This window comes from Orbicella faveolata, unplaced genomic scaffold, assembly GCF_042242905.1.
Source record: "Orbicella faveolata isolate gen_17 unplaced genomic scaffold, um_ofav_v1 contig_12, whole genome shotgun sequence".
NCBI lineage: Eukaryota > Metazoa > Cnidaria > Anthozoa > Scleractinia > Merulinidae > Orbicella > Orbicella faveolata.
Genome location: NW_028301539.1, coordinates 6,225,488 through 6,345,000, shown reverse-complemented (window position 1 = coordinate 6,345,000; position 119,513 = coordinate 6,225,488). Strand labels below are relative to the sequence as shown.

The 119,513-nt window shown below is 38.4% G+C and overlaps 10 protein-coding genes, 5 long non-coding RNA genes and 4 pseudogenes across 18 annotated transcripts in view; 8 read left to right on the top strand and 11 right to left on the bottom strand.

The window, feature by feature from the left end:
• Positions 1 to 320, bottom strand: part of LOC149116302 (uncharacterized) — a 1,792-nt gene extending 1,472 nt beyond the window's left edge. Inside the window, exon 1 of the mRNA XM_089278260.1 lies at positions 317 to 320. Within this exon, the coding sequence (XP_089134386.1) occupies positions 317 to 320 (4 nt within the window). The remainder of the gene's footprint in view (positions 1 to 316) is intronic.
• A 297-nt stretch (positions 321 to 617) lies between these two features.
• Positions 618 to 7,443, bottom strand: LOC110046929 (matrilysin-like; annotated as a pseudogene).
• On the bottom strand, positions 6,756 to 12,946 carry LOC110046870 (matrilysin-like). The gene is made up of 6 exons (XM_020752583.2): positions 12,840 to 12,946; positions 11,989 to 12,362; positions 11,172 to 11,485; positions 8,815 to 8,856; positions 8,148 to 8,255; positions 6,756 to 6,883 (listed from the first exon to the last, which is right to left on the bottom strand). The coding sequence occupies exons 1-5, from the start codon at positions 12,918 to 12,920 to the stop codon at positions 8,155 to 8,157; spliced, it is 912 nt and encodes a 303-aa protein (XP_020608242.2). The 5' UTR covers positions 12,921 to 12,946; the 3' UTR covers positions 6,756 to 6,883; positions 8,148 to 8,154.
• A 1,845-nt stretch (positions 12,947 to 14,791) lies between these two features.
• LOC110046894 (matrilysin-like) lies at positions 14,792 to 17,926 on the top strand. The gene is made up of 6 exons (XM_020752610.2): positions 14,792 to 14,892; positions 15,139 to 15,512; positions 15,989 to 16,302; positions 16,553 to 16,597; positions 17,209 to 17,311; positions 17,829 to 17,926. Exons 1-5 carry the CDS (start codon positions 14,815 to 14,817, stop codon positions 17,307 to 17,309), a joined length of 912 nt encoding a protein of 303 aa, XP_020608269.2. The 5' UTR covers positions 14,792 to 14,814; the 3' UTR covers positions 17,310 to 17,311; positions 17,829 to 17,926.
• LOC110046928 (elastase-1-like) lies at positions 17,916 to 23,585 on the bottom strand. Its single transcript, XM_089282245.1, has 4 exons — positions 23,353 to 23,585; positions 20,691 to 20,906; positions 19,799 to 20,014; positions 17,916 to 18,818 (listed from the first exon to the last, which is right to left on the bottom strand). The coding sequence occupies exons 1-4, from the start codon at positions 23,405 to 23,407 to the stop codon at positions 18,469 to 18,471; spliced, it is 837 nt and encodes a 278-aa protein (XP_089138371.1). The 5' UTR covers positions 23,408 to 23,585; the 3' UTR covers positions 17,916 to 18,468.
• A 1,131-nt stretch (positions 23,586 to 24,716) lies between these two features.
• LOC149116301 (uncharacterized) lies at positions 24,717 to 25,947 on the top strand (annotated as a pseudogene).
• A 1,753-nt stretch (positions 25,948 to 27,700) lies between these two features.
• Positions 27,701 to 28,891, top strand: LOC149116300 (uncharacterized). The gene has a single exon (XM_089282226.1). It carries the CDS (start codon positions 27,946 to 27,948, stop codon positions 28,873 to 28,875), a length of 930 nt encoding a protein of 309 aa, XP_089138352.1. The 5' UTR covers positions 27,701 to 27,945; the 3' UTR covers positions 28,876 to 28,891.
• A 2,002-nt stretch (positions 28,892 to 30,893) lies between these two features.
• LOC149116299 (coagulation factor XI-like) lies at positions 30,894 to 34,128 on the bottom strand (annotated as a pseudogene).
• Positions 34,129 to 37,970: 3,842 nt separating this feature from the next.
• On the bottom strand, positions 37,971 to 43,370 carry LOC110046877 (chymotrypsinogen B-like). Of its 2 annotated transcripts, none has more exons than XM_089282242.1 (6): positions 43,218 to 43,370; positions 42,215 to 42,451; positions 41,403 to 41,624; positions 40,044 to 40,394; positions 39,249 to 39,330; positions 37,971 to 38,678 (listed from the first exon to the last, which is right to left on the bottom strand). In XM_089282242.1, the coding sequence occupies exons 1-6, from the start codon at positions 43,285 to 43,287 to the stop codon at positions 38,633 to 38,635; spliced, it is 1,008 nt and encodes a 335-aa protein (XP_089138368.1). In that variant the 5' UTR covers positions 43,288 to 43,370; the 3' UTR covers positions 37,971 to 38,632. The 2 variants fall into 2 exon arrangements, with proteins under 2 accessions (XP_089138368.1, XP_020608250.1); XM_020752591.2 differs by having other exon boundaries at positions 39,175 to 39,330; positions 43,218 to 43,369.
• A 5,104-nt stretch (positions 43,371 to 48,474) lies between these two features.
• LOC110046900 (chymotrypsin-like elastase family member 3B) lies at positions 48,475 to 54,116 on the bottom strand. Its single transcript, XM_020752618.2, has 7 exons — positions 53,945 to 54,116; positions 52,415 to 52,624; positions 51,599 to 51,835; positions 50,735 to 50,950; positions 50,039 to 50,389; positions 49,111 to 49,236; positions 48,475 to 48,649 (listed from the first exon to the last, which is right to left on the bottom strand). The coding sequence occupies exons 1-6, from the start codon at positions 54,006 to 54,008 to the stop codon at positions 49,112 to 49,114; spliced, it is 1,203 nt and encodes a 400-aa protein (XP_020608277.2). The 5' UTR covers positions 54,009 to 54,116; the 3' UTR covers positions 48,475 to 48,649; position 49,111.
• A 5,861-nt stretch (positions 54,117 to 59,977) lies between these two features.
• LOC110046927 (chymotrypsinogen B-like) lies at positions 59,978 to 63,572 on the top strand. The gene is made up of 3 exons (XM_089278242.1): positions 59,978 to 60,032; positions 62,436 to 62,645; positions 63,199 to 63,572. The coding sequence occupies exons 1-3, from the start codon at positions 59,978 to 59,980 to the stop codon at positions 63,570 to 63,572; spliced, it is 639 nt and encodes a 212-aa protein (XP_089134368.1).
• Positions 63,573 to 66,481: 2,909 nt separating this feature from the next.
• Positions 66,482 to 70,792, top strand: LOC149116298 (uncharacterized). Its single transcript, XR_016205372.1, has 4 exons — positions 66,482 to 66,853; positions 67,800 to 67,851; positions 69,577 to 69,726; positions 70,472 to 70,792. It is a non-coding gene; the product is annotated as an uncharacterized LOC149116298 (long non-coding RNA).
• Positions 70,793 to 74,348: 3,556 nt separating this feature from the next.
• LOC149116295 (uncharacterized) lies at positions 74,349 to 81,543 on the bottom strand. The gene is made up of 2 exons (XM_089278235.1): positions 80,199 to 81,543; positions 74,349 to 74,677 (listed from the first exon to the last, which is right to left on the bottom strand). The coding sequence occupies exons 1-2, from the start codon at positions 80,802 to 80,804 to the stop codon at positions 74,357 to 74,359; spliced, it is 927 nt and encodes a 308-aa protein (XP_089134361.1). The 5' UTR covers positions 80,805 to 81,543; the 3' UTR covers positions 74,349 to 74,356.
• On the top strand, positions 74,799 to 76,699 carry LOC149116297 (uncharacterized). Its single transcript, XR_016205376.1, has 2 exons — positions 74,799 to 76,106; positions 76,484 to 76,699. It is a non-coding gene; the product is annotated as an uncharacterized LOC149116297 (long non-coding RNA).
• LOC149116296 (uncharacterized) lies at positions 77,911 to 80,187 on the bottom strand. Its single transcript, XR_016205377.1, has 2 exons — positions 79,793 to 80,187; positions 77,911 to 78,217 (listed from the first exon to the last, which is right to left on the bottom strand). It is a non-coding gene; the product is annotated as an uncharacterized LOC149116296 (long non-coding RNA).
• A 1,058-nt stretch (positions 81,544 to 82,601) lies between the features above and the next one.
• LOC149116294 (uncharacterized) lies at positions 82,602 to 84,002 on the bottom strand (annotated as a pseudogene).
• Positions 84,003 to 85,687: 1,685 nt separating this feature from the next.
• LOC110046911 (chymotrypsinogen B2-like) lies at positions 85,688 to 90,363 on the top strand. Of its 2 annotated transcripts, XM_089282250.1 has the most exons (6): positions 85,688 to 85,800; positions 86,466 to 86,660; positions 87,475 to 87,681; positions 88,543 to 88,706; positions 89,657 to 89,813; positions 90,230 to 90,363. In XM_089282250.1, the coding sequence occupies exons 3-6, from the start codon at positions 87,537 to 87,539 to the stop codon at positions 90,238 to 90,240; spliced, it is 477 nt and encodes a 158-aa protein (XP_089138376.1). In that variant the 5' UTR covers positions 85,688 to 85,800; positions 86,466 to 86,660; positions 87,475 to 87,536; the 3' UTR covers positions 90,241 to 90,363. The 2 variants fall into 2 exon arrangements, with proteins under 2 accessions (XP_089138376.1, XP_089138377.1); XM_089282251.1 differs by having other exon boundaries at positions 85,688 to 86,660.
• A 10,729-nt stretch (positions 90,364 to 101,092) lies between these two features.
• On the bottom strand, positions 101,093 to 108,367 carry LOC149116293 (uncharacterized). Of its 2 annotated transcripts, none has more exons than XR_016205367.1 (6): positions 108,102 to 108,367; positions 105,815 to 105,899; positions 104,717 to 104,839; positions 102,796 to 102,917; positions 102,164 to 102,367; positions 101,093 to 101,963 (listed from the first exon to the last, which is right to left on the bottom strand). It is a non-coding gene; the product is annotated as an uncharacterized LOC149116293 (long non-coding RNA). The 2 variants fall into 2 exon arrangements; XR_016205368.1 differs by having other exon boundaries at positions 104,728 to 104,839; positions 108,102 to 108,366.
• A 4,588-nt stretch (positions 108,368 to 112,955) lies between these two features.
• On the top strand, positions 112,956 to 116,785 carry LOC110046912 (uncharacterized). The gene is made up of 4 exons (XR_016205373.1): positions 112,956 to 113,118; positions 116,001 to 116,039; positions 116,197 to 116,312; positions 116,653 to 116,785. It is a non-coding gene; the product is annotated as an uncharacterized LOC110046912 (long non-coding RNA).
• Positions 116,786 to 119,513: the final 2,728 nt, after the last annotated feature.

Genomic DNA, 119,513 nt, shown 5'->3' with positions numbered 1-119,513 from the left:
ACAAGCAGTGAAGGACGTAATCAGACATCTGCTTTGCCATTGTTTTTCGAGTTAGCTCTTGTAGACGAATACGATGGGAAGGGTAATATTAGTGATGCTTAACGACTAGACTTTAGAAGTTCTCGTGAACATAGCCTTAAATTAGAAGTGGTACTTAACATATCAGTGTGAAATGTTTCTCTAGCAATAAGATAGCTATCAAGAAAGTTTTCATCATTGTTGTAATTAAATAAAAAAAATTGCTTCAAATCGTAAGTTTACAACTTTGAATAAAGATGAAAAGCAATAACTTGACATTTTTCTCCATTTTTCTTACGCATTAACCATTGGTCCTTATTCCAGCTTGTAACATATGAGTTCCTTTGTTTTGCAACTATAAACGTTCTGTAAATTATGATAATTATCAGCAGACGTCAGAAGCCTATGACCTCGGCTAATCATTAATGTCAATTTCGTGTCAAAGTCCCAATACTCTGCCAATGAGCAAAGAAAAGCAGGCAAACGGTATAACAGTACAGGTTTTATTGCCATCACAATAACAACTAAGGAAATTTGTCTCTTCTGCTCCTAGAATATATCGGTGCAAAGGTGGACACAATCTTTACTCCTCCAAAAATGCTTACTTTTAACCTGCAATGAAGAATAGACAGAATTCCAGATATATATTAATAATAAAATACATGACTAAAATATCATAACCCTATCAGAGATCGAGTGGTAGCCTAGTAGGACAAGAAAGATTGTTAGGAACTTGAACCTTCTTATATCTATATTGCTCTTAACTCAGATGAATGACAACACTTATTTTACGGTTCAAGCAAGCACCTTCTCCTTAAGCTAAAAAATAAGATGAGGTGAGACTGATTTTTTTTTTTTTTTTGCCGTGGTTACTCCAAATCGAACTCCTCACGCCTATTTACAAGACCGGTATGAAGATTAATACAGCTTGGTAATAGAGAGAGTATTATAATGGTTTTTTTTTTTTTTTTAATACACACTCACCATATAGAGCTCTTATTGCGTCAGCGTCATCTTGAGTTAATCTAGGCGTTCCTGTCTTTCCTGTGGGCCACATAGTAGAGCCCCGAACGTTGGAGTGCCCCAAGCCCAACGCATGGCCTATCTCATGTACAGCTACATAAAGTACGGATACAGATTCCTTTGCCCAAAACCACCACCTAGTCGTAGTACCAGTTTCAGTGAAATAGTCGTCTTCATCGAAATGGATTCGTCCATCAGAAGGAAAAAAGCCATGTCCAAATATTGACCGTGGTCCATCAAACCGAACTTCACATCGTCTTTCACCAGGAACACCTGCATGAGTCTTTCCGCCAAAACTGGAGAACAAAATTATATAAAAACTCTTCCTCAAAGATTTTAGTAGAATTCTACTAGTAGACTATTTTATACGCTGTAGTCAGATTGGCTGATGACCTATCGCGCAATATCGCTAGCAGCCATTAGAGTCCATGTACAACGGCTGTGGATCATAATAGAACGTTTTTCCGTTTCTCCAAAATTTCAGCAAAGGTCTTGAAACACCACTGGATAATTCAAATTCCATGAAGACTAAAGGGAGCAAATTCGCTGTGATGCGACCTCAAAACATAACAGTTGTTCAATAGACTGAGATGGTTAGCCCGTATTAACAGCTGCAAGAGTCAAACAGTGGGGACAATTCCATCCCCGCGTGATTTTCTAACGGGTAAATATTGGGACTTCTTTATTTCAAATAAATTTTAGTCGGAATCCTACCAAAACAATTAGAATATTCGCTGTCAAATAAATCTCGAGCTTAAAATATTTTTATTTCTTAGGCTAAGCAAGTTTAAACCAAACCTCGCGTGCTGCAAAAATTATCCCAATTTCGATCCTCCCTAACGTTCCTGGACTCATTACCCAATATACAGGTTTTCATTTTACACACTGCAGTAATAATAATAATAATAATAATAATAATAATAATAATAATAATAATAATAATACCCAGCGTCGAACCTGATCTTGAAGTCAGCTTGGTTAACATCGTCAGTCTTAGTAAACTTTAAGCGTGGTGCTGCGAAACTCCAGTATGCAAAAGCCCTTTTCATGACTCTAGCTTGATCAGCGTGTGACATATCCTTCCCGTAAGCGAGATAATACTTGAAAGCGGTTTTCCGCCATTACTTCCTGTCAACGAGTATCTCTTTCGGCGCCCCCCGCTAATGTCAACATCCGGGTCTCCACGACGCGGTTTCGTCATCTCGTACATCGTGTCCTCGTCCAGTTCACCTGTGACCGGCAAACCGAAGAACTTCTGAAAATTCTCGATTGCCATGGTTTCGTTATGATTCCCTGATGATCTGTTTGCTGCGATGTACTGGTATTTTGTCAGATAGTTCTGCAAGGATATAATAGGAAGAGCTGCTAAAACAGCCGTTAAAACAGCCTAAAAACCTTAAATCCCCTGTCTCTATTTCTTTGCTTAGCTTTTTTTTTTTTTCTTTTTCTCGGTAATCTTAAATTAAAAGAAAACTGCAAGTAGTGAAGTCTAAGGCATAGTAAGAAGATAAAAGGGAGAAGAAATGTGAAGCTTCATCTTGAATGAAACATTCAGAATTCTCTAAACAGCAGTGAAATAACCATTCAGATGTGTTAAACAGTTTGGCATGGAGTGAGTTTCACTTAAACAAAGACATACCAAGTGCCAAATACCTGTTTGGAATTTGTACAAGGAAGTTTATAATATGGCTTCTGATGATTTTGTAGCGAAAATGAAAGCCTGATCTTCATGGGAATTTACTTATAATACTTGCCGTTAAAACTACTAGACATATTTTAGAAAATAAATTATTCCCTGCTGTTGCGAATTGCAGGTTTTAATTCTTACGGAGGGTCTCTTCATATGAGCCTGGTTGACTGGGGCAAATGTTTTCGTCTGTTAATATGGGAAATTTCAGCCCGGTCGATCGTGATGAAAGTAAAAAAACACAACCAATATGTGCCAACAAAAAGTTGAACCTTTCGCGATTATCGTAGTTTTGTCAATCTTTTTAACTTTAAAAAAGCGTATTCAAGTACTTCTGTATTGGAGATGCATACTTGGCAAACTTAAGCCATCTTGGCCGCCCAGCTGTTTTGTCAAAAAAAAAAAAAAACATTTTGCCTCAGGTACCAGGCTGGAGTGTCCATATGCGAAAATTGTCGACGCGGTTGCTGAGATCTCACTGCTAGCAGGGCGCGAAAACAACAAGGGCGCCGAAGTGTGCCTTGAGCTCTTGGGCAACGTGTGATGGGCATTCGGAATTCTGGAAAATAAATGTCGGTGCTGTTATTTATTGCAGGTTTAAAAACCTTGTTGTTTGTTTGTTTGGTATTATATTTATTTTCAAACCTCTTCAGAAACACACCCCAAATGCCAGTGGCGGATCCAGACCTTTTTTTGTGTGCGTACACCCGCTTGCCCTGCCGTCTCTTCTTCCTTCTTTTTTTTTTATCTAAAATAATGCCCCCCCCCCCCCCCCCGGGCCCGTCCCCTAGATCCGCCACTGTTAGCGAGCATTTTGCATACTTCTGTGGTGAAAATACATACAAGCATATTTCCTGTACTGCTGTGATAGCGAAAGCCATTTTGCCAAAAAAATAATTCGTCCTGGTAACTGGGTCATAGTGCTGATTTGTGAAATATTTGATCCCAGCTACCAAGATCACGGTTGTGAAAATGGACTGAAATCTCGGTAACTGGGTGGACACCTTACAGTCACAGCTTGTTATTTCAAGGGAAAGTGATTAATGAAAATGCGGATTTCAGTTTTATGACTTTTCAATGGGGCTGTCAAGCTTTTTTTAGTTTTATTTACTATTATACTTTTTTAACATCCTTTAATCTATATGAACATTTTATGAATTAAGTTTTTAAAAATATTTTAGCCCTTATTGGTGAAACATTTATGTCGATATTATTGTCCTGAAAAGCTCCTAATAGGTCGAGGTTCAATAAAGTATATAAAGGATATCACACAGTGGCACGAAAATAAGATTTTATTTTCGAATGGTGAATAATATTGTACGACCTTGTGTAAAATGTTATTAAGCAAAGGCACCTAATTATGGCCATTGTTATACATTATAATCACCATCCGTCTTCTCATTGGCTAAAAGCCTACAGATTATTCATTAATCTGCTAGCAGATTAGTGAGTAATCCGAGTAATGAGTAATGCATGATTTACAAGAGCAATGTAAAGTTCACGGACAGCGTAGTAAGAACATGGCTTGCCGGAAATAAACTGCGTTCCGTGCGATAATGCGTTTGTCGTTATTTTCATTAAAACAAATGTATAATAAAACTTTTACTAGATTCGGTTTTTGTGACATCCGAAATAATCAAGATCTCGGTTAGTGTTATCAGGCTCAGCCTTCGGTTTCGGCTGATAACACCTACCGTGATCACATGGTAAACGTGATCGTGGCACGGACAAGGGTAACTGATATTTTGATAATCGGAATATAAACGAGGTATTTTAATCTCTATTTTTTTTTTTTTGGCCTTTAATTTATCTGTTTGTGAAAATTTTATCGGCAAGTTAAATTTCTGTTGGTGGAACAAAGTATATCGTGTCATTTGAAATTTTTAAAAAGGTATAATATATACTTTATTTGCCGATTAATAAACGATCCCTTCAAGCGAAACAAAAAAGTAAGTTTCAGAATGCAAACAGAAAAATCTTCTGGATTGAAATGTGCAAATACATCGAATGCTCCATTGTTAGATATAATGGCAGTTTTATTTAACGAAAGAGAAAAGTTGAATTCTTTGGAAGTAAACAAGTGCATCTTACCAAACAAGATGAATGCACTTCAGTCAAAGAGCCTTGTTGTGAAGTGTAAGAAGTGTAGAGGGAACCTCAGTTTAACACAAAATGAGGTTTTTTAAACGTTTTGTCTTTTACATGCCTCATAGAAATGTCGACACCCAACGAAAATGTAACACAAAACGCCTATTTGAATAGCTGCGATATGACTTGATCTGACGACGTCTGAAAACGGCAAGACTTTTTCAGCCGGCTGATAACTGCATTATGTTATGAAGCCTGAGTCTACAGCTACTACGCATGTAAATTGAAAAGTTATATCCATACACACCTACACAAAAGTAGACTGATTGTATTTTATTGTTCTTACTGTATGGAGCAATTTCTGGCCCTTTTTTGGTATAAATAACAAAGTCACTTTTTAGAATGCTCACTTTTATCCAGACCTTGCTCCCGAAGTCAAAACAATGTTGACTGCGTAATATTTGTCACTTTTTTGGTTGGAGTAGCCGTTTGCGAAGATGGCCAAACTATGGCCTTGGTATGGATGCGTATAGATTTTCTTTATAATATCACATCAGTTAGTTAGGAATTATTAATATTATTTGGCAATTTACACTTTTCGTAATTAAAAGAGGCAACAAGTCTAATTATCACCTCCTCCTTGAAAATATAATACTGGGAGATTGAGATCATTGAGAAGTTCTATTTTCGAACCTTAATCGCCAAACAGAGAACATGTAAACTCAGTAACTATTTGTGTTTCGACGTTGGAAGATAGAGAATGCAGAAAAAAGCTCGATCCTACACTGTAACGGAAAGGCAAGCAGGATATAATCGCCAAGGAATTAACTTTTAGGAAAATGACGTTAAAAGAATATTTACTGGGAAGTAAGTTTAAAAAAATATTTACATGAGCTGGTTTAAGTTAGTTTGCACTAAGTCGCCACTCGATAGCAGCCAAAGGTCGAGACTCGATCGTGTCATAACTTTTACGTTGCCTGTAGCCTTTGAGTAAGATCTCTCAGCAGCTGTTAGTCAAAATTATCACATTGCCTGGGTTTACTTCATACCCTCTAGGTCTCAGTCGATTTTACTGTTTAATTATTCTTATTCAGTCAGAATAGGATTAAAGTTCTAACATGCAGGTGTTCTCTTTAAGAAATTTCTAGGCCAGTATGTATTATCATAGGACGGTATTTGGGTATCAGAATGGGTATATTGCGACTCAACCAAATCGTTGTATTGCTCTGGATCGGTATTAAAACATAAAATAATTTCTGGAACATTTATCAACGACAGTCTTTGAAGAGACACAATAGCTGTAAATGTTTTATTGTTGGCTGATGAAGTTCAGTCAAGTTGAACGAAAAATTCTACCTTTAAACCTTCTTCAGTTAGATTTTAATCATCTCTTAATATGATAGTGGCCTCGTTATGTGACTTTCATTTCAACCATATGGAGTTTGTGATAATCATGTGGAAGACTAAACTATATGTTGATCTGTAAGTAACCTTTTGTAAAATACGTTCGGAAATTTTGGTAATAAGCGAAACAGAACCGAGATATTCAAATGGTATATTTAACAAATAAATTCCATATTGTCGTGCGTCTGTTCAGTAATTGATCACAAATGCCGTCGAAATGTGGTAAGAACTAAAGGGTGGCACACGAGGTGATAGCCAAACGAGTCACTAATGTTCTTACTGCATTAATAAATTTTGACTTTTTCTGCAATTTATTACTGAACAGACGCACGACAACATGGAATCGACCTGTTTTATATATTTCATCGACACCAAGAACCAATCAAAATACGAGAAAAACTCGACTTATTATATGGCGTTCTTTAGTGCACGTTACGCAAAGTAGTAAGAAGTAAATGACGGTCACCTTGGCATGAACGAATAGAAGGGGAGAAGTAAATTTTAAATAAAACAAGTAGAATCAAAACTACATGTATTCGTTTTCTGTGAGGCTTTAATGAACCAGTAATTTTAATTACAGCTACATTACGCCAAAGACATCTAATTATTCTGGTGATTGCATAAGCCTGTAAATGTAGTTACCCTCGAGCTTCCATAAACCACCTGCAACATGAAGACGTACACCATAAACAATCAAACGACATTAGCGTAGGGAAAAAAAAATGCAAAAGACTGTAGGGGCTGGCAATTGATTAATTCAATTCCAAACTTTGTTTCACCGTTTATGTAACAATTTCAAGTAATAAGAAGACATCGATCTTTCTACCAAATGTTAGATTTATCAAGTTATAAACTTCGCTGAAAGTGTACTAAACCCCGGCAAGAAGAAGATTGGTTTTGCTGTGGTTGTCGGGCACCTATTGTCGGACAAAACCTCGGACAGCCGAGGAAAAGACTCTGAAGTCTAGGAGAAAACTTCGTCAAGCCAAATCCAGCTTATTCCTTCAATAGCAGCTTTCGTCTTGAATCTAGAGATCCATTTTTATCCAGATCCGTTTAATTTGTGGTTCCCTGACAAAAAAGGTCGCGATTGGTATTTTGCGAAGAAAATGGTGCCTGCTTTACACGTGCAAAATCCAACCTTGCGGGAAAACAACAACAACAACACTCCAAACTTGAGAGCGAAACCTTCGATCTTCGATGGGCGTAAAACCAGTCGGCATGTTGTATCTCAGGAGCCTTGTGAGCTTATGTTTTGACTGTTAACCGCTGCAATATCGAACTGCTTTAACTTGGCCAGGAACACCAGACGTCGGACAGCCGCCTAAATTCCATACAAACTCAAGTAAACACGGCTATTTTGGTTTGACGAATGTCAGAGGAGTTAGTGAATATTTTGTTGTTGTTATTCTCATCACAAATGAGTCACCCGCTCGGCAAATGTTTAGGCGTCCGAGAATAGATTTGATGTCCGACAGTTGGTCTTGTAAGTCAACTTACGTTACATGAGTAGTCCCGAAAAATGCCACTAAAATGAAATCAAACACTGCAAGTAGCTAATCAAAATCGAAGTAAGAATTTTGTGATGAAACTTAAGTGTCCGATAATAGGTGCCAATACTAAATTATTACAGGTTAAGAGCCAGATATGGTTTTCATTCACAAGATTTTAATACCATGTCGCGAACAAAGGAGTCTAGTCGAATAAACGCAAGTGGGGATGATGGTTTACAACAGTACGAGGTGAACCTTACTTCACACAGAAAGAATAAGCTTCTGCAAACATGCTCCAGTTTTTGTGCCTCCTATTTTTCAAGTTCCTGTGATCCTTGAGGATTGTTTTTGTTTTAGTTAGTCTTACGAAAGCTAGCAATGAATAGACTCAAGTCTTGATCATGCATGTTGAATATGTATTGAATATATATTACCTCACGTTCAGCAGTAGCGGCATGTTTTTTTGCAATTGCGTTTGACGTAATCGTTAGATCTGCAATAGTTTCTCCAACCGGGGCAATTCCGATTGTTGTCTTTACAGCCTGCAAAATGAAACAATCGATGCAGTTTGATGTTCTTCTTTAAATATTATTAAAAGATAGAAACGGTGCAGACTGAAAGTTGCATATCAAAAGAGGTTGAGGTGTAAAAGGTTCCATAAACAAACGTAATGTTTGACTTTCTTTGGTAGCAAAAAGTTGTATCAGTGATCGTATGAAGGCGATTGCAATTGAGGATCTACACTACTAGTATTACTTGAAAATCTCTTCAAACTGCACCCGCCTAAGGGCTCGTGCAGTTAAGTCATATAATGAAGGCAATTAAATGAGTCATGCACTCAGTCATATAATAATAATGATAAAACTAAACAAACACAAATCTCAAAGTTAGTAAACCGTACTGCCAAAGTCAGTCATTCCTTTCCACTTGATAATGATTGAAAATCATACCGTCGCTCCTCTTAACATAGTGAGGCCAATTCACTAGATCAAAGGACGGGAGTCGTTAGGTCTTTCTATTTCTGAAGATCATTTTTGACATTAATTAATTTCATTCAAATCCTTTTTTTGTATCAAAACATGATTTCATTACATTACTTACCACCTCCACCTCCTCCACCGCCGCCTACGCTTCCGCCAGCACCTAAAATGATACAATAATATTAAATGCATGATTTAAAAGAAAACGTTGGGTTTTTACCTTGTGGCAAAGGTAGCGAAGTGAGCTATCGTAAACGGACCGGTATATGAGTGTTGCGTAACTATAGTTTATGGGGTCGAATGCAAACAAAGTAATTTGTACTTCAGAATACAGGGCTGGAAATAACAGTCGGTCATCGGACATTGTCCGACCAAATTTTGAATATGTCCGGCCAATTTCACATTATGATCGTTAAAAGATACATCGTTAAAAGACTCGAAATTGCGATCGGTACGGTCGTCACTGCGGCTAAAATTTTTATCTTTGGCGGCCAAAAATTCTGGTTGACAGCCGAAATTATGTCTGCATTCAAAGGCTACCATAATGGCGACTACGTTTCTCTGTGTTGACGATCAATAACGGTTATTTTCTCAGACATTATGTCCTTCCTGAACTACATAGTGAAAGACTTTTGCTTCTCTAACATTCAACATAAGAAAAGAAAGCAATCTATCCTTTTGCTTTGCTGTAAAGGATTCCCTCACATCGGAAAACTTGCAAATGGCAGCTCGTATTTGAAATCGCCCTATAATGCATTGCAAACCCTTGAGCACTGAGAATGTCATGTATGCCTACCGATTGTGTCTCTTAAAATGCATGAATCCTTCACGGATATTACATTAGCTACGAACACAAAATTAGCGACCAAAAAAGTCGCATTGTGTTCTTTTCTGAGTAAAATTCCTACTTGATTGTTATCACTTAGTTGCCAAATGGCAACTCAAGATTTTTTTTTCATTTTAGGCCCTTGACTCTGACAGTTTGAGCCATATCCAGGAGCCCATAAAGCAGAAGTCTTCATCTTTCTTATACCCCCAAATAAAATACTCTTCAGAAATCGCCCTATTATCCACTACGTGCATTGCGATATGCTGTTACCACTTCATGTTTGTACCCTTGAGTCAACTTTGGTCAGGAGCCCAGCACTAGGAGTGTGCAACTCCCATACTAAGCCTATGTCATGGTATTTTTACAGAACGGTCTATTTTTAGGCTTCTTTTCCCACGAAAAAGGTCAGTTCCGGTCTATATGAGCGCGAATCGGTAAGGAGAAAAATGGCGGCATCAGGTGGACATGTCGACCTAATCTTCTGGTGAAATTATAAAGTCCATGCTTGGGATTGGTCATGGAGGTTCCTGGGGGTGGGGGGGAGGGGGGGGGCTGAATTCGCGGTAAATTCAAACTAAAAGTAGATCGGTCTGTGAAAACGCCGGGACAGGAATAATTGGGTTAGTTGTACACTAATAGTGATGGGATCCTGCTTTAGAGGGACACACTCAGCTGGAGCACATGTGCATTAGATACCATTTCACAGCTAATTTGCATATCACAGAGACGCGATCCATACTGTTTTTAACCAAGTATGATAAAAATAATATCATAGGATTGAGCAAAAGCACACTCGAAAACAGGTTTTTCAGTGAACGATTGAAAATCAAGAAAAACACTGCAAAGATTGAAGTAGATTTCTAGATGTACTTTGATTTCAGGTTGAGGTGAACTTTTTTCAAAGTGAGAAAACTAGTGTCCAGGTCAGCGTGGTCCCAAAGCTGACTGTTTCTCTTTAATGGTAAAATTCAATAGGAAACTAGGTTTGCTTGAGGAACATATAATCAGGAGATAACCAGGAGAGATCCGTGCAGTCATCTTGTAGATTAAGTCATATAATCATCATAAATGATAAATAAATCAAATTTAAATGCAGTTTTGAACGATTTGTATTGAAAATCTTTACAGTATGCCAATAAATTTTATTATGCTAATTAATTATGCTAATCAATTATGCAAATTAATGTCCGGTCAAATTGATAAGATGTCCGACCAAAATGAAGATTTGAAAGGACACATGTCCTGTTAAACAAGAAAAATTATTTCCAGCACTGGAAAATGTTGGCTACAATACAGGGTGTACTTTGAAAAAGGTTTTTAATTGTTCAGAAAAATAAGCTTTCATTAGATAGCAATTCATGAATAAACTGAAACATCCATTTGGCTAACGCACATTTCCTAATTTTCATGTACTGAATGCCAAGTAATGAAGAAAACCAGAAAATAGTAGTTTACTAAGATAGAAAAACTTCAAAGAGGTAATAATAAACCATCAAGGAACAAGGATAGTTAAGGGTGGAGAAGATAAACACGGATTGCAAACGTCGACTTTGAAAAATGTAGGCTAAACTTTTCAAGGTGTGCAAAGACTGACGTGGCTGCTTTAAGGGTGCATTTGTGGTGATACAGTACTTTTACTAATTTCCTACCGTAAAGAGATCGAATGCCGTTGATGTCGTCAGAATGAAGCCTCATGTTAGGAACATAACCAGTGTAATAGGGGTACATGATGGCACCTCTCACGTCGGAATGTTTCAAACCGAGCGAATGACCAAATTCGTGGGTAGCAACCCACAGAAGGTTTGTTCCCCTTGATGTCCCATCAGTGTACGTCTCATCCTCGTCAAAATGAGCGCGGCCATCTGAAGGGAAGTAGGCATGGGCTAACACTTTGCCCGGACCATCAAACGGGCTTCCACAGGTGCGCTCAGCACTAGTGCCACCGTGCCTTCTAGTTCCGAAGCTAAGAATGGCAAAATTTGAAGATGAAGCTTACATGTAATTTGTCATAGACATAGCGTAGAGCACATTATTTTACAGTATTTATTATTATGCTGTAAATAAGTATTTATCAACTTCAACATTTATTTATTAATTTTTGTAAACTAGTTATTAGCTATTGACTTTACTTAGGTGTGCTCAATTCATTCATTCATTCACTCATTCATTTTGTCCCGCGGTTTGGAGAAAAATTTATTGGTCAAGTTCGATAAATCTAGATTTAGTATTGTCCGTTATCTTTAACCAGTCAAGACCATGTAAAAGAACATGCTGCTTATGAGGAGATGCAATCGAAGGTAAATTTTAATTGAGGAAATAAAGATAGTACCGTTTCTTACTAGGAGGCTGCTACGGCTCAATAACGTTTATTTGCAACTTTGCTGATCAAGCAGGGGAATCATCGCAAAGCATTTTATTGCTTGCCAAGAACTAGTTCTTTCCACCTCGTGAAACTATGATACTTACCTGATTTTAAGGTCCGCTGAACTTGGACTGTTTACTCGTCTAAAAGATAATGAAGATACATCCGCCCAGTATTTCAATGCTTTTGCAAATATACGATCTTGTTGATCTCTACTTAGATCCCGGCCATGTTGAATGTAGTACGTCAGGGACGTTTTCCTCCATTTACCCGATGTTGCGTAACGGCGTAAACGGGTTTCGCCAGCTTCGTCATCAGGCATGCCACAGCGTGGCTTCTTCATGAGATCTATCGTGGCTCCGTCCAGGCGACCAGTGACCTTCAGGCCAGCGAAGCGTTGAAAGTTGGTGATAGCTTTCTCCACGTCATGGTTACCGGATCTCGACATCGAGAGGTAGTGAAACTGGTTGAGGTAGTTCTAATGATTTGTCAAAAAAGGAAGAAAGAAAGAAACAGAGCCAAATAAAAGAAAGAAAGAAAGAAAGAAAATTGTGAAACTTTGGTCTTTTGCATGGCTTCTGTCTTTGGTCATCTAGAATTAAGTGATTCCATACATATCTATCGAAAAAAGCTAGTAGCACAATGGATGTATTTTTGTGCGATCGAATTTCCAAATTTGAATGTTGATTCAACTTCTAACGTAACCTTTTCAATTTCTTTAGAGTTACAGTCTTGAAGAAACTGTTGTTCACCATTGGACATCATTTTTAAAGCAAAACAGAAAGATATATACACGCACAGATGGTCACCCTTGCTAATCTCTAAATTTCAGCAACGGGTTCAGCACTAGTCGGCAAGACGGCAACTCTTGGTATAGCAAAGTTAAAAAAAGGCAAACATATTATATATTAATATGTACCGTTTGTAAACGTTACCAGTTCCCTTATTTTCTTACCAGCGCGAATGTTTCTTCGTCTTCTGCCTTGACAGTCACAAAAGCCGCGAGCAGCACAACCAAAAGCGGTAGAGACGACATTTTGGAGCAGAACTCCTTGCAGTAAGTTAGGGATTGGCCTGCATTTTTATGCCAAACTATATTTACCTTGTCACATCTGTTCAATTCATGCCAAGTGGTTTTTCCTTTCTTAAACAGTTGTGTAAAGGTGTTAAATTAAAACTTCGGGCTTACACTATGTTTTATTGGATTTTCTGATCAGCTGTTTACATATAGGGGAATATTTATTTTTCTTTTCATTTTTGAAACTGCTCGGGAAATTTTGATGTTTTTTTACTACTACTGTTTTTACACAAATTATATGACAAGGCCAAAGTAGTAGAACAACTTTAAGTAAAGTAGTTGTTTTCTTTCTTGATCAAGAGAAGAAAAATTCTCAGAGTCTGTTTGTATGTCTGATATTTATCCAGTCATTTTCTCTGTATAGCACCTGTAACAGCTGACTATCTCTTACTTGATGTCCCGTTTTTCTAATACCAAATATAAATTAAATTTTGATCCTCACGAAATTTAAAACTAAACCTGCCAACAAAACTACAATATAGTAGTCACTAGAATGTATTGCAATCTTGGTCAGTCATATCTTCGATGTCTATTTTTCTATTATCAAATAAAACTATATTCGTTTATGGTTCCAAGAAAAGAGGTATATACATAAGAATTAAAAAAGAAAAAAAGGAAAAATGATTTTACTTCAATGTTAACTTGAACTATTTTACTGTTTCAGTTTTGTCCGCGATTAGATGTTTGTAGGACATGTTGTTATTCCTGATGTCGAGGAGATTTCTTTCTTTTGTTTTTAATTTTGTTTGTTCTTTTTGGCTGCCTTTTTATTACTTTTTTAATCTTTAAGACGTGTTGTTTTCCCTCTGCCAAACCACCAGTACCAGCTAAATACCTTAAACATGTTGAGCCAAAATGAAATTTATCAAATTTAATTTCGTGACGTCAACCGTCGATTAATTGGAACTTGTGAAAATGTTTAACCAAGAGACAAAACTTTCCCCCTGCTACATGTACTTAGAGAGTTTCATCAATAAAAAGATACATGTATACATCTCAGCTAGAGCGCATCAGCCAAAGGTCTCTCTTTGATAGCGAAGATGAGTGTTGATTACCATGCACACATCGTAGCATATTGACATACTGTGGAACTCTTAAACCAGCTGAAGCAACTAAATAAATGAGGCTTGCTACCTTCTTTCTTTTTATGAAATGAAGTCCGTTTGTAGCAAATACGCTCAAGGATGTAATACAAATTTAATAAGTTCTCTTCAGTAACTCAGCGTCAGGCTACATTAAATGCAATTTACTGCCTGACAAACATACCTCTTACACAAAGTAATTCGAACTATTATTCACCCTGTATACGTCCAATTTCGTATCCAAATTGCATGCACATGTACCACGGGAATGGTGTAAATTTCACTTTTTGAATCTCTTAAATGTTAACTCATGAACTCTCTATCTCTCGGGCAGAGTTACCATGTTGTAATTAAATGCGACGTACACCAAGGTTTGAGTCACTGAACGGTAAATTAGAGAAATTGAAGACCAATATAACAGAACAGATATATTTGGTTATCTTGAGCCAGATAGTAATGTTGTGTCTCTTCCTGTAATCTTGTTATCGCAAAGCAAAAACAATAAAAACAAAAACGAAAAATACACGAAAATCAGTTGCCCAAATGGCGTTCAAAACAATTTCCTTTAATATAATTTTATCACGTAACCTTTATTGACAAAACAAGTATCACCTTTATGTTATTTATACAGAGATAGATAGTGGCGTTTTTTAGAGCAAGTTATTTAACAAGGGATTGAATGCAATATCATCAGCTGTCCTAAACTAACATCAGTTGACATATAAACTCACTGCTCCACAAGGGAAAGTGAGACTGTTGGGTTGGAAGACATGTTGTCGCTAGTACTCTTTATAGTTTTAGGGGCGCTGGCCTTAACTCAGGCCAGGGATGATGAGACAATGGCAATGGTAAGAAGAGAAAACTGCTAGAGAATGTACTTTTACTTGCCCATAAAATATGTGTTTGCTTTGTTTTTGTTTTCTTTTTGTTGTTGCTGTTACGTTGTTGTTACGTTGTTGTTGGCGTTGGTGGTGTTGTTATTTTTTTTTGCCATGGTAAGTTATATGATTATATGGTCTCCTCTCAAACTCTTTTAGCTATCTTAGATTTTTTTCCAAGTAGGCGACTCAGTATGTTGTCTGCTGTTGTTGCAGAATTTTCTCAACCAGTACCATTATCTGTCGACTTCAAGATCTGGAAATCACGACGTCGACTCAGCCATCAGGCATTTTCAGCGTTTTGCTGGTCTCAAAGTGACCGGTAGACTTGACAGTGCGACAATTCGTCAGATGAAGAAACCACGATGCGGCATGCCGGATGACGCAGCAGGCAGCGATCGAGTGCGACGTTACAAAATAGGTTCAAAGTGGAGAAAAACCCGATTGACTTACTACATTCAGTTTGGCCGGGATCTACCTCAAGGCACCCAGGAACGCATCTTTCAGAAAGCTTTGCAATACTGGGCCGACGTGTCGGCGTTGTCTTTTTCAAGAACTAACAGTCCTGAAAGAGCGGACTTAAAGATAAGGTACATTATTATATAATACTCAATTATTTTACATTTTTTCTTCTGCGCTTCACAATTTATCTACAGTTGCCAAGTTTCTTTCCCCCAACCTGTATTTACAAGTACACATTTTCTGTTCGCTTGACGAATGGCATGATAAATTCCGCTGTCGTAGATATTGTAATGAGCTTATGCTGCAAGGCTGTAATTTCGACAAATTTGAATTTCAAATTATGGGGAAAAGGTGGTTTTACGCCACCACTCACAAGGATATTTCTAGGTCTGTGTATTTATGATTTTGAGGTATTGATAATGTCCGAAGGGAACCTCTTAACCTAGTTCTCCAAACAAAGCCTGTGACTGCAAAACGTCGAACAAATGGTACCTTTGAAAACTATGCGCATGGTAAAATATTCTGATGCCGGTTTTAAATTGTGATTGTTAGAATAGTAACAAGTTGTTGTTTCATTTCAGTTGTTCCTTTCATTTCCGTCTAGTTTTGGATACAATTCTCATGGCGGGGTAAGGGGTGAAAGGAGGTGCGGTTACCCCTTTGACGGTGCGGGAAAAGTTTTGGCACACGCTTTCTTTCCACAAGACGGTCGCGCCCATTTTGACGAGGCTGAGACATATACAGATGGAACGTCAAGAGGAACTAATCTACTATGGGTAGCCACTCATGAATTCGGGCACGCACTTGGTCTTGATCATTCCGATGTACGTGACGCCATCATGTATCCATACTACACAGGATACGTTCCTAACATGCGGCTCCATTCTGATGACATCGCAGGCATACAATACTTGTATGGTATGTTGCACAAGTTTAATGTGAAAACGAAATATACTACTCGTCATTAACTAGAGTCGAATCCAGTTTCAAAATTACTCCGACACCCACGAAAGGTTTCCCTAACGTTTTAGAAAAAGTCTGCCGGTTAAATATTAAGCTTCATTTATTGATTAACACGATTAAACCCCTACGTTAAAACCCTACGTTAATTATTTCGAATGATCTTGCAGCTGGTAACATTTAATTTCTGCCATGTTTTGTTTAACAGGTTATGGAAACGGCGGAGGTGCAAATGGTGGTGGTGGCGGTGGTTGTAAGTATCATCTAAACAATGTATTTTTGTCTATTTCCGTCGTTCTCCAGCTTCAGAGGCAGTAAGTGATTCATTCGAATCATTCAAGGAAAAAAATCTGCATAAAAAGCTGTCCCCCGCATAATGCAAGCTCGGTTTTGTTTGAACCCATATTCCTTCGCTGCAAACTGACAGAAGTTCCCTGAATGTTCTGATCTGCTTATTTGGGGATAAGTCATGGGGGTGCAGGGGGTTGGAAGGTGGGAGGGGGACTTGATAACTAAAAAGAAAAGAAAAAAAAATGCGGGATAGCCGTTTTAGATTTTGCAGCTAGGAAACCATAGGCTCCTGCTACCTCTTAATCTGTATCATCCTACGAGTTTTGACTTCTAAGATGTATCCAAATCGCCCCCGTCAGTATTGTCTAGAAGAGATTCCGCTATTTCCGGAGTGGGGAGGGGTGGAGATGAACACTTCTTGACGGGTTTTACGGGGCATTGGTCGACCAGCACCCACTTCACACACAGGTCATGTCTGCAGAATTACGTATCTTGATGGATCACGTCTAGGCCAGACTTTGTAGAATAACATATCCCCTTATAGTTCACGCTGTTGTTTTGGTTCTTTCTTAGTTTGCGAAGATGGAAATCCGCAATGCAACCTTTGGGGGTATCTCTGCTACGAAAATGACTACGTGATAGCGAATTGTAAAAAGACATGCGGAAGGTGCTGAAGGTTAGGAGCTAGTTTCCTCGGAGACGTTTCTTAATTTAACACTCTTGCCAAATACACTAAGAGCATTCCGAGTGATCACAAAGTTCGTCTAAGGGGTTCCTGTTCCTTATATTTACACCCTTTTTCAGACCCATGGAATAAAGTATATTATAAATGCTCCCAGTGAGCCAAAAAAGGCTTCGATTTGCCTAGAAGTTTGACAATGAATCGCTTTATAATCTGAAGATCATACCCTGTTAATGTTCTTCTGAGAGCGCAAAAATTATCGATTTCAGGCCAAAATGGTCAGAACGTATACCATACTTAACACCAAAAAGTGTCAAAATTCCCTTAACCACATCCTCGCCGCACATACATGAACTTCAGATTATATGGGGTGGGGGATGGGAGAGGAAGGCTTGCAAGGTTACGCTCTAGAAACTTATTGGTCTAAAACATGAGAAATGTCCCTTTGCGGAGCTATTACAACCACAGTGATATAAGAAGTCTGATTTTGTACGTTTCTACCGTTTCACAGCTCAGTGAAAGTCAATGGAGATTCTTCGCAACAAAACGATGTCTTTTCCAGATCAGCAGATTTGAAACATTGAATAAACGATCGATATATTAACAATAGAGATGTTTCTTTATTTGTTTTATTGGTATTTCAAAATACACACACACATTTGCACTGTGGGATCTTCAAACAAAAAAAGTGCAGGGGATTGGTTTGCTGTTTGCTTAGCAGGCGTAAAACAGGGGAGAGGGGAGAGCGGGAATAACGCCTACAACGAAGACCAGTTCACAGTTTTTCAGGTTGATATATCACGTGTACACATTAATAACACCACTAATGCATAAGGTATGACGTCATCGAATCCGTCACATCCGGCTAAGAGTTTTCATTATCTCATAAAGCAGAATTACGTCGAGTACATATAAGATTCTGATTGTACTCGAGAAATTATCTCTTTCAGAAAGCGCATAATCGTTTAAACCTGAAATCTGAAAATCAAGGTCAATGTTGCCATGGCAACATCACCTACCTAGTTTACACTTTTCACAGAGCCAAAATAAAATGCATCTATGGTACGTCTGAAAACATACAGCATATAATGATGCCAGAATCGAACTTCTTAATTAATTATACTTTCCATGGGACAAACAAGAGAAATAGCCTAATAATTGTCACTGTTCTTCATGTGATCTTTAATCCAGTCCACGAAAGAACTTATGCGAGTGAAAACCGAGTAAGTTTTTCCGGCAGGACATCCAGGAATTCCCCAGCTCACTGCACCTCTCAGAACAAATCTCCCATCCTCTGGACATACAAAAGGCCCGCCACTGTCACCGTTGCAACCGCTGATGGGGCTGCTCCCGCCAAAACCAGCGCAAAGCATTGATTGATCGTCAATGGGTTGAAAGAATGAATTTCCCTCGGAGCAAGTTGAGTAGTTAACCGTAGGCATCTGGGCTTGCTGCAGCTTTTGGGCTTTTGTATTATTTCCGCTTTTTGAAAATCCCCAGCCTTAAAAAAAAAAACAAACAAAAAAACAAACAAACAAACAAAAATCAGAACTTTGAATTAAGTCCCAGAAATCCATTCGTTTCAATACATGGCTAGTTTAACAAAATCAATTATATGTGAGGACATAACACAATCGAACACTCGACAGTTGAATTAAAATAAATTAAGCCTTTCTTGCCAGTACAATTTCAAATACGTGTGTTCAACCCCGACTCCCCCCCTCTTCATTCCAGCCTTCCCTGCCACCACCCCCCCCCCCTCTCAGGTCCCTTACCTTAACAGATAAAGAAGCCTAAGCTGTGTATTACACTGTGATAAAAAACGACGGGCATTTGAGAACTGTCTGCTGCTCGGCTTAGACTTCTTCATTTGCTTTATGATATAGATTTTACACGCCGCGAGTAGAAACAACAAAATAACGAGATCGACAAACTGACGCAATTTAATACCACAAAAGTGCTACATGCCTCTTCCTCAATACTTTCTGCTGTTTCACAGAGAGCTCCATCACAAATTTCTTCAAATAATTTTTTTTTCTTTTTTTTGCTATCTCTAACAGAAATGTTGACTAGAGAGGTAATGTGACGAAAAACAATAAAACACGCTTTTTCTATGTTTCATACTCTGATAAAACATGGGTTTTTGACCCATCAGAGCGCGCGCAGGGTTCTATCTATATTATAATCAATTATATCCCATCCAGAACAAAAAAAAAAAATAGATATATATCTATATATAAATATCAGGCATTTAAGAAAAAACTTTCTCCGATTATCCGTTTCTGCTCGTCTTGCGGCTGTATCAATATTGTTGTGAATCTTTAAATTTACCGCAAGATAGTAACTCTACCTCCTTGTAAGTGGTTTTTCTTTACTTTAACGACATGTTTTCTTGACGATAAATACACTCATGTCTCGACTAGAAGCCGTGATCGATCTCTATTGGTAAGAAGAATAATATACTGCTAAATGCAGCGTTACCTGTCAAGTAGCACGCGGTATGGACGGCAACTCTACTGTCCTGTTCCGGGAGACACACCAAACCAACACCCTTGTTAAGGACCGCCGACCTTGACAGTCTGATAAGTGCGATGTCGTGACCATAGCCAGAGTCTGTTTGATATCGCTTGTGAACGTAGAGCTGTGAGATTTCAAAGTATTGGTCTGTGTCTTCCCGTTTCGTTCGATCATGGGCGCCTGCCAAAAGATAAGTTTTTTAAATTTTTTTATTTTATTTATTTATCTTTATTTTTAATGTAAAAAGGTACAGATATAGCGTGACTGAATCACACAATAAAATTAATTACAAGTACTGTCCCGGAATCATAAACAGCTGGTAAAACGTGGGCTTCTCCTAGAACTGGATTTATTTAGGATAAGCAGTTATTTTTTTAAATGTGTATCCCGATGGTACCCCGGGAAAAGAAGTTATATGGAAGCTCTTGACGAAATACCATCCCCCCCCCCCGCCCCGACGAAAAAAGCAAACAAACAAACAAACAAACGAAATAAAACCAAAGACAAACAACAACAACAAAAAAAGCAAAATAAAAGAAAAATCTTCACTTCCTTGTGTATCCTTTTCTGTGAGACGAACCCAATAAAGTTAAAAGACATAGCCAAAGGTTGTCGATGACAGCCACTAGAAGCCCACTTCGTTTGAAGAAAACAAAACTGCATTTGCCACAAATTAAAAAAAATAATAACAATAAAACGGTAAGGAAAAATCCAGGAATATATACATACAAATATTGCTTTCAATTTTGGTTTGTTTGTTAGTTTCATCCCTGTTATATTTTTGTTTTTGAGTGGTTTATTGTTATTATTATTATTATTATTATTATTATTTCTACCGTATTTTTGATATACAAACCTAGAACTATTCTATATATCCTTGGATCTGGTGAGAACGCCAAACAGTGAGCTGCTGTTACGATCCACTCCGAGTGGATTAGGGAACCTCCACATTTGTGCTGCCATTTCGCATCTTTCCTATTTTTCACTTCGATCATGGCTTGCCAAGGCCAGGAGTGAGGAAAAGCTTCCTCTCCACCAAGTACGCGAGGTAAAGGAGGCCTTTTGCCACATTCTGTAAAACAGATATTCCTCAGCACAATTTATCCCAGCAACGCAATCCAGCCATTCTTTCATTTTACTATTTTGTCAAACGTAGCTTTGAGAAAACAAACGTAAACTCGATCCGCAACGCCACAGTTATTTTGGCTCTAGGTACGTATGTGTTGGTGTAAGGGAAGGAAAGAAAATTATCTTTAGTGTTGTCAAGCGCTTCAAAAGGCGTTGTGCACGATGGAACGTGCACATATAAAGAGCCGATAGCTACTCTGCACCCTGGAGATGCAAATAAGAAGTTGTGGAAGTGGATAGGAGGGGTGGGACGCGCAGGAGTTGGTTGTCGATTAAATCCGTTCAGATATTCTGACTACTATGAATATCGCTAGCATGAAAATGGGCTTCATAACTTAGGAGTCATCAATTCCTCTCAGAAGGTCTGCATAGCATTTTACGAAAGTCTGAGAATGGTCAAAAATGTGGCTGACAGCTAAGAAACAATGCGTTATTTGAGGACGTTCGCGTGAAAATTTCCAATATTGATTTTTTTTTTCTGAGACTTTTACCACTGTAAGATGATGAGTTAGTTATGACAGAAATGTCAAATAATAATAATGATAATAATAATAATAAAAATAATAATAATAATAATAATAATAATAATAATAATAGTAATAATAAAATAAAATAAACTGGGACGGGGATCATCCGAAAGAACACCCATGCTAAATCTGAAAAAATCGGGCTTTGTTAGTGAATAAGGCCACAGTGTCTGTAAGCCCAAAAATATTGCAATTAGATCTTTGAAGTGAAATGTTCTTTTCCAAATATTGCTTAAGTGGACCTATTGAGTGAATTTAGTCAACTGGTGAGGTAATCCTTAAAGGACAAGTTCGCATTTAGCGACCATAGTGCAGCCGCAAGATGGCAGGATTCCATGTCCCGTGGACTGAAATCTTGAATTCTTGAACTTCCCATATTGATTTTTTGTTCATTTTTGGACAACCTGGAGATAATTGTAAATAAGATCTGTTTCTAGAAAGAAAAGTAGAGGTTACTGAACGTCCAAGATCGTTAAATCCAGGCAAAGCTATAACAATCGCCATCTGCCGTATCACTGTTAATTACTTAGCGCGCGCTCTCATACATGACGTGGCGTGTGAAGTTGCGTGCGCAATAAGGATGCGCAGAAACAATTAGCGCGAACGTCCTTAACGCATACACTCTTTCTTTTTTTTTTATATATACGAATATGCTCTATAAGAATATGGAGGCTGATATTTGCGAATTTTTAAGAATATCTTAAGGATAAGCCCGAGGCAAAGATTTGAAAAGAATGTAATTTTGTGTGCTTAAAGTTTGAATCCCATAAAATTAGCTTCCTTTCTTTAATTGTCAAAACTAGCCAAAAAGCAGTAAAAACAGCACTAGCTAGCACATTTCTGAAAGAGTGTAGCTTAGATTTGAGATCTGCGAAATTTAGTGTTAGGTGATACTTTGGTAGAAATTTTCATTCATAGCCGAGTGACGTTGGAAATTAGTTGTTCACCGAGATCTCGGCACCTTTGTGCAGCACCTACTTCCTGGAGCTAGATTAGGATAGTCTGCTGCCGAATGTTTTCACTTGAACACTTATTCTTCTCATACAAAATACTCGGTAATTCTGTACAACGTTTTCCCAATTTTCAGCAAAGCGAATTTTAGCGCGGAAAGGTTGGTCTGCGAGCAGGCTTTTTTCGGGAAAAGAAAGTAGGAGAGGAAGCCTGTGTGATTAGCCTGCTTAGAGGCTAGGAAAAGGTCTAAACATTCAAAAGAAAATACAAATATATTGGAAACTGATAAGGTAGACAACAAAGTCAGGGTCATCTATAGTAACGTAATATTAGATAATAATTTCACTCAGATAAAAGAAATGTTCGCAAAGGCAAAGACTTCAAAGCAACTTGACTAGAGATCTATGGCCTCGAAAGTGAAGTACAGTTTTAATACAAAATACAGTGGCAGCGAGGTTATGCCTAGTAGGAAGTGACGTATCGTGTTGATAAGTTATGTGAGCTGGTTACAGCGCGGTCAACTCGAAGGCCTGCGGTGAATATGCTTACGTACGTTGGTCAACGTTAACCCGAACGTTTACGTGGACGCTGTTTTAAATTTACGTTAGCAATGTTAACGCTAATTGTAATTTAATTACGACTTGCCCGGAATAAATGAAATGCAGTCGTAAACCTTAGCAAAAATAACAATAGCCTGGTGTAAGATGACTGCAAATCAACCATGCGCAACTGAACTTCGATCTAGTTTCACTAAGGAAATGCAGAACACGAATGACAAGGAAAAAGAAGGGGGGAAGGCAAACTACGAAATAGTCAAGCTATCATTTGCCGGTGAAGTTTGAAATATCGCAGTGGTCCATTAGCTAACTAAAGGCAATCGAAACGACCAAATGTAAAGACAAATACACAAACCTTCAGAGGCACGGCACGACAAAGCCAAGCAGATTAGAATAACTGCTACGTGCATAATGTAACCGTTTGTCTGTATACCGAGAGATGCGGTGAATGCTGCTAAACGGCAGCACAATCAAACAACTGTTGCTGCCTTTTTACGCCGAAATTGCGGTATGAGGTGCTTAGCATCAACAAAATGATGCCTCTATGCCTCGAAAGTCAACATTCCATAGGCGTGACAAACAAAACATGACGTAATGAATCGAGCACAAGTTAAGATTTGATGAATGGGATGTCTTAACCGGAGAATTCGAGGAACCATGGACCACACATGTAGAACTGTGGGACCGTGGAACCTGTGAATCCTGCAAAACCACACGCAGTCGATTGTAAACGCTATTAGCTATGTTGTAACGTCTTTCAAAGTGATTAATTCTTTTGACAAACAAGTGAATTAATGAATTACCTGTAGTATCGCTCTCCATTTTCTGTCATGTCCCTCGTCTCAGGCACGTTATACGTAAATAGATTTATGGACCCAATGATCCCAATTAAAATTCCCCTCACCTCCAATTCACTACAACGTTCACAAGTTTTCCAAGGGAGATGTTCTGTTTTTCCATAATGGTGTATTTAAGTTTGCTCACCACATTCAACAAAGGAAACCGAAATGACATAGCTTAAATTCAGTTCGATCGCGTGACTAAAGCAACGCGAGATACAAAGGTCATAAAATGTCAGTTGACACGCATGTAAAATCAGTCAAATAATTTATTAATTAATCAAAACAAACAATAAAATGTGCTAATAAAATTAAAAATCGAATAGTAAACAAGAAAACTATGACATCAATAACTGTTTACTGTCTCCTCTTCGGTTGGGCGCTCAGCGGTAAGGTGACAGGGCCGGGAGCATGCGACAGAACTCATGTTCCAATTGGTATTTTTGAGACTCAATTAACTTATGACGTACAAGGAGTTTGTCTCGAAAAAGTCTGACGATTGCGTAGAGACATGAATGATCACCGCGGCAGTTACATAACTGCGATGATCATTCATGCCTTTATATCTCTCTCAGCAGTTCAAATATATATGGTCCTTCATATGTTGACTTACAAACTGAGGATTGCTTTCTTCATGTTCTTAAGAAGCTTGTACGCAATCTCTACACTAAGAGCTACTTAAACAGCTTGCTCACGAGCTAGCTTTTTAGTCGAAATGACAATGCTTCGTTGGTACCGGAAGCGAAGTCATGAACTTTGAGAATTAGTTTGTTGGGCCGGGTCAGTGGCCATCTGAATAGATCTACTCCGCATTCCTCTTCAGTGCGTGCAAATAATAGATACGGAGCGGCGAGGTTGGGGAGGGCATTCTATTTCGTCATTGGTCTAAGTCACTAGTGAGTCACGTGAGATAGAGCGCGGGAACCTGAGCATTCAGTTCGAGCGTTGACCTTTGAGCAGTCAGTCGTATGGTTGAATTATCCTTCGAAAATTCATCAGAAAATGGATAAAAACGATCCTTCTTCGATGCATGAGGAAGCATTGCTGAGTCAGGAATCTGACGGCTTTTCTGGAGGGTCTTTTAGTGCCAACGACGCTATACTTGCGACCCTCCAGTCGTTGAATAAGAACATGACCGAAATGGGCGCATCGCTCAGATCATTGAAAGAGAAAGGGGAAACTCAGACCCCTACAACGGCAGAACCTGCCACAAAACGAAAATCCCCGTCAACAGGGGATAACTCTGACACAGAGGAATCAGATGCAGACGCACTTTTGGCTTCAAACAAACGACCTAAAGTTGTCGCCGACAAGAGCAACGGCTCCACGTGCGAAACCAGTGCAGATGATGAAAGCGATTCTTTACTCGATGACATCACGTAGTCTCTCACCGACACGGAGAAAACTGCCCCGAAAGTGTCTGAGAAACTTGCCAAGATCGTAAACTTCAGGTGGCTTACTAAGCTTGACGAGACAACCTCAAGGAAAAATCGGATAAATACCTTCGACCGATAAACTGTGATCGGCTAATCATTCCGAAGGTAAACCCTGAAATCTGGGGGCGCCTCGATCGGCACACGAGGGGCAAGGACCTGAAGTTGTCAAACTTGCAAACCACACTTACGAAGGTCGGTAATATAACCGCACAAACCACCGATATGTTGTTGAAGGCTCGTGCCGAGGACGGTAAAGTTGATGTTGACAATATGGTCCGAATGAATGCCGATGCATTAGCACTTCTTGGGCATATCAGCTTCGAAATATCCCAAAGGAGGCGTGAAGCCATTCGCCCAACACTGCACAAAGATTATGCCACACTGTGTGCTTCACACGTGCCTATTACAATTTTTTTGTTTGGCGATGAACTGCAAACGCAACTTAATCACATCCGTGCTTCAAACAAGATCAGTAGCACGGCAAGCCCCTCTAACTCCGCCAATAGGCGATCCTATGGCAAATCGCACACGCCAGGTAATAACCAGCAGTGGAAGCCTTTTTTAGGCAAAACGCCTCCGGGTAACCAGTCGTACAAGAAGTCGACTCCATATCAACACCACTGGAAGAAACAGACCGGCCAAACGGCCCGGAAGTAACCAGTAACATTATTGCGACTCTTAGTACCACCCCGGTAAGCGAATTTAAAGTTATTTTGCCATCACTTTTAAAGTATTTTCAGGGGAGAATACAAACATTCAAAGCAGGCAGTTTAGCCGCTTATTCCCACATATGGCAAGAGTTGACTTCTGATCCTGAAGTTTTAGAGACTGTTACTGGTCAATATATTGAATTTGATTCTCTGCCAATGCAGGTCAAACCCTTTATGCAACCTAAGTTATCAGAAATACAAACAGAATCGGTTGATTTGGAAATAACCCAGCTCCTCAAGAAGGGAGTCATTCAACCTTGCCAACACGAGCCAGGGGAATTTATATCACCTATCTTTACCAGACCCAAAAAGGATGGCTTTTTTCGAATGATTTTAAACTTGAAATGTTTTAATGCAAATGTAACTCACTATCATTTTAAAATGGACAACATCTGGTCTGCCATCAGGCTAATGAAGCCGAGGAGCTACATGGCATCCATAGACCTGAAAGACTCCTATTACTCAGTGCCAATATGTAAGGACCATCAAAAACTTCTTAAGTTTGAATGGAAAGGAGCCTTGTACCAATTTGTCTGTTTTCCGAATGGATTAGCACTTTGCCCTAGGAAGTTCACAAAGCTGCTAAAGCCGGTTTTTTTCACTTTTGAGACAACAGGGGCACATTTCAGTTGCATATATAGACGACTCCTGGTTGACAGCAGATAATCTCTGCCAATGTACCAAAAATGTCATTGATACAACCAGTTTGCTTGACAAAGTGGGGTTTGTAATTCACCCTGAAAAGACTGTCCTACTTCCGACACAAATTATAACTTTCCTTGGTTTTGTTCTCAACTCTATTTTGATGCAGGTTTCACTGACTCCAGACAGAGCTCTAAAATTAAAAGATGCATGTGAAAATCTGCTCGCTACTGTCTCCCCTTCTATAAGGGATGTGGCTCAAGTACTTGGGCTTATGACCTCTAGTTTTTCCAGGGGTGATGTATGGCCCATTACACCATAGGTTCCTTGAAATGGACAAAACGCGAGCTCTAAAACTACACAGAGGGAATTTTGATAAGAACATGAACTTATCCCAGGAAGCCATAATTGACCTAAAATGGTGGGTCACTGCACTGCCCACAGCCTATAACCTTATCAACCATGGAGACCCCCAGGTTACTATGACAACAGATGCTTCTCTGATTGGATGGGGTTGCTGTATTGATACAGTCACCTCTGGAGGGAATTGGTCCCCAGAAGAAGCACAGCATGACATTAATTATTTGGAAATGCTTGCTGTTTCCCTTGCCTTGAAATCTTTCTCAAGTGTAGTCCAGGGTAAACATGTGAAACTCCTGGTTGATAACACTACTGCAGTTACTACCATTAACCAAATGGGCACATGCCATTCTCGAGTAAACAATCAACTTTCACACCAAATCTGGTTGTGGTGCATAGACCATAGTGTTTGGCTATCAGTTACACATATTCCTGGAAAACAAAATACTGAGGCAGATAGAGAGTCACGGCTGCCCCGGACAGAAACAGAATGGACTTTACAGAAGCCAATTTTTGATGCTGCTACTAAAAAATTAGGCGTGACTCCTAATGTGGATTTGTTTGCCTCTAGATTGAATTTCCAGTTAAAGCCCTATGTTGCATACCAGCCTGACCCAGAGGCCCATGCCATCAATGCCTTTCACATCTCCTGGAAGGGGTATACCTTTTATGCATTCTCCCCATTTAGTGTCATACAGCAGGTATTACAAAAGATTTCTGACGAGGAAGCTACAGGCTTACTAGTAGTTCCACACTGGCCAACTCAGACTTGGTGGCCATATTTAATGAATATGCTCATTGATTTTCCTCTCATGCTACCTAGGAAGGAAGACACACTGTACCTACCAGCACATCCCCACCTGCTGCACCCACTACACAAGAAACTTCAACTACTGGTCTGCCACTTGTCAGGGATCTCCTTACAAGCAGAGGAATTTCGGCTGGGGCTGCAAAGATCATCATGCAATCCTGGCGAACGGGTACACAAAAGCAGTACCAGACTTACCACCAGCGATGGCAAGAGTTCTGTCGTTCAAGGGGTATTAATCCCCTTTCAGCTTCTATAGAGAATGGTCTGGAATTTCTTTATCAGCAGTATGAAAATGGCCTATCGTATAGTGGTATTAACACAGCCAGAAGTGCTTTATCCACAGTTATCTTCCTTCCAGATGGTGGCTCCTTTGGAAATCACCCTTTGGTTTCCCGGTTCCTTAAAGGTGTTTTTGAGTCAAGGCCTTCCCTTCCACGTTACAAGGACATATGGAATGTTTCTGTTGTTTTAGACTATTTAAAGACACTGCCTCCACTTCAGGAATTAAGCCTTAAAGACATCACACATAAAACTGTTTTGTTAGTTGCATTGTTATCTGGCCAGCGATGCCAAACTGTTCATGCACTTACAGTTAGTGGCATGAGGATTACAAATGATACTGTTCACTTTGAGATTGCTAAACTTTTGAAGACATCCAAACCTGGCAGGCATCAAGGACACTTGGAGTTTAAATCGTACCCAGTAGACGAACGTCTATGTGTTGTGACTTGCCTTAGGCAGTATTTAAAACTTACAGAACCAATCAGAACTGGTCATGACCCTCTGTGGTTAAGTTATACTAAACCCTTTAAAGCAGTAAGTCGTGACACTGTTAGTCGCTGGATTAAGAATGTTTTAGAAAAGGCTGGAGTAAACACAAAGGTTTTTTCTGCTCATAGTACCTGGGCTGCTGCCACTTCAGCTGCATGCTCAAATAATGTTTCTATTAATACTATCATGGATGCAGCTGGATGGTCCAGAGAAAGCACTTTTAGAAAGTTCTATGACAAGCCAGTTCAAGCAGTTGTCAATTTTGGGGACGAACTTGTCTCCACGCATGACTGTTCCAGTAAGCAATAAAATGGTCTTCTGTTTACCTGTTCATGGCCACATTGCTTTAAAGTCTCACGTGACTCACTAGTGACTTAGACCAATGACGAAATAGAATTTTAAAATTAAACGAGACTTACCTGTAAGGTGAAGTTTGATTGGAATTCTATGATTCATTGGTCAGGAGCTAGGGAGTCACGTGCCCACCCTATTCTTACACAACATTGGGCATATGTTTTTTCAGCCCACCCTAAACTAGTGAGAAATTATGTGTCCACTCACAGGATTTAAAGACTGAATGCTCAGGTTCCCGCGCTCTATCTCACGTGACTCCCTAGCTCCTGACCAATGAATCATAGAATTCCAATCAAACTTCACCTTACAGGTAAGTCTCGTTTAATTTTAAAATTTTCATGCATTTGCTCTATTTTTGTCCACCCTGACTTCGACTCGGCGCCATTATTGGTTGGAATGCGAGAACGGTCTATTAAATAAGCCAGCCAGATAGGTATTTCTGAACTCGTTCATTGAATGCCAATTCATCTTATTATTGTCTTATTTTGTGCTTTATTAGGGTCAGTAAAGATAAATGCTTTACAACCGTAAAGTATGTATGTAACCGTAAAGTATGTAACTATAGCTACATGCAGTCACTGTAAGATTGTATCTTACTGTGCATGTAATGTATGTACATAGATAAATAAAATAAAATAAATAAATATACATTTATATAGCGCCATTTTCCACTAATTGTCCTTGGCACTTTACAATACTTTAAATTTAAAATCGTGAGTTTACGTTATGTGCTTTTTCGAGTTGGGAACTACATAAAAGGGCAAACCTCTCCAACAAGTGGTGCAAATTTAGAAAACGTTTATCTTAGCACACATACCGATCTTTGATTACGATTTTCAATTAAAGAATTAGAACGTATTGATAAAGGTAAGCCGATTATGTTAACAATAAGAGAGAAAAGAATTCACATAATTGAAAAAAAAAAAAAAGAAAAAGAAAAAGAAAAAGAAAAAGAAAATTAGTTGAGGTCTCTGCATTACAAACCTTTGTTGACTTTTCAGGACTGGGTACAGCGTTTGCAACTCTTAGGGCAGTGTAACGTTAGGTAGTTTTTGTACCACCCATTTGTGCAGTAAACAAGTAATTGAGAAAAATAGGGGACCATCATTCGCATGGATAAAACTTTGACTAGCATTCATGATCTTTTATTGAATGACGTGGTAATAAACACAATGAAAAATTACGATAAACAAACATAAAAATCGGAGATAATCTTTTTTTGCAATAGCGGGGGGGGGGGGGGGGAGGGGTGTAGTTCATCAAAATGCAATCAGCATTGACTGTAAGCGGATGTGTGCGCCCTTTAAGTAATCTACGAGTAGAGGTTGTCATATATATATCAAAAAAAAAAAAAAATTCACTTGAGATTGTTGAGTATAACTATGCATGTCCATAGGTATCCATAGGTAATAGACTAAAACCGTTGCAAATGCCGACCAAATTATTTGTGTAAGTTCGTGTTCGATATTTTGTTCTTGACTGTGCACAAAATACAAACGATAGTTGTGTACTTCTGACTTATGAGCCAACCAAACCAAAAGAAATGTTTTAGTTACGTTATTCATGCATTATATTTAGACGCAAAACAAAATATTGTGCACGGTCTTGGCCCTTCCAACATAGGTCTTGTCATCTTTGCTTCCACCTTTGAAGTTGACAGGGCTTCATAACAATTCCATCCTATGGACTGATGTGACTGACTCGGAATAATTATTAAGATAGAGGAAGTGAAAAAAATTGAATTTGGGCAGTCCAGCATTATCCGTGTTCCCGTTCCTTTCCAAATGACAGTGATATATGAACGGATTTTGCTTTTATTATGGTGGCATTTTCTGGACAGGAGGATTCCTTAAGTTTACAATTCAAGTACCTTACCAGCGTCACAATTGGCTCTCTCCATAGCGGCCTCAATCCAGTCAACAAATGTGCTGATGCGAGCAAAAATAGAAAACGTTTTTCCACTTCTGTTCACTTCAGTTGACAACTGGCATCTTGGCTTCTTAAAGGAACTCAGAAAATGAAGAGTTGAACGAAGTTTCACCTCAGTCTTTAAGTGAAAGAAAAAGGGTGAGGCACTCGATGCATTCATATAAAGTCAGGTGCACATGATAAATTTTGCTTACTTTTAGGTCAACACAAAACGACTTGTCATTGCATAAGCTATAGGGACCCACTCATGTGAGGCTAAGGTTTAAATCAAAAAGGTCATGACGTGTCCAGGTAATAACGTAATGTACAAACCTATAGGAGATGTTCAGGAGTGTTTCTAGGGAAGAGGCAACTGATATGTTAACAAATTATGTTCGGAGTTAGGCATACCTGGAGTCATTCGTCCGCATTTCTACATTCTCTTTGGCATCATTACTCGTTTATAATTCATGAGGATCATTACAAAGTCAATACCTTTTCATATTCCATAACAATTTTGGATTATTATTTGTATGAATTCACATTATTTTAACACCTGAGAAAGTGTAGAAGTCGAACATAGGCTGAACTTGGACGTCATAGGAAAAACAATTAAGCCCTGGGAAACTACCTAATATACCCTATAGCTAATACCTAACTAATAACTAAATCCACTTTTATCTGTTATCGTGCCAGTGATTGACGAGATGATAAGATAAATAAATAATAAATAGCATTTTTATAGCGCGTATCCAAGCGTGATCCAGGCGCTTTACAAGTTACAAAATATGATTAAATTAGATAACATTAAAAAATAAAATAAAACAAGAATCAATAAATTTTTCCCAAAAGACTTCCTTAAATAAACGAGTTTTAAGCCGAGTTTTGAAAATATGAAGATTGTCTGGTTTTCTAATATATATTTCTAAGTCGTTCCAGAGTTGTGGCCAGGCGACAGCAAAAGCTCTAGGTCCATAAGACTTCAAGTTATAGCTGGTACAGTTAAGACGGAGAGATGTAGATGAACGGAGAGTTCTAGAAAGACGGTAGAGTCTTATCAATTCTTGCAGATACCAAGGAGAGATCGGAAGACAGCGAAGCAATGGCCGCCCGGATAAGCCTACGCTATACGCAGCTAGTGTAAGTTTTAACTAGATTTTGATTTGAATATATAATTACGAGTATGATTACAGACAGACTTGGAGATACACGCCCAGAAAGCAATCAGAATCTTCAGTACAGTAAACTTTGAGATACACGCCCCCACACAAATCAGATTCTTCTTATTGTAAACTTAAGACTAAAACTACATCTACTAGTCCAAAATGAAACCTACCAGTGATAAAACATTCTTTCCCCATGTCAACGCGATTTCCTTGACATGGAAGGCACGCAGGCCAGACTTTCCAAGGCTCAAATATAGCAGGTCTGATGGCCAGTTTCACCAACGCAACGTCGAAACCATAGCCACTAACCATGTAATCTTTGTGAATTTTTACGCACTTCACATCGTACACATACTTGTTGCTTGAGTCCTTCACTCCAGCTCGCCTGATCTGTCCTATACAGATATGATGGAAAGTTATAAAACGTGTCCTGTCGTCAAGTGCTTTTTGTGTCAGATTGGAAAACCCTGCTTGGCCTTCGAAACATTAACTTAAAGCCAGAGCGGAAAAGAATTTAAATTATTTTCAGAGAATTATTTCAAGGTTACTTGCTCTGAAGAACTAACCCTCGAACGCTTCACAAACTCTTTCCGCAGTTCACTTAGCGTAAACAATTTTAAGCTCAACGACGAGTCTAACAGTTTCTTTAGAAAACTGAAATCCTCAATGATTTACATTTATAATTTTCTTTTGTATCCTTATTCTAAAACCTTGGTTTTGAAGGTTAAAGAAGCAAATAACAAGTATAGTTTAAAATTGACCTTTCATATTAAAATAATCATGAACGAGGTCCTTCGATTTTGAGACTTCGATTGCTGATTAAGTGTCTGGTGTGCTAAAATACCGCAAAGTTCTAATCGTGCTTGATTGACTCACTAAATATGTAACGTGCACGTAAATCCTTTCGGAACCAATTGCTTACTGAACAAGACTTAAGTTTAATTTTTCATTCACAGTCGAATTGAGCTAGAAAAATTCCTCCCCCCACCAAACTAAGATTTGTGTGAAGAACAGGTTTGTAAGTGTCGCCCCACTGACTGTCTGTCGAATAAATGCTGACAGACAACTAAATAAGTCGATGTTATTTTACAGGTTAGGAGATACTAAAAACAAGCAGAGGAATCAAAAAATCCCAGCTATTCCTATGACAATACTGAGTGCTCACCTAGGACTATTTTGTAATGGGTGGGATAAGGATACATGAAGACACAGTAGGCAGTGGTCACCACCCATTCATTATCAATCAAGTTCCCTCCACATGGGCATAGGATCATGTTCTTGTCTCCTGGCAACATCAACGGCTCCACGTGCCAAGGCCACAAACCACGTTTGGCGTGCTCTCCCCCTACAATACGTGACAATGACTTCGCAGCTCACAGATGTCATTTAGAAGTGTCGAGACTGCAGCAGAGAAAAATAAGGAAACCAGTGGGATTACAGATGACGCCAAGATATGTTCTTTTAATACTCAGATGACAGATTTTGCAGAATGTTTGAGACCGATGCAGATACCTCGTTTGCAAAGAATGTCTTTCGGCGTGCGTAATTTTACCCTTCAGTACCTAACCAATGAAAACAAAACCAGCTAACAAGAAACAGAACAGAAAGAAGACGATATTTGGGTGAAATGATCGTAAAACAGGCGACATGTGAAACTTGGAGGAAGAATCCGCACTGTTTAAGTTCAGTTCGAGACACGCATTTTTTTTCCATGAGCTGTGGTCAATAACGTTTCGAATATTAAAACCACCCGGTTAACTTCTATCTGCATTGGGTATTCAGTTTTTAAACCTATTTCCTTATTCGTGGTCAGCGACATAGAAAAATTCAATTTTCTCCCGCTGAGATATATAAAAAAATAAATGCTTATTCATGCATGGCAAAGTTGATGAAATGCTCAAGTCCGCCAAATCTTCCTAAGGAAAACGGCAATTTGAATTTGCTCGTCTTAATCAAGGTGGCTTAACACAGTTTTTGATAGCAATTTTTCATTCAATCACAATTTTTTTGACTTACTACGCATGCGCTACATTTAACTGGGTTCTTTTGGTAACAAAGAAAAAGCTGAGAATTGCTGGGCTCTTTGCACCGTTACTTTTTCTAACATACCGTTGAAATAAAAGACTAAAGCCATCAATCCTCTGCGTTCAAATATAGAGAAATAGCTTGCATTGATCTTTATACGGAGGGTGTTGTTGGAATGATAACGAAAAACGTATGCTTTCAAGATTTAATCGCACTTTATCAACATCACTCTGCAATCATATTTGCCATGTCATTACTAGAAAGCACTGACGAGCCGCAACTTAAGGCAACTGTTCAAACAAATAAACCTGCAAATGATTATTAGATAGTTGTTGTAGGTTTAGTAAAATCGTTTTGAAGACGTGTTGCCTTTGTTCTGCAAAATCGCTTCCGATGTTAATGACAAAATATAATTGGAATTGCCGTGATCTTATATGAGCCATGCTAAGCAAACGCGATATTTCTTTGGGCGGTTTTAGTTTTTATTTTCCTTAGGGTTATTTTTACTGTATGGTCGTTTTTAACTTGGAAAATGTTATTTTTCAAGTTGTAGTCGTGGAGCGATTTTACTTCATCACTCCTTCACAAGGTCACTCAGACATTATTTGGAATACGGAGTAAGGTGGGGGGGGGGGGGGGGGGTTGGGTTAGGCGGGTAGGGGAACTTCCGCTGTATGAAAAGGTCAGGGATGCTTGTCAGAAAATTTGAATTTAACTCCTTAAGGAGACTAATGTGGGCGTTGCTCGAGCTCCATTCGACCGCTAAAAGACGCTACTTAAAACGACATAGGTTCGATTACTAACCACTGTTGAAGAAAGGATCCTGCACCCACTACGCAAGATACGACTCGCGTACTCGAGAGATCAAGCCTAGCAACAAATATTAAATGAGAGCGTTTCTTTTATAGATATCTCTTCGAGTGCACCCTAAAGGGTACTTCGACCGCTAAAATGGTGACGTTTCGTCATCAACACCCTAAGTTAGACGAGCATCCCCGACCTTTGATATAGGAGTTCCCCCCCCCCCCCCCCCCACCTCCGGGGTTTCGAACGTCCGGCGCTAAGGCCGTTTTACAGTCGCTTACACCGTGTCAAGTTAGTTATTCTTTGAATTTCTGACCCAAGTACTCAATATCTTGCCGGAGAAAATGATCTACATAGAATAGATTTTATATATAGAAGCTAGCTATGTAATATAAATGGAACAGTAAGATTACTTACATCGTTTACTTGACACGGCTAAAACAATACAGTTTGTAAATGTCCAGTTTTTTTTGTTTTTGTTTTAAAATTTCGAACAAAAATTAAGGCAGCTCTACTAACGCTGCACTTGCTACATATGCACAATACGGTAAGCATTATAGTACTGACCAACAAGGAAAAAAAATCATGAACACTATTTACATCGTTTATTATCATATTGTGCTGTAATATTACTATTTTCCTCTTGTTATTTTGGTTTCATTTCATGTATATTGTGTTTGTAAACTAATAAATAATAATAATAATAATAATAATAATAATAATAATAAAAATACATAAATTGCTCATTAATGTTTCGAAATTGTTGAGCTGCATGAATTTTCGAATGATTCAAGCCGTGATTAAACGTTTTAGACGATCAACAGACAATAAGAGAATAGGAGAGAATTCAATCCACACGTTTCCGCTAATATTTATACTGTATTGTAAATAAATACACGTGAAATATGGAAATGGCTAAATGATTTGAACAAATAGTTGATAACTAGAAGAAAAGACATTAAACAAGGGTGGGAGTTCTGCAGTCACTAATATCGCCTTGGAAAGAGAAGAAAGAAAAAAAGGAAAAAAAGAAGTTATTACAAAACGGGGTATTCGTATTTGGTCACCGCGGTGCTCTGCTTGTGGTACTGAGTGACTCTAATTTTAATTTTAGCTATCTCAATAGCTAACAAAGATAGAAAAAACAAATCACTGATATTGGTTGGGAATATAAAGAGCGAAAAATATAGGAATCAAAGTGAGAATTATTACTTGCTTTGGTGATCGGACAAGAAGCGGTATTTTCTTTATTTATAATTGTCTCGGACAGGACTCGGACGAGGGTCTCCAATAAGTTCATGAATCTTTTCAAGGGTGTCACATCTCGTCCTGTATTCTCTTACCGTTGCGTTTTGCACTGTTTCTTAACAATGCCAGCGGGATTTAACTTTCGCTTAACCTACGGTTTAAAACCTCAAGTCATCGGCATCAAAGTTGTCACTGCATGTTTACAGGCGATCCATTTTCCACCTTGAGCGGCTCATAGCCACTTTGATGATTAATAAAATAATTATTCCACTCGCGCTTATTGGATCTGAGATGATTAAGGCCAACTCGGCTCTACGCACCTATCTGCCATCTCATATCCAGCACGAGCTCGTGGCATAATTGTTAATTATAATATTGATATCAATAGCAATCGATTGTTATACTGTAGTACATCAAATATTTTCGCTCGCACGCGATTGGTCTACTGACACGTCAAGTGACAGAGTATGACTGGGATAAAACTAGGGCATATCCGAGTAATATTTCCCAAAATTCAAAACTGCACGGGTTGCAAAAAATATCTGAAGGATAATAAACACAATAGCCTGCATTTGGCGCGAAAAAATATGCTCGGATACTTGTCCTTGAGCATTATCTGCTTCTCAAAGCTAACAGCTTTCCTCGAGCTACCCACTCAGAAAACTGTTCGCTGTTCCGAACGGATAATGCCCGCGGACAAATGCTCGAGCCTATTTTCGCGCCAAATGGAGGCTATTGTTAAGGTATTCCTGAAGACAGGAATTATGGATTGTTAGCGATTTTTGTCAATCTACAGCAATCAATATTTTTTTCTCTGGTTTTCATTGTTATCGATTGCAGATATTTAAGCAATAGACCACTCTCTCTATAGATTTACTGGCGCAATAAACCACGCGGGATGTTGGGAGAACACGAAAAGAGCTTGTAAATCACGAGCCGTCAGTCATCCCAAGTGGTTTATTGCGCCGATAAACCCGTAGAAAGACTGGTCTATCGCTTTTATGAAATAACCATGGAAAAATTCTGTCAATGAGAGGAAAATTTATTGTACTTTCGTCATCAAGTTACTTATTCTCATCAAGTTATGACATGACGCGACAAATCAATCACAGCGACTGAAAGAATGAAAACACAGACTCCGAGCCGGACACGAAATCCGCAGAGCAAAGCGACGAAAACATTTCGCGCTAAGAAAGGTTTAACAAAGGAAAAGAAAAGGTTATCGGAGAAAGGCAAAAGGTATGTTGATCAATTCAAAAGTATTCTGAAGGGGAAATGCAGGGGTTCGTAGGTGGAGTCGGTCATCACGAAATAAAAGGCTGTACGAAAAGCGTGCGAGTACTCCAAACTTCTTGTGCTTGGCGAAGTGATTCAACGCAGTGTCTATGTTTAACGATAATTTTCCAAAGTTTTGCGAATGGAATAAAGGTTAGTTACAGAAACGCTGCTTCCGAAATTTATTCAGAATTTATTTACTTATGCTGAAGGCTATGAAGTCCGTGTTTCTCTGTATTTTGCTAAATGAAAGCTATTGTTTGAAAGTTATTAAGCTTACGGAAACCAAATTCATTTATCGTGTTATGCATGCATGAATTGAGTTTAAACTCAAAATTTCTGATAGAAAGAAATCTTTTCCCTTCTTTTTTGACAACCCGATTTGATCAGTCAGGCCCAACTGACTTCGTCCTCCACCGACCGTGGAAAGCACCGAAAAAAGGATTTAAAACTTCCTTAATTTTAATCTCAAGCGTAACCGGAGTCGGTGTAAAATTTTTGCCGTGGATGAAAAGATAAACTTCAAGCTTTATACGACGACTAACTTCTGGTCCTTTATTTCCTTGCAATTTTCCATGAGTATGTTGAATGAAAATATATTCGTGTTATTGATATCTCAGCCAGTGAAAGGCAAAACGGTTTATTACATTAGTTATCGGTAGAGTTCCGAGTTGTATAGTTCCCGCGTAGAGCTGCCATAGATCGGGAACCGTGGTTTACAAGTACAATAGAACATAGGTTTAGCAACTCTATTGACCAATGAGGGCGTGCGTTGTATCTCAGTTATTTTAGAACTATCGATAGACATGAGTAATATCGCAGTTATACTGAAATAAACTCCAATGATCATTCATCAGATGCCTTTATATCTTTCTGTGTAGTTCAAATAAATTATATGGCCCTCCATTATATTCACTTGCGAAGACGATTGTTTTTCTAATGTTCGTTAGAAGTACTCATATAAGAGCTGCGAAAAGCGCTTGCGCAGTGCATGAACTAGCATTTTAGTTGAAATAAAAATGCTCCTGCGAGGCAAAATATAAAGTGATTAATTTTAATGATCTCGATTCGGCGCCATTGTTTGATGGAATATTGGAAAGGTCTGTCAAGCAAGCCTGATAGTTATTTCTGAGCTCGTTCATTGAATGCAAATTTATCTTATTATTGTCTTTTTTTGTGCTTTATTATGGTCAATAAAGATGAGCGCTTTACAACCGCTTCTTTGACATGCATTCTAAACTGGCTATAAAGACAAGAAAACAAAAACAGCAACAAGCAAAGCTCGTTCAGCTTGCAGACGTCTTCGGCCTCCCGCCATTTTCTGCTTCTGTGCTGTAATGCAAAGACAGGCTCATTTGAATCTAAACCAAGCCCAAGCTAAAAGCTAATAACAATAAACTGAGAAGCCATATAACTAGTGCATGTACACATGTCAAAAATCTTCAATTGAAATTTCCTATTTGAAATTTGTAGCTATAGCTACACGAACAGTAAGATACATTTGTCAACTGACTAAAGGCCACTATTGTCTGTTGTTAGGTGAACTTCTCGAGTTGGGAATTACACAAAAGGGCAAATCTCTCTAATGAGTGGTGCAAATTTAGTAATAGTTTATTATCCGTCTTAGCACACATACCAATCCTTGATTACGATTTTTAATTAAAGAATTAAGACGTATTGACAAAGGTGAGCACTATGTTGGAAATAAGAGAAAAACTAAATTTCACATAATTGAAAAACAACAACAACAACAACAACAACAAAACAAAACAAAACAAAACAAAACCACCACCAACAAAAAGTAAGTTAAGGTGTTTGCATTACAAACCCTGGCTGACTGTTCAGGACTGGGTACAGTGTTTGCAACTCTTAGGACAGTGTAACGTTAGGTAGTTTTTATACCACCTATTTGCGCAGTTGCCATCCGAAAACCATTGTCCACAGTGCGGCAAGTTATCCTCGCAGACCCCGTCTATGGGCTCAACTGGAAATATAAACCGTTGCTTAATATACTATAAATATGCCCCTCATGTAGGAAATAAGTAATTAAGAAACATAGGGGACCGGTATTCTCATGGATAAAACCACGACTTGCATTCATGATCTTTTATTTCAAACGTGGTAGTAAATGCATTAAAAACTTCGATAAACAAGCATCAAATTCAGGGACAGTTTTTTTTTTTTAATTTGGGGTGGGGGGGGGGGGGGAGGGGAGTTGCAGCTCGTCAAAATTCCAGTCAGCATCGACTTTCAGAGGATATACGCCCTCCTCCCCCCTTTAATAACCTAAGATTAGAGGTATGAAAAAATAATACCTGAGATTTATTCCATATAACTATGCATGTGACCATTTAAGTAATAAGAACCAGGCAACAGAAATGTTTTAGTTACGTAATTCATACATAATATATAGGCGCAAAATAAACGATTGTGCACGGTCGTAGACCTTCCAACATAAATCTTGTCATCTTTGTTTTCTCCTTTGAATTTTACACGGCTTCAGAGCAATTCCATCCCATTGACTCTGATGTGACTGCCTTGGAATAATTATTTAGTTAGAAGAAGTGACAACATTGAATTTTGGCAGTTCACCACCGTTCCTTTTCAAATGGCAGTGACATGCAAACGGATTTTGCTTTCATTATAGGCACTTTCTGGACAGGAAGATTCCTTAAGTTTACAACACAAGTACCTTACCAGCGTCACAATTTGCTTTCTCCATAGCGGCCTGAATCCAGTCAACAAATGTGCTGATGCGAGCAAAAACAGAGAATGTTTTTCCACTCCTGCACCAATGGTCCCCCCAACTAACAGCTCCTCTTAAAACCCAGCGTCCGGATTCCTGGCACACAAATGGCCCTCCACTGTCACCATGGCAGCCACTGATCACAGCATTTCCCCCATAACCAGCACACACCATGGTTATGTTGTCCACTTTTTGAGGTAAATTGATATTTCCTGCTACACAGGTCTTATAGCTGACAACCGGAATCTTGGCTTCTTGAAGGAACTCGGAAAATTTAGAGTTGAACGAAGTTTTACCCCAGCCTTTAAGTGAAAGAAAAAGGGCGAGGGACTCGATGCATTCATATCAAGTCAGGTGCATGCACATGATACATCTTGCTTAATTTAGGACAATGGAAGGACAATGTTTAAATAAAAAAAGTCATTATGTGTCCAGGTGATAACATCATCTAGAAAGCTACAGGGGTTTTTCAGTTTTTCAGAAGACTGTCAACGAGCACATTAGTATTCATTATAACGCGTTTTAAGATAAATGGATTGCATTCCCAAAATACAAAAATTCAGTATGTCTCTCAAGCTCTTGTCTTATATTTCAAAACATTTTGTCCTTGGCTCTCAATGTATGTTAATTTGTACAGTTATTACAGAAAATTAGTTGATATTAATGAGTGTGTTTTAAGTAATTGTTAGGAGTGAGACAATTGCTATGTTAGCAAATTATGTTCGGAGTTAGGGCTACCCAGAGTCTGTCGTCCGCCTTTCTACATTCTCTTCATTGCTCGCTTAGATCATAATTCATGAGCATCATTACTAAGTCAGTGCCTCTTCACATTCCATTACAATTTTGGATTATTGTTTTGTTTCAATTCACGTTATTTTAATACCTGAGAAAATGGTGAAGTCGAACATAGACATCTTGGACGCCATAGGAAAAACATTAGACCCTGTGAACCTACCTAATATACCCTATAGCTAATACCTAACTAATAACTAAATTCAGTTCTGTCTGATATCGTGCCAGTGATTGACGAGATCGGAAGACAGCGATACGAAAGTCCAATGTCTGCAATGCCCGCCTGGACAAGCCTACGCTATACGCGGCTAGTGTAAGTTGTAATTTGATTTTGATTTTGATTTTGATTAATTGGAATAAATAATTACGAGTATGGTTACAGACAGACTTGGGGACATACGCTCCCAAAGCAATCAGAATCTTCTTAAAGTAAACTTGGAAATACAGGCTCCCAAACAAATCAGAATCTTCTCATAGTAAACTTAAGATTACAACTACAAGTTCAAAATGAAACTTACCGGTAATAAAACATTCTTTCCCTATGTCAACGCGATCTCCTTGACTTGGAAGGCAGGCAGGCCAGACTTTTCGGGGTTCAAATATAGCAGGTCTGGCCAGTTTCACCAACGCAACGTCGAAACCATAGCCACTTACCATGTAATCTTCGTGAATTTTTATGCACTTCACACTGTATACATAATTGTTACTTAAGTCCTTCAGTTCTGCTCGCCTGATCTGTCCTATATAGATGTAACGGATAATTATAAAACTTGTCGTGTTATCACATACATTTCGTGTAAATTGAAAATCCTGGTTGGCTTTCGAGAGCATCGACTTCTTGGTTATAGCCATTTATTAACTGAAGCTGATAAAATTATATTAAACGTTAACGTCAGGGCGGATAATACATTAAATTATTTTCAGAAGAGCCAACGCTCGAATGCTTCACAAACTCTTCCCGGCAGTTAATTTAGCTTTGACAATTTCTAAAATACAAGTTTCTAATTCTGCTTGATTTGACTCACTAACTGTTTTGACGTGCATCCATTTTAACCGTTCGTTTACTGAACAAGACTTGAATTCAGTTGCTCATCCACATTACAACTGAGTTTAAGTTCCTCTCTGATCCTGACCAAAAAGATAAGTAGGATTTGTTTGAAAAAAAGGTTTGAATGTCACTAATGGTCGCCCCACTGACTGCCTCTGTCGAATAAATACTGACAGACAACAAACGAATTCGAGGATATTTTACAGCGTAAGAAGATACTAAGAACGATCAGCGGAAACTTAAAAAAACCCTGGTATTCCTATACCATTAGCAAGTTCTCACCTAATACTACTTTGTAATGGGTGGGATAAGGATACATAAAGACACAGTGGGCAGCGGTCACCACCCATTCATTATCAATCAAGGTCCCTCCACACCGATGGGCGAATGTTTTCTTGTCTCCTTTCAACATCAAGAGCTCCACCTGCCAAGGCCACGAACCGAGTTTGGCGTGTTCTCCTCCTACAATACGTGACAATGGATTTCGCAGTCCGCAGATATCATTTGGAAGTGTCGAGACTGCAGCAGGGAAAAACAAGGAAACCAATCGGATTACAGATGTTGCTAAGATATGTTCTTTAAATACTCAGATGACAGATTTTGCATAATGTCTGTGATCCATTCAGATACCCTCGTTTCGGCATTTTATTTTTCAGTCCCTAATCAGTGAAAACAAAACCAGCTAGGAAAAGACAGAACAGAAAGAAGACGATATTTGGGTGCATGATCATGAAATGATCTTAAGATAGCCGACATGTGAAACTCGGTTGGGGATCTTCACTGATTACGCTCAGCTCGGCACATTCTTTCCTTAAACTGCATTCTAAAACGTTTAGGATAGTACTATTAAAACCAACCGGTTAACTTTACTCTAAATTTTGTGTTCAGTTTTTAAACCTATTTTGTTATTCGTGGTCAGCGACACTCGGAAAAAAAAAAATCAATTTTCTGCTGCTGATATCTGAAAAATAAAAAAATGCTTGTCCATGCATGACGAAGTTGAAGACATAAAGTCTGTGATTTTAAATACCTGTGTTTTGTTGGCCAAATCTTCCTAAAGAAAGCTGCACTTTAAATTTGCTCGTTTCAACTTTTCTTTTTCAAAGATATCATTAATTAATTAAGACTGGGAAATGACTGCCTCAAGTTAGCAGTCGGATATGATGAGCCAATGGTTATTATTAGCAGCAAAATGATTTAACCGGCCGTTGACCAAGGCAATTTTATACTGTCTGTGATACTGTCCTCAGGGGGGAGTAGAAATAAAAACTGCCGAGTACTTCACCTTGATTTGTCGCCAAAAGGAAGATCGCCAGAAAAATGAGCATGGTATGTAGTATTGTGCCGTTGTGCATGTATTCTGGTTCGCGTTGACTCTCATACGAAGGGTGCTGTTGCAGTCACAACGGAAACTTATGCTTTCAAGGCTTTCTCGTACTTTATCAACATCACTCTGCAAACATGCGTACCATGTCATTAGTGGAAAACGCTGACGTGTGGACACTTAAGGCAGCTGCGCAAACAAATAAATATGCAAAGAATGATTATATAGTCGTTGGGGGCTTAGAAAAATCGTTTTGAGGACATGCTACCTTTGTTCAGCTATAAAATCACTTCCGATGTTAATGACAGAATAGCACTGAATAGCACAAAATTAACCTTATCTGAAGTTGGGCTGAATAGTTTAAACGGAAGCTCTAATGTAGACCGACACCTTTTTATCATTTCAGTGCTAAATAGCCGAGCTGCGTTAAAAGTCTTTTGGTCCTATTTGTGAGAACATCGCAGAGAGGACGAACAAGGAGGGAAACCCGGTTCAGGGTTGACCACGAGTTGTCATATAATCTTCTTTTGGCTCCAATCTCATGCAGTGATTTGTAGCCTAAAATAGTCTACCAGCTCGATTTAATAACACATCTTGCATTTTGATTCAAATTTCGCATATATATTCAAAATTGACAATTTGCACGTCATTTGATTGATTGAAGGGGACATGTCAGAATGATATTTATTTTTCTTGTTTGAGCCTTGTATTGCATTAAGCGAGGTGAAGACGACCTAAAGACCAGTTTTAATTTATGTGAACGTGATTAAGATTACGGTTTTCCAAGTCGTGTATGGCCTATTTGTATGTTTTTTTTTTTCTTTCATATCACTGCACGGGGGCTAAATAAACATTGCATCAAAAAGTTACAGTATTTATTTTGTGTATGAAAGCCCCCACGTCAGGTTTACTTCGTTACACTTCCAAACTGAAACGTTTCAATCAATTAAAAAAGCCACAACGTGACCTTGGCAAATCATGCAATTCGAAAATCACTAAGTAATGCATCTTTCATAAAAAGAAAATAATAATTATTATCATATATATACACGCTCCATCGCGGCATTGATATTGTGCCCTAATACGCTTTGACCATTCTCAATTTTGCATTTTGTATCGAGTTTGTACATGCATGGACTAAGTGTTAGTAAACATCGTGAGGGGAAACACACTTATCATGCCCCTTATGTTCTATGAATACTACAAAGAAACCTGTCAAAGATTGTAATTATTAAAAGAATATAGCGACTGATCACGGAATCGAGAGACAGATTAGCCTGCAGAACAGGCGGATTAGCGGGATAGAGAGCGAAACGCGATACACGAGCGCGAAGCGCGAGACGAAAAAAATCCGGGATTTTTTTCGTCTCGCGCTTCGCGCTTGTCTATCGCCTTTCGCTCTCTTCCCTGCTAATCCGCCTGTTCTGCAGGCTAGAGACAGATCGACAGCCCTCGCGTTTGTTTTCAGTCAGTTTGCATACCCGTGTTCTTAATTTTCATTGTGATTACTGAAAAAGACATATATACGTTATCAATTAAGATCAAACAGTGGCTACCTTCAATAAAATTGAATGTGCCCTCAGGCCGTATAACAGAAGCGAGAAACTAGTGGAGATGGTCAAGCAAGTCTGCTAGTTCCTTCATTGAGACATTTGCTTTTCCTGATAAAGGAACGACAAGCGCCTGGTTGACGTTATGATCGTACATGATCTTTAATTTGGCCATCACGCCTAAATAGATACTGAGAATGTAATCGAGGACTTTTAGTGCACACGTTAAACGGTTTTCTTTGCATTATACACAACTGTGATCCCATTATAGCTTTTAAAGGACGATCAACCTGCAGGCGATTTAACGTGTAACGCAGTGGAACTCTCCCTGACATCTTAGGCGAACCATTTATTTATCCACGACAAAAATATAACAGAAACGCTGATGTGGTTTAAAAAATAAAAAAAAAATATGTAAAAGACTATCTAAATGGTATTTACAAAGAAAAAAAAAAAGTAACACTATACTGATTACAAACTATAAAATCGGAAAAATATATATATATATTTGAAAGCCAGATCCGTATTTAAAAACTGTAAAATTCACGTGGCATTTTCCTTTATTGTTATTTTAAGAGCAGTTTGCTGTAAGGATCGACTAAGGGAATGCAAAAGAGAGAAAAAAAAAAAAAAAATTAAAACACAAGTTTTAGGTCGGTTAGATATTTCTTCTTGTTTTTTTTCTTTTTTTCTCTTTCTTTTCTTTTTTTTTTTTTCTTTTTCTTTCTTTTCTTTCTTCTTCTTTTTTTTTTTTTTTTGTATTTTGCGCTCGCGGCGGCATAAATTGACGCCAAAATCGGACATTTTTCGGAAACTCCCGTTTAAAGAGAAAAAAGCGTTCTAGAAAAGGTTAACCCAGGGGATCAGACGACCTTATTTCCTCTGCTTATTGGCGGTGTAAAATTCAAATGAAAGTTGAACGTGAATTTTTGACGAAGTTTTTTAAATTTATGCTTTGCGACCGAGCTCGCCAACAATGAATTTAGACGAAATTCAAGGCTCGAGAAAGCACTCTGGTGCATGGCTTCACCAAACGAGACTACACTATGGGGAAGAACAATCATTTCAACTACACGTCGGGCGAAAAACAAAATGGGGTGAATTAAACGGCGAATTCTGAGAATATTTTCAAAACAGGTCACTTGACATTTGACCTTTTGACCTTTCAGGTCATTCGGAAATCAACAGACGGCAGTTCTTAATTTTACTTTCATTCGTCGGAATACACGTTTCTTTGCTTTTGTTTGCTTTGCTGACATATTCTGAATTAGAAGAAGTTAAGATTTTGAATTTGGAGGCATCTACCCGCTATAAAATAATAACAGCTGGCGTATTTTTGAAATTTGACCCACTTTAGACGGTTATGTTATAAAGCTCAAGTTGATCGCCGAATTAAGTATTAAAATTAGGGAGTTTAAGCAAATCACTACGGCTGGTGCTACTACGGCTGCCGTGACTGAAAAGGTCTGGGGAGAGTACGTCTCGGTGGTCTGCCAAATTTTAAGTTTAGCGAGTAAAGCGAAATACAAAGATGAAAGAATCATCGGCTAAGGAGTTTAAAATCTCTTTTATTTAGTTTCTCACAGCCAAATGGCTTCGCTCAAAGGACGATGGCCGTTGTTCGGTAGGACGAACAGATTATTTCTCAGCGAAAGCGAATGCCATACACTTTGCACCATAACAATTTGATGGATGAAATATACAATTACAGAGACAAATATCTCAAAGAATATCGAGTGAAGAACACAAATATATCAATACTCAAAGAAGCAAAATAGCATCGTATAGTTATTCAAATATAAAACATCTTCACTAAACCCTCAAAGCAAACTTAACCGAAGAAAAACAACCTCGCGCTCAACACGAATATTTCACTTGACTCGCTTCGCCATTCCAACACCTTTGCCAAAACTTATCGTAAATTCAGGATACGGATTTACAGGCTTATGAAAGGCAACCTTGACACAATCTTTGACTTAAATTGAGTTCAAAGGATATAGTATCCAATGGAATTCTTAAAATGCCGAGATGTCCGTTGAAAAGGGCCAGAGAAGCGAAAAAAAAATCCCGACGTAGCAACCACCGCGGCAAAACATCCCGACTCACGTAGTCAGATTTCACGCTACGGCTGGATGCAACCGACGTACATGCGCAGTGTCTCATTTTGGTGGAAATTTACTTCCGGCAGCCGTATCAGAGCCAGCCGTAGCGATTTGCTTAAACTCCCTATTAGCTTTTAGAAAACGGCGGTGTCAACAAAGAAGCAACAATCAAATGCACTTAATGCTTAGGAGTTATTCCTTACCTTAGTGAGTTTTTCCCGACGGGAAACCACGGCAGTTTTAGCAAAACACAGAGCGAAAGTACCGAGCCATGTCGCACGTGACAATAACGTAACACAGCCTTGGCCGGGAGATAGCGGGGGTGGAGGGGGGGGGGGGGGGAAGGGGAGGTAGGGGTAGGGGGAGAGCGGCAATGGACGCGCGGTGCGATTATACGGGCGAGTCACCTTGAAACTGTCTGTATATGTAAAGATATTGAAGCAATGAAGCACCTCACTACAGAAAGGAACATGTGCCTCACAAATTTGCACACTCGTTGTCCAAACTGAACACTTGGTCATTATTGTTATTATTGTTATTATTTATTTATTTTTTATTCTTAAAAAACACGTTCAGTAAAATAAGTCATAGAGTAAAGTAGATACCAGCTAAAAAGACCATTACAGCACATTGAGGACTACAATAGATAAAGAAAAAAATGCTAAGCGTTACTGATATAGAAATTTTGAAAACATGGGAACATTGACACAAGGTGTTTTATTGCACATTGAGAAATGGTCTGTGGCAAACGTTCTGGGACAAAATCTTTTCATTTAGGGCATTTCCACTTAGGGTATTTCCATTTTCATATAGGGCATTTCCATTTGTCGTTTCGATGTATTTTTTTATTTTCTCTGGTGGGTATCTACGATTCATTCGAACTTCAGGAACGATTTTCTGCTGTCGCCCGTCTTACCAACTCGCATGAAGAATGCTGGCAGTGTGTTTTCCTTTTTGGAAATTTAGCAGGGATCATAAGTCGAGACGCTTTAGTCTAAAAGGGATTGGGTTGAGATTTTGCATTGGCGATCGCCAATGTATAAACACTCGCCAATTAGAGACCGTATAAATTTAATAACAGAAAAAAAAAAACCGGTTGCCAGTAGTCTAACTCGGAGGCAACTTGTCGTTCATAAAGATTTCGCGAGTGAAATATCATAAACAAAAGTACTTCTACAAAATTAAAGAATAATTTCTATTAAAAAACTGGAAGTAAAAAGTGCACCTAGACGTGTTTCTTAGATAGCTGGTCGGATCTGCTCTTCAAATTTACAGAGAGCAACCACATTGTAGATAACGTGAGTACGCGTTGTTAACTCGTCATTTCGAAAGTGAGAGTGGGGCACAAATGACAGATTCGTCGTCAGTACACACTGAGCCATCAAAAGCCTTTCTTTGCCAAATTCTAATGTCATCAAACTTTGGATGAGTTATTTATACCATTCTGTCTGTTAGGTTGAATTCGACAGATTTATTTAATTAAAGCAATGAATTCGATAACGTTACATGGATCGCAGGTTAGGATTTAAGTGAATAGAGGCGGGCCAGTAAATATAGGTAGACCCATTGATTTTCCCTGCTCATTATTTTATTGACATATTATTTCACAGCTCAGTTAAAATGCACAAACAAATAGACAAACCGGAAACATGGCAGAAACAAAGTTTTTGCATGTTTCCTTTCTTCATTTACAGAGGAAATACAAACAGCAAGTTTCTGAAAAGAGACAGCTCCTTCCTTTCTATGGTAGTAAGAAAAATAAAACATTGTAAGCATATTGGGAACTCGCGCTCGAACCAAGGATAAAGACGCCTCGACCCAAACCAGCCCGAACTCTCGGTTTTAATCCGGTTTCTGTACGAATGAACTAACAGTTTTGCTGGGGAATGCCGGCTTTCCACCAAGGTTTGCTCCATATATTTACCCGTTTGAGCTCCCAGGTGGAGAGAGGCACTGACCAGTCAGCGCTCAAACTCGCATGGCTTCATCCGGGGACCTAATTAAGCACTAAATATTAAGGAACCGCATACCCCAAACTTGAGTGGAAGTTAATTGCTGTAAGTACAGGACAAGAAGCCTTGGCCCTTAGTTTCGCTCGAAGTAAAAGTTGTACTAACCAATTTAAGTCAAACTAAAATCACACAAATCAAGACAACAGATTGACAGCAAATATCTAAGATAAATATACCATCCTACACTTACTTTAGCAAGCATTGCAGGTCTTTTTGCAATAGAACGTTTTCAGCATGTTGCGGAAGTAGGGGTTTTCACACAGATTGTAACCATTCCAGGTACCGCAAAAATCATGAGTGTCGACACATCCCTGGGCTTAAGAATCAAAGGTAAAGTAAGATGTTAATTTAATGAGTAGGTGTAATTTATTACAGCATTCGTCTTGACCCACTTAACTGAGTTTAGCCTGGTTTCTAATGCTCGATGCTATGGTTGCTATTACCACGATTGCTACAAAATGGCGGCAATGATCGTCGGCATAATAAATGACACTGATCGCTGAGAAAGACCTCAGTTCCATCTCGAGGATTGTTCCAATTATATGGAAAATATCCTTCAGGGATTGTTGTGATCGTTTTGATGTAAAACATATCAGAAGCAGCGCGTCGTTCTTTTCCCCAGGTTTTCTAGGGCACTTTTTCATTCAGTTGCAATCGTGGCGAGCATATGGAAACTGTCGTCATAAAAATTCGTCGATTGCTAATTTGATGTATTTATTATTTATTTATTTATTTATTTTCTGGAGCGATCAAAGTATCCGTAACGGTGACAATATGGAAACCGCCCTTAATTAAATTGACACAAGCGACGTAGTTCGTACAGAAACTGCGAGGCAAAATATCTGGCTCTCATTTGGAAATATTAAATTAGAAATTTCGGGTCATTACTTAATGCCTCTCTCATGTATAACATAATCATGTAGGCTTATAAGCCATAGCCCTAACCAAAGGGCGTTGTGGTAAATAGATTCTTGAAATTATCAATTCCACAGAACGGGTTTTTGCTTTTAAGAATTCCTATATTATGGTTTGAAGTGGGATGCCTTGAAACACTTAGGCGTATACATGTATTGCAATGGGCCGATACGAAAAGTCGCCGGTTGGTTTTATAGACTTACGTGGCTGTAACGGTTGTGACGTCATCTTGCATTTTATCCAATCAATGTAGCTGTTGGTCCGTACGAAGACAGAGTAAGTCGGCCCTCCGTTGCAGTAATGGTCTCCCCAGCTGACTGTACCACGTAGAGTCCAGCGTCCTGTCTCGTCCTGGCAAACAAGAGGCCCACCACTGTCTCCATGACAACCGCTAAGTTTACTGTCTCCACCATAACCTGCGCATACCATCATCGTATCCACCACTTCTCCGAGAGCTTTGTTAGCTTGTGCGCAAGTCTTGTAGTCAACGATGGGCATCTTAGCTTGATTAAGAATTTGGGACTTTTGTCCCCCGAAAGAAGAACTGCCCCAACCTCGGATTAATAAGTTTTGAATTAGTTTTGTATGATAGTAAAAGTATCTTTGATTCTCCCTTGCAACCGGTTATAAACAATGGTAAAACCATGAAACCTCGATCTAGGCATTAAAATTATTATACATGTTAAAGAAGCGACTCCCTCCCGGCGTACCCCTCTCGAAGAAATGCTAAATGATAGCAGACCACCGTTTACTTTTAATCAGATTTATCTACATGAACTACTCGCTGTGTTCATTCTTACTCCAGAACTGAGGGAGGGGGAGCGGTGAGCCCAAAAGAAAGGCATCTTTCGTATACAGTCGCCCTAGTCAATAACTCTTCCCACTTCGTTCTTATTTACCTGTTATATAACACATTGTTCCAGGGGTCACTCGATCCGTCTTTTTTCCACTTGGCATACAAGCCAAACCAACTCTTGCATTAAGCATAGCCGGTCGGGAGAGCTTTATTAAAGCGATGTCGTTGCCATATCCATCTGTCATAGCTCTTCTGTTGATGTGGATCTCAGAGACACTGATGGTCTGTACTTGGTCAGATACTGAGCGGTCGTGGACTCCTAGAGCGGTAAAAAAAAAAAAAAGTTGTGGAATGAGCTGGTTGCCATTTGAACTGCGATATGCATGTAGTGTATCGGAAGCGTTGGTATATTTTAAAAAACACCTTCCCTTTTCCTTTTGTTGTTTTGTACTGTGCTTTTTTTCTTCTTTTTTTTTTTTCTGTTGTATTTTATTATCTCGGTAAGATTAATTTGTAATCGCCGTTCTGTTCAGTATAGTAATTAAGGGGTGGTGAATGGTAAATGCGAGACTTTGCGAGAAGGCGAGACTAGCGTTTTTCTTTGCAAGCCCGCGATATTTATGACTTATTCAATTGCGGGACCGAGACTTCAAAGTGTTTTAAATGCGAGCGCGAGACGTTCAGGTTCTAAGATGTTCAGATGTCATTTAAGCTCACATAAAAACGAAATAAACAAATCAATCCTTCACTACTTTCTTAGCCTTTCATAACCTGCATGTAATTTCAGGTTCTGTTTAGTGCTCTGATATTTTGTTTGTTACTTGTACTTTACTGGAATGGCAAAAAAAAAAAAAAAGGCTCAAACAGTTTGAGCTGCTCTTCTTCTATTCATAACCTATTGTGTAAAAAGAGCTAAAAGAACATCTAAACAAACCAAGGTAAGTAATAAACTGAAATATACTCTCACCGAGTCGGATCTTGTATGACTGCGGAAAAGGCATACCGAAAACGCAGTGGGCGGCTGTTACTACATACTGAGGTGTAATCAATGTTCCACCACATTTGAAATGAAACGCTCCAGAAGCTTCCTTTTTTATTTGAAGCTCTGCCTGCCACGGCCACGAGTGTGGAATGGCTGCTTCACCTCCGACGATCCGGGACATGTGACGTGCACCACAAGGCAGATTTCCAAAAGATGGCGAATCTGTGCGAAATGGAAATGTTTGAATTGAAGCGATTTGTTATGTAGTAAAGGCCTTGTAAGTGACAAACTTGAGACGTACATGTAAATCACTTATTCACTTATCATAAGGTAGATTGCCCTTAACTTTCTCTAGGAGATGAGGTGACTTGTTTATTATGATATAAAATGGCGTCCCATGAAGTGATAACATCCGTCATCTTGGATTTCACGATTTTCACGAGTAAGTAGATTACGCCAATTTCTGATATTCTAATTTAAAAGGGTATTTTAGCGAGACAGCTACTAACAGTTTCATCATCGTAGGATTAATAATATCTTAAAAATTGCGAAGAAACCACGTATGCTTGAAACTAAAATTTTTTTGTTGGTTAATTTAAGGACATTACGGTCTCTCATTAATTCTGGCAAACTGGCTATTTGCTAGCACCAATAAATATTTGACCCTAGTCATCCACCTAAAATCTTGATGAATCAGTTGAACAAAAACAACGACAATAAAAAGGGATGAACATCCTTTTGCTGTTGTCGTTGTTGTTCAACATTACTTTAGGAAATATCATTTAGTATGCAATGTGGTACCTCTTACTCCTCCCAGGATCTCACACTTTGTGTTTTCTGGATAGTCACACACTATTTTATCGTCGTTAAACATCAGTCCTTCTGCGCAAGGTATTTCATGAGCAATGCCTCCAGAACACGCAATGTATCCAAAACATGTATCTGGATTGCTGTAGTTTCCATCATCCTTCTCGTTGCAAAATCCTTCATCTATACACGTGCCTACAGACACTAAACGAAAATAAAATAATGATCAAAGTTACATAATTGTCAATGAAGTAATTAATACGTAAACCCGAACCACGCACAATACTTACATAATATACATAATATTCTAGAGAAATTTAGAAAACATGATCGTCAGCTACACGTATAGGTGATGATACATCTCTACAGTTCTCAACTCCCGGAGTGATTTATGACAGCTAGTAGTACATATGATTCAAGTTTCTTCATAATGCTTTTAAAAGATAACAAGAATAACAAGAACAAAGGAAAAAAAAAAAAAAGAAAAAAGAAAGAAACACCCAACAAGAGGCTTAACAAACGCTGTCGCTGTATACGATGTTGCGCTTGAGGACTATATCCAGGAAGATGCTGATTTTTTTTGTTTATTTTTTGGAGATTGTTTGCTTGCGTTGGCTCCTTCTTAGCTTGTGAACAACCGTCATAACAAATGCAAGAACCAGTCGGTATGGTTTAAATACCGCTTACCCCTTTACTCCTTGCAAAAACTACAGTATATCAAGCTTATCACAGGAAAAGAAATGTTCTTATCAGAAAATAAATTACGAAAAGTTGGATAAAAAAATTCAACCGAAATTGCTTCTCTCTTATATATGTACCGTTTAGGTTTTCAATTGCATTGTTTACCCAGTATAATGGAGGTAACATCAAGTAATTCGATAGGCATCTTCTCAGTAATATTTGTGCTTAATAGGCAGACGTTTCTGCTGAAACGTACTTTATATTTGAAACCTTTGGTTTGAAGTAAGGTAATTATAACAGCATAGACTAAATACCGTTACGGAATATATTACGTTAATTAACTTCACCAACAGGGGTCAGCTGTAATGTATGTAACCTTAATGTTCATCCTCAGTGACTCTTACGATTTAATGTGAAACGAGACGTTATGATACGTTTTCATCACTTTTGGGAAACGTATACTACAATTTAATTTCCCTGATTCTTAGTTCTGTACTCTTCGCATTAAATCGAATATATCAAAACATTCTCTGTTATTAAATGGGACACCAGCATATAATCGGCGATAAAGTGGTTGTTCTTTTTTTTTTTTTTTTTTTTAGAAAGAACAGTTCTTTTCAATTGAAATACAATTTGAGAAATCCCGTAATAAATTATATCACTGTGTTACCAGAAAAGAAATAAAGATAATCGGTGCCTTTGTCAGTTACAGTTAATCGGATCATCAATAAATGACTTCTGCCTTCATTCGACTTCATCTACCGAGATGCGAAAACATGATAGAAAAATACTTCAGCGGCAGGAAAAAACATAAAAGGAAGATGGAAAAAGATTTGTACTAACCTCCAAAGTGGTTCAAAGAGATATAAGCACCCAAAATCAGCTGCAAAATTGTTGACAGGGACATGCTTGTTTCTAATCCTCTAAAGGCTGCCCGAGTTCACTTCTTATGATGCCGCTTCAAACAACGGCGTCGCTTTAAAAAACAGGTTTTGTTATGACATGGATCGTTTGTTTTTTTGACGATAATGATTGACAGATAAAGTAATTAGAAGTACTCGGAGATTGACTGATCAGTCCGTCAAGAAGTCAAGACTCTATGAAAGACACGAAACCTGAGCAGTTTCGTTCACTTAAATCTTCTTTTTCTCTTTATTTCCTCTGGTAGCTGTATTTCATCATAAGCAATGTAAAACCAAGTATTAAACACATGTATATAATTCTTTTTCCTGTAAGACAATTTTGTATTTGGATTTCAACTGCAACCAATTTTCTTCGAATGAAAGACGTACGAGTCATCCAAAGTCAATATGTGCTGAACCTTCATTGTGCGATATGAAATATGTCTACTTTCCAGTGATTAAATGAGGCGGTTATATTTTGACAAGTATGACCTAAAATCAATTAACGACGCTTGTTTGGTATTATCTGAAAGAAAGAATAATATCTTAACGAAAGAGCTCAAAAATATTTGGTTTTGTTATGAATGCATGACACCGCTTGACGCCCAGCATGCTTTTGTAAAAGCTTAATTTTGAATTTAAGGAACAAGTATTAACAGTCACCGTTTTGCAAGGTAAAAAGCGGTCACCATCGTATCATTAAGGGCTTTCAACGCTATTAATTTCTTCAAATAGTGCGCAGAAGTCTGAACAACTAAACCAGCTTAAGTACACTTTTGAGAGAACGTGATGCTACTCGTAGATCGATTGAAAGAGCCATCTAATGACAACAAACCAAAATGAGCTGAACAGTTGATTGCGCACGAACATTTCCCACAGCCATTGGATGGCCTCAATTTATTTTGGACTTAATCTTAATTAGTTTTTACTACCATGGCTAAACGTTTCTTTTTTTTTTTGTCGTTGTCGTTGTTGTTTTATGTTTTGTTTTGTTTTGTTGTTGTTGTTTAAACGACAACGCAATCGCAATCTGGGACATTGCTTTTATATATAAATGAAGAGTTTTGATCTTAATCTTAAATAGTAGTTACAGATTACGTAAGTTCATTATAAAATCAATATTCTACGCTTTATTTCTGAGGTTTACCTGAATCCAAACCTAAGAGAAGAAGGTAAAGCTGCAGAAAAGCTGTTAAGTTCAATATGGCCTTATCGTTAAAACATGTTCCAATTTGACAAGAAGAATCAAGCGGGCATACATTGCGTCAACAAACATTGAAAAGAGCAACGTTTTGTTTATATATGAAAATTGAAAATGAACTTATCAGAAAGCGTTCTCTTTTACCTACTTCACCGATCTGAAAGTATAGCAAATGTAGTTTGAACCGTATGCGAAATCCAGTGGACGAATTGAATTTCTGTCTTTTTTGACAAAAACTAATAACAAAATAGTGGGTCGTAAATTCGGAAAAATGACACACATTAGCTGTAACAATACTGAGCTCGAAACATAACCGGCTAGCAATGAAAACAAACAGGGTTTCGACGGGGTTAACCGTCAAATAAGAAGTCAAAAATACCATGGGCCGTCAAAAAATCGAAATTATAACCGTTAACTGTCAAAACGCTATTTTTTAACATGGTGACCTCCAATTGAGAGCCTCAACAAAATAGACCCCAGCGTGGCATATTATGGTGGGAAAATTTGACTGAATTGACTTACTTCTCTCGGGTGCACTTCCTCTACAAGACTGAGTTCTTACAAAATAATAAAAAGTAAAAGCGGCGCTTCGATAACGTGCACTGTTATTGTTGTTGTTGTTGTTGTTGTTGTTTCATTTCAGAGGCCTTTGACTTTAGATAAGAAAGTTCATTGTAATCACAAAACTGACAAGAAGCAATGAAATATAATGTTGCAAATGGGAGAAATGTAGCCATTTCCGACGTTGAAATATATCAACTTGAAATTTAGAACATGTTCTTCTCATTAGCATGCGGACAAATGATACGTATCTATGCCACCAGTGACAAAAAAATCAAAAAAAAAAAAAAAAAATTAATTAACTAAAAAAGACCAAAAACTGGTAATAATAAAAACAAGAATACATATTGCCAAGGCGAAGAGCTCTTTTTTTCTTGGCAAAATCTCTTGGCGCTTCTGTGAAATTGCATTTTCAATGTATTTATCATAAATTACTGTGATACGAATGCGGGTTTAAAGATAGATATACTTGTGATACGCAAAATTTTTTATGTTTCGTGCCAGTGTGAAACTGCATTATTACTTTATCTGCCATAAATTGCTGTGATTCGGAAGAATCAAATAAACACGCCGATATTGTGGAGAACAAAAATCATACAGCGAAAGGAGTAGAGTAACATAGCAATTAATAATGAAAGAGATCTCTGGCATCAGCGTTGTGCGGGCTCGTTGCATGTTTTCTTACACTTTATTTAAGGAGAGCGGACACGGCAGTGATCACAGAATAATATGTGCATTATTTTTAACATTATTTTCACACTGAACGTATTTAACGTCTTATTCGAAATTTTCTTGAAAATTAAAAGTAAAGATAAGGTCATGTGTGTACAGTTGCAGCTGTAGCTGTGTTCAAAATACTGCAATGTGTAATTAGTGTTCTCCCAAAGTACAGTACGAAATTCAATCGAGAAAGACATTAAACAACTTAAAGTAAAACTTAAGGGATAGAACACGATGAAAGCAACTCTACCGCTACTATTTCTGACTAAAATGTTCAAAAGAATTGTAAAAATGAATTTGAAAATGAACTTTTCCAAATTAACCCTACGAAAAAGTGTACGAAAATTTGAAACCAACCCGAAATCGACGATAATGACCATAAGGAAACAAGTAAACGGCTCCCTAAGTAGCTAGATGTGAATGATGACTGCAAAACTTTTAAGTAATGCTCGAATGTATACTTCGGCATTCTCCTGGTATTTGCAGACACACCTAACATGTACGAGAGAGAGTAAATCTTATAGAGAGAAAGAGGAGAAAGTCCGAGAACTTTCCACGGTTAAACTATGATTCAAAGATAATAATTTGAAAACGCCGGCTTTTCGTGTTCGTGTGGACGGAAAACATTTCGAGAACGGGACTTTTCGAGAATGATGGTGTCAGGATAATCATGTGATTTCCTTGACAGAAATGACCGATGATTGTTGCGTTTTAAAATTCCTCCGGCGAAGTGTGGACGGAAAATATCTGAAGCGTTTCCAGAGTGAAACCTCCGTTTTCAAATTCCTCCGGTGTAATATGGAAGGAGCCTTTGAATAACTTTGTCTTGCAAGATTTTCTATCTTTCTTTCTTGTTCGATCGAGAAGGTTGGATATTAGCCTAGCTTGCTCTTTTGTGATTATACAGCTGCTTCGACAAAGGTTGTCCCACAAAACGTAAGCATAAGCATACGCTAGGTTCACGATGTTTCAGCAAGAAGGAAAGGGAAGCATGAATACACGTATTTGCGGTGTTTCCTTCTATGACGCTGAAACCTTGCAGCTTCAATCAAGAAACCTCAAACCACCATTACCCATAGTACTTTTCGACATTGTCGCGTACGCTTATAAGCTTTTGTGGGACAACCTTTCTCAAAACAGCTGTATAAGGCCCTTGCTGACTCTTTGGTCAATAAATACTCAAATATTCAGTCATGCATATTGGTGGGCTTAATCAATAACCCATATTTATAGCATGTACAGCGTTGGTCCCTCGCGCAGTGTTCGAAACGAATACCTCCCGCAGTACAAATAAGCAGTTAGTGAGAACAAAATAAATTAGTCGACAACGCTTTTTATGATGAACAAAACTCAGCCATTTACTTCCCTACTCTCCAAATAATAACCAGTTTAATTTCCTTCAATGGATTCCAAACTGTAAACCCATAGTTAACCCCAGCTGTGGGCTCGCTAAAGTAACTAATCAATCAAGCATGCTCTACCCCAAGAATTCATTTGGCCACTCGACAAGTCAAATTTGTTCTCGAGTTCCGTATCTTGACCAACATTTAGTATCATTTTTTTTGGGGGGGGGGGGGGGGGGAGGGAGGAGGGGGAGGAGGGTATGCCTGGACTACTCATCAATACCGCTATGCCATGACACTGTTAAAATCATTTCGAAGTGAAATGTATATAAACAACAAAATAAAGAAACTGTGAACAAACATGTAAAAGTCAACCGCTTTAGGGATCGATTCTTTTTCTTTCTGCTAGCTTCAGAAAAAACGAAGGAAGCTATCGTGAGATCACGTTCGCAATGTGCTCTTTGATTTGATGTATGCATAATTTCGGAGACAAAGTGAAAAGCGTTATTGATTTAGCTAAGTCCCATTTTGAAACATATTTCATGATTGCAAGTTTACATAACCTGAAGTGAGCGCAAATATGATTGAGTGAGAAGAAAACGAAAGATTGTCTGAAACCAAGCGAAAAAAGTGTTGTACAGTGACAAAACCCATAGAGGAATCTGAAACAATGGTCCTCGAGGTATAATACGCTTTAAACATCTACTGACAATGTTTTGTAGACATAGCGGCACAAATGTTTATATCAATTCAGTGACGCGGCACCTTTCAAGACTACGATCATGTTCTCTAAGAGTATGGCTGAGAGTGGATTATCTAAGGGAACGTTAAACAGGCAGCAATACCCTTGAAGTATTTTCCTGGTACATTAAATGGAAGAAAAAGATTTTCTAAAAAAGATAAAATGCACCGACTAAAATCTCTTTTTGTACTATCCACTTTCTTCGGTTAAACATGTCTCACTTGTAAATTACATTTAAACAGGCGCAAGGCTCTAATTACTAGCGGAAAGGAACTTGATGAAGTGAAACTGAATACAATATTTCAAAACTTGCTCGGAAAAAATATATTTCCCTTGTGTTTTCATAACTTCATTATGATTCAGTCTCGATAACGAAGAAATGTTTGTGCAGATGAACTACATTGATCGGTATAGTGGAGTGAATTAAGTACGGTTCTTTGTTTTTTGTTTTTGCTCGCTTCTTCATTTTTTCACGAAACCTGATACCGGAATTTTGATAGTGCGAACAGGACTTTGATTCGTCTATGATGTTTTGTTAATCTATGTGTTGTTATCTCTTTAGAAGTGGTTTTTCATTAACATTATTGCAAAATACTAACTTGACATTTGAACGATTAAACGATTTTTAAAACTGGCCTTTCGCATTTGAGTGTGAAATATCTCGAAGGAAGAAAAACTGAAAGCAGCTTCCTAATGGACTGGCTATCAAAACAAACAACATAAACAACATTTTCTTCCCATTGCGTCCATTTATTCACTTCATTTCTGGAAAGGCAATGCTTAAAGACATTAAAGAAACAGTGGTGGTATCTGGGTTGGCCAAATTAAGTGAGACCTTACCTTAACGATGGCGCGGCTCCACGTGATTTGATTTTGTTTGTCATCGACCGCTTTGTATTTATATTTCTTTAAAGTTCCCTGAAGTATAATACACGCGACATCAGTGAAGCTTCTTAATAAATAATGTTGGCATAGTTGAGTTATTTTATTTTGTTTTATTTATTTATTTATTTTTTATCCTGAATAATCTTACATTTACTTTTTAAAGAACAAAGCAAAATATAATATGAAAAAGCAAAACGAGCTCTTCACAAATATTTTTTGACCAAGGGTACTTATCACAAGAGCGCGAGTCGTGTGATACATTGCAATCAGTATTTAAATCATACTAACATTGTCAACACTCACTGAGATCGGTTTTTGACTGGTGAAAGTATAAAGAACATCACGTCAACGTAAAAATTTTTCGAATGAAACCAGCTGTGGGACATAAAGAGATTTCTGCATGTGAAAAAAGAAAAGAAAAGAAAGGCCGATATTCACTATCTGTCAGCTGAACAAAAATTGTTTGTTATAAGTATAGCGGTCTGTTATCTCGAGTACATTTCCTTCCTCGGATAGAGTATCATGCTGTCTCTGATTATTGCTGGGGCAGTTACCTGCATTCCAGGCCTTACTGAAGGTACGAGTCGTTTTGATAGGAACTTCTTCTGGTTTTATTCTGCCTCATGTTAAGTTAATATAAATAGTGTATATTAACGTTGCCATTTTAAGTGAATAAGGAGGTTGAACGTTTTTTAGCATTTAAAAAAAAATCTTTCCGCACCACTTATAATCATTCTTATTTCATCTATTTCTAATGTTAAGGCCAGAAGCGTGTCAAAAATGATAATATATAATGTGTATAATAATATGGGATTTTTAAAAATCGCACTATTCACACTTACACGACAAGGCAAAGGAACGACATTCACCTACCGAACCCTGAGTTAACGCTAGGGAAAAACACATTTAGATTTTCAGGCGCGGTTCTTTTTATTGATTTACCCACATCGGCAAAAGAAGCCAGGTCGCTTTCCATATTTAAGAAATCTCTTAGTTTTCATTTTAGACATTAGTTTTCTATCAATATAATACTTAGATATACTTTGATTGTTCTCTTCTGTTCCATTGATCTAGAAAAATTGTATTTCATTGATATGTAATTTCCTTTTTATTCAATTTTTAAACTCCTTGTACATAACTCTGCGGTAATTTTTAAAATCTGGATTTTTTATCGTGTAGTCTTAATTTTTACGCAGGGCCCCTGTTGATACCAGCCTATGGCTGATGGCGCTACCCTGCCTGAATAACAATGACCTGACTTGACATGACTTGATTTAACCGCTGTCCATCTTCAGTGATTTGTTACGTACGGATAGTTGACTGCAATATGATTACATTGTATAGGGTGTCGTAATCGTCCGGCCGGTGCCCGTGTAGTTGGTGGCGTAGATGCCCAGGCTCACTCATGGCCGTGGCAGATTTCTCTCCGGGTAAATGGTCGACACATTTGTGGAGGATCCCTTAATATATAGATTTAGGCCAGCCTAAAAGTGTAGCTCCTGGGCCGGGTTGTTCAAAGCCCGATTAAGCTAATCCAGAAAAAGGTAGAATTTTGATTTGAGTTTTGTAACTTTGCGGTGAGGTTTCTGTATAATGTTTGGCCTTCTGTTTTGAGTTTTAATAATCACCATATACACAAAACAAAACAGCAAAAAAAAAAACATTTGTATAGAAGAAAAAGTTATAATTCTATTGACTTTTAATCCTGGGTTAGCGTAAACCGGTTTCCGAACAATCCTGCCCTGTTTCCAACAAGCTAACCCAATATGAGCCCGCGATCCAATCGATAGCCAGCACTTGGTCAGCGGTCAATTTAAAAAAAAACACGTGACCTCGAGGAGCTACCTTGTTTTAACAGGTGTCAATTGATCATAACATGGATGTCCAATACCAAGGAAGTACACGGTAAACCAAGGCTGCATGTCTCTGTCAACCTATTATTTGGAGTATGGCCGCCATGTTGGGCAACTCCGCCGTCGCCGTCGTCGTCGTCGTGCGTACGCGCCCACGAGCAATACCGCTAGCCATGATAACCATGAGAAAATCAACTCATGGGTTTCTTTTTCTTTCCTATATGAGTATGGGGCTCCGCTTAACGGCCCTTCGGGCCGCCGGAGCTCCGCTATTAAGCCTGACTGGGTAGTAACCGCTGCCCACTGCGTAGCTCGGAACAAAAATCCGAGTGGTTACACAGTAGTTGTGGGTAAGTTATTAAGAATCGCGAGTACAAAAAATATATCGCTTCCAAAGGCAAATGGTCGAAGATTAGTGCTTTCTATGCTGTGTCAACTAAGATCTTTTTAATGTCAATGGGTAATTTACACGTAGCCTGAAGCCAAGTGTCACATGGGCTGTTGGTAAAGGCCTGGTAGCGTGTTAATAAGCTATCGTTTTGTAAGAGAGCTAGTAACAAGAACTTGCTTCGACTGTGGAGTGGAGCTTAAAATATTTTCCCACAGCGTATTAAACGAACCATTTTTTTTTTATCCAGTATTTCATTTCAATTAATATTCTATCAAGGAAAGTGAGATGGGTGGATTACAGATAGGAACAAGTGGATTAAGACGTTGGGCGATGAGGCACCATATATATAAGAAACAACGCAGCCTGTTATATAACACATGTTACATAAAAAAAAGGAGGAGGTTGCCAGAATAAGAGAGCTCTCAGATAATAAAGTATACCACGGTATTACATTATTAATAGTATTTTTTTTTTAATTTATTTTTTACTGTATTACTAAGTAAACAAAAACATGGTTTGTCAATTACACCTCCAGTAATGTGCAAAGTATGGTATTTCCGAAACAGATTTTAAGTACATTTTAAGAACATATACAGGCTGATTTCTCACTAAGCAATCAGTAAATAACAACATGATCCGTCTTAACCCCGAAATCATAAATTCTTATGTATGGTGTTTACTGCATTGCATTATTTCTGTATTTAACCTAATTCTATGAATTTTTCTTGAATCACAGACGCCAGCATCAGAACTGGCTCCACCGCTGTGCAACAGACTCTTAATCTGAAGCAGCTCTTCTCTCAGGAGAGTTTCTCAATGAATCATCTCAAGAGCGACATTGCTCTTCTGCAGTTGGATCGTCCTGCTCAACGTGAAAAGGTGAACTTGGTTTGCTTGCCCCCAAAAGGAAGCAGAGTGGCAGCTGGAACTAGATGCTTTATAACAGGTATTTTCTCTAACAAGGCGCGTGCTGACGTGATTGTTTACATCATTTGACAAAAAATTGGCGTTCAAAGACTGCAAAATTTCTAGGTAGCGAAAACGCTAATGAGCTCATACATTCTTTGTAGCATGTTGAGTTTCTAAACCCGCGTCGCACAAAAAGTATTCAATACATCGGGCTTAGTTTCCTTGGGACAGTTAATCGTGCTGTGTCCTTTCAATACTCAGAACTTATGTTTTGGTAGCTCTATTCAGATACTATATCGCTTATGCTAATGAAGCAAATATTGTAAACAAACATTCTCCTATACTGTCTGTAGTGTTTGTAAGGTACATTTCGGTGCATCATACATAATATACTTAATCGCGCAATGTAAGTTGGGAAGTTGATTATTAAAACAGCATGGCGGACTTCTAGATTGGATTCGTGTGTCGTATCCGTTCATTGCAATAATCCAGTTCCATCGGTTGTGGAACGTGACACCGTCTTTGGAGTGAAGTGAGTCCAGCAAGAAGGTAACGTGTGTTCTGTCATTCTTAACAATTCAACTCGCCAGGATGGGTCAGGCTTATTGGAGGAGGCCCTGCCGCAAATAAACTACAACAAGCAGAACTTCTTGTCTTGGCACACAACCAATGCAGTCGTATAAACGGCCAATTGATTCCTGTCGAAGAAGCTAGTATGGTTTGTGCAGGAAGTGGAATTGCAAACCAAGCAGGTGGTTGCCAAGGAGACAGCGGTGGTCCATTCGTCTGCGAGGAGAATGGGAAATGGGTGTTACGTGGGCCTGTCAGCTGGGGAAATGCAATGTGCAAGACCAACTATTATACTGTCTTTGCAGCTTCATTGACTGGATCAATCAGAAAATGTCTGGCAGTAGCGGTGGTAGTGGTGGTAGTGGTGGCAGTGGTAAGGTTATTTTTACTTTAGCATACATATATGTTAAGCAGCAATTACCGGTATATTTTGATTTTTATTGCATACATTGTTCTTGACGACTTTTGTTGGATTCTTTTGGAGAAATAATTGGCCTCGATTATTTGAGCTCAGTTCATTCAAATCAGCGGAACATTTACAGCATAATCCCAAATGCATCCAAGTTCAGAGGCGAACTTCTCGCTTCTGGGAAAAAAAAAAATATATTCGACGCGAGACCATTTTTTTTTAAAGATCATGCTCCAATAAGGACTATCTCATTATAACCTGCATGTTTCCATGCAAGCACGGTGAAATTTAGAAATGTGAGTTGTTAGAGGTAGTAGCATGTATCATAACATGGTAATGAGTGCGTGCGACGTGTGTTCACGAGATGCGAGGACTAACGAACGGACGAATGAGTGCTGTGAACGAGAGTTGTTCGAATCTTCGACAACGAGTCAGTGAAATCTTACAAGAGATCCAACCATGAAGTAATTTGTTCGTTATATAAGAGTGTGAGCGCAATAGAAAAAAAAAGGGGGGGGGGGGGAGGGTGCGTAGACCTGTGGCAGTAATAGATTTTCAAAGCATTAAAACTAGAGTAGCTTTCCTTTAGGGGATGGCCTTTGACAGCTCGTCTTGCTGACAGGGTTTCAACAGAAAGGTTACTTGATTGCTTTGACCAACGTTCAACGATATGAATCCCTAAGATCAACATGGATGCAATTGCAAACAAACAGTAACTCCAAAAGGATATTTCGCAAAAGTACCGGTCTCTAAGGGTGGTTCGTCGCATGGAAAAGAAAAAGACAACAACAACAACTAAGTCAAGCGTCAACTTACTTTTGTGTTAAAAGAGGTCAAAATAATATCGTAGTTATAGCAATAACTACCAATTGCAGTCCCAAAGATCAGTTGCCAAGGAACGTATCTACCCGTTGAATAATGTAAAGCAACAGTTGTGCGACGAAGGATTCTTAATTACTCGGTACTTTATTGCGACAATAATAGAGTGTTCACGTGACGTCATCAAATTCTCAAATCCAAAACTAAAGAACCATCAAAGGTTTTAATCTCATCAGGCATAGGAGGTACTAAATTTATATCTGTTTACAACGTTCCAGCTCAATAGCTTCCTTCGTTTGGAAACCAGCGCATTTTGAATTTCGGAGCTATGGCGGTGCGTGACATAAAGCTAAGATCGCGTTTGTCGAAAAATGTACACTTACCTTGTGATTTTTAGCCATTTTAGAAGTTTAAGGTCCCTGTGACTAGTCTCTACAACAAGTCGCGGGGACAAGTCCCATCGTGTGAACTGGCCATTTTTCCTTCAAAATCTGGTCGCAGGGGCTAACTTTGGTGCCTGTGACTAGTCCCACGAATTGTTCCTCAAAACGCTTCGTGTGAACTGTTCGTGGGACAAGTCCCTGCGACCAGTCCCTTCGTGTAAACTCTTCAGGGGACTAGTTGCAGGGACTAGTCCCCTCGTGTGTGCCGACCTTTTAAGTAAAAGGAAAAGTGCTTGTGTAAATGTTTTTTGATTCGGTTCTGATAATCAGTCGACTAAATAGCCAAAGTAAGTTCCAGATGTTTACACTATTTTCCGGCCTCCAAATTGGAGGAGTAAGAAGGTCCTAGGAGGTACTAGCACAGGACGAAATCGATCACATGTTTCCGTATTTCTGAAACGGGGCGGAAACATGCAGCTCCATGTTTCCGTTATGTTTAAGTCTTTCGGAGACGTGAAAATTCAAGTCTACGTGATTCCGTCACCTTTCCGGGACGGAAATGCCAAGTCACGTTTCCGTCATATTTAAGCTAGCAGATTTCCCCGGGGCATATTTCCGCCGTTGTTCGTTTCCGTCATGTTTCTGCAAACGGATTATAGGCTCTATAATTTTGCGCGGAACATTTCGACGAATACCTCAACGCACACATCCCAAACTTGGAGAGCTGTCTTCTTTATTTATCGTCTACAATATCACAAATTCTTCACTTCATCTGCTGAATGGTTTTTTATTTTATTTTATTTTTTGCGCGGCAATGAACATACGCTATTTACTCCACTAAATACTGAAATTTTTGCCTCTGCAATACTGATAGATTTCTCATTTTCCAGTTTTACAGTTAATTATGAGTGTAGGGTAAGCAAATTTCAATTTTGTTATTTCTCAATAACAAGGATTCCGTGTAAGGACAAGTAACAAATAGCAAACAAAAGTACTTCACTTTAAAATGAAAATATATTATTGAAAATCTGACCTAAAGATTTCTCACCGTTAATATGGATTTTTTGGCCAATTTTATTTCGTAGCTGCTTTTAAGACAAAGGCAAAGTTTTGAGTTATGCTTTGGGCCCTCATTCGTCTAAAGTTGAGATCAAAATAACTTCTGTATTCTTTCATGGCTATTTTGCTATTATGACAGAGGAAGTTTCCTTTTCATCATCAGTATTATGGTTTACAATGCGATACACCACTTTTTTTCTTTTCGTTTTTTGTAGGAACCCTATTATTACGAGAGAGATGTTGCAGAGATTATTTCAAATTTTAAGCTCGATATACAGTGTTTAACTGATGCATTATTAATGACTTTAAGAAGAAAGTATTAACAAGTCATCCCAGGCTGTGGCACGAAAGCCAGGTCAAGTTTATGTCGACAACATTTCGAGAAAACAAAACAGTGTAGACCCTTGTAAAATGAAAACCTTGGGTGTATACGCTCCAAAACCCAATGCTGTTAGTGACTGATCTAGACATAAACGGCGATATAGGTCTTTTTGCACGGTCCAATTTAGAACACATTTAGATCACTCTTGATTGGTGGAAGTTGAAACAAAATCACTTAAGGTCTGAACCATTAGCAGTAATAATTTGAAGACGCCGTAATAACGCTTTAGGCGCAAATGGTGGAAAAAAAATATATAGCACGTGCAGCCTCAATCCAAAATTATACGTTTTTCTAACAACATTAACAAAGAGCGTGTCAATTAAAACGTAAGGTGTCGTTAAAATTAGAATTACTTTTAATGACAAAAATGATTTACAATGAAATTTTCAATTAACGTACACACACGCCATACAGTCTCATTATAAAACATTTCGCCTAAATCACAGTCGCACCATGTCTTTTCGAGGCCTATTCAGAGAACTCACATTCCACTGAGCAAAGTGGATATCCATGTCACCTGGCATTTTCATTAAAATTTCATTTCAGCGAGGATAATAAAGAAACATCGACTCACTTTAAAAAGCTTCCACATGAGAAACATTAAACTACTAAAGGTACTTGAGGTAAGTAAGTAAGTCTTGGACAAGAAAATGATAAAAATATTATACTACATATCGTTTTTACACATGTTGTAGGCAGTAGCAATATTCAAGAAGAGCTATCAGTTGTAGAGAAAGGCTCTTGAAGTGTTTTTTCTGTTTTTTTCTTTTTTTTTTTTGTTCAAAATTCTTCAGGAAAACTTTCGCTTCTTACTTGTATTTTTTTAATGGTCCGGGTTTGATGTTGTTGGTCTAAAGAAAGAAAAATATCGCTCTTTCATTTGAAACCTTAGTTTAAACTCACACTCGCTTATTTACAAATTACAAACATATTTCAGCAAAGAAGACAATTTGAAAAGATAATTAAAAAGCTCAGAAAGCAAGAATAGTAGAGCTCAATTCAATCTTTCACTTTAGTCTTTCCTGGCGTCAATTTATAAAGGAATAGTAGAGTGGGCAAATTCAACGATGGGGTAATCAGAGCATGGTAAATCTGTTAATCAGAAATAATTTTGGACCAAGTCTGACAATGATTTTCTCTTCCTACATCCGAATCCGCAGTTCAAACCTTTTTCTCTTCGGAAAATAAAGAGAAGATGAAATTAATTCCTATCTCAAGAGTATAAATTTCCAAAGTCTGGCTTAAAGTACAGATTAATGTAAAAGCCTTCTCATTTAACATATCCGTCGATTCTTGGAAAGTATCGGTTAAATTCGAAGTCTTGGCGATTTTTTTGGGGGGCCAAATACGTCTATAGTCGCAACAGATTAGTTTCCCATCCCACCGTAGCCATGAAAGCCTGTAACTTGAAAATAGTCTCCTATAATATCGTGATTTATCAAAAGGATTAAGTGGAATTTACAAACAACGTGCACGTACCTGCATGTACGACTTGTAATTTATTTAATTATTTACCTGTATGTATTTTGTATTGTTTCTGTGCAATCATTTTATTTCATTGTCTTGAAGATGAATACCTGGTTTATCGCTGTCTTGCTGCTTGGAGTTTCTCACTGTCAAGGTTAGGTATTCGATAAATGTCATAAATAATCATAAATAATAATAATAATAATAATAATAATAATAATCAACATCATGGTCATGATCATCGTCATGATCATCATCATCATAAATAATCTTTATGGAGGAAGCTCCCGTCACATTGCGTAGTTTTCAGGGAGGTCCTCAGTAACTAAGGTAAGAGTAAAAAATTAAAAACACAATCAAATCCAAGTACTAATAAAAAGTGGAAATAAAATATTGAAAATCACTTTTAAAATTTAAACCTATCAAGTAACGACATTCTAAACAATTCTAATAACATGATATTTAAAGATTGAATAAAATCTCTGTTTGTAGACGTATGTCTTTATACTCTTTATATCATGTTAGTGTAAAGAGAAAGATATTTTTATTGCCAGAACGTTTTTCGGGAGTAGTATACGTGTAAAAGTCATCTCCTTACATGTAGCTTGATTAACTTGATTTACTTGTTAACTGGGCAAAGTCACCAGCATTTTGAGTTATTTACTTTATTGGCCGCGTACAAAATTAACTTGAAAATAATAGGTTACTAAATTAAAAAGGAACAAGCATGCAATGGTTAAGGTTTGAGAAGATTAACATAGATTAGGAGCTACGAAAATTGAAAAAAATTAGGCGTAACATTTCAACATGCGCAAATTGTTGCGTAGCTCCTTTAAAAATTATCGTACACGCGCCAGTTTCAATAAAACCCCGACAAACTATAAATCAGAAGAAAACTTAATAAATGTAGTTTACGATAAAAATACAATTTAAACGAGTATTTTTTTTTTTTTTTTTTTTTTTTGAGAAAGTGTCAGGAGCCAGTATGGCGTGAGACAACCGAGGGCTCTTCTATTGCAATTATCGGCTATCGGTTGCTGCCACAACACGAGCAAAATGGCTGCACAGTCTTATTCACAGGGCATCAATCAACAAAAGTATGCGGCGCTTTTTCGATATTCTGATTGGTTGTCTAGACAATCGCATCTAAAGTTGGAGTAGCTAAAAATAATGCGTAATTGGACGCCACGCGAAAATATGTTAAATATCCAAAAATCCCAAACACACTTTCGTTTGTCATTATCCCAGGAATGTTCCGGCGAAATTTCACGCAAATCTCTTAAATCTGCATAGCCTATAAATTCGTTCAAAGTGGATGTGTTCCTTCTAAAATCAAATGCGAGATTTTAGCTCGTAAAGGTTCGTAAACAACTCGCGCGATTATAATTTGAAGATTATCTCGCCTCATGAAACCGCAAACCAATAGAACAACAGGACCTCCTAGACAATGGATCAGGATTTCCCGGGAAAAGCATCGGGTTGCAACACGTTTTCTATCTCGCTGACGCACTGAAGAGAAAAACACTTAAACGGGCAAAGTAGCCAAAGGCAAAAGAACAAATGCGCGATATAAACAATACGAAGTAGCATTAAATACGAGCTCTAAGACGAAAGTTCGCCGCGAAAATCTCACCCGGCGGTTTCGTCCAATTAAGCCATTATGACACCTTCCTGGTTTGTTAACTTTATTTGAAAATACGGGGTTTTTTTCATAACTCGGCCGCTGTTTGAGATTTTTAATATTTTTCTTTTGTAAGCTTTAAATAAAATGGCTGACTTAAATTTTGTCAAATAAAAGAAAAAACAACGAGTTTTTGTGCCCTTGAAGGTGGGAAGTACCCTTAAGATACATTTCTTTTATTATTCATGATTATTTTAGCTTTTACAGCTTTATCTGGCAATGGTGACGGACCTCGCATCTGTAAGGACGAACATGTAAAGTGTAGGTTCTGGACCACATCTTGCTCTTGGCACAGTTATGTCAAAGCTGTCTGCAAGAAAACCTGCAATCTTTGTTGGATAAATGAAGGTGCGTTCTCAACAATAAAAAAAAAGCATACGAACGAACAAACTTATACGCCGATGTAGCCGATGTGGGAGAAAATAGCATAGAGTAAACTCAAGATCTTGTCCGGTTCTTTGAGAGGACTCTGCCACTACGAATGAAAAGCTTGCTTCAACATGTGTTACATGAAGGACGACGCTAGAACCAATGGATAGGTGCCTCTGATGACTTTGCGGGACTTTAGATTTGAGTACGAGTTCGAGATCGAGTACGAGAACGACATTTCAATTCTAGTTTTCAGGCTTCACATTATCACAACACATACCGACCTTATCCAATGAGCTACCCTCTCTGCCTAAAACCAGCATGAAGAACTAGGGCTCTGGAAACGTCACTGATTTGAAAATTGAAAATCGTACTCGTACTCAATCGCGTCACGCTCGTAGTCCAATCTAAAGCTCCCTATTATTATGTAACCTCGTTAACCAGTAAAACAAAATGAAATTCAAGCATTTTCAAAATGTAGGAAACACGTGAAAATTTGTGAGAGTAAAATCAGGCCGTTGATGTTTAGGTGGGGAATAATTTTGGGGACTTAATTAACATTTGAACACTTTTTGTAGTTTTTATGAGAGAAGCGTACGTGACATGGTTTTGCAAAAACAACGAGGACCCGTCGACAGGTGGCGCTTCGCCATAAAACTGCAAAGATCTACATTTATCTGTTTCCAGACATCCAAATTTACTCTATCATGTGCTTATTTTACAGATGAAGGAAATAATTTCCTGGAAGATAAGCAGGCGACTTGACGAAAGAAAGGGCAAATAACCTACTTTTAGCTCCACAAAATTAAAGTGTCTTTTTTTTGAACAGTTCCATTAGCAAAATATGTGCCAAAATTTCAGCAGTTTTCTTAAGTACATGTATACTTCTTTTCATATAGCCTCCAAATTCGTGATTTACTATTATGCCGCCAGCATGGTTTTGGTTCCAGAGATTAATAAGGTTAGTGTCAGAGGGGAATGGATTACGAGATATCCATAAAACATCTAAACATATTAAATTGAAATACTCCAGAAATACTAGAAAGTCTCGGGTTCATTCTTGTTAGTAGGGACCTTAAGATATGAGGACGGGAAGGCCAGGACAGGAACGGCAGTGGACGCGGGAAACTTTCTCGGGTCCCGTTGTGTCGTCAAAAACAAAATGCTTCAGATGTGTATTTTCGCAAACGACGGCGACGCCAATAATAATTCGAACTTCGTGCAAGCTATTCACAGAAGCAATGACATCCTTTAAACTATAAAAGAGATGGTAGAAATCTTATCCTATTAAGCTTAAACGATAGTGAACGACGATGCTGAATTTGTTTTTCTTTTTAAGTGAAGCAAACATCTGTCAATATTTTAATAGAGCAACCAGAATTTCCGTTTGAAAAAATTAAACGAACAATCTGATCGACCTGCTTCAGATTGTTTTTTACCACTAAAGCGTTGGGGAATTCTGTCGACGAAGAATCCTGACTTTTGGTGAACATTTTCAATTTCCATCTGTAATTGTAACAAGCATTATAAAAATAACAAACGCTGCCTCAAGTTCCGGGTAGTATAAAAAACAACAACTAAACATCAGTTTGAAAATGTGTATTTTATTTGCTCGATAGATGCTCAATGGCTTTCATCCTTACAACATTTTATCGACTGTACTTACACTGATGTATTCTCAATGCTATACAGTTTGTATTTCGTTTTGAGCTTGCACACTCGTGACAGCGACTAAACAGTCAGCGACTGAAACACAAACGAACAGACGAGGAATATTTCTATTCACATTTTCGTCACGACAAATGTGAACCTTATGAACATTCCTGACAATATTACTGAAAATAAAGTCGATTAGAACATTTATCAGTGGGAACAAAACAAATGCAAAATACTCACGATTTCGTTACGACGGCTAGTCGAGCGAAATGGCGTCCTCGACGAGACGAGGACGGCCGAGAGATGAATTGAGAATTCTCGTGCGCATGCCCGGTTAAGTGAATCTACTTCCGGTAGCCGTCCTAGCTCGTCCCGTCCTGGTATCTTAAGATGCCTAGTGTCTCAAACTATGACGGGACGCACGAGGCTTCTACTGTAAGTACCGCAAAGAAATGGTAGGAAATTTTCCTAGCATTCCTTACATACTCTCACTAGGGTTCTTCGTCTTGCGGCCAGGGAAGGCGTCAAAATCTGTTTCAAAGACATGTCGATGATATTAAATAAAAAATAAACCACAAAGGGCCGATGGAATATTAGACAAGCTTTAACTAGGATCAACGCTATATGCACTGCCAAGCTGAATTCTGTAGTTTTCTTTGTGTTAGTAAGAAAAGCTGCTTCGCAGACTGCTAGAATTTCCCAGTTTCTTTGTTATGGTAGGAATCCAGAAAACCATCTTGCTTTACAACTCTCGGAAGCTCGGAAGTGGGTAGCACGCACATTTCATTAACTTATCACTACTCACGATGAATTCGATAGCGTTGATCCTAGCAGTATGCAGGACACCTATCACAAATGAACTCAGTTAAATGACCTTGCTCTCCATGAGTTCTCGTAGCTCAGTGGATAGAGCGCCCGCCCGGTGTTCGGGAGGTCATGGGTTCGATTCCTGTTGGGGACTCAGAATTTTTCTTTGTCCCACGCTCGTGTCATGTTGATTAATTCACCTTCACACATGCGTTAATGCTGTTATTGCCGTATCTTGAATTGAACATTTAGTTTCATTATCGAAATGCGCATGCGTGTCACATCCAGTGTTAACATGACTATTTTGTAAAACATTGAACCATTTCATTAGGTATCTTCTAGAGGCAGATATACTAGAGCAAGACCAAAAATAACCCCAAGCATCTATTTGCAACCACCAAGTGCTAACTACTATTATATCATCCACGATCTATAATTAATTTGGTGTTTGCAGAAGAGTTACGATGAGGCGATTTGCCCTGGAATAGTTGCAGAAATCTGCGAGTTCCCAAACTTAACCGCTGTTAACTTACACTGAAAACAATGTAGTTGTTGTCGTTGTTGTTGTTGCATGTGGTAATTTTTTAATACCGTCATACCTTTGCAATCCAAATGCAACGGTTGGATGTCTCCAGCGAAACACTCTTCAGCCTGAAATTAAGCACTAAAATGCTTGTTAAAGTGCACCTAACCCCCAATTTTTTTTTTTTCGCTAAAACGAATCTACTTGTTATTTGAAATAGTTCTGCGAAAAAAAGTTTTGGATTCCGTTAAATCCTCGATTTTCTGTGCCCCGACGAAATCTGGAAAATAGATCCAAAAACACCGCCATTTTGTTTCACGACCGAGTTTGAGGAGAATGGGTCCAGCGGCTCTTGTGACGTCCACCCAGGAAGGTTGGATATCTCACGTCCTCTCATTTCCTTCAGGATGGTGCAATACACATTCGAAAAGTGGACAGAAATGCCTTCTAGAAGTGCTATCGGCTGTTGCTGCGATATTCCAGATTTAAAGAAAGATATACTGTACAATTTACTGACGATGATCGGCTAATGGTGCAATGAAGTCGTAAACGATGGTTGATTTTGTCGAACCGAAACAAGCAAACTGAATCTGTGAGAACCATTGAAGAACTCTGACTGGAATTTGTTCCGCAGACTTTCGAACGCTATTTTCATAAATTTTCTGCTTAAAGCTAACCAGCAATTTCTAGAAATACTACCGACAACCTATATCTTCCAATCCCGCAGTATTTATAACATAATCGGCAAAGTTGTGTGATCCGATCATGATCGAGAAGCGTTATACTGATATGTAAATAGATCGCAACTGTACGCCGCTAACCAACACTTATTTCTCTTTCGATTTAGTTGAAAGTCGAAGATCAATCCTTTAGAATTACATGATAACAAAATTGTTAGACTCACAGAGTTTTTCTAAGGTTTAGCAATCAGCAGCGCGACAAAGATTCTGTGCAATAGCGTCGAAAATATAACCGCGTAACATTATCTGCGGACCGCTTAGGGAACACATCCTTTTCGCTTATCCGACGAATTTCACTGCAAACTTTGAGAACAATTTACATTGGTTATTTGGAGTTACGACTTAAAACGTGTGACAATGTGAAATCGGTAATTGTATGAAATGTTTCCTTCCACCTTGCTTCCCGCAGTTTCAAAAATACAGGTCCAAACAATACGATTTTCAATCGATCGAAGCCAATGTTTTGGAGGTCATCAAGTCTCGAAAACTGCAACACGTACGTCGCTCTTATAAACATGAAGCATTCAACTGAAAGTAAAATACAGAAGTTGAACGAGACTTACCGGAAGTTGAAGTTCGACTGGGATTCCACCTTTGTCACCATACACAGAGGGATTACATGAGATAGCATTGCGCCTGCGTGAGCTCAGTCTTTAAAGCACTAGCCATGCGCATCGTAGGAAGTAAGTAACAGGGTGGGTCCAAGGGAGGGCATGTAATCCCTCTGTGTATGGGGACAAAGGTGGAATCCCAGTCGAACTTCAACTTACGGTAAGTCTCGTTCAACTTCTGTATTCCACCTTGTCACCCACAGAGGGATCACATGAGACTTCAAAGACAGGCTAGTAGGCTAGTAGTAAATAATTTCACACAAGTGAACATATTACTGCAAAACTTTATTGGCAAACATGTCTTCCACAATCTTTTTGTCATAGAATTTAGCAAAGGTGGATTCTGACTTCCATCCAGCCTTGTCAAGAATATCTGCTAATGGAACATCACTCAGCTTTGCCTTAGAAGTTGAAGCTGACCTTGTGCTATGAGGCTTGAAAATGTTAACATCAATGCCTGAACTTTGTAATACAAACTTAACCCAACGACTAATCGTGTCTCTAGACACTGGACCGTACGGTTTAACATAACTTAGCAACAGTTGACTACATGAACGAGTCTCCCTTGCAAACTTTCTTCTTGTCAAATACTCCTAAAGAGTGGTCACAACACAAAGTCTTGGATCTGTGAATGATTTAAGTTCAATCACCATACCCTTGGACCCTGGTTTGGACTGTTTAACATGCTCTTTAAGTCTGAACACTATACACTGCGTGAAAGCCAAAATATTCTGGAGTATTCTAGACTCGAATATGTGATTGTGACGCAATAGAATACTAGAGTATTCAAGCCGCACACAACACGTGACGTACACCTGGAATATTCGTGTCGAATATGGTGGAATACGCTCCGTTCATAATCGTTCGAGGATTTTCGTTAAAGTATACCACACATCTGTCGTAATCCTAGAGTATGATGGCGAACCCTTTGTAAAAAGAACTTTATAAAAGAAGGTAACAGTTCGGGTGCATAGCATTCTCCTGGAAGCAAAATTTAGACTATGAATTCAAAGTATATGCGATCTACGCGTGTATACTTTTATCCTGGAATACGTGATCTTGATGCCAAAGTTATAGAATTCTAGAGTATTCATGGCGTGTACAACCGTGACGTAGACCTGGAAAATTCTTATCGAATATGGGCATACGCAGGAGCAGGATCGTGTATTCGTTCGTAGACCAGAACAATTGTACTTTTTTGGTTCATGTTGTCGGCGCAGCGCATGTGTTTTGCTTGAGTCAAGAAATTTACACGCTTTGTTGTAACTTCGAATCCCACTCATTCGGTTTTGACCGACGTTTTCGGGATAATCACTACAAAGCGATTTCTCTTTGTGTGACCCGTCTCGTCTGAAATGGTCAACACAGCTCGAAACCACAAATTGGACACTACGGGATACGTAAAGCTGCGCAAAGTTTGGTTAGTAAGAGGAATCAAGTTCGTTTCGGAGAAGTTTTGGTGTATTCAGTGGAGAAAGTTCCGAGACCTTCGGACAAATATCTTTTCTCTGTGGGACGAGTTTAACTCCGGAGCCCGCAGGGCAACGAAACTCCTAAATAACGGCCAAATAGCTTCCTCAGTCGACTCCCTGCCATCATATCAACATTGCATTACGCTTGAGCAAGAAATCACAAAATGTATTACGGAAAACACTTTAATCAGATTTTTTCCTCGAGGTTAATTTTGAAACGAAATTGACCTTAAACGTGTTTCGAAACGACTTGTAACGAAATGAGAGAAACGACCTACATCAGCATTCTGAGTGTCCGACCTTCAACAAGCACGGATCAGCGGTTTTCCACATTAGATACTAGGTTCTCTCGGTTCTCGCGCCATTTTTTTGGCGTCCTTTTTGAAAGGTGTGAAATGTTGAAGCTTGCACCGATCTCTTGGTCCTTTTTCACCGTTTAAAAACTCTACTTTGGCGGACAAAATTCAGTTTATCTTCACTTCTTTACTGTGCAGGATTTCAAGCAGTTTTTGGTGGCATACAGCTGGTGAAAACATCGATACATACGGAGGTACGAGTCTACAACAACAGGTAAAACGTAAGCCATTGTTGTCTTCCCGGGTTGTCTTGTACGTACGAGTAAGTTAAGCTTAAGTTTCCAGGGTAAAGTTCAGTTATAATTGTTGATGTATGGAATTGCCTCTGGTTGTAAATGTTTCTTTATCAAGCAGAAGTTGTACATTGGAAGTAAATGTAACCTTGATTTCAAGAGGGACAGCTATGGGAATGATGGTGAATTAAACCATTAAATCAAACTACTGTGTAAAATTTACTGATTGATTTATTATGATATTTTTCTTAGTACTGCAAGCTTGATTTGAGGTTTCCCAGTGTGGATTTACACATAAACTTAACTAACCTTTCATGCGTATTGTATTTTAATCATAGGATGAAGTAAAATTGGTAATGCCTTACATGTATGTACATGTATAATCCCTGGCCTCCTTATTTGAAGAAAAAAGGAAAACCTGTGAGGAAGAACCCTGGCTTACAAGATACATGTATGTATTAATGACTATTTAGGGGGCCATGGAGACTTTTTCAGATTTATTTTTGTAAGAGCTTTTGAAAAATTATATTGGCAAGTAAATTTTGGCATTTCACTAGTCAGTCTCTGTATATTTTATATATAAACAAGGTGATTTGCATATCTGTCTTCAGAGTGCTCAGTAGTAAACTAGAGCGTGATTATAACAGATGACGAACTGAGCAACTGTAGATCTGACTTGACATTTTATTACTATTTAGTTTCGTAGTACACAACTTGTGTGCAGCACTCATGAGATAAAATTGCCAAATGCGAATTTACATCATTACACTGATTTGAAATACACATGCAACCATTGGAAATATGATAGCTACAATAAGTGAACGCTTTTACAAACAAAAGGAAAATTGGAAGTTATAGATAAACACTGTTACTATTGTGTAACAACAGAAGCTTTAAAAGTTAAAATTTAGCATTTTTCCGAAGAATTTGTTTGCATGTCTACATGAAGTTATCAGTTCATTCCATTTATTCAGAGAGGCTAACTCAGGTTTACAAAGGTACTTCTCCCAGAGGCATAGGTTACATTGATTTGAAGTGGGGTTATATGGGGCAGCTTGCTTTAAAATCTTTCAAGTGACTTTGAACTTTGATTTATTGTCAAAGTCACTTGGAGGCTGCCCCATGTAACCCGTAACCCCACTTCAAATCAATGTAACCTACGCCTCTGGGAGAAGTACTTTATTATTTGTAAACCTGAGTTAACCTCTCTGAACAAACAGAATGAACTGATTAGATAACTTCATGTAGACATGCAAACAAATTCCTCCTGAAAAATGTTAAATGTTAAATTTTAAATTTTAAATCTTCTCTTGTATTTCAATAATAACAGAGTTTATTCCTAATTTCCAACTTTCCTTTGTTTTGTAAAAGCATTCGCTTATTGTAGCTGTCACATTTCCAATGGTTGCTTGTGTATTTCGAATCAGTGTAATGATGTAAATTCGCATTTGGCAATTTTATCTGATGAGTATTGCACACAAGTTGTGTAGTACGAAACTAAATAGTAATAAAATGTCAAGTCAAATCTACATTTGATCAGTTCATCATCTGTTATTTTATATATACATTACATTAAGGTACATGTAAACCCTTTTTCATTGATGACCACTACAAATTTCAAGACAATTTGTTATAGTAATGTCAAACTACAGTGAAACTTTCATATAATGAAGTGCCAAGGAATTGGCAAAGTATGTTCACTATAACAGGGTTTTGTATCAAGGTTCTTTTCCCTATAGTCTACTATTACTGGGGCCATGAAAAATTTGGCAATTCATTTTATTTGAAAGTCCTTGGTATAGTTTGATGGCCAGCTCTATAAGTTTTAATTTGATATGGGGTTTACATACAATGTCTACAGATTAAATCGGATGCACTACATCCCTTTTGTGTGAGACACCTCTAAAGGTATATGGTAATGTTAAGAGGGTTCCAATTGTTGAACCAAATAATAATGATGTTAGAGTGGTTTTCAATTGAGTGTCGTAAAACCAAAACCAAAACCAAAACCAAAACCAATTACTTACCAATTAGACTTCTCAGCTAATCTCGAACTGTAGTAAAACCAAAACCTAAACCAAAGTAATTGTGTAATTACTCTCGACACTCAACTGAAAACCGCTCTAAATATGCAAAGCAGCAATTCATTAATTCATCTCTAATTCTCTTTCGTAACATAGCAGCATCTAGTTCTAAAGTTTGCATACAAAATGTAAGTGTTCTTTTAGACTGCTTCTCAGATGGTTCCGAACTTCTGCTTTTTCATAATATAGCAGCATCTAGTAAGAAAGTTGCATGCAAAATGTTATAGAAGTGGTTTTTTAGACTTTGCTTCTCAAATGCTTCATTATGCCTTTTCATAACACAGCAGCATCTAGTTATAAAGTTTGCAAAAAAAAAAATGTTATAGTGTTTTTTAAAGACTTTGCTTCTCAGATGGTTATGCTTTTTCATAACAAAACAGCATCTAGATATAAAGTAAATGCATACAAAATGTTATAGTATTTTTTTAGGTTTTGCTTCTCAGATGGTTCCTTATACTTTTTCATAACATAGGGTCTTGGCAATGTAAATTCTTCCATAGTTTGATGAAAATAAACATACACGAACAAGTAACATAAGTTTTATTATTTCAGTATTGATAAAGTATTATTTGAAATGAAATGAAGATGCCATAACGGCAGTTGTTTACTTTTTGTTGGGATAACATCCATATTGTCCTGGTAATTTTCTTTCTTTTGGGTGGGTTTTGTTAGGAATCCAAAGGAATTTAAAAGTGTGTTACACTCAGCAGTTTGAACACAGTTTGGGGGATATACAAGCTTTGGTATGGGTCCTCAGTTGGCGTCAGTATTCAATCACGAATACGTTTCATACTTTACATGAGTCTCGTGTTCCAGTCGAACAGGAGACATGAATTGAAGTGTGTCGTTTAGAATACCTTAAAACCTCACGTATGCCTCAGTATTCGAACATGAACACGTTTCATACTTCGCATGAGTCTCGTGTTCCAGTCGAACACCACAGAACACTTGAAGTGTGTCGTTTAGAATACCTTAAAACCTCACGTATGCCTCAGTATTCAAACATGAACACGTTTCATACTTCGCATGAGTCTCGTGTTCCAGTCGAACACCACAGAACACTTGAAGTGTATCGTTTAGAATACCTTAAAACCTCACGTATGCCTCAGTATTCAAACATGAACGCGTTTCATACTTCGCATGAGTCTCGTGTTCCAGTCGAACACCACAGAACACTTGAAGTGTATCGTTTAGAATACCTTAAAACCTCACGTATGCCTCAGTATTCAAACATGAACGCGTTTCATACTTCGCATGAGTCTCGTGTTCCAGTCGAACACCACAGAACACTTGAAGTGTGTCGTTTAGAATACATTAAAACCTCACGTATACCTCAGTATTCAAACATGAACACGTTTCATACTTCGCATGAGTCTCATGTTCCAAACGAACACCACAGAACACTTGAAGTGTATCGTTTAGAATACCTTAAAACCTCACGTATGCCTCAGTATTCAAACATGAACACGTTTCATACTTCGCATGAGTCTCGTGTTCCAGTCGGATGCTTCGGAACACTAGCTAGCGTGTTGTCTGAATGAACTACGCGGTAGCGTATATTACCTGCATAAAACCCGTTCTTGACGACGCAATACATCTTTGGCTGTGAAAAATGTGACACAACTTTCGTATTCATAGCGTGCGATTCTCGAAAATTAGAGCATACTTGACGTATTCATTAGTATTCGAAGACGTTCACGTCAGAAGTGGCGTCGTGCATCGCGTTTTCCAGTCGCAAACTCTCGAACAACTGAGAGTATTCGAAAATGTTCGAGTCATAAATGATCGCTATATCTTCGAAGAACATCTAATGCAACATTAATCTACCAAAACGTGGCCCGTATGATTTATCGAACACTTCAAGTCATTCACGAGTATTAAATTTGAATACGGAAAAACAGGCCGGATTCCTATAGAATATTCCAGGTGTATTTCGAGTCAGCCGTAATCGAATACGTCAGAACATTGCGGCATACGCGGCGTGAGCCGATCCGTATTCGAGCGAATTCGGGCCCGAATATTTGGCTTTTCGCGCAGTGATAGAGGAGCCAGAATCTATCATGCTGTCCACATTGAGAAAAAGAAGGGATTGCCCCCTTTGAGCAGTGACTAGAGCTAATAACATTGTGAGCTTCAGAGTTAAACTCTTGAGAGAAATCTCATTAACAGGGGACAAAGTCTTTAAGTAATCAAGAACTTGGTTTACATCCCAAACTGCTGTATAACGAGGCATCGCTGGGCGAGATTCAAATACTCCCTTTAGAAACCTAATAACTAAAGGATGTTGCTCAACTGGGATACCATCTATTGAAGGGAGTATTGAAGAAAGTGCTGAAAGAGCAGCATTAAGGCTACTATAACTAAGACCACTGTTTAATAAAGTCAGTAGAAACTCTATGACTTGGGCTAAAGAGGGACGAACTGTACTAATCTGTTCTCTATGACAGAAGTCAAGCCATTTTTTATAGTAGGATTGGTACTGTTTAGATGTGCCTTTCCTCCACGACTTGAGGATAATCTTGGTAGCTTCTGCAGCAATGCCTTGCTTCGTAAGGGATTCCCCGATAACTTGCATGCAATTAATTTCAGTTTGCCCTCCATGGGATGTGGTTGACTGGGCTTGCTTGGAAGATACAATATCCCTCTTGTCACTGGTAACAGTCTGGGCTTGTCGACCAAAAGACTCATCAGCTTTGGATACCAAGGTTGGGTGGGCCAGACTGGAACAATTATGATCACTTCCCCTTCCTCCATTTCGATTTTCTTTAAACAACGAAGTATCAGGCTAAAAGGAGGGAAAGCATAAAATTGTTCTTGAGACCAAGAGCAAGAGAAAGCATCCACAAATTGTGCCTCAGGGTCTGGCCTCCATGACACATAACGTGAAACTTTTCTGTTAATTCTAGATGCGAAAAGATCAATGGATGGCATGCCATAGGTCTCAACAATGCTGTGGAAAATATTTTCACTGAGAGACCATTCTGTGTTATCATTAAATGTTCTAGATTCCCTATCAGCATCAACATTTTCTTTACCTGGTAATGAGATTGCTGTCACCCAGATATTTCTCTGGATGCACCAGGTCTAAATTTCACGTGCAATCTTATTACATTCCAAAGAACGAGTCCCACCCATGGCATTTATGTAAGAGACAGCAGTGGTATTATCTATGTAGATGTTAATATGGCAATTTGTCATTGAGTGGCAGAATGATTTCAAAGCAAAAAAAGCAGCAAGTGTTTCTAACTCATTGATGTGACAGTTAGACTCAGTTACAGTCCATCGACCTCCTGCTTTATCTCCCTTGCACACTGCCCCCACCCTTCTTTTGAGGCATCAGAATACAGGGAGAGTAATGGATCCCCATGGGATATCCACTTAAACGAGCTCTCAACATTTTTGATCCACCACTTGAGGTCTATGACTGAAGTAACTGATAATGTCGTTACGGAGTTGTAGTTTCCCCTACTTTCTTTCAGAGCTTTGATTTTGTCTATTTCTAGACTTCTATAGAAAAGCTGTGCATATTCAACACCAGGGAACATAGAAACCATTAAACCTATCACTTCTGAGACATCATGAATTGAAACATGAGTTTTTGTCAATACAGTTAAACATTTTTGTTTCAGCTTTTCAGCTTTCTCTGGTGCTGGTCTCACTGTCATCGTGAGTGAGTTTAAGATAAAGCCCAAAAATGTTAACTCATGGCTGGGTACAAGAACTGACTTTTCTTGATTTAGAAGAAAACCAACTTTGGTGAAAAGGTGGACAGTGTCCTGAACATTATTACTGCAGTCATTAAATGAGGGCCTTTGTAAGTATGAATCATCAATGTAGCGTACATTTGTGTGTCCATTTTGCCTTAAGGTGGAGTAGACAGGCTTAAGCAATTTCATAAAAAGTCGGGGAGCAGAAGCAAGACCATTAGGGAGGCAAGTAAACTGAAATAACTCCCCCTGCTAGGAGAACTTCAAATATTTTTGGCATTTCTCATTGATTGGAACCGAATAATATGCATCTTGCAAGTCTACAGATGCCATATAACATCCAGGTGTCATAGGCAAGATTGCTGAAGTTAAGCTTTCCATTTTAAAATGATGGTTGCTAATATATTGATTTAAGTTCTTCAAATTGAGAATGAGCCTATACCCTCCAGTCTTCTTTTCACGAAGAAATATAGTAGAGAGAAATTCTCCATGACAGTGCTGTGATTTCACAATGACCCCCTTTGTCAGAAGTTTGTCTAATTCTGAACTGATATATGATCTGTGATTCTTCCGAATTAAAAGCGATTTCCTTTGGGGGAAGCATTTGTACAGGAGGGCAGTCAACAAAATCAACATTAAAACCCTTGAGGGTTTTGAGAATCTGCGGATCGGAAGTCAATTCTCTCCATTCAGGGAAATATAATTTCAATCTACCTGCCGTTTGTCCTGGTTCTACAAGACACAATTTTTGACTTACCTCAGGTAAGTCCTCAGAAGCTTTGTTTACTTGCTTTGACCCTTCGACTTGGGAAACTTGTCTGAATTCTGTGTGGCAGAACCGCGACTTGCGGTCTGTCGCCAGCCTAAAAAAGCTTCTGACTTCCTCTTGCTCGAAAAAATTTCCCTCTGCCACCAGACGATTGGCTTTTGTATCCAAAGTTTGAGTGGGTCGGGCCTTTATGATGAGTGACGGTGAAAGTAGTTACTTTCCGGCCAACACGGTTTACTTCGGAGATATCCTTGACTTGCTTCGACAAGTCGTCTCCGAAGAGTTCAGCTGTCACTGTTGTAGACGCTGAGCAAAGGCGTTTGTAATCCGTGTGCAGGTCCGGTTTTATGAGCTCTTTCCTTCTATTATTAAGCTCGGTATTTGCATGTGCCAAATGAGAAAGGCTGTCTATTGCCTCTTGGGCGAGCACTTTCCCGCCATTTATCTCATTAACTCGTTTCAAGATGGCGTCAGTGACGCGAGCAAGAGCTGTCATTCCCTTAACGACAGATGTTTGCACTTTTTGGAATTTCAAGTCTTGCGACCTGATGGTGGAGCTGAGGTTATCCCAAATCAGTTGGTTAACTCGAACTTTCGTCAAACCTTCACAGTTTTCCGGCTGCAGATATTTGTTTATCTTCTCTTGCAGCCATTCTTCTAACATGCCGTCTCGCAGGAGACGGGCCACAATTTTAGCGAGCTCTTCATGGATGGGAGGTCCCGTCTCCTCCGACTTCAGGTCATTTTGAAAAGTTTTGAGGAAGTCTCCAACTGATTCGTCGACTTCATGTTGCTTTCCATTGCCATGTTCTTTGGCATCAGACAAAAGGTCATTGACCGAGGCATCAACATCCATCTGCTCGCTCGGTGAAGACGATTTTCCCGCCTTCTGGCTGGGTTTGTCTTGTGAGGGGTTTGTAAGTTATTGTCGTTTAAGTCACCCTCGGTGACCTCCTCACACACATACCTCTCAAGGGTTTGTGTTAGGGCCGTGGTCAACGACTCGGCCATCCGGGAAAAGCCTTGGTCCATAGAGTTTTGCAAAGCACTGATCTGAGCGCTTGCCATGTCTTCATCGTGTTGACTGGAGTCAGTTATGACCTTTTTCCCGTCTTTGTCATTGCCGCGTCTCGAAGACTTGGAAGGTCTCTCTCCTGGTACCGGGTGTATCTCTACATGAATTTCTTTCGATGTTTTAGTAGGCGAATCAGGCGGCATTGTGTGTGGCAAAAACCAAGTTTTCGCAGGACAGAAAAGACAATCCGTTCACAACGAAGGCAACAACGCACTGAGTTCACGCAGGCGCAATGCTATCTCATGTGATCCCTCTGTGGGTGACAAGGTGGAACACAAACTGCATTTAACAGAACAATTACACCTTGACAAAATACATTCTTGCTAAGGATAAATGTAAACGGGCTATAAACACGCGTGGGAATCTTATGTTTAGTTGACGAAATTACCATTTAAAGCAGTCCTTGAGTTTTCTTTCCTGCTTTTCGTTTGCCTGCTCCTCCACTTCGTATCTAGCTTTCCATTCCTAATATACAAGCAGCTCGTCCGGAAAGAAGTCTTCCCCTTCGTCGCTTGAAATATTGTAAATTGCTCTCAAAGCTCTAAGCAGTGAGTTCACAGTTGTCGAACGTGCTCGATAGAAGTTTATTTCGGAGTCTTCCGAATCGAAACTTAACTCTGACTCCAGTGACGAAAAAGAAACGATTCTGAGACAAAACTTGGACGTTTTAATCCCAAAATACATCGGAACGATTAGTTTTGTGTTCCATTTTCTCGAGCAAATACAGAGAGCTGACTGAGGCGCTATTGTGTTTGGTTCCTGGGTAGACGTCATCAGGTACCGCCGCCACAGACTCCCTAAAACGCGGTCGTGAAACACTTCAAGCGCGACTTTGAAAGGGCACAGCAAGTCGAGGATTCAACGAAATTAAAAAATTTCTTCGCCCAAATGCTTCAAATAGAGTCTAGATTCGTTTTAGCGAAAAAAATTTGGAGGTTAGGTGCACTTTAAGCATACGAGAAAGTGAAAACTGTTGAAGTAACAAACTAATTCTATGAAAGACCTGCTCAAGGCGTTCGTTTTTAAGATTCTTCGTTAAATGTCTGAGTTTGTTGTGCCTTGATTTCACTTTACCCACTTTATGAATGAAATCCAGGTTAGAAGGGTAAAGACCATTTCCAGGGCCATCCTGGGAAGGGCGGACTGACAAGAATAGCTAACTACAACAGGAAATAACGTAACCGATTGCAGGCTCATTATATTAACTTTATTCTCCTTGGGAAGCATGCAAGGTTCATAATTACTGCTTAGTCAAGCAACGCTTTTCTTCTTGACTGTAACCAGATGAAATTACACATACACTGCTTGTATCAAATTCTTAATATCACACTTGCACTCAGCTGCTTGGACTGAGAAAACAATACCGCCTCGGGATATTTTCCCATCATTTTCCTGTTCCCATCATTTGCAAACAATTGTCCGTCCTACATCAACAGAATTTACACCTCCTGTGATGCGATTGCTAGCAATAACGGTCTTAAACAAGCTGTTCAAACTTAGCAACAGGGTTCAAAATTAAAGAGTATTTTTTATTTATCACCATTTATACATTACATGTACACGGTCTCCAAAATTTAGCTCACAACTGACAAACACCGTCATCAACAGCAACATCAACTGCTTTGCAGGTAATAATAATGCGAAACTGCAAAGTAATTGATGTGGTTCATGATATGGTTCACCAGTTGTGAGTTTTCTTCACAGACCGTGCAATATCTATCTCGTGGTAAATAAACATGAATTTTAATTTCGTGTCCTACTGCTAGTTTGAACAGCCTGTTTGCGACTGCACTCTGCTGGAGGAATATGCCAAATATTGCGGCTTGTGAGAAAATGGTAGTATTTGGACACCCCGACAGGTGCATTACGACAACGAAAGCAAACATTTAAGACATAAAACCTCCATATTTCCCCGTGTTTATTGAGTTCATCATCGACTCGTGAACCTTCAAGATGGCATCCAAGATGTACATGCTCATTGCCGTAGTTGCAGTAATCCTGAGGTCCTCCGTTAGCCAGAGTAAGAAACTATCACCTGTACATTCTATTTAAACTTAAACTAGATATCATAATAGCATTCTTAGATTCCAGCCTTGACAAAAAGTGCTTAAGTCCTTAAGAGCAGCTTCGTCTAATATCAACTGGACCGGGAAATATCGAAAAATGCGATTTCTCACACAGAATGAAGCCAAATGGCTTCATTGTCAATGCAGTTACAAAAATATTGTTTTACCTTCGTTAAATCATTTATTATGTTTTTGCGCATTTTTCTTTTTTTTTTTCGACTCCCCAAATCGGCCAAACTCCATGGAAAATGAGCGCATATTCAGAATCTCGTAAACTGAAAAGGAAAGGTCGTTATTCTATAGTATTCGCACAATGTAGGATTTACAGTTAGCTGCTAAGCTGCAGCAATTGTACGTTTTTGGTTGCGAGCTTAAACTCTCTCTATTAAATTAAACTTACATTTTATAAAGGTGTCTGTAGTAGCGTTTCTATCAGCTTGATTGTTTTCCTTCCCCACATAATATTTCGTGCACTTTGTTTTCTCCTAGTGCGAGGGATACCTGAGAGATTTACCACAGGTGATTACTCCCTGGAAGAAAGGGATCAGAACAAAAATGTCTCTTAACGGAGATTTCTTGTAGTTTCCCTGTTTTCCCCTTTTTTGTTGTTTTTTTTAAGGCTGCGGACAACGTATGGCATCCAGAGTAGTCAACGGACAGAATGCACAGCGCCACGCCTGGCCTTGGCAGATCTCCCTCAGAGTTAACGGTGGCCACATCTGCGGTGGATCAATCATTAGCCCGTGATGGATTTTGACTGCCTCACACTGTGTTGAGGAAAACCCAACTCCTAGAGGATACACTGTTGTTGTCGGTAACTGACCTCCTCAGTCTCCAAAGGGATCCTTTTTTTTTTCGTTTTCTTCTCTTTATCTAAGCAATTCCATATATTTACTTGCATAAGATTTTCTATTTCCTAAATTTCAATTTCGTTATATTTTCGCCAAAAAATCAAATGAGCTATTTATCTCAAATTTAACAGTAAATCACACTTTTGGTCTTAAAATCGAAAGAAACATCTATATTTGCTAGTAAAATGCAAATTAAAGGACAAATACATTGATGGAGGAAATATTAATGGTTACATATCATCGAGCAACATCGATTAGTAAGGTTAAAAGTGACTTCGTGTGTTTAAACATAGTAAAAAAGGGGAATGGTTATGAATACGGCAAACATATGCATCAAAGGAGCAAACAAAGTTGCCAAGATTTATGTTGACGGTTCACAACCGTGCATCTTTTTTCTCCGTTCATACACTATGCATGAATTACGCAACCTAAACGTTTCTATTGGTTAGTTCCTCGGTCAGTAGTAAAAAACTATTGTGCTTTGTGCACGGTCAAGGCCAAAAAAATAGAACAAAAACTTACAACAAAGATCTTTGTCGAGTTTCATAACCATTGCCCTCTATTAACTATGGGATAAAGTAGTCAGTGAACAATTGGACAGTTCAATAAAGTCGAAATGGTAATAACATTACCACATCGATCAACGATAAACTTTATCATCGATAAACTTAACGATGGTAGGCTTCTTTCCCAGCGGTTCCGCTTCCAATGTTGATGATCCAAGATAAATAAACTTCCACACTCTCCTGAGTCACAAACTTTCCAATTGATTAACAGGAGCACATGCTCAGAGTGAAAGACCAACCAATAATCAAGTGTTTTACCTGAGGAGAGTGATAATGCACGAGCGATATCGTAATTTGAATTTCGATGTAGCTCTCCTGCAACTAAGCAGACCTATCCAAATGAGTAACAAGGCAAGGGCTGTTTGTTTACCGAAACAAGGAAGTAGGATTCGACCTGGAACACGATGTTACATCAAAGGTACTGGGTTAGACTAACAATTGATACCGAGAAGTTCGTATCCTTTTTCTTTCTTACATCCCGAAGAACAAATTTAAATTAAATAAGAACATTTCTAATTTCACTTTAATTATTTGCTATGGCTCCTAGGGGGTAATGGACTGAAAATTCTCCTTCGCCGTGCCACTCGGCCACGTGCATCCACTTCCGCCTCGCTCCATGACCTAAAACCCAAGGTTGCCCTTTCTTTCTTTGGGGTTTAGTGCCAGCTCTCACTCGGTCTATCACGACTTCTCTTTCCCTACGGCGCCCAGTTTGCCGTCTTGAGATGGAAGACATATCTTCTTAGATGCAATCCCAGTAGCAAATAGATCCCATGTTGCCATGCGCCAATTTAGTAATAGATCACAAAAGACATCAAGATGTGGTAAGGACTGTTAAAAGAGTGCCACACTATGCGATAGCCGAGTGTGCCATTGACGTTCCTACCACATTTTGACGACTTCGCGATATATCACTCTACAGGCGCATGGCAACTGGAATCTATCTGTAAATAAAGAAACAAAGTCAAATGTTAATGACGCCATCTATTCGTCTTCTCTCCAATCGATAATAACAAAGAAAAAAATCAAAATGCGATAATAATTTGACTTAATAAATATCATATAAATATTTACTCAAATGTCCCATGATGTTTTCTTTGTCGTTTTAAAACTTTAGGCCTGCCTCCCGCCAGTTCAAATTTTTAACCATGTTATGTTCATTTGCATTATTTGTTTCATCATTTGGTTTCATTGACCCTGAAAAGCCCCATTGGGGGGAGCGGTCAATTAAGATATTTATTTACTTATATATTTATTTATTTATTTATTTATTTATTAGGGTGGGGACGTACTGTTGGTGGCGGACAGGGGGCTAATATTCTTCAACAAGCTGTGCTGCCCGTTGCGGAAGATAGGAGATGCCAGTCTGTCAACGGAAGGCTGGGTCGCGTCTATAGTGATACCATGATTTGCGTTGGAGGCAACGGGCGAGGAGGTTGTCAGGTGAGTAGAAGACAGGATATAGCGTATATTGTAGTTTTTCTTATGGCCATTTCATTACTTTCAAAAGAGATGTGGCACTTGGACAGACAAGGAAGTCGATATCGTTTCATTTATAGCCCAAGAGTGAAGTTACAACCAGCGAACAAGGCAGATCGTGTTATTCTCTTTTTATTTAAATATGAAATAGGGCATGTAATTTCTGTAATACCGAATTTTCCTATAGATTTCTCCTAGCTCCGGTCTTAGTATTTCATATTTTTGACTTTTTTCAATGTCTAGATATAAGCTGATAAACACATACCGTAACTCTTCTAGTAATTCATTAAGGTCTTCGTGGTTGATTGTATTCCAGCCGAGAAAAACTGCGATTTAGAGCGTTGCGAAATTCTTCCTCTCTCCCACCCAGCGGCGGCTTTCACAAACCGATTTATGGGCGATTCAGTGACTGACCGGGCCTCTGTTTATAATGGTTTTAATAGCCATTTTGGTCAACCACTCTATGATTCAGTAAATACAAAGCTGATGTAACGCAGTGCCTAGAATTAAAAGTCGAAAATTAAGTCTTTAAGACCCTTCTCCTGTAAGTAAATCTTTTGTTAACCTGATTTTCGTGTGCTTTTTTTTTCGCAGCTATCCTGTCATACGGATTCTACAATAGGCTTTATTAAAAACTAGATCATTGGATAATGCAATTCAAGAGTTTTAATTGGCTTAGCCATCATGGTATAAACGTACACATAATTTTTGGGGGCGTTTTCATTTTTATTTTATTTTAGTTTTCGATATTTTAGTGGAATTCTTTTTTAATAAAACAATGATTCCACGCGCACTAGTTGGATATGAGATGATAATAGCCAGCTCAGTTCTACGCGCCTCGCGCGTTTTCTTCCATCTCATATCCAACGCGCGCGCGTGGAATACTTGTTAATTAATCTCGTTTTACTCCTCAGGGAGACAGTGGCGGACCTTTCGTGTGCAACGAGGGTGGAAGATGGGTTCTTCGTGGAGCTGTGAGTTGGGGGCACCGAAACTGTAGGACCGACTTCTTCACCGTGTTCGCCCGAGTCAGTACCTTTGTCAACTGGATACGCCGGAGGACTAATGGAAGTAAGTAAGCCGGTTTTGTTACGTTCCTCGCAGGATAAAGCATTGTGTTCTGTCAGAGGGTAGGTTTAATACCTTGTTATAATTAGACGCCAAAACCATTGCCAATTAAGTATAAATTTATTTGGCTGACATTGAGACATTCTTTGATACAGCACAGCAAACAGGGAACACAATAGTCGCAGTCGCAGTCGCAGTCGCAGCAATAGGTGGACAGGCATATTTCAAACCCTTTGACAGAACTGCTGTAGAAATAGTTGGTATTAGCTCCATGGTATTAAGATAATTTTAACCTGAGAATTTTGATTTATTGCGTTCGCGCCTGCAACGATTTTACAGGGAATAGAAGGTCTGTCCAGTAAGGTAGACCACCTCAACTAGGGTCCTAACGACTTCGTGTTTGATTGTCCATTTTTCAGATGGACGATAGAAGTGTGGCGTCACTCATCTCTACAGAAATATCATGGAATAATTAAATCATCACAATCATTAGCAGCCAAAATCTCTGTAACCGTAATTTACAAATAAATCATTAAAATTACGATTACGAGAACTCTCTTGCATGATTATTTGCCTGAGCTCCTTCCTTTTTTAAAGATTCAATTACAACTTGAAATTGTTGCGTGCAGTTGTGAGCAATTCCCTTATTTGATTGCTGTGATCAGTTTGGAAATTCGTCCAATGGTGTAAGTGAACTGTTTGTTAAATCACGGTCGAGCAAGATGATTCAAATGAGACATACTCCTTTGGGATGACTTCCTTCTCTTTAGTATCGCGTTCAATAGAACAAAACTACTAGAACCTCCTTAAATCTTGAGAGGACACACTTTTTTTTTTTCTTCGAAGAAAGAACTTAACCAGATAAAGGACTTCAAAACGTGCATTCACTTATGATTAGATAAGAGACAACTCACATGGTAACTTTTTAGGAAATATAGGGTTTTTCGGGGCAGTGACGATTTTCAAAACTATTTTCGCGCCGTACAACACGCCTACGTTTCTTTGAGTGTCCAAGAACCGAGGTTTCATTTGCGATTTTTAGGCAGGAAACAGGCTGTATTTGCCAAGATAGTAGGGACTGGAAAAAAAAAATACAGGTAACTAAAGTTTCTCCTCAGAAGAATTCTTGAGATTCTAACTAAGAATATATAGCCCTAACATAATTTCCAGACTGGACATTTTAATTTTCGAAAAATTCCTGGCAAATAAAAAGTGCGTCCATTTGCTGTATTAAATTTTCTTTCTTTTAAAAGACGTCTTTACGGGGGCCTGTAAAACGCCGAATAGAGTACCATGCCGAGAAGAGTATGACGCATAAATTATGTGAAATTATGTAGTTATGCAAGAGCACATGGCAGACCCCAAGACGCCTGGCACATAATAGTCGTGACCTTTGCGTTTTGCGTGCTTCATTCGGTGTTAAATAATCTGTGGTGTGATGTTACTTAGTAATCTTTCAGGAGATCACTAGCATGTTAAACTGAGAAACTTCTCTGATGGTGGCGAACTGTAAATTCTAAAGACAAAATTAAAACACAGGTATAAAACAACCGCTCGCAACACTGCATTGCTGCCCAAAATATAAGTAGCTATGAGTGAGAAGCGAAGCTGTGTGCCGATTATCAGAATAAGTCGTCATGCGGATGTGTAAGTAGTAGGAAATATTCGAAAAAAGATCAGTCATGTGCAGTAATTAAAGAAAACTTAAACAATGTTTTTTTTTCTTTTGTAAAATGTACTGAAGTGAAATACCTTGGTGAACAGAGCGCGTGACAAGGTCATTGCTATTGTCAAGTAATATGAGAAAAACCAGAGGAAATACATGCTTTGGTGCGTGCCAAATAGAGTGCGAGACTAGTGCTTATAAGACAAGGCTGAGTTCAGTGAAATTTTATTGAAAAAATGCATCTTTTAGTGCGTGCCGAATAGAGTCCGAGACTAGTGCTTATAAGACAAGGCTGAGTTTAGTGGAATTTTATTGAAAAAATGCATGTTTTAGTGCGTGCCGAATAAAGTACGCTGGTGCTTATAAGACAAGGCTGAGTTCAGTGGAATTTTATTGAAAAAATGCATGTTTTAGTGCGTGCCGAATAGAGTACGAAACTAGTACTTATAAGACAAGGCTGAGTTCAGTGGAATTTTATTGAAAAAATGCATGTTTTAGTGCGTGCCGAATAAAGTACGCTGGTGCTTATAAGACAAGGCTGAGTTCAGTGAAATTTTATTGAAAAAATACACGTTTTAGTGCGTGCCGAATAGAGTACGAGACTAGTACTTATTAGACAAGGCTGAGTTCAGTGCAATTTTATTGAAAAAATGCATGTTTTAGTGCGTGCCGAATAGAATACGAAACTAGTACTTATAAGACAAGGCTGAGTTCAGTGGAATTTTATTGAAAAAAATGCATGTTTTAGTGCGTGCCGAATAGAGTACGAGACTAGTGCTTATAAGACAAGGCTGACTTCAGTGCAATTTTAAGCACCACAATCCCCTTCATGCAAGCCCGAGACAGAACCACACTGGTCATCATCTAATACTTTAAACAGCTCGAGACATCTCGTTCTTTCCTCTTCCCATGCACAAAACTGACCCAATCAGAAAGAAATTGAAATGTCTCCGAGTAAGACTTGTAATTCGTTCTTCGTATTCCTGCTGATGCCGTCTGGCCTCTTCGCAATCGCCTGCTTCACTGGATACAATGCTTGAAACTACGCCTTGATCCAGGGTTGACCACAAATCCTTCATATCCATTTCTACGTTTTCCAACAGTAGAGCTTTTTTCGGCTGCCTGGTAACTTTATGGTTTAGTCGAAACAGGTATGAAAAAGTCGACGCCTCGTCTGCTATATCACGATGAGTTAGGGGATATTTTAAAGTTGGGCCTGTTTGACATTCAGCGAGTTCTCTACGCTTACTCAACATTCCAGCATAGAGTGTGGATACCTGGCATTTGCCATTCTTTTCCCACTCAACTCGGTAGAAATTTACAGCTCTCCTCTTCTTTACAATGCCCACCACATTTCTTGGTTTGAAAGGATCTTTAGAATTTTTTTCTCTTTAGCTGGCACACCCTTAGGATCCTTTAAAATAACCGTATCTCCCACACAGAAACGTTGAACACACTCTTCTGAAACACGGAATCTGTACCTGGTGTTATTACCTATCATGCGCTCCGTCGCTTCAAGGGCATTAAGGCGTGTCTCCTCGCGTATGCAGGCGAGAGTGCATGCAATGTCCAGAAGAGCTGAGTATGATATCTCTGGTTCCGGTGAAAAAGTCGTCTTTTCAACGTCTATAGGTTCCTCGTCAGGTTTCACGGGTCTCGCCTGGGTCTCAGATGGATTGCGTGACTCCGATAGTAGGTCGTCATCCCCAAACATGTCATCATCAGAAAATTTCCCCTTGTCATAAAAGTCCTCTCGCTTGGATATTGGAAGTATCCTGAAGAGTGACCTTTCAAAATCCTGAAGGGAACATTTGTATGGTGTGGTGCCACGTTGTGCTGATTTCTCTAGCAACTCGAGTGAGTATATAGGGGCAAAGTTTGGCCTGTTCGTCAGGTGGTCTCTGGCAAATGTGTTCTGCGATCTTCTTTTTCACAAGTTTGTTCAAATTTTCCACCTGCCCTTGACTCTCCGGGTGGTTTGGGCGTCCATGGATAATCTTCACCCCAAACGATTTACTCAAATTTTGGATGACTTCAGCTATAAATTCCTTCCCATTGTCCGTCTGTAAATATTTTGGAGCACCTACGTCATAGTAGATTGAAATTGAGCACAATGGAATGGACTTCGTTTGCGGATTTTGTTTTAGTTGGAAATAGCCAGCAAAACTTAGAAAAGTAGTCTTTGATGACTAAGATATAGCGATACTGGCCCCTGTTATTTGTCATGAACGACCGCTTTTTGCCTGGAGCCATGTCAATGGTATCCGCTTGCAATCTCTCGAAAGGCACAAAAGTTCTAATTGGACGAAGTGAAGGGGCAACAGTTGGAAACGGCTCATGCAACTGGCAGTCAGGACATGATTTCAAGAATTCTTTGGCTAGTGCGTTTACACCATTGCAAAAGAATTTAAGAGAAAACTGCTTAACGAGGCTATTCCCACCAACCACTTGACAACCGCCTTCAGATGACCCGTGATGAATGTCACAAAGAATATCCCGCGCTTTCCCCCTAGAAACAACCACCAGACATCGATTTGGAATAGAAACACCGTTACTGGTGTATTCCAAATGAAAAATGGTCGGCGCTTCACCTTCTTCATCCACCCTGTAACGAGGTTTACTTGTTATGTCTTTCCAAAAAAGTCGGTTACGATGCTTGGAGAAAAATTCACGTATTACCTGCCACATTGAGTCATTAACGGAGTCGGGTTTTTACTTTTACGTTCACGTAAAATGGGCAAAAATTTGACGCCATTGTAAAAATATGCCAGCATTCAGACCACATTGGTCCAACAAACGGAGAGGGGCCACAGTTCCTGCAACAATCATGAGAAACGAATCTCTTGTAAGTCTTACAGACTTCCGAAGGATTTCAATACCGTTGGAATAATCAGCTTGTACTTAAATTGCACTAAACACAGCTCATAACGAGCCCGACGTTCTTAGCAACCAAAAAACAGACCTGGGATCCAGTGGAGATGTAGAACTTTTAGTTCTACATCTCCACGGGATATCCAGTGGCTTATAACATTCCAGTGTAATCATATCCCTGTCGGTGATCGTTTATGTTCCACAAAACCCGTCAAGTTTTGCACGAATGTGTCATAATCCTAAAGTGTGAAATTCTATTTACCGTAACACAATTCCATAGTGTCAGAAAGATACAAAACATTTTACTAGTCGGCGATTCGGGAAATCGCGCGACTGACGTGAAGAATTTGGATTAAGAGAAAAAATAACGTTGAAACAATGTGTTTTCTAGGTTGGGGCGCAAACGCCAGTTGAAAACTTAGACTTTTTGATACATTTCTTACTCTTGTAAAGCTACGGAGCACGTATAGATGAAACGTTTTCGCTAATCTCAGTTATCACTGTTATTCAGTAAGCGAAGTGACTATGCCCAGCAGCCCAGAAATGCCCGAGAGTCAGAAATGTTCTCAGATTTTCCGCGGAAAGCCTGATTAAAACCTGTTTAGGGTATTCTCTGTATACATGTTTGTTGCTTAGCGATTCCAAAAATAATCTGAATTTTCTACTATTCGAATTCGAAGATCATGTGCACCGACACTTTGAAAATCAGTTAATGTTATGGGCGGTCAGGAAATTATCTCAAAAATTATGTTAAAGCTCTCAAGAGCGATAAAAATCTCGAGTACATGATGTAATTCTTTACGAGAAATGCCGAGCGATTCTGGAAAGAGCGCGACGGAAAAATCACTATCACGATTTTGTTACATATCCCGAAGCACTCCGCAACTGTACTGCATGGACTTCAGCCTGGATGAACCAGAAAGGATATGTAACATGTTCCTATAATGTCACGCACGACGGAAAAAATAACTATGACGATTTTGTTACATATTCCGAAGCACTCAGCAACGGAATTGCATGGACTTCAGCCTGGGTGAACCAGAAAGGATATGTAACATTTTCCTATAATGTCACGCACGACGGAAAAATAACTATGACGATTTTGTTACATATCCCGAAGCACTCAGCAACGGTATTGCATGGACTTCAGCCTGGGTGAACCAGAAAGGATATGTAACATTTTCCTATAATGTCACGCACGACGGAAAAATAACTATGACGATATATTTTCTTACATATCCCGAAGCACTCAGCAACTGTATTGCATGGACTTCAGCCTGGGTGAACCAGAAAAGGATATGTAACATGTTCCTATAATGTCATGCACGACGGAAAAATCAATATCACGATTTTGTTACATATCCCGAAGCGCTCAGCAACGGTATTGCATGGACTTCAGCCTGGGTGAACCAGAAAGGATATGTAACATTTTCCTATAACGTCACGCACGACGGAAAAATAACTATGACGATTTTGTTACATATCCCGAAGTATTCAGCAACTGTATTGCATGGACTTCAGCCTGGATGAACCAGAAAGGATATGTAACATGTTCCTATAATGTCACGTACGACGGAAAAATAACTATGGCGATTTTGTTACATATCCCGAAGCACTCAGCAACGGTATTGCATGGACTTCAGTCTGGATGAACCAGAGAGGATATGTAACATTTTCCTATAATGTCACGCACGACGGAAAAATAACTATGGCGATTTTGTTACATGTCCCGAAGCACTCAGCAACTGTATTGCATGGACTTCAGCCTGGATGAACCAGAAAGGATATGTAACATGTTCCTATAATGTCATGCACGACGGAAAAATCAATATCACGATTTTGTTACATATCCCGAAGCGCTCAGCAACGGTATTGCATGGACTTCAGCCTGGGTGAACCAGAAAGGATATGTAACATTTTCCTATAATGTCACGCACGACGGAAAAATAACTATGACGATTTTGTTACATATCCCGAAGTATTCAGCAACTGTATTGCATGGACTTCAGCCTGGATGAACCAGAAAGGATATGTAACATGTTCCTACAATGTCACGCACGACGGAAAAATAACTATGGCGATTTTGTTACATATCCCGAAGCACTCAGCAACGGTATTGCATGGACTTCAGTCTGGATGAACCAGAGAGGATATGTAACATTTTCCTATAATGTCACGCACGACGGAAAAATAACTATGACGATATATTTTGTTACATATCCCGAAGCACTCAGCAACGGTATTGCATGGACTTCAGCCTGGGTGAACCAGGAAAGGATATGTAACATGTTCCTATAATGTCATGCACGACGGAAAAATCAATATCACGATTTTGTTACATATCCCGAAGCGCTCAGCAACGGTATTGCATGGACTTCAGCCTGGGTGAACCAGAAAGGATATGTAACATTTTCCTATAATGTCACGCACGACGGAAAAATAACTATGACGATTTTGTTACATATCCCGAAGTATTCAGCAACTGTATTGCATGGACTTCAGCCTGGATGAACCAGAAAGGATATGTAACATGTTCCTACAATGTCACGCACGACGGAAAAATAACTATGGCGATTTTGTTACATATCCCGAAGCACTCAGCAACGGTATTGCATGGACTTCAGTCTGGATGAACCAGAGAGGATATGTAACATTTTCCTATAATGTCACGCACGACGGAAAAATAACTATGACGATTTTGTTACATATCCCGAAGTATTCAGCAACTGTATTGCATGGACTTCAGCCTGGATGAACCAGAAAGGATATGTAACATGTTCCTACAATGTCACGCACGACGGAAAAATAACTATGGCGATTTTGTTACATATCCCGAAGCACTCAGCAACTGTATTGCATGGGCTTCAGCCTGGATGAACCAGAAAGGATATGTAACATGTTCCTATAATGTCATGCACGACGGAAAAATAACTATGGCGATTTTGTTACATATCCCGAAGCACTCAGCAACGGTATTGCATGGACTTCAGCCTGGGTGAACCAGAAAGGATATGTAACATTTTCCTATAATGTCACGCACGACGGAAAAATAACTATGACGATATATTTTCTTACATATCCCGAAGCACTCAGCAACTGTATTGCATGGACTTCAGCCTGGGTGAACCAGAAAAGGATATGTAACATGTTCCTATAATGTCATGCACGACGGAAAAATCAATATCACGATTTTGTTACATATCCCGAAGCGCTCAGCAACGGTATTGCATGGACTTCAGCCTGGGTGAACCAGAAAGGATATGTAACATTTTCCTATAACGTCACGCACGACGGAAAAATAACTATGACGATTTTGTTACATATCCCGAAGTATTCAGCAACTGTATTGCATGGACTTCAGCCTGGATGAACCAGAAAGGATATGTAACATGTTCCTATAATGTCACGTACGACGGAAACATAACTATGACGATTTTGTTACATATCCCGAAGTATTCAGCAACTGTATTGCATGGACTTCAGCCTGGATGAACCAGAAAGGATATGTAACATGTTCCTATAATGTCACGTACGACGGAAAAATAACTATGGCGATTTTGTTACATGTCCCGAAGCACTCAGCAACTGTATTGCATGGACTTCAGCCTGGATGAACCAGAAAGGATATGTAACATGTTCCTATAATGTCATGCACGACGGAAAAATCAATATCACGATTTTGTTACATATCCCGAAGCGCTCAGCAACGGTATTGCATGGACTTCAGCCTGGGTGAACCAGAAAGGATATGTAACATTTTCCTATAATGTCACGCACGACGGAAAAATAACTATGACGATTTTGTTACATATCCCGAAGTATTCAGCAACTGTATTGCATGGACTTCAGCCTGGATGAACCAGAAAGGATATGTAACATGTTCCTACAATGTCACGCACGACGGAAAAATAACTATGGCGATTTTGTTACATATCCCGAAGCACTCAGCAACGGTATTGCATGGACTTCAGTCTGGATGAACCAGAGAGGATATGTAACATTTTCCTATAATGTCACGCACGACGGAAAAATAACTATGACGATATATTTTGTTACATATCCCGAAGCACTCAGCAACGGTATTGCATGGACTTCAGCCTGGGTGAACCAGGAAAGGATATGTAACATGTTCCTATAATGTCATGCACGACGGAAAAATCAATATCACGATTTTGTTACATATCCCGAAGCGCTCAGCAACGGTATTGCATGGACTTCAGCCTGGGTGAACCAGAAAGGATATGTAACATTTTCCTATAATGTCACGCACGACGGAAAAATAACTATGACGATTTTGTTACATATCCCGAAGTATTCAGCAACTGTATTGCATGGACTTCAGCCTGGATGAACCAGAAAGGATATGTAACATGTTCCTACAATGTCACGCACGACGGAAAAATAACTATGGCGATTTTGTTACATATCCCGAAGCACTCAGCAACTGTATTGCATGGGCTTCAGCCTGGATGAACCAGAAAGGATATGTAACATGTTCCTATAATGTCATGCACGACGGAAAAATAACTATGGCGATTTTGTTACATATCCCGAAGCACTCAGCAACGGTATTGCATGGACTTCAGTCTGGATGAACCAGAGAGGATATGTAACATTTTCCTATAATGTCACGCACGACGGAAAAATAACTATGACGATATATTTTCTTACATATCCCGAAGCACTCAGCAACTGTATTGCATGGACTTCAGCCTGGGTGAACCAGGAAAGGATATGTAACATGTTCCTATAATGTCATGCACGACGGAAAAATCAATATCACGATTTTGTTACATATCCCGAAGCGCTCAGCAACGGTATTGCATGGACTTCAGCCTGCGTGAACCAGAAAGGATATGTAACATTTTCCTATAATGTCACGCACGACGGAAAAATAACTATGACGATTTTGTTACATATCCCGAAGTATTCAGCAACTGGATTGCATGGACTTCAGCCTGGATGAACCAGAAAGGATATGTAACATGTTCCTACAATGTCACGCACGACGGAAAAATAACTATGACGATTTTGTTACATATCCCGAAGCACTCAGCAACTGTATTGCATGGGCTTCAGCCTGGATGTACCAGAAAGGATATGTAACATGTTCCTATAATGTCACGCACGACGGAAAAATAACTATGGCGATTTTGTTACATATCCCGAAGCACTCAGCAACGGTATTGCATGGACTTCAGCCATGATGAACCAGAGAGGATATGTAACATTTTCCTATAATGTCACGCACGACGGAAAAATAACTATGACGATATATTTTCTTACATATCCCGAAGCACTCAGCAACTGTATTGCATGGACTTCAGCCTGGGTGAACCAGAAAAGGATATGTAACATGTTCCTATAATGTCATGCACGACGGAAAAATCAATATCACGATTTTGTTACATATCCCGAAGCACCCAGCAACTGTACTGCATGGACTTCAGCCTGGATGAACCAGAAAAGGATAAGTAACAGATTCCTATAATGTCACGCACGACGGAAAAATAACTATAACGATTTTGTTACATATCCTGAAGTACTCAGCAACTGTATTGCATGGACTTCAGCCTGGGTGAACCAGAAAAGGATAAATAACATTTTCCTATAATGTCACGTACGACGGAAAAATAACTATGACGATTTTGTTACATAGCCCGAAGCGCTCAGCAACGGTATTGCATGGACTTCAGCCTGGGTGAACCAGAAAAGAATATGTAAAATGTTCCTATAATGTCACGCACGACGGAAAAATAACTATGACGATTTTGTTACATATCCCGAAGGGCTCAGCAACGGTATTGCATGGACTTCAGCCTGGATGAACCAGAAAAGGATATGTAACATGTTCCTATAATCTCACGCACAGCGGAAAAATCACTATGGCGATATTGTTAGATATCCCGAAGCGCTCAGCAACTGTATTGCATGGACTTCAGCCTGGGTGAGCCAGAAAAGGATATGTAACATGTTCCTATAATGTCAAGCACGACGGAAAAATAACTATGACGATTTTGTTACATATTCCGAAGAACTCAGCAACTGCATTGCATGGACTTCAGCCTGGGTGAACCAGAAAAGGATATGTCACATGTTCGTATGATAATGTATAGATTTAGGCCAGCCTAAAAGCGGAGCTCCTCAGTTATTTTTCGGAATGTTGCTACTAATGAAAATAATCCAACATGTATGAGGTAAATTGCGAACGATTTAATAGTTTCAGCCGGAACTAGAATTACATCAGCAGATCGAGGTGAAAGATGGTGTGATTATGAAATATAGAGCCATGATTTCAAGGATTTCTGGAAAGCCACCAAAAATCTTGATGACATAACACAACTGTCCTCTGTGCTTTTTGGTGGCATTTCTTGTTCTTTCCTACCTTATTGAGAAAGACAAGGCATTGTTATTAATCATTATATTCTTCTTTAGTTAACATGGGGACTCCCACACAAAAGAAGTTTACACATTTTTTTGTTGTGGGGACTGATTGAAATACAGTGGTTACAATACACTCAGTCCCTGAATCTCTACCAAATGTAATCTCACAAAAATACCAAAACAGTATACATATGTGAAAAGTTGGAAAGTTTTGTTTTCTAACTTGTCCCCAAAGATGCATTTAGCCATCTTCACTATTGTATGGAGTCTGCTCCTGCTGGAAGGGTTTGCAATGAGCAAAATCACCCTCGCATAAATGGTAATTACGATATTTTTTTTTTGTTGATCATGAATACTTGCATAGGCTTCTAATAGTAGTTTTATTACTCAATTTCAATGTGATTTGTTCTTTTTCTCGACTGGCATTGTGGACTACAAGAGCTGTTATTGGGTTCCATTAATTAATTTTGCTATGATTAAATTATACCAAGAATTATCAGTAAGCTAAGAGGAAATTATATTATGTACATGTATTTTGTCTGCACTACACAACCAAATGCACTCCAAGGATATCAGGCATAGGTACATTTGTCAGAAGAGCCCAGCATATCCAAGACATGTTTTGATTGACACATCACTTACGATAATTTACAGCAAAATGGATAAAAAATACATCAATATCCTACATGCACCAAAGCCAGACATGGGGTTATAAGGCAATCATTTAAACAACAGATTGAAGTAATTTATAAATTAGAGAACACTATTTCTACAACAGAATGGAACAAATTAACCTTATTGGACATTGCGAATGGCAAGGCTGTCTGCAGAATGTCACAAATTTCTCAACCCTTTCTTTCTACAAAAATGCTAATCCTGCAACTTTGCTTAAGACCTAGTTCTCCATTTCGTGTTGGCAAAATATCAATTTATGCCATGTCCAATGCAGATTATCACAAAATTGATTTAAAAGCTCAATAAATATCACTTTAAAGCCAAAAAGCCAATTATTTAAATAAACCATGAGTAAATTATCTCTAAGAAAAACTGATTAATTTAACAGGCACTTAAAAATAATTAGTTAATATGTGTTTCTTAATAATGTAATGCAGTGTATCTGTCACAATGTTGCAGCTATGATATTACTACACAAAGGATGGGTTGCAGAACTGAACCTCCAAGTCAGTTTATTCAATGAACTTGGTGCAGAATTTATAATCCCATCAAGTTGTCTGTAAATACAGAGAAACCAAACAAAGCATTACAATCATAAGTAATGAATTACTGAACTCTTTTACATGTATGAGCAGTGTATGTTCCATTAATATTGGGGATATCTCAGAAGCTGCATCCATGATAAATTAATTTGTTCCCAGATGCATTTGTTTATAGCACTTTTCACAAATTAATATATCTGTCAGAAATATTTCACCAGGCCATGCTTGCTTTGAAAATCTTTGATGTTTTAATACAGGCTGCCCATCTGTAAACTGTTCATATATTGACTGACAGGAACAGGCATGTAATTCCTCTCTTTGATATACAGTGTACTTCATTGTGACTTGTTTACTGAGTGTTAGTAGTGAATCAAATGCTAGGGGTTGGTACTCCAACTTTCACAGTGGCAGGCTCTGCCCTGAGATACAAAGCAAACTTACATAACTGTTATGAACTTCGCAACTTGCTTTCGAGAGCAAATGCAATTTGCTTCAAACAAGAAACTGGAACACTGCAAGTTACAACAATGTGCACAGTCCCAATCACAGGGTCATCCAGGCTGTTTGTTTGTACACGTACATATAACTGTACAACTGTATATGAGTTCAGCTTCCAGAAGAAAATCAGAGTTTGTCAGGATAAATACTGATGTTCTTGCTTACTCAATGAATGAATGTGCAGTTCCAGAAGATATTCACACCCAACACCCATTCATGGCCAGTCTTTAGAAATTCCAAATTAAAGTATCAGGAATCAAGAGCTCTAACAGAGAAAAAACCTCCATGTGGGGTATGAATCTTTTCTTGAGGAAAACAATTACAAAATAATGTTTAAGAAACATCTTACCTTTCAGAGAATTTTGTAATCTACACTGTCTGGCCAGTTCATATATTTGACAAGTTGACACTGGGCATGTTTGTAAATTTGTGCACTTCAACATCACATTACTATGCAGTAGCACTGGTCAACTAAAAACAGCATAATTTGGTTAATTAATATACACTGTACATTATTAGGCTGAAATATTGGTGTAGGTTGTTGCACATCAACAGATACAGAAACTATTTTCACCTGAATCATAACACGTGAAAAATCGTGCATGAGACATTTACATCTACATGTAACAGCCCTGGACCTCAGAACCATCACAGACATGATATGACATTTTTAAACTCTCTGAAATTTCAGATTATTCAAGATTAACATATGCACATACATCATCTGGGGCAACCCTAAAACACTGAATTTGGAAACCGAAATCCGGAATCCAGAATCTGGAATCCAGAATCTGGAATCCGGAACCGAAAACCAGAATCTGGAATCCAGATATTATGAATGATGATAGAAATAATTTACTTCAGCAATGTCTAATTAATAAATATGAGCAAAAATTATTTTCTTGTTAGTTATTTTCTTGGCTTTACTTCAGCCACAGACTGTAATTGCTAAAAAATGATTGACTAGTTCTGAACAACCCTTAGCTATATATCTCTCCCGGTTGTTCAAAAGTTGCATAAAGCTATCCATTGGGTACATCACTATCCAGTCAGGGTTACTGATTTTTTGGGTGGATAGAGTTACTCATAGCCTGCGAGCAGGCTCTAGTATCTGTCTCTAGTGTCTGAGCAGGCTAAATAGGTGTCTAGTGTTTTTCTGCATTGGCACGTCACCAAGAGCCTTCATGCGGCTTTGCCACTCACGCCCCCAGCCCAAACACGAGAGCCTGCTCAAAGGCTAAGTTACCCATCTTTTGTTCAAGCTGGCCCTGGTGAGAGCCCGGTTCTTGTCTAGATCAAATTGCTCTGAGAAGACTGGTGAGCAGCACATTAACAACAAGCTATTATAGGCTATTGCAGTGAGTTTCTGGCAGTCTTTTAGCATCTTTTAACAACATGTGGTCTGATCTGTTGGCAAGTGAGAGGCAGATGGAAGTAAGTGCGCAACATTTCTACAAATTGTTTTAATATGATGGCCGCCACGAATATGAAATGCTGATTTGTCACAGTATCAGTGTGAAAATTGTGTTAATCTGGAATTGGTCTCGTATCTGTTGGAAAAATCAAATTTCATATTTAGACCAGACAGGTTAGCCTTTGGACTTCGAAAGTGGGGGGCCTGACCGTCAATGTACAGGGGGCTGCCACTGACGGATATCCTGTTCTCTATGACATTTTCTATCTTGTTCAGTATCTACTAGACATAAAGGATAAATTTATACTTCCGGTAAATTGAAGATCACTTATTGAACAAAATGGCAATTACCAGCAAGCCTATTTTAGACGCTCTCGAGGTGCTTGGAATAAAATTAAGACGCACTTTACTGAGATTCTCATAATCATAGCCCTCACTAGAAATAACGGTTGCACAATTTCAACAGACGGGGGATTTTTGTTTCAAAAAAGGTTAAGTTTGAGGTCCTTTTTACTTGGCAGCTTATTTTTTACTGTCGAAAAGCTAAGCAAAACAATTTTTGTGTATTTGAAGAACTTATTTTCTTTGATTTGCGGATTCCGGTTTCCGGTTTCTGGATTCCGGTTTTTGGTTCCAGATTCCGGATTCCGGTTTCTGGGTTGTAGGGTTGCCCCATCTTTAACAGAGTGTTTGCTTCACATTCAGTTTACACCTGGCTGTTATCCAGCATAGGCAGACTTATAAGCTTTCCTTCAAAAATATATTGCAACAACTATTGCATCTTTCATTACCTATTCTTGTGATGAAATGACACAAAATCCAAGAACAAGAAGTCATAAGCATAAAACTAACTTACGTGGTGCTTACAGTTAATCTCTTACTGTCTACATATGCCGTCCATAAACTGGTGATGCCTGGACAATGTACTCATTATTTTTCTGATCACACCTTTTAAAACATCACTGTTATATAATTTGTCCTGAAAAAGCAATACATGAAATGTTATGCCTTTGGCACTCACCAAATACCTTTACATGATGTATAATGTACACCATATAAACATTCACAATAGATCATTTTCACTGTCACGCAATAAAAAAATAAATCGAAAACCATCCTTTGGAAAAAGCTATGAAATTATGATGTTATAGAAGGTAACTAAATAAGACACTTCTCCAAGTTTTAGGCCTGTACGTTCCCCCAAACTTCAGATATTCGTCGAAATGTTTCGCAGATATTTACAGAGCCCAGTATGAAAACGCCATGTTGGTGTACCTCCGTGGTACACCAATATGGCAGCCGGAAAATAGAGTAAACATCTGGAACTTTCTTTGGCTATCTAGGCGACTGATTATCAGTACTGATCAAAGAAGCATTTACATAAGCACTTTTCGTAATGCTCAAATTTCTAAAAAAGCTCAAAATCATGAGATAAGTTTATATTTTTTGACGAACTCGATCTTAGCCTTAATGTCACGCACCTCCATAACCCTGACATTCAAAATGCTCTGGATTCCAAACGAAGCACGTTATTGAACTGTAAAATTGTGAACAGATATAAATATACCGCCTCTTATGCCTAACGAGGATAAAAACTTTGGTGGTTCTTTAGTTTTGGATTTTAGAAAGCGATGACGTCACGTGAAAACGATCTATTCTTTTTACTTTCATTGTAACTCTTTTGTGTCATTTTCCCTCACTTGAAGACAGGACTTCCACATTACGTGATAATTTTCCTCTGGAATCTCTATGAATTCACAGGGAGAGATAACAATTAAATCGTGACTAATTTTAGCAAAGGAGGCATTCAAATGTCAGATTTTCATACTAAGTTTATACAGTAACTTTACAATACTCCTCGTATATATATATAACCTCTCAATTATTGCACCTATAGACAGAAGGTGTACTGGGAGAAGAAATGTTCTAAACTTTCTGAACTTTTCCCCCTTACCTGTAATAGGATGACTATTATGAACTACGGTTTGTAACCAACACCAACATCAGGTTATGTATACACATCTATATTTTGTTGTCGTCTGTAATCATAAAAAAATAAAAATTTAAAATCCTCCATAAAGTTCATACTCCATAACACTGCTACATGTAGCACTGTTACTGGAAATCAATTTAAGTGAAACTGTTGAAACAGCTCTGTCAAAATTGTTTCTAACAGTTAAGGCAGGATAACAGAATATACATGTAGCAGACAGCAAAGGCTAGAGATACACACATGTTAGTTATCAGTTAGGATTTGGTGAGCTTCTGTGCTGTAGGTATGGTGGAAAATAATAGATTATCAGAAATGAAGGTTCCTGAGACATCTTTGACAGCACTGAGAGGAATTAATATATAAATTCACAAAAGAACGAGAAGTTCTTGCCCTGTCCAGTTCTCTGTAATAAAAATATCATTTACATACAAGTCATTTATTATACATGGTTTGTGTTTAAAGCCAATATAATGCACACTCTGATTGGCCAATTCCAGTGCATTATTTACATTTACATGGTATACCTCGGTAAAATCATAAAACATTGCATGCGACTAAAATAAAAAATTTAAAAAATAAAAATAAAAATAAATGCCTAATTCATAACAATTTAAAACACTCAACACTAAAACAAATGTAATTCTTTACTTGAAAATTATTCTCCGGTAATGCCCATGGGCCAATTACAGGCATGCTAAAAAGTCCTAACACAAAGTAAGAAGAAATTAAGAAAACTATTGCTTTTTCCCGGAAAATTGTAGCGACTGAAGACAATGATGGAACACTCTGAGAGTGCATTCTATCAACCTGATGAGATAAAATTTAAGGAGAATAGAGAATTCACAAAGTTATATCACAAACGAATTGGTACTGGACAGGACAAAGGACACTGTACAGCCAGGAAGAAACTGAAACTTTCTTCGACGAGCAAAAAAGTATGCATGCACAACAAAGAAAACAGTCAATGATATTCATTTAACAAGTTAGTTAATAAAAAATTAGTGTGAAGAAGAGAGCAGAGAGAGAGAGAGAGAGAGAGAGTGGAGATAGGAGAGCGCTCTCTCCAACTAAATTGTGTATATATATGTATGTAAAAGTTATTCTTATTACTGAGAAATGGTCAGGGCAAGAACTTCTATTACACTGTTCAATTTACCGAGTTAATTAGTACAATCTCACTTTTTAGGAACATTTCCATATTAAGTGTAAATACCGTATTGGGGAATAACCTCTTATTAAGAAAATAGGGTCCATGTACCCCCAACCAAAAGCAATGGCATAAATAAAATGAAATAGCCAATCAAAATCAAAGCAGAGCTTAATTTGCCGACAGGATTGCCATGCATAATCGTCTACTCGACATTTTGGACTATACACTGTATAAGCATTTCACCAAACCGAACTAATTGGACAGACAACAAAATAAAACGAAGAAATCTACATTATAAACACAAGATGCATATCACTACATCTGAGCTCGAGTATCAACAGCAATCCCTTCTCAATGAAAGGTGACCGAATAAAAGAGAGGATAAAGAAAATTCGTTTAAGCTTGCAGTGTTAAAGTTTAAAAATTATTCACGCTTAAATTTGATTGAATATTACTGAGAGTCTGTATTTTTGCCGACGGTTTAATTTAGCTTTGCAGTCATTTTATTGGCAGTAGCTTTACCAGTCTTCAACCAAATCAACCTTGGAATTCACAAAAGCATTTCGCCAAACCGAATAAATTGAACTAACAACACAAGGAAATCTCCATACTTTGTAATCACAATATGCAAATATTCACATAGGAACAAAAGTAAATTTAGCAAATCCTGGTCGCTTCGGCTTAAAATGGTTTGTAGACCTTTCTTGGTTTTCAAAACAGAAGAAGAAATTTTAGCAGTCTACGAAGCGGCAGTGCTAACTAACTCAGAGTAAACTTCAAAACTCGCCCGGCCGTGTTTACAAGTACGGTTTTGGTTAAGCTTATTTTTAGACGTGAGGTTATAAGCTTAAGTTGACGACGAAAATCGACAGAAAACTTTATTTGTTTACAACTTACAGCAACCTCCAAAGCGACCCACGTGTTATTGTTTAGAGACGAGTGAAATTAAAACGATGCAATTTTTAAAATCTCTTACAGCATGGCTTCAAATAAGGAAGACTTTCAATGGATTCCAATTGAAAATAAGCTTAGCTAAGCTTATATCGCCGAGGCAACTTAATAATTTTCAGAGCAAACGCAACAACAAAAGTCACTTACCGCAAGTTGGCAATTCAGTTCGGCCAGTGTAAATCTTCCAGGCAGACACTTGCAGCAAAAGTTGTGAAGACTGAACTGAAGTTATATTTTCGATAGATCAACGAATCAACCACTTCTTTCCGCTACGTTTACTGTTTTGTAATTTCTCTAAAACTCTCGGGTACGTTTGATTTCTCTTGTTCATCACCTGACCAAATCATGTGACTTTTGAATTTTCTTGCACGGCTGCACAGCATCACGTTCGCGCGAATTTTGAACTTGGCCATGAGGAGTTTTGCAGTCTTCTGATTTGTCGGGTACTTTCGCCTCCTTTCTATAGCCCTCGTTAGCTTTGGTTCACGGCATTGTTCGGTATTATTTCACCTCCTTTCTCTAGCCCTTGACTAGCTATAATTCACGGCGTTGTTCAGTACTGTTTCGCCTCCTTCCCCAGCGCTGGCCCGCTCAGTCTTTTTCGCGATCTTCTTCGCTACTTCTTTGCCCGTTAATTCTTGCTTTCTGTTTTTTGCTTCAGTGCAACCCTGTCTTAAAAACATTAGATCAACCTCCGCTATCGTTTCTCTTTCAAAATCCCGCCCAGAAAAATGGCATTCTCCCGCTACAAACCGAGGGTGCATGTCTCTGTCAACCTATTAGCTGGAGTATGGCCGCCATCTTGCGCGACTCCGTCGTCGTCGCCGTCGTGCGTACGCGCCCACGAGCAATACCGCTAGTCATGATAACCATGAGAAAATCAATTCATGGGTTTCCTTTGCTTCCCTATATGGGTATGGGGCTCCGCTTGGCGGCCCTTCGGGCCGCCGGAGCTCCGCTATGAACGAACGAGGGAAAAATGACGATTTTGTTGTTGTTTTTGTTTCCTATAGTGTCACGCATTACTGAAAAATTATGTGGTTTTTGTAAAATATCCTGTAGCACTCGGTAACGTAGAAATACTGCGAGGGCGTTTGCGTGGGAAAACCAGAGCGGATTTATAATATGTGGCTACATGGTGATTTTACTATATATCTGGATTCGTCTTTTAGAAAACTGGTGTACCATGGACTTCAGTCTAGGGTCTAACCCACGAATGAAAATAGTGATTTAACATTTTAGTAGCTATCTAGTCCCCATACAATCTAAAAGCTTGACAATGGGTGGAAGTTATGATACAAATAAAATATTAATCGGAAGACTTAGCTTGGTGCGTTTGACTTGTTGAGTGTTGAAGCTGTTGTCTTGATTCGATGCTCTAGGAGGTTGGTCACGGGCAGCGGAAGCCGAAAACACTTTCTGGTTCTCTCCGTCGTTCTTGGGTGAATGAATTCATGTATAAATCAATCGTGGCTGGCGGTTTCGTTTGTTTTTCAACAACTGTTTTATGGTTTAAGCGAAAACCAATCCAAATGTATAGTCAGGGCAGCTCCTTTGTTTCCCTTCCCGTGAAAAGAAAACCCACGCGCCTTCTTTAACTCCTCAAGGCAAATTCGATTGAAAACTGGCTCAATTTCGCACAAATGCGTCAGAGAGACACCATATCTTCTAACTCAGAGGCACATCTCGTTTTGCGTCCGTTTTCAACGACCAATGACGGGTTCATTCGAAGTCGAAGTCTTTTTTTTTATATATATATATGACCGCGCAATATTTCCGCGTTATGAAAATTTATTATAAAATATCAATTATGTGGCCAGATCATATCTGAAAATAACCAGGTTACTTTTGTACACAATTACTCTCACTGAAAGCAATTATCGCTAACCACAGTAGATCCGCAAAAGTCTTGCGATGACAGCAACCTAACAGATAAATGATATCACCCCATAGCAACCGGACCTGGCGAATTTTTGAGCTTCCGGTTAGCTCTGGCTCGTGATGTCTTCTTGCAAGTAGTAGTCTCGCACTCTATTCGGCACGCCCTAAAACGTGTATTTCTTTTAATGAAATTGCACTGAACTCAGCCTGCTCTTATAAGTACTAGTCTCGTACTCTATTCGGCACGCACTAAGACGTGTATTTTTTTCAATAAAATTGCACTGAACTCAGCCTTGTCTTAGAAGTTCTAGTCTCGTACTCTATTTGGCACGCAATAAGACACGTATTTTTTCAATAAAATTGCGCTGAACTCAGCCTTGTCTCATAAGTACTAGTCTCGTACTCTATTCTGCACGCACTAAATCATGTATTTTTTCAATACAATTGCACTGAGCTCAGCCTTGTCTTATAAGCACTGGTCTCGTACTCTATTCAGCACGCACTGAAACATGTATTTTTTTCAATAAAATTCCACTGAACTCAGCCTTGTCTCATAAGTACTAGTCTCGTACTCTATTCGGCACCCCGCTAAAACATGTATTTTTTCAATGAAATTTTACTAAACTCAACCTTGTCTTATATTTCTCGCACTCTATTCGGCACCCACTAAAACACGATTTTTTTTAATGAAATTGCACTGAAGTCAGCCTTGTTTTATAAGCACTAGTCTCGTACTTTATTCGGCACACACTAAAACATGTACTTTTTCAATGAAATTTCACTGAACTCAGCCTTGTCTTTTTCAGTAGTAGTCTCGTACTCTATTCTGCACGCACTAAAACATGTATTTTTTTCTTAATGAAATTGTATTGAACTCAGCCTTGTGTTATAAGTACCAGGCTCGTATGATTTTTTTTTTTTTTTGAATGAAATTGCACTTGTATATTTACACTTGTATAAGCACTAGTATCGTACTTTATTCGGCGCTTAAAACATATTTTTTCATTTAATTACTCTATAGTCTTACCTGGCGGTGCTGTTTCCGTTGTCGATGGCGTTGTGTTACTCATTTTGGTCACGGTACGTCAGGGCAAACACGGTCGTTTTAGTCTTCAGCTGCTCTTTGTTGGAGGGAGGTCACAAGGCAGGCTTGTTTTGTGTGGTTTAGTGGAAGTTGTCGAATTTTTATAGAGAGATGTGCCTGACTGTTTTGCAACTTTTGGCTGCGTAAATGGGACCTCTTTCGAAACTACCTACGCGTGGATTTCGTAAACACATTTTACAATACCGATAAATTGCTAAATGGAATCATTACAAATGCGATCTATAAGATACTGGAAAATGTTTTCACCAGTTGTTTCTCGGCGATTCTGAACAAATACACCTTCGGTACATCATCTAGGGAAATGTTTTATTTGTTTCATGAAATGACGGATTCAGTTGAAGCAGTTAAGTCTTCGTTCCTTAATGTAAGAATGTAAGATTACGCATTTAAATGTACGTGAATTGTGCTACAACAGTTTAAACACTACTCCCTCTCAATGTGACCCTGGAATGTCTTGCTGACACTTGCTGCCACGTGCTGTTGCATAATTCGACATAATTTATGCGTTGTACTCTTCTCGGCATGGTACTCTATTCGGCATTTTACAGGCTTTGTGGGGCCGAAAACGTTTCTGGGGCTTTCGAGAAACGGCTCACAAGTCCGGGATTTTAAAAGCGTGTCAGATCGAGTGATCAATTATAATTACTTTCTTTTTCTCTTTCTCCCCTTCTTTGTATGAAGCCAACAAAGATGAAACAAAAGCACCGTATGATTTATCATATTAGTGGTGTTTCTTGTGGTTGTTTCTCAAATATGAATTAATTCAATTGTCATCTATCATAAATCCACGACCGAGTACGTATACCCAAACGAGCAGTTGTGTCTGATTTCCTGTGTTGTAGCTCTTGATTAGTTCACCTCTAGAAATTATTGGTAAATAATTAGTCTCCTCAGGCTCAGTGTACATTGTTGAATATTTATCTCGGCTTCTTCTTGGTGGTAAATATACAGCCATGTTCACTTTGCCTTTCGCGAATAATTATAAAATAAACGCGATATTGAGGGTACTTTATGGAAAACGCGAGCGCACGATTTTTATTCACGAGTTGAGTAGTATTCGAAAACAAACAAGTGAGCGCAGCGAGCGAGTGAGTTCAGTATTTTGAGCAGTATTTTTGTTTTCTTGTTCTAAAATACATTCCTCAACAGAGCGAACAGAAGCAAACCTTCCCTCGGCCATTTTTTCAAAGCCTGCGGGATTTTGTGCAACGGCTCTCGGATGACGTTCTTCTTCAGTACGTTCGTTAATCATTGATAAAATTTCGTCGTTTGGGTTACTGATTGGACAAACGATATTTTTTCACGGTGAATTTTGTCGTTCGTGCTCCTGATTGGCTACATTTAAAATCAGTACGAATTTTATTCACTATGATTTTCGTGGGTAAATCTCAGTACCTATGAAATAAACGGCTATCATTGACATTGACTCTCATGAAGACAATTTCTGCTGCCCATACAGTGCTAAATAAGGCGTTTATTTTTTTCGTAAACATCATCCCAGAAAATTTCGAAAACATTTAATCAATGCAAATATGAATAAGGTTGTTATGGTAATTCCCATTGCTTGGAGACCAGTGAAATTTAACCTACATGTGCGGAGTGGTGTTGATTAGTGACGTTCTCAGCGGATTTCAAAAGCCGTGCCGCAATCTGCCTCTAGCTTTCTTAATCAACAATCATTGCAAACGATGCATCTGGAATCCTGAAAATATCCACACTTAGTCTGATATGGTGGATTTGATTTCAATTTTTTATTGCAATGTCACCAAACACTATCCTCGCATCAATTACAGGTGTATCAATATTTCATGACAACTGTTCGTCATTTGACTCTGATATCGTCTCAAATTTTTTGGTGTATATTTTCATGGGAACATTATTTGTCAATCATGGCATATTTTGCCGTGCAAATGACAACAACTGACAAATCAAAGAATGAACCACGTCAGGTTCAGAAAAACAGTCAGCTATTTGAAGACATTTGGTCGTGTCAAGTGTAAGCTGTGTTTGTTCAGAAAAGATTACAAACTTCACAACTGAAAAGTTATCGCCTGCGATATAGCACGTTCAGAAAAATAATTAAAAATTCGATTGGGTTGGGTACAGCTACAATAATGAAGATCTCCGTGGCTATTTTGCTTTTTGTCTTCTTGAATTCAACATTCGGAAAGCAAGAAGGTAAGGCAAGGCAGTGTGTTTATTCTATTTTGCACTTGAATGGAATAAACAACCCGATTTTCTTTTGGATGATTTCAACAACTCCATTTAGAATTAGAACTGAAACTTCATTTAACGAAGGATCGACCAAAATAAATCTCAGTCGATAAGAAAAGATAGATGTTTTGTGGAATTGTATCAATCCAGTGAGACAAAAACCTGAAAAGCAAAAAGCAGTTCATCTAAAATTTCCCTCTTTTTAAAACTCGCAAATTCGATCTGTGTAAAACACAATCAGAAAGTTGATTACTTACTGCTACAAGCAACAAGGCAAAATGTTCTTAAAAGCTATTGGCAGTACAGCAACCTTTTTTTTTTCTCTCTCTCTCTTTCTTTCAGTATTGTTATGATTTTCGGTAACTCGGCTATTTGCAAATAGAGAAATTCACATTCTTAGGTCATCATCTATATATACTCAGTTTCAGGGTTACCCATATATGTGTTCAGAAAAAAAAAAAAAAAGAATGCGTCTTCGCTACAGGTTAAATTTCATAAAATAAACTAAAATTTTAATAGATATGGGTTATTGACCAAGTGTGGGGTCAAGATGGCTGGATATTGGCCAAGTTCTTTTTTTTTTGCGAGTTTATGGACCGAGACGGAGTCGAGGTCCATAAACTCGCAAAAAAAGAACGAGGCCAATATCCAGCCATCTTGACCGAACAAGCTTGGTCAATAAAGGATTTATTATATGGCTTTCGGGGAAATTTTTCTTGCGGGACACGGGGGGTAGTCCCGAGCGGGCAAGATAGCCCCATCTTGCCCGCTCGGGTAGCCAATCACAGCGCAGGATTTGATTCATCTTGCCCGCTCGCGGAGCTTGCCATATAATAAAATTTGTTTAAATTCATTTTACATTGGAGAGATGGTCCCTCTTAACTTGCTCCTGTGAAATAAGCTAACTAAATTGATAGATCAAAATATCGATATTGTTAGAAAATGTTGGACAGAAACTGTTAATTGGAAACTGATGACTGTCTTTCGTCGTAGAAGCGAAAATAATGCCTTTAAATTTTATACATAGTCCGCAAAGTATATCCGGGCCAACGTACTAACATATGATAAATGCTCAAAACTTTCGATCTAAAAAAACGAAACTGTGCATGTAACCAGTATCCATTTTATTTCCCTCAAAAGCGACTGATTAATTCCAGTCTATTTTATTTCTCAAATTTCGAAATATATCCTTAATAATTGACATTGGACAAGCAAACGTTTTTCTACAAAAAAAAGGAACTTAACTCGAGAGTAGCGCGCATGGGACTATATCATGAGCGACTCGCTTTGGGTGAACTAACAGTGCAAAATAAGACTTCCAATATTGGAAGCAGATACGATCGACCATTAACGAATACCATTACAATCTAAGGAAGACGTTCATGTTTCTTTGGTTAAGCTCGTTTGGAAGTCAATCTGTCCTAAAGTAGTAACTCTATGGAACTCTCTCGGCGTGCAACAAAATAAGAGCTATTTCCAGGAATACTCGAAAGAGTAATTTGGACACCTTAATATCTTTCGACGCCACTGGCGTCTATGGCGAACGCCGCAGGCGGAAGCTTATAAGGGGTGGGGAGGAAGGCTATGCCTCCACGTTTCCGATGTTATCCTCTCAAACGCCACATAAATCCAGCATTTCCGACACATTTATGAAAAGTGTTTGTGAAGGCGTGATATGAAATCTGGAGGTTACCTCACTTCTCGACCAGGAAAACAAAAATAACTAGGGGGTCGCCAAATGTATAGTATATATTATATAGTATATAATATGTACCTGACATGTCAATCCGCCAAGTTAGTGGAAGTGAAACAACGACGTACCAAACAATTTTATTCTATTATTGTTCTGAAGAGTTGAGAGGGGTTGGGGTTACAAGCCTCTTAACCTCTCCCCTAGATCTGCCCCTGATTTCCAACACAAAATGTTTTAGAAAGGCAATGTAAAAGCCATAACATTAAAACCAACTTCTTGTAAATAGTTTTGGAATATTAAATAAGTTTGTTATATTAACAATACGGGATTTTTAGTACGCGTGAGGAAATCGGACTTTTTAGCAATTTCTACGAGTGGCTACAGCAGCCACAAGCCTACAATAAATCCCTTATTGTTTCGCCAAAAAAACAAAACAAAACAAAACAAAACAAAACAAAAAAAACACGACAAATTCTATTTTAATAGTACAGCAGCCATAAATACAAGCTTCTATCAGAGAAACATACGTGCGTTTGGAGCCAAGTTTCTGTTGACTTTGTTTTCCTGTTTTTTTTGTTGTTTTTTTTATTGTTGTTTCTTCATAAGTAGCTTTTTGTTTCTCTAAAACGGCAATCCTGGAATTTTTCTCTTGCACATGTTGGTCTTCATTACCAAAAGCGGACATTACTCAAATGTGATTCATACATTGAAAATTTTATTATCCAGCAATCGATACAATTCGGGATGAATTGATTCGCTTCTAGCCAATCAAACAGCGAGTATTTACTGTAGCAGTACTATTAGGTAGTCAGAAATTTTAATTAATTTAGAATGGTTATTAGTTAGGAATTGTATTTTTGCTATTACATACATGAATACGTATCCTCCGCTGTAGTTGTATTCCTGTTTCAATAAGTCCTATCACAAACTGGTATTCTTGTACAACTGACGATGGATGATGTTTCATCTGACACGTGTATTAAAATATAAGATATGGACTTAAAATACATCTTGGGGCCTGTGAAAGAATTATCGCACTTTGTACTGATAGATTAATATTATCATGTTGAGGTTTCTTTTTTTCCTTTTTCTTTTTTTCCTTTTCCTTTCTTTTTTTTCTTTTTTTTTTTCTTTTTTTTGTTTTGTATTTCAGAATTTGAGAACGACTCGACGAGATATGAGCGAAGTCCAGGTTTGAAAATAAAACTTATTTATGCCAATGCACTCTCAGTGTATATTTACTAGAACTTGCTTTGAAATTGTCATATAGTTACACGCCCATTGGCCAATAGCTATGATGATTATTGCGAAAACAAGATGGATTAGCTTTGTTGAATTCCCTCCGTTAGGTTGCAGTGATCAATGGGACTACTCAACCTGCACGAATTACTACAATCAAAGGTTATGTGGCTACGGTTTCATCAGTTCAATGTGCCGACGTACATGTGGGTCATGTTAGTTTGAGGTAAACATAACCGACGAAATAATATGTAGTTGTAATTTTCGAAGACATCTTTCTCCCACCAGGTCTATGCATGTTCAGATCATTGTAGTGTATTTTTTTCTGTTTGTTTATTTGTTTCTTTCTTTGTTTTTTGGGTTAATAAAAACCTCTGTAAAACCATGCACCCTTTTTGCCCTGTTTGCCGGGTAGATTTACTTTATCCAGAACAAAAACTATGAAAATACACGAGACCACAATTATATAAAATGATTCCAAATTTATAAACTGGCTTGTCGATATATGTGTATTGGGGGTAATTTATCATTACATTTTATTAACTTTTTATTGACTTATTTTGCAGAACAATCCTGTACATCGTAACAGTGCTTATAACTCATGGACTGTGTTTGTGTTAGTTCGCTTGAAACCTGACATAATTGATGTTTTGTCGTGAAAAGTGCATAGAGAAAATAAATGGAGCGCAAATTAATGAACATGATTGAGACTCTTTGTTTCCCCCTGTCTCAGCGTTTTTTTTCTCTGTCTTTTATAAATCATAACTATTTTAAAAGCGTTAATGCCATGTAAGTTTCGTCCGACTTTTTAGCGCCAAAGAATTCCCTTGTCCAACAGTAAAAACCTGTGAACCTATGTTTTTCCACATTAAGGTAAAAATATTTGTACTATTTGCTGTCTAATGAGGATGTAGACCCTTAAGGGCCCATTAACCGATTTTTGCGCGCGCTCTCGTGCGTTGCTAAGGAGGTAAAATTTCACTTCCGGTTACTTACGTCAGCCTGAGCGCTGAAAATAAAAACAATTCAATAACTTCCAAATTCGCTTACTTTTTAAATGCTTCTCTTTGTGTTTCACAAAATGCAAAGTAAAAAAAGTACAATCAAAGACAAAATAAGAGAAAGACAGAAATACAAGAGCAATGGAAAGAGCAAAAACTAACTCCGTGTAGCTTTTTTTGATCTTACCGAAGAGCACTGGCAGTATAGATTGCGCACGCGCTGATAGGATGACTTCCAATTTTATCGGGCGCACTTACAGTTTCTTTGAACGCTAAAGGAAACGCGGTTTTTCGTTAGATCCAGCCTTTTTCGACGGATTTCGATTAAAGCCAACGTTGGAAACATAGCTATGCATTCCTTTTTCGAAATCATGCCTTTTTCAGAAAATTACGAATTTTTTTAAATTTTGAAATATTCTCAAAATCTGACCTTTTAGAAATGAAACAAAATCTATGCATAGCGTAATGAGGATTTAAATTAAGATATTAAATCAATGAATGAAATCCCGATAAAGTAATTTGCCTGGGAGCCTTTGCGTTTATTCAGTATTAGTCACATGACATGGGCGTGGCCTGATGACGTCATCACTAGTGTTACTGATCATGAAAAAGTCAAAGCACATGAAATAACTCTGAACCAACCAAAAATGATGAAGTTATATGAGAATAAATTTTCCTTAGCAACGACTCGAAGAGATCGGTTAACGGACCCTTAATGTACTAAAGTGATTGGAGCTTGTTGCTTGTCGAAAAGCCAGTCTTTATGGGATGTACAAGTAATCCCTTTCCAATTCTCAAATAGTAGAAATACGGTATAAAGATGCTCAAAATAAAACATTCTAAGCAAATACGCACTTTGGTGTGGGTCTTTTGATCGGTTAATACAACAAATTCAGGTTTAAATTTTTCAAATAATAGCTTTTTCCAATTTTGTAAGTTCAGTAAGGGCTAAACATTTAATTACCATACATGAATTTCATTTTAATATGCAGTGTTTTCAGTTATAATTACTTGATCCTCGTACATTGCGTTCGCTGAACGACCCTGTTATTGTATTTAATTCTGAGGTCATTTGCAAATAAAGTGCCGTATAATTTTATATTTTTTCGTCTAAAACAAAACAAAATTGCATCTTTCTTGTGACCAAAGTAATTAATAAAAAAAAGAAGAAGAAATTCAAGGTAAGAATTTAAACGATGGTGATTCCTCGTCTTAGTATGAGCTGCCTTTTTTTTTTTCATTCCCTTATCTAAAAAAAATAACTATATACATATTTTTTTAATTTTTCCAAGTTACTGGTTTTGGCTCCCATCGCCGCTGGTAATATTAAATTATTTGTACGATACCATGGTCTGTCTTCAGTTAATTTAATTTCTTGTTTTGTGCTACTTAAATGTGGCGTTTGGAATTTATTTGACTTGAAATTTGGCCTTTGGGTAGACTGAATTTTTACCAAGTACGTACATATCACAATAACATGTTCTTCTCCTCTCCCTTGGCGGCAATTACACTGGTGTCACTTCGTGAAAATCCATTGGGTTACGTACACAGCACCCGCTATGAATAAATAAATCACATACCCCCAGTTCGACTCGAGGTGAATAACTATTACACGTGAATTTGCAAAAGCACAAGAAAAAAAAATATAGACTTTGGTTTATATGATTAGTAAACAATTGCGTTTTTCATGACCGGTACTTTACTGTGAAGGAGCACCAGCTTCTGTCAGTGGCTTGGATCTCAAAACTTAACAATGCAAGCAAATTGTCTTTCAACATCGTGGAGTCAAGTGAAAATAGTTCCTAAAAAAGCTGTTTATAGCCCGAAATATTATGTAGCGCAATCATGAGTAGAGTATAATCACAGCCTGCATAGTCGCTCCAGCGTTTGGTAGCTTGCGTTGTTGAAAATACGAGAGGAATTCGTAAATACTAAAGGAAGTATCTTTAGGAAAATTTGATATTGACATTTCACCGTGATACGTTTACATTAAACCCCTTTCCTTTCAAACTTAGTAGCAACACACATATACATATATTAACCACTTTTGTTAATAAAATTTATATCTTCATTTTTTTTTTTCTCTTTATTAACCTTAAGATTGTGAAATCTAAAGGAACGCCCTTTGAAGAGATAGCAGAAAAACAATCTATATCGCAATGGCAAATTACCTATTTAGCAAGCTAACGAAACAAAAACATATTTATTCATGGACATTGCGAAGAAAACCTTTTTAGCATTGAAGTATATTTTTGCTTTCTAGTGTAAAGATGAATGTTGTAAAACCAAGAGACATTCGTATATTCCATTTGTTAGAAATTGTAGCCGTCTTCTCGCAGGCTAAGGAAATTTTTTTCTTTGTTAGCTGCCGAAAGAATTGAATTAAAAACAAAAGTTAAAAAATAGAATAAAATGAACTAAAACAA

Bases quoted from the DNA above. Each gene is read 5' to 3' on its own strand.
- LOC110046870 (XM_020752583.2), bottom strand. From the start codon at position 12,920: ATGTCGTCTCTACCGCTTTTGGTTGTGCTGCTCGCGGCTTTTGTGACT. The intron at 12,363-12,839 runs GTAAGAAAATAA...ACAAATCATTAG, and splicing joins ACGAAGAAACATTCGCGCTG to AACTACCTCAACCAGTTTCA. The intron at 8,857-11,171 runs GTAGGAAATTAG...GTATCATTTTAG, and splicing joins CGGCATTCGATCTCTTTACG to GTGCTGGCGGAAGCGTAGGC.
- LOC110046894 (XM_020752610.2), top strand. From the start codon at position 14,815: ATGTTGTCGCTAGTACTCTTTATAGTTTTAGGGGCGCTGGCCTTAACT. The intron at 14,893-15,138 runs GTAAGAAGAGAA...CTGTTGTTGCAG, and splicing joins ATGATGAGACAATGGCAATG to AATTTTCTCAACCAGTACCA. The intron at 16,598-17,208 runs GTAAGTATCATC...GTTCTTTCTTAG, and splicing joins TGGTGGTGGTGGCGGTGGTT to TTTGCGAAGATGGAAATCCG.
- LOC110046928 (XM_089282245.1), bottom strand. From the start codon at position 23,407: ATGCACGTAGCAGTTATTCTAATCTGCTTGGCTTTGTCGTGCCGTGCC. The intron at 20,015-20,690 runs GTTTGTATATCA...ATCTTTTGGCAG, and splicing joins GATATATAGAATAGTTCTAG to GCGCCCATGATCGAACGAAA. The intron at 18,819-19,798 runs GTAACGCTGCAT...TTTTTTTTTAAG, and splicing joins TACCGCGTGCTACTTGACAG to GCTGGGGATTTTCAAAAAGC.
- LOC149116300 (XM_089282226.1), top strand. From the start codon at position 27,946: ATGCAATCCTGGCGAACGGGTACACAAAAGCAGTACCAGACTTACCAC.
- LOC110046877 (XM_020752591.2), bottom strand. From the start codon at position 43,287: ATGCACAACGGCACAATACTACATACCATGCTCATTTTTCTGGCGATC. The intron at 41,625-42,214 runs GTGAGAACTTGC...ACATCTATATAG, and splicing joins CCATTACAAAGTAGTATTAG to GACAGATCAGGCGAGCAGAA. The intron at 40,395-41,402 runs GTAAGTTTCATT...TTTCACTTAAAG, and splicing joins GAAAGAATGTTTTATTACCG to GCTGGGGTAAAACTTCGTTC.
- LOC110046900 (XM_020752618.2), bottom strand. From the start codon at position 54,008: ATGTCCCTGTCAACAATTTTGCAGCTGATTTTGGGTGCTTATATCTCT. The intron at 52,625-53,944 runs GTTAGTACAAAT...ATTTTCGTTTAG, and splicing joins CTCTTTGAACCACTTTGGAG to TGTCTGTAGGCACGTGTATA. The intron at 50,390-50,734 runs GTAAATAAGAAC...TATTAATCCGAG, and splicing joins AACAATGTGTTATATAACAG to GTTGGGGCAGTTCTTCTTTC.
- LOC110046927 (XM_089278242.1), top strand. From the start codon at position 59,978: ATGCTGTCTCTGATTATTGCTGGGGCAGTTACCTGCATTCCAGGCCTT. The intron at 60,033-62,435 runs GTACGAGTCGTT...CTTGAATCACAG, and splicing joins CATTCCAGGCCTTACTGAAG to ACGCCAGCATCAGAACTGGC. The intron at 62,646-63,198 runs GTATTTTCTCTA...TCAACTCGCCAG, and splicing joins AACTAGATGCTTTATAACAG to GATGGGTCAGGCTTATTGGA.
- LOC149116295 (XM_089278235.1), bottom strand. From the start codon at position 80,804: ATGCAAGTTATCGGGGAATCCCTTACGAAGCAAGGCATTGCTGCAGAA. The intron at 74,678-80,198 runs GCAATGTTCTGA...ACCACTCTTTAG, and splicing joins CGGCTCACGCCGCGTATGCC to GAGTATTTGACAAGAAGAAA.
- LOC110046911 (XM_089282250.1), top strand. From the start codon at position 87,537: ATGCACGAGCGATATCGTAATTTGAATTTCGATGTAGCTCTCCTGCAA. The intron at 87,682-88,542 runs GTACTGGGTTAG...TTTATTTATTAG, and splicing joins AACACGATGTTACATCAAAG to GGTGGGGACGTACTGTTGGT. The intron at 88,707-89,656 runs GTGAGTAGAAGA...TTTACTCCTCAG, and splicing joins ACGGGCGAGGAGGTTGTCAG to GGAGACAGTGGCGGACCTTT.